The following is a 138,274-nucleotide window of genomic DNA, read 5'->3' on the forward strand; positions in this document are numbered from 1 at the left end:
CGGGAAGCGCGTTCTCTCTATGCTTCACTTGAAAATAACTGGGAAGACGCCACTTGGGATGACATCCCTGTCCAACTGCAGCCTTAGGAAGGACAAGCTTTAATTGTGGCTTTGTTTGGTGGAGTTTGCTGTGTGTAACCCTTTGCTGTTTGATGGAGCATCTTCATAAATGTTTTCAGCCTTGCTGCAGCTTCATCAAGCGTTATGTGTGTGGGGATGGATGTTTAAAACACACTCATGCCTGGTGTGTGTTTACTAAGCAGTCACATGAAGCGTGGGATCACACAATGATTTGGTTTGGAAGGGACCAGGAGTTTCCAGCCAGCTGTCATGGACAGGGACACCTTCCAGTAGGTGCTCCAAGCCCCATCCAACCTGTCTTTGAACACTTCCAGGGGTGGGGCAGCCACAGCTCCTCTGGGCAGTACATAAATATGCCTTTGATCCAAACAACTCGCCATTTTTAATTGTTTTGTCACTCCCCAGTGAGGGACATTGTACAAACTGTTTGCAGACCTGTACCCAGGGGGATCACTACTACTCTGCCATGGTAGCCAGCGCACTCAGGACAGCTTTTTATTTCCTTCACCACTAAAGGAAATCCTGATCCTACAGCTGCAGCCAGAAAAAGAGAAAAGACCATGCCCCAATTCTTTTTTAATATCTGCTGAGCTGTCTTGGCATCAAAACCCCAGGAGGCAAGGGAGTGGGAGCAGCTATGTCCAGGTTTCTTACAGGGGGCAATTAGCTACATCTCTGTGCTGTTGCTCTTTAGCACACACATCAGCTTAATCCCTGGAAGTGTCCAAGGCCAGGCTGGACAGGGCTTGGAGCAATCTGGGATAGTGGAAAGTGTTCCTGATCATGGTGGGGGGTTTGTATCTATATGATTTTAAGGTCCCTTCCAACCCAAAGCATTTTATGATTCTCTGATTCTGTGAGTTTGAATGTGTAGAGTGCTGGGGAGATGGGGTTGGGATGAGAAACAGGGTGGAGATGTGCAGCATGGATCCTAGGGGCTTTCAGTTTGTTTCACTCTGAACTGGCTCTTGAAGCCCTTCCCCAGCCATAAAGGCAAGGACAGCTCTTTGTGGTGGTGATGAGATAAAAGCATGATGGGACTCGATTCTGCATGATGCTGGCTACAGGCAGATGAAACTAAAATTACAGGGGCTGAACCCTCCTTGCAAAGTCCCCAGTCCTTGAGCAAAAATCTTGTGCCATTCCAGTTTGTGAAACATTCACCTAGCGTGAATTGTGCAAAAATCTCTTAGGACATCAACTGTAAATTGCTGGTTTGGCTCCACTTGGCAACTTCCTTAAGTTTCCATGCAGGGAGATGCCTTGGAGGAGACTGTTGGCCCAGCTTCCTGCCCTGCACAAGGCTGTGGTTTCAGTGGTGGCACAGTCATTTGCAGAAACATCTGCTTTGAACAGGCCAGGGAGTGAGGGAGCTGGGCCTGTTCAGTCTGGAGAATACTGAGAGGGGATCTCAACAATCCATAAAAATATCTCTAAGGGGTGTCAGAGGATGGTGACTGACTCCTCTTCAGTGATGCCCAGCCACAGGATGAGGACCAACGGCCATAAAATGAAACATAAGAAATTCCATCTCTACTTGAGGAAGAATTTCTTTATGTTGAGGGTGTCAGAGCATTGAAACAGCTGCCCAGGGAGGGCATGGAGTTTCTTCTTTGGAGACATTCCAAACCCACCTGGATGTGTTCCTGTGTCACATTATCCAGCTGACCCTGCCTTGGCAGGGGGTTGGACTGGATGGTCTCAGAGGTGCCTTCCAACCCTAAATATTCTGTGATTCTTTGGTTCTGTGAGGGTGGGCAAGTGCTTTGCAATAAATGGGCAGCTCAGAGCTTCCAGTCAGTCCTTTGCACTTGGGTTGGTTTCTTCCCTTAAAAACTCAGCCATTACTGCTCTTCCCTTCACAGAATGGTTTGGATTAGAAGGGACCTTAGAGATCATTTCATTCCACCCCCTGCCATGGGACACCTTCCACTATCCCAGGGTGCTCCAAGCCCCATCCAACCTGGCCTGGGACACTTCCAGGGACCCAGGTGCAACCACAGCTTCTCTGGGCATGAAGGATTCCTTGTCAGCACAAGGATGCTCCTGACTGTGCAGAGACACGAGCTCTCTGAGCAACTTGCACCTTCTAGGTTTTCTTTTGTGGTCCAGGGCAGGACAGGCTGAATCTCTTGGAAGAGAAGTGATCAGAGGCACAGTGGATTTGGCCTCTTGCACATGTTTCTATAATTGGCTCAAGCAATGTCACAGGTCTAACTCTGATCTCCTGTTTTGCAACTGCAGCAAATATAAATTTTGCAGATTCACTCCAAATTTATAGCAGACAGAAATGGCAAGTATAAAATCAGACTTCAGATTACCAATTTGTCCTGCTCAGTGTGACTTTAGTTCCCATAATAAAAAAAAATAAAATATGCTTTTTCCCAGGTCTGAAAGCTCTGGATCAGATGGGAACCCAAAGGTTTCAGAGCAGAGATGCTGTGAAGTGTCACACTGGAGAAGACTTTTGTGCTCCGAGTGGAAATGGTGACTGATCTCAGCCATGACAGAGAATTCCCTAGCAGGCATGTGTGGAGTGCTTGTCAGGAGCCCCAGAGGGGTAAATATTTTGGTGAACTACACATTCCTGGCAGGTCTAGATTAATTTCACAATTCTTGTTTAAAATTCTTAATGGAAATAAGACATGGGAAATGAATGGGAAATTAATTACTTTTGGAAATGATTGACAATACCACACAGGGCAGCCATGCAACCTCCCGATATCTTGCTTTTATTGAAAGGAGAATGACAAATCCTTGGTTGCTGCTGCAACAATTCCTTGAATCCAACGATGTCAAAAGCAATCACTCCTGGAGATTCTCCACAATTAGCCACACTAGAGCCTACAAAGGAAAGGATATTCAGAATTATGATTATGAGGAAAATCCTGCTGTTTGGGATTCCAGTGACAATTTGGGAAGTCATCTTTGCCCCAGACAAATCCTGAACTTACCACCTACAGCAACTGTACCCAGAACGACACGACCCCAGGTAATCGTTGCCACGAGGGCATTTCCCCCTGTGGCAGAAGGTCCCACGATACCCACACTCCATGTAAGGTCTCCTGGGCCTTGCCAAGCTTCTACCTTAAAAAAGAACAAATAAACCAATAAATAAACAAAAGATGGGAGACATTTTATTTCCGGCAGGGATTTGCATTTTGCTTAATCCCTGTGAGCTGACAAGGACGTGACAGTTCAGTCCTCAGAGGAGGAGGTCTGTGGGCACAATGACCAAGCAAACACTCTTAATTCCTTCTTTCATGCCAAAATAGGATACCCACAATTCAAACTGCCATTGGGAACGGCCACCAGCCTGTGCTATTCCCAGAACAGGTTTTATCCATGAAGGTGCTAATTGTCAGGGATCAAAACAACCCCAGGGAGCAGACCAGCAATTAGGCAGGAGGTTGCCTGGCCCTGTTTGGTCGATTAATAAAGATGCAGCCTGGCAGCTGAAGTGTTCTGGGTGCACCTGAGTGCACATGAACCAATTAATTCCAGTTTCCAGCTCATCCATGGAACATTGCAAAGTATTCAGAGAGAGGGGAGCTTGTTCCAGCAAACAGGAAATGGTTATTAAATATGGACAGTGCATCCTGCACATCTCTGGTGGGCTGGATTCCCAGCATGTCAGCAGAGTGATATATACACACCCAGAAAATCCCAGGGAGTAATAAAGGAGTGGTTTAAAGGGTGAATAAAACATTCCTGGTCTCAGACTAGCAGTCTGTGAGGCATTGTGAGCAGTCTGAGCTCTCAGGAGCACTTTTCTTCCCAGATACAGATAAATTTCTGGCTTTAATACACCCAGAAGGTCCTACTGAAAACATGCCAGACATCCCCTGTGTGTTAGATAAGGACATAAAACAGACCCAAAGAACTCTTTGCCCAGTGTCCTGCCTCTGGGAACTGGCACAGGCAGAGGCCCAGGTAAGAAGGACACCAGACAACCACATAAAATCATAGGATCACAGATTCCTTTGGGTTGGAAAAGACCTTCAAGATCGTCAAGTCCAACTGTTAACCCAGCATTGCCAAGCCCTCCACTAATCCATGTCCTCAGGGCCACATCCAGATGGCTTTTAAATCCCTCCAGGAATATATATATGACACTTTTCCCACATTTCTGGTCTGCTGCAGTTCATCACAGACTTTTCCCATCCTAACTTCCCTAGAGGACACTTTCCATCCTGTTCCCACAGAGATCAAAACTCCACCAGCCTCTGTTTGTGCACAGAGCACCTTGCAAATTTAGCTGTGCCATTTTCAGGGCTGATATTAAAATAAAATCCCTTCTTCTGGACAATAGAGTTGGTCTGGGGTCCCAGACTCCTTTGGACCCCCCAACAGGTATCATGATTTTGTGCCTCTCCACCTTATGTCCCAGCTCCTAAAGCAAAGGATATTTGAAGAACGTGGGGCCAGATTACTTTTTCTTTTTTTTCTGTGTGGTTTAAGAATACTTGATCATGATTTAATTTGTTTGTTGGGTGACTCAGAGGCTAAGTAATTTAAGTACAAGCCTGCAGGGTTTAATGGGGAAAACGCTGGTGCTGAATGGTAATTTTGAGGTTGCCCCTTTCAAAGTGATGCTTGGAGTATTTGCCTGCTAATTTAATTTCTTATCTGCAATCTCCAATGAGTTTTGATGATTTATGTGAGGATTCTTTGCAGGAGGCAGCTTGGTCACATCCAAAGGGGACAGGAGAGCTTTGCAAGACATCAACATCTTCTCTTTAGTCCCTCACCTTACCTGCAGCTCCGTGAAATGCCACCAAGAGGAAAACAAGGAGAAAAGGAAGGATTTTCATGGCAGAGGGTGGGCTGGGATCCTGGGTCACTGCAGAGAAAGGAGACCAGGACATTGGTTAGAGCCTTGTCCCTCCATAGTCCCAGATGTGACACAGAGAAATGTTCTTCAAGACCTGGAAGTTACCTAAAAGAGGTTATTACACATTTTTGTCATCATCGTGTCTATTGTTTTAAGATTTTCCTGGAGCACACATAGAATCATGGCATAGGAAGAAACTTCCATGCAAAAAATTCAATTTTAAATCCCTTTTAATTAATGCTTTAAGTGACCAGCAATTTATCCTGGATTTCTTGATAACCTGCAGTGCATTGCAATAAATTTGATTTGCCTTATGGAAGGTAAAGCTGTTAATTCAGAAAATAAGACAATTTTTGCTACATTTATACAAAACAACCCCATGGGTTTTCTCAAGCTTTTCTACTTAAAAAAAAAGAGCTGAAAAAGCAATTTTCTTCCCAGTTAACCCAAAAGCCAGCTTCTCCTTATTCTTTCTTGGACACTGTTGTTATTCTTCCCCTCAAGAATTACATTTTTTTGAGGATAAATTTTTGAGTATTTGCATTTCCTGCTGCCAACAAAAACTCCTCTCCCTTATCAACATTTGACACCTCTAGAACTGGCTCATGACAGACTGGAGCCACAGATCAGTTAAGGCTATAAAACAAAATAAATAAACATGATAAGCTAAACATTAAAGACATGAAGTCTCCACCCATTTAAGAAGGACAAAACCTTTTGAGAGAGGCTGAATAATGAGAATATTTTGGCTGTTACCAGGTAGGAGGAGCTCTAGGCTGGAACAGTCCCAGGATCAGTGTCAGCCACCCGGATGAAGATGAAGGAGCAAAGCTGGGTGGGTTTGTGCTGTTTCTGGAGGGATGTTTGACCTCCACAGCTTTCTGGTGGCCAATGAGGCTTTGGGGAGCTCTGGGGACACCCAATGAATCCTCTTTGCTGTTGTCCCAGGAGGAACCAAGGTCTGGCTTTCAAAGCATTGCGGCATCGCCTCGGGAAATGTGTTGAGATGAGAAAAACCACCCTGGGCTCCTCCCTTTGAGCAACCCTTTGGCCACAGCAGCTCACTCAAGGAATGTTTCCATCTGTTTTCAGAGGTTTTATATTTCCTTTACAAGCATGAACAATATATCATCATAGAAGTAAAATAATCATCAGCTGGAATGTTAAAATAAAACCCACCAAACCTATGTTGAATGGGAAGTTAGTTCTTTGGAATTTAGGAAGAGGGTTAATGGGCTGTCATTAATTCTACATCATTACTGCTGTTGGAAGGGAAAATCTGGACAATTAAGAAAATGGAAAAGATCTGCACTAGGGAATGGCAGGGAAAAATAAGAGAGGAAAAGAGAAATCTAAGAGTTAAGAATCCAAATGAGGTTTGGGTTTTTTTCAAATTTTTTCACCAAAACATTTTCATTACTAGGTTACCTGCATGGCACGTAAGATATTTTATGCCATAACTATTTATGGACATCATTACAGCCCATGCCCAGCAATTTTAGTTTTATTATTATCTTTATTCTCTTGCCATAGACAGAAGAGGTCTCTGAGCACAGCACTCCTAAGCATCCTCCTTTCTCACCATGGATTCCTCCAGTGCCTCCCTGCTTTTTTATACATTTATAGACATTTCTATAAATTCAGGTGCCTGTTGCAAAGGGATCTTCACTTCTCTTTTATCCCTCTTTCCTGCTTGAATCCGGCCAGCCCCATTCCGTGGGAGTTGCCGCTCTCCTCCGGCAGCTGCTGGAGCACGGCTGAGCTCATCCCTGCCGGAGCCTCCCTGGGCTCGCCCTTCGTGCCCTGCAGGGATTTTTCTTAGATCTCTTTGTTTTCTTTCCCAATCAAAGCAACTATTTCACCGAGGCTTCCAGCACAGCCTTTTCAGCAGCTTTCAGGCTGCCCGCAGGCTTCTTGTTTCTCTGGGTTGCTCTTTTAGGTGCTTTTCTTTCCTCATTTTTGCTTTTTTTTTTTTGAGGTCAAATACTCGCATGTCGAACGTACTTGGTCCCACAATGTGGTTACACATAATTGTGCTGCGGTCACTTTTACAGAGCAGCTCCCACAAACAGCTTCGGAATTGGGTGCTTTGCACCTAATCCAGGAAGGCAAATGTTCTTGTGGATGCCAGGACCAGCTGTTCTAAGAATCACCTCTGTACAGCAATAAAAATGTACATTTTACAGAGGAAAAACCGAATGTCTGCATCTCCTGGTGTCATCCTCAATCACCTGTCAGATCTGCTCTGCTGCGTCACCTCAGGCAAGGGAAGGACCTGCAGAAGATGTGCCCTGGTCCCCAAATCCTTTAGGGCAGGGCTGTTGCCGAAACCCTTCCCTGAGGTGTTGTGGGGTGTTTGCAGACAGATGTGCAGCCAAACATCTGGGCTGAAGAATGGCTCAGCAGGTGAGGAGCAGCTGGGTCCGTGCGATGCCACCTGTGGGCAGCTCACCTGGAGCACTGAGCCCATACCTTGGGGTCCCCAACACAAGAAAGACTTGGAGCTGCTGGAGAGAGTCCAGAGGAGGCCATGGAGCTGCTCCAGGGGCTGGAGCCATGGCCAGGGACAGCTTCCACCAGATCAAATTCCTTCAAGCCCTGTCCAGCCAGGCCTTGGACACTTCCAGGGATCCAGGGGCAGCCACAGCTTCTCTGGGAAACCTGTGCCAGGGCCTCCCCACCCTCACAGGGAAGAATTCCTTCCCAATATCCCATCTGTCCCTGCCCTCTGGCAGTAGGAAGCCATTCCCTGTGTCCTGTCCCTCCATCCCTCGTCCCAAATCCTTCTCCAGCTCTCCCTTTTAAGCCCTGAGGTTGCCCCAGATCCTTCTCTTCTCCAGGATGTAGCTTTCTTGGAGACATGAGGAGTTTTTTTAGCAAAAGAGGCTCCTGGGTGCTGAAATCCAGCAGAGAAAAGTGCAGCCAAACCGGTGGCTGGGAGGCAGCCAGAGCAACTGGGAGCTGGCAGAGAAACTGGGGAGGGTGGCTAGCTCTGGGAATATCTTCTGGAAGGCCTTCTGGCTTCCTCCTTCTCTGCCTAGCAAAGCTCCGGGGTGGTGATGGCACAGGATTTATTCCTGGCTTGGAACACAGGAGGAGAGACTGAGGAGAGACAGCTGAGACTCCTCAGGGTGGGAATGATGGTGGTGGAGGGCAGGGGGGATGAGATGATGAGGTTCACATGTCTTCTGTGGGTGACAAGAAGGTTCACGCTGTGCCTGCATGGACCCTGGCAGCGTCCTCACTGATGAATTTGCAAAAATTGTTCTTCCCCATCCCACTGTCAGGTCCGGAAGAGGCTTTGGTGCCCATTAGAGGCTGAGTTGTGCTTTGTAGGCTAAAAATTGGGTTTTCTAGGAATGGGCCACGTGGTATTTGCTGCTGTGGAGGACAGAGACAGCCAAGGCTGAGCTTCACTTGGCTTCAGAGCCCTAATTACACCCCTGACTTTATTAAAACACTTTGCTGGAGCTGGGCCCAGCAGCCCAACATCATTAATTAATGAAACACAAATATGGGCAGGGCAGTGGGACAGGAGGAGAAGTGGGTTGTCCTTTACACCCAAAGGGCCCCCAAACCCAATCAGATGGATTGGAGGCTGCAAAGATGACAAGTTCCTGTAAAAAGCAGTGCTGGAGACCCACAGAGTACCTGGGGATGCTCCCACGAGTAGGGAAACCAGGCAAGGACATTTCTGAGCAGTTTGGTGGCTACTGTTACACAGCAGAGCCTGGGCTTTATTGCCAGAGTTGCAAAAAAAATCTCAATAAAATTTAAAAAAAAAAGCAATAAATGTATTAAACTCCTGGAACACAGGTACATCCAACAGCCCAGCTGGTGTACAAAGTTTTGGAAGCTTCCTGAAGAATATTGCAAAAGCCACCAAAACCAACTCAATAAAATTAAAAAAAAACCCAGCAATAAATGTATGAAAGTCCTGGAACACAGGTACATCCAACACCCCAGCTGGTGTACAAATTTATTTATTTTGGGATCTTCCTGAAGAATATTGCAAAAGCCACCAAAACCAGAGGTGATATTTTGCCTTAATTAAACTCCCCTTCATGGGTTTTCCTGTAGCAACTTGCTGGGAATTTATTTTCTAAAAAGATCAGCGCTGGAGGCTGCAGGGCTGGAAATTGGGATAAAAAAAGCAAATGCACACAAGAGGGCTCCTGCAACCTCCGATGCCTGGGATCCCATTTCACAGCGGTTTCATCTCTGTGGTAGGGCGGGAAAGCAGCGGGATGAATTTATGGCTGTGCGCACACCATGTCCCAGCTGCCACCTAGTGCTCATCCCCGCGACACGGGGACATCGCGGGCACCGCGCGGGGACATCGGGGTGGCCGTGCCCCGGTGCGCGACAATTTGGGGCGCATCAGGGTGGGCTTGTGCCGGTGAACAACAGCACAGGGAGCAATGGGATGGGCTTGAGCCGGTGCTGAAGAACCCAGGGGACACCGCGGTGGGCTTGTGCCGCCGCACAAGAGCCAGGGGGACATCGGAGGGGGGGAATTGTGCCGGTGCACAGCAATTCGGGGGGGACGGGATGGGTTTGTGGCAGCGCACAGCAGCTCCAGGGGTCTCGGGATGGTGAAGCCAAGGTCGGTCTCTGTGTCCCCGAGCCCCCGGGGGTGGCGCAAGCACCGTGATGTCACACTGCCCGGGGAGGGGACACGGGGGGAGGTGCCCGGTGAGGCCGGGGAGGGGCGCGCGGAGCGGGACCGGCCCTGGCGGCTCCTTCTTCCTCCTCCTCCTCCTCCTCCTCCTTCTTCTCCTCCCTTTCCTCCCACCTCCTCCTCCCCGTCCTGCTCCCAGGATGCGCGGGGCCGTCCCCAGGCTCAGCCTGACGCTGCTGGCGGCGGAGAGCGGCGCCCGTGAGTGAGCGCGCAGGATGCGCGCAGGATGCGCGGGGGCGTGCGGGGCTGCGCTCCGGCGGAGGGGAGGGGGAAGGCCCGTGGGAAGGCCCGAATGGCCCCCTTTGAGGCCATCCCGGGGGTCCCGAATCACCTCCGTGTACCGGGGAGGGGGGGTCATCCCTGCGCCCCGCGCTTGGGGAGATGCGCGGTTCTGCTCCCGGCATCCCCGCGGGCCCGGCCGTCCTCTTGGATTTTTTTTTTTTCTCCCGCTTATTTATCTATTTGTTTATTTTGGAGCCCAAGCTTTTTATCAGAGCCTTCCTGGGGGCCGGGCCCCTCGGTGGCGGTGGCTGTGCCTCAGCTGACAAAGCCACCCGGAGCCGGCAGCTGGAGATAAGCCCAGGAGAAGGGCTGCGAGCACCCTGGACGGGCTGGGAGATGGGGTTCTGGCGGGAATGGCTCTAAACTGACAGAGAGCAGGGTTACATTGGATATTAGGAGGAAATTCTTCCCTGTGAGGGTAGGGAGAAGCTGGCACAGAGAAGCTGTGGCTGCCCGGCATCCCTGGAAGTGTCCAAGGCCAGGTTGGACAGGGCTTGGAGCAACCTGGGATAGTGGGAGGTGTCCCTGACCATGGCAGGGGGGTGGAATGAAAGGAGCTTTAAGGTTCCTTCCCCCCCAAACCATTCTGGGATTCTCTGGTTAAGAGTGGCACCGCTCAGTTGCTGGGGGGGTGTGGCTGTGTCATCCCTCAGCAGCGCCTCTCTGCCCTTCTCCAGGGCTCTGTGCCATCATCCACTACCTTGTCCGTGGGCAGCTGGGCTGGTTCGGGCTGAGCATTGCCTGCCTGGTGCCCGGCTACGCCGCCCAGCTCCTCAGCATCCTCTGGTTCCGGGCAGACGGACACGCACCCGGCTGCTGCCTCCTGGCGCTCCACCTCCTGCAGCTGGGCCTCTGGAAGCGGTGAGAGACACTCCCTGCCACCCACCCACCCCCCACAACCCGGGTGCAGCCCCAAATTTCTTCCAGCCAGGGTGGGCATCCCGTCATGGTGGCTCTTGCAGGTACTGGGATGTTCTGCGGGCGGCGGCGAAGACGGGCGGCGGTGCCGGGGAGCTGCTGGCTCAGCTCGGGGATGTTTGTGTGCTGCGGCTGCTGGAGGCCCTGCTGCAGACCCTGCCTCACCTTCTGCTCCAGGCCTATGTCGTGGTGGCCGTGGAGCCAGCAGGCTTCATCCCTGGTGAGTTCCCAGGAGGATGGTTCAGGGGTGGGGCGTTTGGGTGAGGGATGTGTGTGGCTTCCGGATGCAAAGGGACTGGGAAGCCTTGACGAGAAGCAGCAGGGACAAACGTGGCTGAAAGATCTGCTGTGGCTGAATGCAAAGGTGGCTGCTTTGCCCCAGAAGTGTACTTTCATGTGTGCAAAGAGGGAGGTTGCAGTGTGGAGTCACAGCATGTGCAAGGTCACACTCGCTTATTGTCCTTCTCTGGTCCGATGACAGTGACTGGGCTGGAGCTGCCCTGAGGCTTCAGAGATCTGTCCATGGAGACAGCACTCAGAGGGTATCCACAGGGAGATGCCAAGCACCAGATTTAGCAGTATTTAGTTGAAATGCTCGTTTCATCCCTGGTAACATTCAAGTCAGGTTGGGCAGTGTCACTGTTGAGTCAGGAACGAAGTGAAGTGCCACATAAAGTGTAACTCTCTTCAGCAGGCTGATCCCAAGTTTATTGGAAACCCATTCCTTTTTATACACTGTTCTGATACAGGTGGGCCTGATTGGTCATTTAATCAACACCCCATCACCACTGGCTAATTAAGAAGACACCCTTTGGTAAACATCTTATAAGAAAACAACTGTTCAAAACACCAGCTGCAAGATTAATTCTTTCTCTCAGCCTTGTCAAAATTATTCCCAGAAAAATTCCTGGGAAAGTTTATCTGGCTTTCTCTGTCTGACCAAACTGTTGCAACCACAGGACAGGGCTCTGAGAAACCTGGTCTGGTGGAAGGGGTCCCTGCTCATTGCAAGGGACTGGCCTAGATGGCCTTAAGGCCCCTTTTGTGATTCAGTTTATAGGATCAAGGGGTTTCTGGTTTGTATGGGGGTGCTGTGCTACCAACACCTCCTTAACACAGAGAATTTGCCCTGCTGTGCATTTGGGCCTCCATCAGCGCCCTGACTGCCCCTGTCCCCACACAGGTGTCAGCGCGGGGCTGTCCCTGCTGTCCCTGGCCTGGGCTTTGGTCTCCTACAGCCACTTCACCTTCCTGATGAAGCCGGGACACCTGAGCCCACCAGCTGCTGTCATCCTGTGCCTGCTGCTCTGGAGGACAGGGATGCTGGGGACCCGGGTCCTGGCCCTGGTGCTCTTTGCCAGGCTCTATTCCTTCTGGGTTTTCGCTGTGGCAGGTAAGACCTGAGATCCTGTTTTCCACATCCCACCCCCATGTCAGCCCTGTGATGCTCCTGCTGCTGGGACTTTTTGCAGCCTCCCCCAGGAATGGCTTTGCAAATCCAGTCCCTTCTCCCTGCAGGGGTCCACTGGCTGCTCATGTCCTTCTGGCTGGGGGCCCAGCAGACAGATATTGTGGCCCAGCCGTGCCGCTGGAGGCTCTTCAACTGCCTGCTGGGAGCTGTGTACATCTTCTGCTACATCAATGTCCGGCCCGGCCCCTCCAGGACCAGGGTGGCTGTGTTTTATGCAGTGAGTACCTGGAATTGTTTTGTATTCCGCTTGGATGAAGCTGCTGGGAACGAGAAACAGCTTCAAACTCTCCATTTTCATCTCTCCCATCACCACTTGCTCAAAATCCAGCATTTTACTGTGTCCTGACAAAGCCACGTGCTCACCAAGGTGGATGTGCCTTCTGCGCTGGCTTTGATTCCTCAGAGGCAGCCTTACAATGTCAGTGGCAAAAAGTAGGTGAAGACCTTGCAGAAAGTTCAGTTTGACAGCTTCTGTGTTTTAAGTGATAAATTAGGTGCAAAATGTAACAGCAGAAGTGCTCAAGGCAGGGTTGGATGGGGCTGGGAGCAACCTGGGGTAGTGGAAGGTGTCCCTGCCCATGGCAGGGGGTGCAATAAGATAAACTTTAAGGTTCCTTCCAAACCAAACCATTCTGTGATTCTAAGAATTGATGAAAATCTAATCTAGGAAATCTCTGTTTTCTGTTATGAGAGATGGCTTTATCTAAAGCCATCAGAAGGATATAAGTGATGAGTCTCTTCCCTCTGCCTTGCAGATAATGCTGATGGAGAACACGCTCCTGCTGCTCTTGGGCACCCGGTTCCTGCAGGCAGAGCTGAGGAACAGCCTGACTGTGACTGGGGCTGTCATGTCAGGGTCTTTAATAGGTAAGAAATCCATTTTACAGCCTGTATTGCACATTTTGAGAAATGAGCATCCAGTATCCTGTGCCAAGTCCCTTTCCAGCTCTCCTGGAGCCCCTTTAGGCAGTGGAAGGGGCTCTGAGGTCTCCCTGGAGCCTTCTCTTCTCCAGATGAACACTCCTAGGCTCTCCCAGCCTGGCTTCAGAGCAGAGGTGATCCAGCCCTGGGAACATCTTTGTGCCAAGCAGGGTCATATTTTCCCAGAGGGATGGGGGCAGAGGGAAGTTGTGCAACTCCTCAGACCCTCAGATCAACTGGGTTAAAGAAATGGGATGGAAAAGGAGCAATTCCTGTGGTCTTGCATAAGTTTAGGGTATAAGTAGGAAGCTGTCTTAAAAACTTGCTGGTTTAAAGGCCAGAGGATGGGGATGCTGTGACATGGAAGGTTTCTTTCATTACACATCTCCCTGCTGGGCAACTTTCAGTCTGCAAATTAATCCAGATTAAATTTGGGGTTGAGTGTGCACTTCCTTTGCCAAAATCTGCTCAAGTGGGATTCTTGCATCCCCATAAATGCTGGAAAGATGTGCTGCTCATACACCTGATTCTCAGCAGCATCTTTGCACAGGTCTTGTTGATCTGGAGGTGCCTCAAGGTCTGGCCTCCTCTCCACAGCTGACCACAATGCTGCTGGGACTCCTCAGTGACACTTTTCTGCTCCTTTCCAGGTGCCACAGCTCTGGTGATTTACTACAGCCTGCTCCATCCCAAGTCCACAGAGATCTGGCAGGGATTCCTGGAGACAATGTGCAGTGCTGCAGCAGCTGGGGATGAGGAGGCGTCTGGAGAGAGCTCCCAAGCTGGGCAGAGTTCAGGGACTTTGGGAGATGAGGAGTCCTTGCCAGTGGAAGGGGCCAAGACAGAGCCCAAAAATGAGACCAGCTCATCGCTGCTGCAGTCCAAAGGGTGTTTGGAGGACAGCTGGACAGACCATCACCACTGGCTGCTGGTGAAGCTGGCCTTGAAGACGGGAGATGTGTCTGTGATCAACGCAGCTTTCGGGGATGGTGGCGTGGGAGAGGCTTTTCCTGGAGGATGGATGATGGGGAAACCCCCTGGTGCTGAGCCTGGGGCAAACTCTTCCCTCCCCATGAGGGACATCCATCCCTCTGGACTGGCAGTGGGGAATGGAGGGGGCATCAAAGCCAGCACTGGTGCTCTGGGAATGGCACAGGAGGATGGAGCAGGGCAGGAGCCTGATTTTCCCCCATCCACATCCCATCCCAGTGGCTTCTCCCCGGATTCAACCGAGAGCTCCTCTGTGTATTTCAGTGCAAGTGCAGGAGGCTTCGCCTCGCCTGGGACAGGGACAGCCACAGCCACAAGCATGGCCCTGGTGCAAAGGGACAGCAAAGCTCAGCCTCCCCCAGGCTGCCTGGGAGAAGGAGGAGGAGGAAGAGGAGGGGATTTATCCCTTGGGACAGCCAGCATCAGCCCAATCCTGGGCGCTTGTGCCCACAAGCATCTGCAGAGAAGCTCTTCCTTTGGCAACACAGGCAGCTGTGGGGTGGCAGGTCTCCCCAAAGAGGGCTCAGAGCCCACAGGGACAGAGGGTGCCCTTGTGGGGTGCCATCACCTTTGGGACACCCACCCTTGTGGCCCACAGGGGACTGTGGTGAGGAGCAAGCTGAGGTCACCATGCTTCACCTCCACCCCTAAGGCCGGCCCTAAATGCTCCCAGCGAGGACTGGGGGAGCTGGGAGAGGGGACAGACCTGTCTGGGTTACCAGAGTGACCCTGTAAATGGCTGCACTGTCACCTTGGGCCAGCCTTGGGGTGACTGTCTCATCAACAGGGCATGGCAGGAGGTGGTGGGACAAAGACTGTCCCCACGGTGCCCCTGCCATGGGGCAGATGTGCTCCTCCATCACTGGGACTTCACCTTCCCTCCCAGTACATCTTCCAGTGGCAGTCTTGAAGAACTTCAAAAGCCTTAAAAAGCCCTAAAAGACCAGGGCTGGTTATTTATTGAGCTTATTTATGTCACAGACCTGCCAGGCAGCCAGAGCCTTCTGCCTTTGGTGTATTTGTGACAGTGACTTGAGGTGTGTCCCTAAGCCAGTGCCTGCACAAGCTGCTGGCCTGTCGCAGTTGCTGTCTCCAGGGGCTGCAGTGCTGGCCAAAGCAGTTTTCTCAGGACAAATAAGTGCCTAAATGAGAAAAATGATGGGTTTTGCTCTCAGATGTCCTTCCTTCTGGGCAGAGTAAGGCCTCAAGTAAGGCTCAGCATTGCTTGATTGTTTTTCTCCATCAGGTTTATCTTGAGGCCTTTACCAAATCCATTTTTGGGGTCACACAGGATTGCAGATTCTCTTCCTGCTGCAGACCAGAACCTCAGAATCAGAACCTGGAATTACAAGCCATGTCCTGCTGCTTGCCCACTGTCTTGCCTCCTCAAGTGGTCTTTTCTCTCCAGCCTCCTCCTTGTCTCCTTCCAGCAGATCACAGGACCCCAGAATTATTTGGGTTGGAAGGGACCTTAAAGCTCACCCAGTTGCAACCCCTGCCACGTGCAGGGACACCTTCCACTAGACCAGGTTATAATCCACATCTGCCTGGATGCTTCCACCTAAATTTAGGCCAAATCTCAAACCTGTTCTACTGCCACCATAAAACCCGCAGTGCAGGCAGGGTTTATTTGTGTCAGAAACTAAACCCATCAATACCATGGTCTCAGAAATAGCCAGTGCTTCCCACCAGTCTGGCTGGGCATGGATTTGTGCCCAGGGCACAAGTTTGTGCCCAGGACATGGCTTAACATGTTAACTGAGGTGTAATCAGCTGGATTCACCACCGAGCTCCTGAGTGCCAGCTGGAGCACATCTGGCTCTGCTCTCCAGCTGTTGTCCTGCTGTGGGCAGGACTCTGCTGCTGCCACAGGGCAAGAAAGGCAGCAGGGAGGGCACAGGCATGTGAAGAATTATTTAAAAAAAGCTTCCACGTTGCATTCACTGCTCAGGGCTCAGCCAGCCAGATGTTCCCCTGGGGCAAGGAAAACCCAGTTGGTGCTGAGGATGAAGTGAAGCCACATTCCAAGGGAATGAAGGCTCCCTGCCTCCATCTGGACCCCAGCCCCCTGTGCTGTGCCTGTGCTCTGCAGGCAGGAGCAGTTCCAGTGGCTTTTTCAGAGCCCTTGTCACTGTGTGGATCACAGAGAAGGCAGCAGTGCTGCCAGGCCATTGCAGGAATTTTTATCTAGCTTGGTTTTCTACTTTTGATAATATATAATTACGCTTGAAAACACCCCAAACCAGCGTTTGCTGTGTCTGTGTCTCATGTTGGGGGTGAAAATAAATGTGGAGGTGTCTCTCTTCCCACTCTTGGCTCTTGCAGCCCCAGGATGAGTTGTCTGTCGGGATTTCCAGTGGGAGGGTGGAGAAGGGACCTGGGCAACAGGATCTAGGGGAATGGCATGAAAATGTGTCAGGGAAGGTTAAGGTTGGGTGTTAGAAAAAGATTCAGAAAATGTTTAATTCATTAAACTCTCCCACAGGCCAGTCAGAAAGGAAACAGACAATTTTGAGAAAGTAAAGAATACTTTTGTGCACAGGAGTCAGGAATAAATGTGGACTTTGATTTCTCAGAGCACATCCACAGTGCAGAAGTGCACTGTGAGCTGATACCTCTGACCTCGGATGAAATGGTTGTGGAAATCCTGGATAGATCAAGGAATAGCAAAAGGAAGAGGGGAATCTAGGGACCGAGGGTGTAGGGATGAGGGTGTTTGTGTGAGGGGTCTGTTCCCACAGCTTTGCTCCCTGATGATGAGAGTTGGTCACTGATGAGCCATGCCCCACCTTCTCATTGGGAGCAATATGAAATCAGGATTAATTTCAGTCTGCAAATTAATCCAGATTAAATTTGGGGTTGAGTGTGCACTTCCTTTGCCAAAATCTGCTCAAGTGGGATTCTTGCATCCCCATAAATGCTGGAAAGATGTGCTGCTCATACACCTGATTCTCAGCAGCATCTTTGCAAAGGTCTTTGCAAAAGATAATATAGATTGTCTGTCTTTAAAGGCTTCCAGCCTGAGAGCCCTATTGCACCCAGGGGCCAAGTCCTGCATGCTGGTACAATCCCAGCACTGAGCCACAGGTCTCTGTAGAAAGAACCTGTAGTTAATCAGAGAGTCCCAGAATGGGCTGGGTTGGAAGGGACCTTAAAGATCATCTCATTCTAATCCCCTGCCATGGGCAGGGACACCTTCCACCATTCCAAGTTGCTCCAAGCCCTGTCCAACCTGGCCTGGGACACTTCAGGGATGGGACAACCACAGCTTCTCTGGCCAGCCTGTGCCAGAGCCTCCCCACCCTCACAGGGAAGGATCTCTTCCCTATATCCCATCTAAGCCTGGTCTGTAGTGAATTCTAAAGCTCTATTTGAAGTAGGAGGACTCCAGCAGCAAATCACAGCTTCAGACACCCTTCCCCACCCTTCCCATCTCCTGTGGCCCAATGACCTGGTGCACTCCAGATCTTTCCCAATGCTGCCAGACCAGGAAAATCACACTGGGGAGGAGTTTCTCCCCAAAACGTCTTGTCCCTTTGCCACCAGAGGGAGATACTGCTCAAACTCCAGATACATCTCCAGTGCCTGTGTTATGGAATCATTAAGGTTGGAAAAGCTCTGAGCTCATCCAGTCCAACCATTCCCCAGCGCTGGCAAGGCCACCACTAACCCATGTCCCCAAGTGCCACATCCACACCTCTGAGGGACCTTTGAGTCCCTCCAGGGATGATGACTGGAGAGGAGAGGGAGGTGCAGGACTGATGCTGCTGTGGCATTGCACTGGGAGCCAGTGGGAATGAAATGGGGAGATCTGGGATACTGGAGGTGGAGTGCACAGCAGGTGCCTGGAGGAATGAGACCATGGCTGTGGGCATCTCTTTTTACTTCCCAGGCATCACTGGGCCATGGGGAATGTTTGAAAATCACTGTCAGGGTCTTGCCCTCTTCAGGAGAAGAGTCATTGACCTGTAAATATCCCATGGTGCCTTCATGTCCAAAGGTGTGTGTGTGAGGGGAGATGCCCCAGATCACACTGGATGCACAAGGGAACCCTGGGGGTTTGGTAGAAGTGGCTCCAGATGTCACCACCATGGTGCTGAGTCCTGATTTTGGTAGTGTGTCCTTAGAGCTGTGCCCAGGTGGGTGACCTGGTCACTCCACACTCTGCTCCATCCTCAGATCAACCCTTGGGGTGCACAAATCCCATAAATCCCAGGTGACTGCTCTGTGTGGAGCAACATGGAGGCCTGGGCCAGTCCAAACCCAGGATGGAAAATTGCAGCTGGCAGAGCAGCAATGGACCAACTGCTCCTGGCAACCTGCTGATGTTATCTTCCAAATATGCCAAATTCTTGAGGAGACCCGGGCAGATCCTCTGCTCCTTCTGCAGCATCTCCCATGAAGCTGTTTTTGGATGAGGAATGATCCTGAGCTAGACCAGGATCTGCCCAGCTTTTGGGGGTGATCATCACCAACGTTTGGGCTTCAGCCACCCACAGAAGAGCTGGAGCAAGGGGATATCTCCATCCCCTGGAGATTGTCCAGTGCTTTTGCCTGCTCTGGAATAGAAAAATTCTCCTCATTTGCCTCCTGTGAACCTTTTCCATTTTGTTTCTTAAGGAAACCCTCTCCATCAGTTTAGAGAGGTGGAGGGTCATGCCTCAGCCCAGGAGAGCTCAATGCCACACGTGAGAGGAGCTCTCAAGGGCCACATGGGAGCAGGAACCAAGTGTGAATTTTGACAATGCAGGGAGTGACCCAAGGGCTCCCCAGGAGAACTGGCTGTGCCACTCTGGTGATCTGGAAAAAGGAGCAAACAGGCAGGAACAGAGGCTACGTCCCTAAGAAATTAAACAATACCCAGGCGAGTGCCTGGGTTTGGGAACGTGGCTGTCCTGACCGCTGGCACTGTCCCCTTGGCTTGTCACTCTGATCCCTCTTTCAAGGTGAAATAAAATAAAGCAGGATGGAGCTGTACCAACAGGGTTTGAGTGTGGGGCAGCAGCCTTGTCCCAGCCCTGCTGGGATCTCACCTTCCAGCAGCCCAGTTTCTGAGCATTGTCCACGGGTGCCTGGTTTTGTGAAAAACATTCCCTCCAGCTCCAAAATGATGTAACAGCACCCCACTCCTCACCCCCCTCATCAAGAAAGATTTCCCCAGAAAAACCATCTTTTCACTTCCAACAACACAGTACTTGGACCTGACAGAAAATAGAATTATTTGCCCTGGGGCTGTTGTTATTTGTCTGGGTTTTTTTTTTCCAAGCTGAAACTTTGGTTATTTTTTCCCCCTTTAATTAAATTTGGTTTGCTGCAAATCCCTTTCTGGTGCCTTCAGTGTTCCTGTAAAAGGCAGGGCCCAGGCTGCAGCTCTGTGCCCATGGCTCCAAGGCTAAACAATACCACAGAGGGGGGGAGCAGAGGGTAAGCCCAGCTAATCAGGACTTGCCTAATAGGACCGAGTGCTTAATGAGAACCCAGGGACTCTGCTTCCCCAGCTGGATTTGGCTGGAGGAAAATGCTTTGTGCTCTCAACACCAGGTTTGAGATGGCTCAGTTCTCTCAGATGTGCTGGAGCAGTGTTTTCTTCCTCCTGTGAATCTATCCTCACTGGACACAAGACAGATCTGTGAGGGATCCGTGGGGATCCAGGGATGCTGGAGGAGCTGCACAAGACCCTGGAAGCAAAAGGACCCATGTTTTGCTTGAAGGGAGATCTTTCAAACCAAAACACTGTTTATACCTTGATTTTCCTAAGCAAAGCCACCAAAGGGCCATGTCTGCTCCTCTCATGTCCTTGGAGCATCCTGAGGAGCTTTGGGGGCATTTTAGGGATTGACTTCAATAAATAACAGCAAATGTTCCACTGTTTTGCCCTGGAGACCTGCTCAGATTGTCTCTGTCCCCTACTACACCCCCAGATCAAGCTGGGGTGTGGTTTTGGGAAGGCGGGGAGGAATAGGGAAGAAATCTCAGGCCTTTCCCTGATTAATGAGGGAGATCTGGGGTTCAGCACAGGGACTTTGGGATCCAGGCCAAGGCGTCAGGGGGTTGCAGGGTGTGCACAGGGGGGTGGGTGCTGGGACACAGGTGGGTGCTGGGTGCATGGGAGCGCAGATGTGCGTGGCGGGTGGGTGCAGAGGTGGGAGGTTGCCTGCACACAGTCAGTGGGTGCAGATGCAGGTGGGCATCCCCACACACACAACAGGTGGGTTCAAGCATGGGTGGCTGTCCAGATGTGCACAGCACCAGGGCGCAGATGCGAGGTGGGTGCCAAAACCAGCGTGTGCCTCCACCCGCTGTGGAGTGCTAGGGTGTGCTTGGGGCAAGCGGGAGCCGTGACCAGAGCTGGGTTCTCTGTCTGGTGCAGGGCTGGGTCCTGGGTCCCGGTTCGGTGCCAGATCCAGGGCTGTGCCGAGCTGGAGCAGGGCTGGATCCAGCTCCGGGGCTTAGTCCAGCTCCGTGTCCGGGTCAATAGTCGGTGTCAGGTCTCGGCTCTCGGTCTGGGGCCATATCCGAGCTTTCCATCGCCTGCTGGGTCCAGGTCCCGGGGCGGGGCCGGTGCCGGGTCCGTGTCCAGGGCTGGGCTGAGGTCCGGTGCAGAACTGGGGCTGGGTCCAGGGCCGGGTCCGTGCCCAGGTCCGGTCCAGCTCGGGGGCGGGCTCGGGTGCTGGATATCAGTTTGGATGCGGGTCCGTGGCCGGGTCCCGGTGAGGGCTGAGGAGGTGCCGGTGTTGTTCCCGGTGCGGGCAGGGCTGGTGCCGGTCCCGGGCCGGGCCGGGGCAGTGCCGGGTCCGGTCCCGGTGAGGGCTGAGGCGGTGCCGGTGCTGTTCCCGGTTCTGGTCGGTGCCGATGCCGGCCCCAGTCCCAGTGCGGGTCGGAGCGGTGCCGGTGCTGTTCCCAGTGCGGGCCGGGGCGGTGTTGGTGCTGTTCCCGGAGCGGTGCCAGTCCCGGTCCCGGTGCGGGCCGGGGCGGTGCCGGTCCCGTTCCCGGTGTGGGCCGGGGCGGTGCCAGTCCCGGTCCCGGCCGGGGCGGTGTTGGTGCTGTTCCCGGAGCGGTGCCAGTCCCGTTCCCGGTGCGGGCCAGGGCGGTGTTGGTGCTGTTCCCGGAGCGGTGCCAGTCCCGGTCCCGGTGCGGGCCGGGGCGGTGCCGGTTCCGTTCCCGGTGTGGGCCGGGGCGGTGCCAGTCCCGGTCCCGGTGCGGACCGGGGCGGTGCCAGTCCCGTTCCCGGTGCGGGCCGGGGCGGTGCCGGTTCCGTTCCCGGTGCGGGCCGGGGCGGTGCCGGTGCCGGTCCCGGTGCGGGCCGGGGCGGGGTCGCTGCCGGGGCCGAGCGGAGCCGGGCGGGCGCGGGGAGGGCTCAGGCGGCGGCGCCTGCGCGGGGCCATCGCGGCGCTCCGCGAAGTTCCGCGGGGCCCGGGGAAGTTTGGGCTCGGCTCGGCCCCGGCCATGGCCTTCCGCCGGCGGGCCAAGAGCCACCCGCTCTTCAGCCAGGAGTTCCTCATCCACAACCACGCCGACATCGGCTTCTGCCTGGTGCTCAGCGTCCTCATCGCCCTCATGTTCGAGGTGAGACGCCCCCGCCATCGCCCCCCGCCGGGACCGGCTGTCCGTGTGTCCCCACCCCGAGGACGAGGTGACCCCCCTTGCTGTGCATGGGGTGTCCCCACCTGGGGCTGTCCCGGCTCGGGAGGGTCCCCACCCGGCCCAGGTGCCCCCATCCCGTACGGGGAGGGGGCTGTGGGGTGCGGGACCCCTCGGTCTGGGGTCAGAGTGCCGCCCCATTCATTCCCCATCGCTCACCCAGCACCGGAGAGGTTCCCCACATTCCCACGGGGACCCAGCCCGCTGCTGGCTTTAGGGGTGGCACATCCTTCTGCCCCCGCTCCAGCTCTGCCGGGGGTCCCTGCCTGAGGAGGGGGAGCTCGGGGGGTGTCAAAACCCCTGCCCCAAACCCACCGCAGCTGCCGGGATGTCCCGAGCACTGAGGGGCGCATCAAGCGACAAGCCAAGCCTTGTGTGATATTCCCATCTCTTGGAAATGGAAGATGTTTTTTTTTTTGTTTTGCCACTTTTTCGCCTTTTTTCTTTAACAGTAGCCCTTTCCCAGGTGTTTTCTCCGCGCCGTGGGACGAGCACCGGGGGCTCCCGGGCCTGGGGCAGAAGCCGGCGGCTCCCCGGCCTTTCCCGACCGCGGCCATCCCGCTGGGCTGCGGGCCACGGGAAGGCATCCACGGCATTCCTTGCCCTGCCCGGGTGGCCGCAGACCCCCGCCAGGCCGCTGTCCCACCACCGCCATGCCGGGAACGCCGCTCTGTCCCTCCCGCTGCTCCGGCTCCTTCCCTGTCCGCCGGCTTTCCCCGTGCCCTGAGCTTCCCTTGGCTCCGGGCATCCCGGGCCGTGGTCAGCGGCACCGCCGGCCGGGACCCCCCCGCCTCCCCCGCTGAACCCTCCCCTTCGGCACTGCCACGTTTCAAAGCAAATCCGGATGGGAAAGGGGTGGCCGGGGGGCCTGGCGAGGGAGGAAAGGCTCCTTCTGTAGCAAATCGCAGGAGGAGGAAATCCATTTCCTTAATTCCTCCCCGCTGGTACCCCTTGCTTCTCTATCCCCCTCTTTTTTTTTTTTTACTGCGAACTCATTGAATGAACGAGTCTCTTACAGCACTCAAACCCTTTTCAACGTCCTTGTGCATGTATGTATGTTTATTTAAGGGTTTCAAAACCGACTCGGGAGGGCCAGCTGTATTCCAAAGCCGCATGCAAATGCTGCAAAGTTGGGCTGCAAGTTTTGTACTCGTACTTTAAAAAGAAAATGCCACTGAAGTTGCGTCTCTGGCTCAGGGTTTCTCCCTGCAGATGGGTTTGTTGAATACTGGGAGACCCATTCTGGTGAAGTACCTGGGCTTGCTGCTGTGGTGCTTTTGGTTGATATGGTGCTGTGAAGGCAATTCTGAAAAATGATGAACCTGCCCCCGTGGAGGCGGCAGCAGGGAGGGGTTTGTGGTGTATCTGAGGTTTTTTAATGTATTTTAATTAAATTTCCCTCGGATGCTGAAGGCAGCAGTTTGCTACTCTCCAGCAGACCTCAGGGAGACAGTGCTTGTTATGCCAGGGTGGCTTCCAGTGCTCCCTGTGGCTGGCAGCATCATCCCTTGGCATGGGGTTTGGGACAGCTCTTGGTCCTTGTGGGTATTTCAGTGTACTTTTATTTTATCATTACATTTATTCCTTCTGCTTTCTTTTCCCCTGGAGGGGAAATCAGCCTCTGCCCTTGCCCAGCCCTCCAAACCATCCATCCCTGTTTGTGCCACCTCTGTGGTGAGTTTTGGTGGCAGCTCTGATCCCTTGCCATGGCGAGGAGGAGTTGTCACTGTCCCTTCCCCTCCTTCTCCTCTCATCCCTGCTTCCCACCCTGCAGCCAGGCTTCCACCTTCCCCAATGCCAGTGGCCACAGCCAAGCTCAGGCCCAGCGGAAAAGGCTGAATCCTGCTCACAATAGGCTGTTTCCTGCAGGGAAGGTTTTTTTGGGAAGACACAAATAAGATTTTTAACCTTTTCCCAGGCATCCCTCAGGAGCTGACTGCTTCCTTGCTCCAGCACCCTCCTCAGGGTGATGCTGGGGGGCTGCCACGGGTCTCCCACTGCTCAAGCACAGCATAAGCTACACCTTGAGCTTCTTTTTGGCTGCACAACCTTTCCCCATCCACATGGATTCACCAAGCTGGTAATTCCTCTGTGGCAGGGAGCAGGTACCAGTCATGATGGGATTTGGAGGCATGAGGCTGTTCCAGGTGATTTGATTATACCAGTGTTGTGTGTTTTTGAGGATCATGGTGTTGCTCAGGGAGGGAAGCCCAGGCTTGGAGGGAGTTTCCCCAGAAAGACCTGTCCTGAGCTGGGCACTACAAAGGGTTTTTATTTCCCAGCCAGCCCTAAGCCTTCAGGGTATGAAAACACACTTGGTTGTGCAGCTGCCTGGTGCCAGAGAGGGATTTTGCCACGTGTGTGTGGCTGTTGGAGCCCAGAAAGAAAAACGTCCCCTTTTGATTTCTGGTGAAAAACTATTTTTAGTGAGTCTGTATAGAAACACGAAACAGGTGCTTCCCATCCTCATGCAGAAATTACTTTGCATATCTTTTTCCACTCTGCTTTGCAGAAATATTAAGCAAAGGCCAGGCTGGGTTTAAGCTGTGTCCCACCAGGGGTGGCTGCTGTGAGTGGTGTCTGGTCAGGTTTGGGGAAAACTTTACTGATTTTGGAGAAGTTTCTATATTAGATGAGGGCTGCTGTTGTAATTTCTAATGTAGGGAAACCGAGGCTCGGCCTTATGCCTGGGTGATGAAATAAAGCTATAAACCAGTGTTTTAGCAGTGGTTCCATGCCCTTGCTGGGCTTTCCCCCTGTGCAGATCGTGGGATGTGAGTCACGGGCTCCCAAACTCAGAGTTGTGACACTCGGGAGAAGGCGGCTGACGAATGAGCTGCTATTTCCAGGCTTCCTGCTAAATATACTTTCCCCTTCCCGGTCCCCTCCGTAGTACTCTAAAAATTAAGGCCTTTCCATTGTTAATGAGGGAAAACAAAATGCATTCCTGCCTTCCCTGGTCTTTGCCAGATATGGGAACCGAGGCATGTGGGGGATGTAGGGGTTGAGTGCTGGGGAAGAGTGGAAAAAAGGTAAAAAAGCACAGTTTTTAGATTTACTTTTAAAAAGGGAATAAACAGGAGGGAGGGTGAGGCAGTGGAAATAGTGTCATGCTGGGGGATGAGTTTGTCTGTGGGGGCAGAGGGGCTGCACCGCCCTTGGGAAGGGCTTTTTGTCAAAGCCAGATGTTTACTTTGAAAGGCTTTGGTCCAAAGTTTGGGCTTTAGTTTACATATAGGGCCTGTGTCAATCCATACCGTGCATCAGCAAGTTTGTGTTTCAATAAACTCTGTCTAGAGAGGGAAAAAAGAAACCCAAAGTTGTGAGAAAAGCCCTTGGACAGCATTTTGTCTGTAATTAGTTTGAGTTGTTTTTCAAGCCGTGGAAATATTTTCCCGGCTCAGACTGCAGAAAACTCCCCCAGCCTCCCCCGCCCGAGGTTTGGAGCTGCTCCTTTCCTCCAGAGTGGCTTTAACTCAAGCAGGACTATGGGGATGGTGGCATGCCTGGGGGTTCCTGGCTGTGGTGAAGATAAATCCCACTGAGATGAGGCTTTGGAGAAGGGAAATGTGTTTCATAGAATCCTGGAATTGGTTGATTTGGAAGGGACCTTAAAACTCATTCCAGCCCTCTGCCATGGGCAGGTTCAACTTCCAGTAGACCAGATTGCTCAGAGCCCTGTCCAACCTGGCCTTGAATACTTCCAGGGATGGGGAGCCCACAACCAATCTGGGCAAGCTGTTCCAGGAGTTCGTAGAGTTTGCTGGGGAAGGATGCTCAAAAATCATCTCTCATTCCTGAAAATATTAGTGTTTGGGAGTCGCAGTGGGCAATTTCTGGGAGAGGTGCTAAACTGCCTGGATGTGTGTGCTTAGACACCTTTTTAAAAACCACTTGCACATCTGAACAAGTGGAGTTGGGATTTTGACGTGGAGCATTTCATGGCAGGGGTAAAAACAGCATCTTCTGCATTGCTGGGTGGGACTCTGAGCACCCTGGTCTATGAAAGGTGTCCCTTCCCATGGCAGGGATTTAGAACATGATCTTTAAGGTCCCTATCAACCCAAGCCATTCTGGGATCTAAAAAAAAGACAGGAAGAGCTTTGCTGCTCCATATTAGGCAGCAATCTCCAGGATAGGGAGGTGTGGATTTTTCCAATCACCACATTATCAGGGAGTAAATGCCTGGTGATAGACAGTAAATGTGTGGTAGTGCTGGGATTGCTTGGCTTTACCTATTGCTTTGCCACCCAGGATAGCAAGGTGGATGTGCTGATTTGATTTCTGGCCATGAGGAACAGCCTCATCCCTGTCCTGGCTGATCCAGGCATCTCAGGAAACTCTGGTCATGGTGGACACACTGAGTTTTCTCTCTTCAGCATCCATCTGCACTTTGGTCCTTGAGTTAGTGGCTTTTACCAGCAGAAGGCCACTCGCTGCTGAGGATGTTGTTCCTTCTTCATGGCTATAGAGAGCTCCCAGGACAGCTGCTTCCCAAATTTACCTGGTTCAGGTACACAGAACCATAAAATCATTAACGTAGGGAAAGCCCTCTAAGGTCATTGAGTCCAACCATTCCCCCAGCACTGCCAATGCCACCACTAACCCATGTCCCCAAGTGCCACATCCCTCCTGTACGGCAGGATGAGGCTGGCATGAGAAACATCTCCCTCTGCATAGAGGTGCCCTTAATGCAGGTCAGGGAGTGGATGAGAAATAAATATACAGCATTTGCTACATGGTCCCTGCTCTGTGTGTCCCATGGAGACAAATCCCTCTCCCACCCTCTAAAAAGTTGTGCCAGGAAGGGTTAGGTTGGATATGAGGAAACTTTCTTTGCTGAAAAGGCAGTCAGTGATTGGAACAGGCTGGAAGTTGTGGAATCATCATCCCTGGAATTGTTCAAAAATGGTGCAAATATGGCACCTATGGCCATGGTTCATCGTGGGCTTGGTAGTGCTGGGGGAACAGTTGGATTACATGATCTTAGAGGACTTTTCCAACTGAAATTATTCTATGATTCCATGAATTGTGCCCCTGCCAGTAGCAGTTTAGTGGCAGCTCTGGCTCTGCTCTCTGCCCTGCAGGGCAGAAGTGTGCCCAGCACTTCCTTTCCCATATCAGCATCTTGTTTCAAGGCAAACAGACAGCAAGTCTTGTGCCTCTGAATAATCCTCACATTGCTCTTCCCACTCCAAACTTCTGCTTTCCCTGGCTGCCTGTGAAATGCTCAAGGCAGGCTCTGAAGAGTTTTGCCATCCCTGGTGCTCATCCCTGTTTTCCAAGCCAAGGAAACCTGTTTTTTGCCTTGCAACTACCTGCATCTAGGAGGTTGCATTCATCTTTGGTTGTTAAAATATTTCACTGAGACTTGAAGCAACCTGCCACCCCTCTGTAAGGAAAGATGAGGGGTGCTGGGGTGGCTCCAAAGCTGCTGGTGGTTCTCTAGCCCACAGGAAGCAAAGGCAGGTTTGGAGATGGGACAAAGCATTGCTTGATGGAGGAACCTTCCTACCAGTAGGCACTCTGGGAAAGATCAGGAGAATCCTTGGAAACTGTGCTGGGGCTGAGCTCTGTCCGGGCATTGCTTCCCATCCTGGAGATACTCTGGGGCCATTTTCCTGGACTCACAGCTCTGGCCTGTGTCCTCTGCAACAGGTTAGGAGGCTTCACCTGGAGATGATGTCTTGTTCCCAGCTGTTTATAGCAATGGATGTCAGCCAGGTACTCGGGGAGCTGTAAATCCATCAGTGCCTTTAGCACGTCCATGACACAGCCGCCCATCCCTGCAGCACCACAGCCACCACTGGCTCCATGCCTTTGTTTCATGCCCTCTGCCAGCCTGTGGCAAGGTTTGGATGTAAACTCCAGGTCCTGGATGTGCTGCACAGCTCTGGGATGAAGCAACTTGGCTTTCCCAGCCAGCAAGGTCTGTGGGAGCCAGAAGTGTCTCCCTCAGCCAGCTTGGGGCCAGGCGATGCACTTTTTCCATTCCCACCCCAAACTCTGCCCATGGTCTCCATCTCCTGCATCTACTCCTCCACAAACAGAGCACAACATGTGGGATTTTTTTTTTCCAGTGGAAAAAAACAATAAAATCCCCTAACATCACAAAAACATGCCATGGAGTTTGCTGTCCCTGAGCCGGGGCTGCCTGCACCAGTTGCTCAATGCTGGTGGGGGCAGGCTGGGAACACTTGGCAAAGTCCCCCTGTCTCCCCCACAAACTGTGGAGCAATTTCCAGCTGGGATTTTAATATCCTGCAGCTCTGAAGCAGTGGCAGCCATGTCTGTGTGAAATGCAGCTCATCTCTGTCGGTGTTTGACTGGCACAGGTTTTTATTGGGAATGGTTGTGTTTGAGGGTGGGTGCTTGTGAAGCGTTGGAGGGTTGGCTGGGAGCCACTGGAAAGGGAAAATCTGGTGACCTGCTGCCAGTGTGGGGTTGGATGGGGTGAAGGCATGTTTGCTGTTGGATGTCTGTGCACTGGATTTTGCTGTGGCCCCAGCTTGAGGGTGCCTTGGTCTCAGAGGTGCAGTTTTGGGGTGTGCTGTGGGGTGGATGCTCTGCCCCATCCCCACAAAGCCTCCTGCTTTGCTGCTGGGGAGGAGCATTCCTTTGAATTAAAAGCAATTTAGTCAATGGCCATCTCTCTGCTGATCAGTGACAGGATCAGAGGGAATGGCTGGGGCTGTGTCAGGAAAGGTTTAAGTTGAATATTAGGAAAAGGTTCTTTTCCCCAGAGGGTGGCTGGGTACTGAACATGCTCCCCAGAGAATGGTCATAGCCCCAAGCCTGACAGAGTTCAGGAAGGGTTTTGACAACGATCAGGCACAGGACAGGATTCTTGGGGTGTCCTGTGCAGGGACAGGAGTGGGATTTCAGTGGTTTTTTTTTGGTCCCTTCCATCTCAGGATATTCCATGATTTGATTTTATCACTGAATAAATGAAAAGTGAGCAGCGCGGCCCTGGGTTTTGGATGTCCTGATACCTCATCCCAGGCTTTATTTTCTCTTTTTGTCCATGCATCTGGGGTCTTGTGGGTGACCAGGGCAAGGTTCAGTGTTTCTGCAAGTGAAGCTGGTGCTGGCACATCTCCCTGGGTGATTTGCCTTTCCCATCATGATGGGAAAAAAACTGGTCCAGAGGAATGGATGTAACAACTGATTTGCTTCTTGTCCCTTCTGTGTCTTTGACAGGTCACAGCCAAGACTGCCTTCCTGTTCATCTTACCTCAGTATAATGTTAGTGTGCCTACAGCAGGTGAGAGATGCCTCTGCTCCACAAATCCTGAGGGAAGGTTGAGTCTGGTCTGCCCCACATCCTCACTTCCAGCTGCTTTGGGCTCACCCTCTACTGATCAGCTGCTCAGGGTCTTGTCTGGCAGTAAATGCAGTCTGGCAGAGATGTTAAAAATAAGATATTTTGGGGAGAGGCAAAGTTTGAGTGGCTCAGAGCACTCTGGTCATGTTTGCCAGCCCTCATGCTGCCAGGGTTGGGAAGAAGTGCTTTCCAGGGAGTTTGGAGTCTTCCTCCCTCTTCCTGCCATGGCCAGGCCACTCTGTGCTCCCTGCAGGGTGAGGATGCTGCTCCAAGCCTGGTCAGGCAGGATCCACCTGGTGATTGCCTGCCTGGAGCAGCTTCTTATCCCCCTGAGGAGCAGGAGGGATTTACCTCTTTGCCAAGCAGCAGGGGCTGTGCATGTCATCCCTGTCCTGGTGAGTTTTGGGGATGGCACCTGGAGGGGAGGGTGGAGAGGCACGTGGTACACAACATCCCTGCTCCAGGCAGGTTCTGATTCACAGGGAGTAAATCCCAGGAGGCTCTGAGCTGGTGCAGCTCAGAACCAAATGGACCAGAGAAGGTGTCCCAGCTCCCAGTCAGGAGGCTCAGCCCCTATTATTCCTATTTTGGCTGCTGGTTGCTGCCTTCCTGGCTCAGAGCCCCTCTGGATCTGGCAGGGATCTGGGCACTGGCCTGGAGACAGCAGGAGGTGCTTTGGGTAAAGGCCTGGGCTTGGGATGAGCCAAATGCCCGGGGCACAAAGCCTGGCCTGGTGGCAGAAAACTGCAGTTAATTGGGAGTGTTTGAGTAATCATCCAAAGAAAGAGCAGGGCTGGGATTAGGGGAGCTACAGTGAGGCAGACATGCGGAAGAGAAAAGCTCTGCCCTTAAAGGCTTTGGTTATGGCTGAAGGAATCATCCAGATTAAATTGTGGTCCCTTCTCCCCTGTGGCATAGTCCAGACAACTTCTGCTGCTGGTTTTTAAGGGATTTGTTCTTTCCTGATACAAGAAGTCCTAGGGGGCACAGAAACATCTCCCTAGGACCAAGTATTGGGGTATCAATACAGGGCATGAGCTAGTGGGGAGAGAGATCTTAGTGCAGCAGCTTCTTGGGAGGAATCTAAATTTTTCCAAGGCTTTCCCACATCCTCCATAGCTCCTGCTAGAGTTTCTGAGGTGCCCTGTAGAGAGGAGGCAGAGCACATGTACATGATATTATTTTCTTTGGCCTTGCAATTCTGTCTTTTACCTTGCTCTGGGATACAGGCATCATTTTAACCTCTGGGTCTGCACAGCACTGGGGGCTCCTAAGGACAGGGTGTTTTCTTATCCTTGTGCCAGTTGTGTTCAAAAATCCTGTTCAAATCTTAGAAATCTGGAATGAGGCTTTGTTTAGGGTAGGCAGGGCTGGTGACAGAGCAGTCTCTTCCCAGCACTGGTATCAGGAAAGGACAGACTGGATCAGAGTGAGGGAGAGCAGCAGCCAGGAGTGGGCTGAGCTTCATGTGATGATACTTCTTTCAGCCTTCCCAACTCTGCTTCTTCCCATAAGCTTCAGGGTTGAAAATAGTCACCTAAATGCAGATGTCTGAAGTATTTTGGGTGCTGCTGGGTCTCCTGTTGCTCCAGAAGAGCACAGCCTTCTGTGGGTCCTATTTCTAATCCACCAGCCCTGTGCTGCTGCCTCGGATCTCTGAACAGCAGAAGGCATCTGCATTTAGGCAGCTGAATCCCACTCCAGCAGTTTTCAGGGAGGAGTGGGAGATCATAAGGAAGTGTTAAATCATAACTGAGGGGGTGGAAATCCTATCCCAAGCTCTGATGTTCCTAGTGGGGCATCCCAGATCCCGTCACTTGCTTCACCCTCCCATATCTTCATCCTTCCAGGTGACAAATTCCCATCTCCACAGCTGACTATGCCAGTAGCAGGGGGAAGCTTTTAGTGTCCTCTTCCTTGAGGTGTGTATCTGTAAGAGGGGAAACCACCCAGCTCTGCCCTGAAGAGAGCCCTTTTTCCCTGCCACTGGCATAGTCATGGCCTCTCTCTGGTGTCCCCATCCGAGCTGCTCCCCACTAAGCCCTCACCTGGAAATCCTTTGGGCCACAGAGGTCTGACCCACACTTTGGTGTCTTTGCAGATGGGGAGCTGGTCCAGTATCACTATGGGCTGAAGGATCTGGTCACCATCCTCTTCTACATCTTCATCGCCATCATCCTGCACGCGGTGGTGCAGGAATACGCCCTGGACGTGAGCGCCATTCCCTGTCTTGTGTCCTCAAAATGCCTCACATCCCACGGGGGCTCTGCACTTAAATGCTGTTCTGGGGGTGGTCTGGGGGCTGAGGTGGTGATGAGTAAGCCTTCATCTCTTGAGGCTGCTTGGGATGATGAGGAGCGGAGAGAGAGCTGACGGTGGCTGATGTTTTCTTGTTGTTTGTCTCTCCCTCTGCTCCTTCCCAGAAAATCAACAGGCGTCTGCATCTCTCCAAGGTCAAACACAGCAAGTTCAATGAGTCAGGGCAGCTGGTTGCCTTCCACCTCACCTCTGTCATCTGGTGCTTGTACGTCGTGGTGACGGTAAGGCACGGGGCTGGCTGGCACTTGGGTTTCCAGGGGGAATTGTGGGATCTGGAGCACAAAATCCCACTGGCAGCAGTGTCCCCAGCCAGCTTCTGGGCCAAAACAGGCACATTTCAGTCCGTTTGGTTTTCAGCTGTGGTGGATCTTTGCAGCCACTGCCTGAGGGCAGTTTTGGGAGATCCTTCTCATGTATTGTACAAGGCACAGGTAAATAGGCTGTGAAATATTTTTGGAGCTGGGCCCCAGAAATCCTGCCTGGCCCCATCATCTCCATCCTCTGCTCCAGGACCTGATGCCTTACTCAGCTTATTTTTCTCCTTATGTACATTTAGTGCCTTGAGGTTTCTGGGTGCCTTTTTTGGGGTCATGGGGCTAATGGGCAGAATTTTGGGATGCCTCTTTATTGTTCCTTCCTTGGCAAGCTGATGGTGAGGGAATCTTTGAAAATGGGGAAACCTTGCTGTTCCTTTGGGTGTCAACCCAAAGAATTCAGAGGGAAAACTTTTGGTAAGTCATTTTGGTAAGGAAGGGGGAGGGAAGAACAGGTGTTGTGGGAAAAATCTGACTGTTTTGGCAGTGTGAAGTGATGGTGCTTTGCTACCTGCAGCCACTGGGGTCCAGCTGTGGTCTGCAGTGGCTCTGGGGATGGATCCTTGGGGACAGATTCCCTCCCCACTGCTCAGAGGGTTTTGCCAGCCCTTCTTAGAGAACTGCTTTTCCCTTCAAGGCCAGCATTTCTAGACATCTTCTGGCACTGCCTTTGCTCCCTAGAGCTCTGAGGAAGGAAACTTTGTAAAAACAGTTGATGCTGCTGGTTTTGGTCTCCCCTGGCCCAGTGCCAGATCCATCCCTCAGCAGCTGTGGGGCTGGAGCCTCCTGTACAGCCCACATTGCTGTGATGTGCCCCCCAGACACCCAACACGTGCAGAGCAGGTCACCCTTGTGCTTCCCTGGCCTTCTCTAGCTGGAAAAAAGGGTCTTGGGACAGACAGGGAGTGGATTATGATGACTGGGCAGGACAAATTTCTCATGCCAGCATCTTCTTTGCAAAGCCCAGGGCAGCATCTGTGTGGCAGGAGTGAGAAGGGAGTCCCATCCTGTAAGGCAAGAGGTGGAAACTGAAACTATCCAATTCATATCCAGTTATTTCTGTTGGTGTTTTCTGTTCCTCTTCCTCTTCAGAAGCACTTCTTGTTGCTGAAGTGCTGCTGGGGTTGGAAATGCCAGTGGGCAAGAAGCCTCTGGACTATGCACACGGCTGCCTGAGCCATGCTACAGGAATCTCACCCCTACACCTCCAGAACATTCCAAACCCCAAAATATCCTCTCCTGAACTTGGGACCCTCTGTGCAACTGAGCAAGCAGCCTTCAGCCCCCCAACAAGGGGCCTGGTGAAATTTTAGAGGGGTGCTAGAGACCCACAGATGCAGAGCTCAGCCTTGGCCCTCACAGGGAATGTGGTTTTTCCTGCAGGCTGTGACGAGGCTCAGGTGTCATCCCCAGTTCCTCATTTCACTGTACCATCAGCCCACCCTCTCATAACCTGTTTTGTTTTGCTGAAGCCTTGCCTCTCTTCTCTTTTTCAGGAAGGATACATTTCAAACCCCCGGAGTCTGTGGGAAAACTACCCTCATGTTTATCTGCCGTAAGCACTTGAGAGGGCATTTTGTTCTGGGGCTGGCCACTTCCTTCCTCTCCATGGTTTTGCCTGCTGGGAGTGGGGTGCTGACAGCACAGCACCCTCTGCATGCACCCTGCAGTGAGATCATGAGGAGTGGGGATATCTCATTTGTGAGCCTGAGAAGGGGTGTTCCAGAGGGTTTCATCAGGAAGGCCCTGTGGGCTTGGTTATTCATCCTGCCTGTTTCCTGCATCACCTTAAGAAGGTCTCTTTGCTGTTCATTTTTCACAGCAGAAATGTAGTGGGGGATGACCCTTCCTTCTTGGTTTTTTACAAAAGTGACGTTTGCTGAGAGCACAGAGACCACAGCACAAGCATCTAGATAAACTCCATGTGCAGTTCTCTTGGCTCAACAAATAATTTCAGCCCTGAAATGATTTCTCCTAAGTCTCTTGGCTCCAAAACAGTGGAGGGATTGCCCAGTGCTGCCCTGGCACTCGGGCTCTTGGGGTCCTGCCTTGGCCTGGGCTGGCTCATGTGGCTCCTCCCTGCATTTCAGGTACCAGGTGAAGTTTTTCTACCTGTGCCAGCTGGCGTACTGGCTGCACGCCCTGCCCGAGCTCTACTTCCAAAAAGTCCGCAAGGTGAGAGCCAGGTGGAGGTTTTGGGAGAGGGAAGGCGGGTGGAGAGGGCTGAGAGGTTGATTTGGCTTTTCTGTCCCTGCCAGGAGGAGATCCCCCGGCAGCTGCGCTGCATCGCGCTCTACCTGCTGCACATCGCCGGCGCCTACCTGCTCAAGTGAGTCACCTGCCTCAGCAGCCCTCCCACACCAGGGATGGGGCTGGGGAGCTGCTTCTGCCCTGGGGTCACCTGGGAATCCTCACTGGGGTGAAGGGCTTAGAAGGAATAAATGGAATTGTTTCAGTGGAGAGTGACTTTTTACCTAGGCAGGTATACAGGACAAGGGGAATGGTTTTAGACTAGAAGAGATTTGGATATTGGGAAGAAATTCTTGCCTATAAGGATGGTGAGGCACTTGGCACAGGTTATCCAGAAGGTTTACCACGCCTGGAAATGTTCAAGGGCAGGTTGAATGGGCATTGGAGCAACCTGGGACAGTGAAAGATGTCCAGGACAGGGGGTTGGAGTGAGATGATCTTTAAGGTCCCTTCCCACCTAAACCATTCTCTGCTAAAAAGCAGAGCAGCCTTGCCAGCCATAAGGTTTTACGTTGGATGTATCCCAGCTCTGCCAGTGTTTTGGACCGTGTTGATGGTTTGTAGACAGGGATTTCCCCTACTACAGTCCCACCCCCACTGCTGCACAGAGGTCTGGCCTTGGGCTGGCACTGCAGCTCATGGACGAATCCTCACTGGGGTGAAGGGCTTAGAAGGAATAAAAAGTCACTCTCCACTGAAACAATTCCATTTACCTAGGCAGGTATACAGGACAAGGGGAATGGTTTTAAACTAAAAGAGGAGAGATTTGGATATTGGGAAGAAATTACTGCCTGTGATGGTGGTGAGGCACTTGGCACAGGTTGTCCAGAGGGTTTCCCATCCCTGGAGGTGTTCAAGGCCAGGTTGAATGGTCATTGGAGCAATCTGGGACAGTGGAAGATGTCCAGGACAGGGGGTTGGAGTGAGATGATCTTTAAGGTCCCTTCCCACCTAAACCATTCTCTGCTAAAAAGCAGAGCAGCCTTGCCAGCCATAAGGTTTTACGTTGGATGTATCCCAGCTCTGCCAGTGTTTTGGACCGTGTTGATGGTTTGTAGACAGGGATTTCCCCTACTACAGTCCCACCCTCGTTCTCTGCTAAAAAGCAGAGCAGCCATGCCAGCCATAGCCATAGTGTTGGATATATCCCAGCTCTGCCAGTGTTTTGGACCGTGTTGATGGTTTGTAGACAGGGATTTCCCCTACTACAGTCCCACCCCCACTGCTGCACAGAGGTCTGGCCTTGGGCTGGCACTGCAGCTCATGGACAGCAGGGCTGAGGCTGCAGCTGGGTTTGAAGGATGAAGGTAGAAGGATGAAGGCTGACCAGCCCAGTGACGTTTTTTTTCCTCTTCCCTGCCAGTTTAACCCGCTTGGGGCTGATCCTCTTGCTGTTGCAGTACTTGGCCGAGTTCTTCTTCCACATGGCACGGCTGGTTTACTTCACGGACGAGAACAACGAGAAGCTGTAAGCAGGGGAGCTGCCTGTGGCTCCTCTCTTCTGGAGCCCAGGAGAGCCTGGATCTCGCTCTCCCCTCCTGGGTCAGCACTGGGGCTGCTCCTGCCCACACCTCTGCTTGTCCTCCTGCAGGTTTAACGTCTGGGCCGTGGTGTTCGTGGTCACCAGGCTCTTCACCCTCACCTTGTACATCCTGGTCATCGGCTTCGGGCTGCCGCGCGTGGAGAGCCAGGCCATGGACCCTGAGAGAGGGAACTTCTTCAGCTTCCTCTTCAACAACATTCTCTTCAGGTAGGAATGTCCTCTGTGTCTTCCTTGGCTGTGTTTTCCCAGCATGGGTTTTTCTGAGTTTGGAAATCATGGAGTCCCAGAATGGTGTGGGTAGGAAGGGACCTTAAAGATCATCTTGTTCCAACCCCTGCTGTGGCCATGGATACCATCACTGGACCAGGTTGCTCCAAGCTCCATCCAAATGGGATCCAGACAGTGATGATCTGATCCTGATTCCATTTAGGGAAGGTCTTAGTGAGCTGAAGGGGGTGTGAAAGTAGCAAGGAGGGGTTTAAAGGCTACACAGAGCCAAAATGGAGGGGAAAAGTCAGGAAATTAAGTGTTAATCAAGTGAAGTTACAAGCTTTCTTGGAGAAATGCTTGCACCTGTAAGTGTACCTCTTGTACCTGTAAGTGCATTTACATGGATGTGGTCACGGAAAAGACATTTTCCCTTCTGCTTGGCCATGTTTTGCTGCCTGTTGTTGTGGGAAGCAGAGGGTGGAATGGGTTTCTCATACCTTGCAGTCTGTCAAGTCTGGGAACCTTTCTCACCCTTGCAGCAGCTGTGGGTTCAGTTCAGAATTTGCTAGGCATGGTCATTCTCAATCTTTTTGAAACCAAGGACTGCTGGCACACCTGAGGATTTGAGGGTCTTTCTTACCTCCCTTCCACCTTTTAGATCATCCAGGAACCTCGTGTCTTGACTGTGCCACTTTGTGTTTTGGGCAGTGCTGGTTGAGATGATCCTGCTCATCCATTCCTGCCCTAAAGATGAACGAATCAATGAATCAAATCCTAAGAGGGAGGAGGGAAAGGAAGGTGGCTGCTCTGGGCTCAGGGGTGGCAGAAAGGAGAGATGGTGGCAGAAAGGAGAGATGGTGGCTGGAGGGACGGCGTCTGCCACACGGGGGGACCTTGGCCACCAGCCGCGGTGTGGGGGGAAGGCCGGGCTGGGGGTGGCCTCGCTGCTGTGTTCTCAGCCTGCCTCTTCTCCGCCCCTGGCAGAATGAGTGTGCTGCTGTTGGTGTGCCTCTTCCAGGCCTCGGTGATGTGGCGCTTCATCCACTTCCAGCTGCGGCGCTGGAGGGAGTACTGGAACGAGCAGAGCAGTCGGAAGCGAGCTGCCGCCGCCGCCGCCGGCACCAAGCAGCAAACCAAGCTGCTCAAGAGGGACTCGGGTGAGTGCTGGAAGGGTGGCACTGTGGAGGTGTCAGTCCTGGGTTCAGCATCGCCCTGCTGCCTGTGCAGGGTGTCCCCACCAGTGTCCTGATGCCATGGGGGTTTCCTCATGTCTGTGGGCCAGTCCGGAGAGAATAAAGGGTTTGGGTTGTGCAAGGGACAAAGTTTATTTCTCCATAGAATCACAGAATGGTTTAGGTTGGAAAAGAGCTCTGAGATCATGGAGTCCAACCTTTGACCAATCACCATGGTGTCAACCAGACTAGAGTGCTGAGTGCCACGTCAGGTCATTCCTTGGACACCTCCATGAGTGGTGACTCCAAACCTCTCTGAGCAGCCCATTCCAATATTTAATCACCTTTTCTGTGAGGAAATTCCTTCTAATGTCCAACCTGAGCCTTCCTTGTGGCAACCCGAAGCTATTTCATCTTGTCCTGTCCCTTGTTCCCTGGGAGTGAAGCCCCACCTGGCTGCACCCTCCTCTCGGGGACGTGTGGCAAGTGAGAAGGTCCCTCCTGAGCCTCCTTTTCTCCAGGTTAAACACCCCCAGCTCCCTCAGATTACGTTCTAGACCCTTCACCAGCTCCGTGTCTTTGTTGCCATCCCCAGGTTACCATGAAAACGGAGTGGTGAAAGCAGAGAACGGAACCTCACCTCGCACCAAGAAGCTCAAGTCTCCGTAGAAGCCAAGGGTTGTCTCCTGGGGAGGAGGGCGAGATACCAGGACTGAGCAGCCCCTCCTCCTGCTCCTCTCGAGCAGCATCTTGAAAGGCTCGGAATCATCTTCCCAAGGTGTCTCTCGCTCTCCTCCCTTCCTTTCTTGCTCTCGTGAACCGTTTGCAATAAAACCAAAAAGTCCCCATTCCCCTTCTCCCATCCCCCTCATAGGAACCTTCTCCAGCCCTCCTGGTTTTGCTTTCCTCTGATCGTAAACCAGCGTGCAATTTTTTTTTTTCCTTTTCTATTTTAGTGTTCAGTTATTTTGGTTAAATGGTTACAAATGTATCATAGATGGTTCCAAACAATCCTTTTTTCTCCTACAGCATGTTCCTCCCCTCTCTTCATGGTGCTTCCCTGAGCCCCTGGGACAGGGCCACGACAGCTTGAAGGCACCAAATGTGTGTTATGGGATCAGATTCCTGGGGGAATGTGCTGGGGCTGTGAGATCTGAGGCTCAGGGGTGCTCTCAGGTGAGATGGGGCACAACTGGCCAGCACTCGGCAGGATGGTGATGCTGCAAAGAGAGACCAGGGTCTGATGGAGGAAGCTCAACCCTGTCTTGTCTCCTGGTGGACCTCTGGTTAACTGGGGTTTTCAGAACCCTGCTTTTGAGAATTTTCAAGAGCTGGGCAGCAGAGAAGGGAGAGAACTTCCCTCTTCATATAGAAGGTCCATCTCCCAGCCTCTGCTTGCCCCAGCTGGGTTTCTCTTGGCTGCCCTCTGGTTGTTCTGGCCCTCCTAGCCCCAAGAGCTGGGCCCAGGGCTCTGCAGCTCTCAGTGTTTTGTTAAGGTGCAGGAGCATCCTCAGTTCCACATGAATCCTGCCCTGCTCTGAGTGTTGGCCTGGCTCTTGTCAGCCCAGCCCTTTGCCAGCTTGTCTGTGCCTCATGGACCTGGTGTTCTTGTTGCTCATGACCACATCCAGGTGACAAACGGGTTGCTGCAAGGAATTTTGCATCAGTGGGACTGTGCCCCTCGTGCTGTCACCGCAGCCTTCCTCATCCCTACCGTACCAGTCCAGCCGTGCCATCGGCAGCCACCAGCTTCACTCTTTGTTTCCAAAGGATACAGCGCTTGTATCCACCCAAGGTGCTATCAAATCCAGGGTTTCTTCCAAAAATCCTAGCCCCTTCATCCCTTTCTGAGCTGTGAATGAGATGACAGGGAAGGAAGGTGAAGGAGGCTGGGGCTGCAAGGAGCAGCTTGCATTTTAGGAAAAGCCTGGCTTGTGACACGTAGCTGTTAGCAGATGGAGTCGTCTCAAATCTACCTCAGAGGCCATCTGTTGCTGCAGACCACTTTCCCCTCTTGCTCCTGCCCGCTAACACCTCCACGTGCTGGCAAGAGGTTTTGTGGAAAGCCAGATCCCACCAGCTTCATCCCTCGCTGAGTCTGCTGGGGGTTTCATGGGTCAGTGCCATCTCACTGGGCTTCTTTTTGGGGTGCCACGCCAGGCTAGGTTTGGCAGGTGAGCAGTGGTGGCACCTGTGTCCCCACACTGTCCTCTGGGGCAGTTCCTGAGCTGGGCTTTGCTGTTGGTGCCCCTCTTGTGCAGTGAAGTCGGCCGTAGCTTTAGTTCTGCTTTGCCACGGCAGGAACAGGGGACTCGTGGTGTGTCCCCTTGGCTGGGTGAGGAGAGGGACACAGAGCTGGGCTGCTGTCCATGTGCAGTCCAGGACTGATCCTTGGTGTGCCCCTGGCTCAGCCCTTGGGGGCAGCTGAACTCTGGTTCTCTCCGAGTGCAATTCCAGCTTGAGGCTGGTGCTGTTGTCCTTTGCGCCAGTCGTGTTTTGAGGAATGGGTGACAGTTGATTTTCTGCCCCTCTTTGAGCTGAGTTGGGTTTTTTCCCCATTTATTTTGAGTGTCTTTTGTCCTTTCCTCCCTCTCTCCTTGTTGAGGAGGCACTGGAGGGAGAAAACATGCAGGGACATGAGGACAATTGGTCAAATTCCACTTGTTCCTCAATCCCCACAACATTGGAGAGATACAGGCAGGAGAGGGCTTTCCCTGTTTTCAGGGGATCTGGGGAAGGAGGCTGGAGCAGAACCCCTGGTGGTACTTTGCCATTGCTCCTCGTAGCCTGTGCTGGGAGGAGAAGACACTTTTTGGCTCAGAGGCAGCGACAGGACCCGCGGTGCAGTGTGATCGGGGGGAAAAGAGCTTTATGTTGGGGAGGTCATGGAAAAGGTTTAGTGTGAGAGGTTTTTCCTTTCTCCTGCCTCTTCCCATCCCCTGTCATCCACTGCCAGTGCCCTCCAGGAGTGACTGCTGGCTGGCACCTCCCCAGGCCTTTCTGCATCACTGGTGCCTTGCAGCAGTTGAGCTGCTGACTCTGTTAGCAGGTGACACATAGAGCCCCCCCAAAAACACAGCTGCTGAATGATTCCTCCTCCTGCCTGCTTGGCTTCAGGCAGCTTTTCCACTTGCACAATCCTATCTCTATACAGTAGCTGGTGATGCTTTGTATCCCAAGTGCCTTATGTTGTAGCCTCTCTGTGCACTATAGCAGTAGCTGAACACCCTCCTTTGTTACCACATATGTACAACATGTGCTACATTTATGTGTTTTCTGTTTCCTTTTTGATAGAGCTACCAGGAAAAGGGACATTTGTTTTTGAAGCATTTCCATGTGTTCTTTTTATGACTTTGGTTTTTTAGACCTATAGATGATGCGGATTTTTTTTTTTTTAGCCCTCCTCTGTATTTAGTCCTCAGAAATCCCCATCCTTCTGTTAGACCCAAACCTGGCAGGTTGTTTTTTTTTGAGCTGAGCCTTTGTTGTGAGGCGATATCCACTGTCATCCTGGAGGTTTGCAATCCCATCCCCACCAGAGGGGCTGCCTTGGGCTGCTCCTATCTCTGTGTTGTAATGCAAGCACAATCCCTGGGCTGCAAGCCTGCAGTAACTGCTGCTGTTGTTCCTGTGTCCTTGTCATTTCTCAGCAGATCCAGCCTTCCTTTCAGCTCAAAGAGCTTTTTCTTGGAGCGTTTTCATTGCAAGCCCTTAGTGGTCAGTCTGTCCTTGGCCTCTCTGCCTATGAAATGCCACGAGCTCACTTCCCTTTACTGGATGCTCTTCTCATGCCCCATCTGTGTCATCTGCAGAAAACATCATGGAATTGTTGGGTGAGGTTAGAAAATGCCTCAAAACTCATCAAAGTCCAACCTTTAATCCAACACCAAGATCCAACCCTGAACAGGAGCTCTTGTCCACCACAGTGCAGAAGGTGATGGAGATTATCCAAAACTTCCAGTGGGACATGATTCATTGCACTCATTTCCTATGGGCTTGAGGCTGCTTTAGTAGTCTGTGTCCATTATCCAACCTAAGGAGATCAGGAATTGAGTAGCCTGTGGTTTTTGGGGTGAAGTGTAGTGTTTTCCTGTCCTAGCATAGAAGAGCTGTGAAATACCAGCACTAGTTCTCTTTTCTTGTCTTAGGTAGTTGGAAAATGGGCTTGGGAAGAGAACGGGGTGGAGGAAAAACAGATGTAGCATTTCACATACAGTTTTTGAGTGACTCTTACATTATGGGGCATTACAGTTGCATTTTATGTTGTTATTGTTGTTGTTATTTAGGATTCTTTCTCCTTACTCATCATGTTTGGGTTAGTAGTAGCCAAGTTCCAGTTCCCCTGTAGGTCTCCTTACCTTCAACTCAGTGTTTTAAAAGGTATTTTTGGTAGGCTTCCTGGTTGGAGGGAAGTGTGGTCGCTCTGGGATGTCTCCTCCTTGCCTCCAAGTGACTCTGGGAGCTTGGAACCATCCTGCCTCTGCTGCAGTGCCTGGGGCTCTACAGCAGCCTCAGGCTCTTGCTTTTGGTAGATGGACCCCAGGTTGTGTCAGCGATGGGTGGAGATGATGGGGTTTGCTTTACAGCCTTCCAGGAAACTTCATGGCGGATGAAAGGTTGGTTTAGTAGGTTTTATACTCAGTGAGGTCTGTTCCTCCTCCTTGGAGCTGTGTGTGGGGTTTTTCTGGGAAGAATGGCTGTTGGAAAAGCCAGGCAGAGGTGTGTAGTTTTTCCTCGAAAATGTTGAACTCAACTGATCAAACTTCAGCAAAGGAACTCGAGGAAAAATTCTGTTCTTCCATATTTATGCTTTAGTGCAAATTTCCCGATTTTGGACGGGGTGGGGGGGGAATTAACAGTCTCTGGTATTTTTATCCCATTTGTTTCATTCTTCCTGTCACTTCAGTTTTTGTACGGATTTTGTTTGTTGTTGTTTGTTGTTCAATGACTTTTGTGATAAACTCAGCAGAAGTATTTTTCTGAAATAAATAAATAAAAGGCATAGATTCTTCCAGTGCTGTTTCAACTGATCCTTTATTATTGTTAAGCTGTACATGTGGCAGGGACACCTTCCACTATCCCAGGTTGCTTCAAGCCCTGTCCAGCCTGGCCTGGGACACTTCCAGGGATCCAGGAGCAGCCACAGCTTCTCTGGGCAACCTGTGCCAGGGCCTCACCACCCTCACAGGGAACAATTTTTCCCCCAATATTCAATCTAAATATCTCTTTCAGTCAAAAGCCATTCCCCCCTATCCTGTCACCTCAAGCCCTTGCAGCTGGGATTCATCTTCCCACATTTCCCATGTCCACAGCATGGGCAGCTGCTCCAGAGTTCATTATTCGTGGCTGCTTTCATCAGAGGGAGTGGAGGATAATATTTGTAGGAGATGATTTATCTGATGTGGTTTAGGCACATATTTTTGGTGAGCTATATTGTATATTTTGTGCAGCTGGCCCCAGGCACACGACATCACTTGGCTGAGGGTTAGGTTACGGTTTCGTAGCCTGTGCAGAAAATAGTTTCTGACTTTCTACAACTCAAGTAATTTCATCTGTAAGTTTTTGGTCTCTTGAAATCCAAGGTGGACCAGAGATTCCTGGAGTAATCCTTGATCTGGGTGAGCAGCAGCACAAAACAGGCCAGAGGAAAGAGCAGTGACCTTTCCAAACAAGGGGAGACAGGAGGGAGCTGTCACGTGGAGACTCTCATCTGTCTGAGGGGAAGTGGGAATCCATGGCACAAAAGCTGACTTAAAGCAGCATTTTGTTCCAAAGGGCTTTGTTCTCTGTGTGTGTGACAGCTGCCTTTTCTGTGTGCTCCATGGCAACACCTGGCAGGTGTCACTGGGGGTGAGAAGGCTCCTGCCTCGTTACCTTCACGGGGAGATGAGTAACGGAGCACGAGTGTCATAACTCCATTGCCATGCCAACTGCCCGTGTTCCCTTTTCCTTGGAGACCTGTCTGGTGAGATGGCAGGTGGATAAGGTGGGTTTAGGTAGGAGCTCAGTCCTAAAATCATTCTCCCAACTTCATGTTCCAAAATGCAGAGCTGCTGTCAGCAGATTTGTGTCCAGGCCCCTGTTCTCTCCAGATAACTAAACTCACCACCATCACCCTATTTTGAGTAGACTCAGAATCACAATTTGTGGGTTTCCCCCTCACCCTTATTTTAATCCTTAGCTATTCCAGCCATTCTGTTGAAAACAGACTTTTTGACACGTTTATAGGAACTGCAGTTTTATTGCAATTTTAGTAACAAACTGGCAGTCTTCACTACTTGAAGGTGAAAGGCCCATCTGAGAGAAACCTGGAGTGGTTTTCACTCCAGGCTCCAGAGAGCTTTAGCTCTCTAAAGTACTGCACTAAAAGGTTGAGAAAACAACACAAGAACCTGACTTTGGTTCTCAGAATTTTTTTTTTCTCTCCTATAGGTTTCATTTCAATATCCACCAGTTGTGGGGTTGAGTTTAGGAGCAGCTAAAAAGGGAGAGGTTAGGAAGGAAAGAAAAGTTAACATGAGAGTGGAATCAGCTGGGTCTGTAAAAGGGGGAGGGAGAGAGTGAAGCAAGGGTGAAAACCAGAACATCCTTTTTGAAGTACAATATATTCAAGTCAGCTGAGAATTCAACTGCTGACCTTCTCCTTCAGCTTCTGGGAAGAGATCACTAGGGAAGGCCCGAAGGAAGTCACGGTAGTTTACCTTGTCTTCATCACAGGAACAGTAGTCAATCAGCTGTGGGGACAAAACACACAGCAAACACCATAAAGAGTTGGAAAAAGCTGCAAAACTTGGGTTGTTTTTAGGGGAAACTGCCCAGAGTTCTCCTTGTGGGACAGAGCAGGAGATGTTATTCCCCCATGTGGATTTCCCCATCCTGGCAGTCCTGAATCACAGATAAACTTGGATTATAGAACCATTGAGGATTGAAAAGTCCTACAAGATCATTGAGCCCAACGTTTAGATCATCAAGTCCAACCATTTAAAGATTGAACTTGATGATCTAAAGGTTGGACTTGATGATCTAAAGGTTGGACTTGATAATCTAAAGGTTCAAGTCTGACCTTGGATGCCTATAGATGACACTAATCTATGCAAGGAGAAGAGTTAAAGTGTTTTTTTTTAATCCTGATTTCCTTCTGGGCCTCACCAGAGTGGCAAGAGAGCCACAAAAATACAGAGCATGGCCACAGACAGGATGCAAGGAGAAGAGTTAAAGTGGTTTTTTTAATCCTGATTTCCTTCTGGACCTCACCAGAGTGGCAAGAGAGCCACAAAAATACAGAGCATGGCCACAGACAGAGATGTGCCACAGGAAATCCTGCAGAAATCCCTGCCAAAAGTGGGGTGGAGGCAGTGTATGTGAACAGTCCCTGTTCCCTGGTGTCACTTTGGTGTGTGCACATGGCATACAGGGGAGACACAGATAATTGAGCTTGGTGACAGCCCCACTAATGAGCCAGTTCTGGTGTCCGTGCCTGACCCTGCATTGTGTTACAGAGCCACAGCCTTTGTGTGCTTCAGGGGAAGAAAGAAGGCTTTTGTTTCTTTAATTGCATAACTAATCTCCTTCTGACACCCAGCGAGATGGAAAAGGTCTAATATCACAATTCCTTGAAAGGATTCCTCTTCCCCTTGTCGCCTGGAGACACATTCTCTGGGGTTTGCTTCTGTGACTGACAGCTGTGCTCCTCTCCAGGCAGTGAACTCTCTGCCATATGTTTAATTTATAGCCCTGCCACACTTCCCAGGGCTCTGGGAACACTGGCATCAAGATTTCAGGAGAGGAGATGGATGTTTTTAATGCACAGGTCCTAGACTGGGGCTCAAATGTGGGAGTTTAGCTTCAGTTGTCACAGGTTCTCCAAATAATTTTGAGAATGTTCTCTCCCACTCTCAGAGTGGAGCAGGGATTGTCACCCCACTGTAAATTCCTCAGGGCAGGGTGAGCTCTGATGAACTCTGGTACAGCAAAGCCCTGGGTGCTTGTCAGGCCTTTATTCGTCCTACATTCAGAGACACAAATCCCCTGCCATGCACCTTTCTAACCATGGCTGTGATGCTCACAGTGGACTGCTTTAGAAAACTTTTTATTTTAGCAGGGTAAATAACTCCCTTTGGTTTCTAGATTTCTCTAAAGTCTGAGCCCCCTTATTAGCCACTAATCTACTGCCTAACCCATGATGCTGAGGAAACATCTTTGCCAGTCATATTCCTCCTCCATCCTCACTGCAGGGATTTTTCCCTCAGTTTCCCTCACATCTATGGCTTTGCAGACTGTGCAAAGACTGCCATCTCCATGTGCTGTTTGTTTCTCATAGTGCCCAGCAAGGGTTAACCAAGGCATTATGATTCTAAAATAACAACAACAACAACAACAACAACAACAACAACAACAATCATTGTTACACATGTATTTCTATATTAATAATAGTAATAATATTAATATTGAATCATATTAATAATAGATTACTTGTATTAATATATTCAATTATATATGATTAATTATATTAATAAGTTATTATTTATTATTCAGTATAGTTATTATTGTGGTTGTTGTTGTTGCTGTTGTTTTTGTTGCTGTTATTTTGGAAAATACTTAGTTCTTAGCGCTTCAGTTCAGTAGCTGTTGAATCCAGAATGTCTCTAAGCTTTCCTAAGGCACATTCCTTGAACACCTCAGTGTCATCTCTACTCAATCCCAGCTGTGCTTAAGCCATCACAAACTCTCCAAGCTCTGCAGGAGCCTGTCCCTGATCTCTGTCATGATTCCTGACCTCTATCACAATACACGACCTCTTCCACTCACCCAAGACCTGAACCAGCAGGAATTTTCACACATTACAGTGCAGTCAGATGGGGGGGCAACCTGGATAACATTTTTTCCCCTTTTCCTTAGAGGACAGCAATTATTATCTCCTCTTAAGACACAGGCTCAGTCCAACAGCTCAGGAGTTTTTCTAAACTCTCTTGCCCTTTTTTTGAATGTGTTCCCCTTTGAAGGCTAGAGCAGCTGGTTAGGGCTGGTTTTTAGAAGAGGTCTTTTGGAAGAGCCATGGGAGGGGAATTCCACATGCACAGCACCCCTTCCCTCTGACCTTTTTAAGAAGAATGGTGCTGGATGGCACGTTGAACCTGTCACAAATGGTTAAAAATCTTGTTTTATCCAGGAAGCCAGAGCCCTCCTTGTCACAGTGGTGAAATGTCTCATGAAACTGCCTGGTGTTGAAGGGCTCTCGGAGTTTCAGTTCTTTCTGAACCTCCACAATTAAATCATCCAGGTCCTTCTTGGGGAAGCCACTGCAGAAGAAAACAATAATAGGATTTCATGCAAAAACTCATTTTGGCAGCCTTGCTGTGACACTTGAGGAAAAAAAGAGCATTTCCCTGTGTGCTCCACAGTGTCATAAACTGTGGGAAACTTGAATTTCAACCAGAGGCATGATATAACTGCCTCAAAACCATGTTCTGAGATAACAGGGCTGTTACTAGGTCACACAAACTTGGTCCAGACAGCTAAAAGGAGGATGTGGTCTGGCTCTGATGGGCTGATAAGCAAAGGAATTAATGCCTAAAAAAGGCTCCCCCCCCACCTGCTGAGCCTGCAACCATCAAGCAGCTCGAGCTGACAGCATCTGTTACAGTGAACTGATGCCTTTTGGGAAAAGATGTGTCCCCCACCTGAAAATTATGTCCCCCCAAAACTGAAAGTGTTTAAGTGTTGCTTGGAGCAACCTCAGATGGTGGAAGGTGTCCCTGCCCATGACAGAGGTTGGACTGAGCTGATCTTTAAGGTCCTTCCAACCCAAGCTATTTTGTGATTCTGTGACTTTGGCTGGAAGTCCAAACACTTCTTGAACTCAGGCTTGTGCTGTGACCACTTCTCTGCCTCTGCTGCTGAGCCAGAGCTGTCCCAGGAGGTTTTGAGGCTAGCAGCAGCCTCAACATTTTACTGTACACACCTCACACCCTCTGTGTGTGCCCCAACACAGCCTCTTGGAGCATCAGAACCACCAGCAGAGCAGGAGGCTGGAGCCCAGGGAGGCTGCTGAAAATGCCCTTAGCTGTCATCCTTATTTAGCCCCACCAGCCCATTCTTTGTAGCCTACCTGCTGGCAGTCTCCACCACCACCTTCCGTGGGAGGAAATGATCCCTTATGGATTGCACTGTGGCTGCAGGGAAACTCTCTGCATTTCTCTCCAAATAATTAAGCACATATTCATCAGCATCAGTGATAATAAACCTGTGGCCAAACACTAGGGGAGAAACATTAAAGAAGAAGTGTTACCTGTGGTTTAGCATGGGTTAAAGTAATTTTGTCATCCAGGAAGGAGCAGAATTCCTCTCCTGTGGCTGGGCTCAGGTTTGAGCCAGCTCTACTGCTTGTTTCACTTCTCGAAGTAAGAATAATTTAATGGATTTAAAGATTCAAACTTTGACAGTAACAAAGTTATACCAATGTACACCAGCTGCTAATCTGGAAACTCAAATGTGAGGAGACCCAGAAGCAGCAGATCTTTCAACTGAAGGAAGAGATATGCAATAAATGACATATCAGAGCAGAGCATTATAAATCCAGGCTGGATTTTACCTTCGATTGTAGAGCCAATGGTGAAGTCAGAGGGCTCATAGTATATGGGATTCTCTGGAGTAGACCCTGGCTTGGTAACTCTGGTCCTTTTTAAGTATTTGCCTCCAGCGATGCCAGAGTTTCTGACTGGGGGTTCATAGATGCTGATTGTATCATCAGCGAGGAAATAAGAGAGGATGAAACGACGATTTTTGTCCTCAGGCACTGGTGATTCCTAGAGGAAAGGTAGCAGGTTTGGAACATTTGAACCAGGTTTTCCTTGCCCGGGGTGCTTAGGAGTACCTAGTAACCCACTCATAAGCACCCAGAGCTTTTTTTACAGCTGACTAGACAAAGCACTTGATGTGCTGACACAGCATAACAAAGCACTAGACAGCACTTAGGATCTGAATTTCAAAGGTTACTTGCTTTACTCAAGCTCAAGCCACTGAAGCAGAATCTGGGTTGAAGTTACCAAATATATTCAGTGTTTCCACAGCCTGAGTAATCCAAGAGAAATCCTTTCTCTATCCTATATGGAATGATTCATCCCAGAGAGGCTCTAAAATTCAGTTTTAAATTACATTTTTTCATTATGCTGAGTGCCTGAGAGAGGCTGGTGCTGTTTCAGCCCTTAGTCACAGGAAGTCACTCCCCTGACACACCAATGCATTTACTTGCTTAGCTTAAAGCTAAGTGGATCTTAACTCCTCAGCTGTGACCTTTAGGGAACTCCTGCACAATAGAGAAAAGAAACCAGCCCTTATCCACCCGGAGTGTTTGGAGAGGGCAGGCACAAGGCAGCACAGGAAATGCCATCGCTGCTGCTGGATGTGCCAGAGGCTCCTTGCATAAACCAGCTGCAAAGCTGGCACTAAGTCCAGGGCCTGGGTGCTGTAGTGGGTGGAAAACACCATTCTCATGGATTTTCCAGCTTCCACACCAGCACTGGCTACTCTGCTAGGACAGCTCCTTGCTGGCTGCTGCATCCAGGACTAGCCTGGAGAAGGGCAGGGGCTGGAGCCAGCAGCAGAGACATCGAGCATGGCTGGTGGCAGTGGTGGCAGGCAGGCAGGGGCACAGTGCCCAGTGCAGGCTGCTGCAGCCAGCACCATCTGTCACATAGCAGTGGCAGAGGGAGTTTTCCCATAAATGGCTGTGGGTTTGTAGCAGCTCTGGTTTGTACTTTCTGGCTTTATTTTTATTATTTTTCTAATTTTTTGAGCTGCCAATTGTCACAGCAAGCACAAAACAACCCCATGGCATCAACCCAGGGACACTTGTGATGGCACAGGGAGGTCTCTTTTCCCACTGGCACAAAGGAGAGTTTGCCAACAGCCTTGTCTGGCCAGGCTGCTCCTTCCATCCTCCTGGCACTATTCCACCAAGGAAAACACTTACCAGGGCCACCTGGTACCGCAGGACCTTGAGATTGTTCTCCAGCATCTTAATGATATCTTTCCGTGGAGGCTTTGGAAACAGGCTGAGGCAGTTCTGGAGAGAGTCTTCAGGGATGCCAAAACCATTATAGGGAGGAATTACCTGCATCCAGAGGAGATATCAACCATAAACAGCTGCAGCTAAGAACAAGACAAAGTTTACAAGACTTAGCAAAGCCCACCAGATTTGGAAGGAAATATTCTGCCACCAGGTAGCAAGAGCTGTGACATCCTACCCAGTAGAGATGGTTGATACCAGCCTGGCCATGTGTTGTATTTAATAAAAATGTAAGAGGATTAAGCAAATCTGAAACTCAGAAAGCCAGGTAATTTCTCTGATTTCAGAGGTTATGGCTATACTAAAGAATCATAGAGTGGTTTGGGTTGAAAAGGACCTTAAAATCATCTAGTTCCAACTAAATCTTCCCGTGCACAGGAACTCAGCCATCAAATGGTAACACTGGTAGCCTGATCCCCATCATGCCTGTGGTCTAAGCCACAATTCCAAATAATTTTTGGTCTCATTTTGGGAGGTAACAAGGGCTGTGACCATCCTCAGTAGGCAGTATGGACTTGGCAACACGGTTTTGAAGAGTGACGGAGAGTTCAGTAGTGTGAGTGCAGCCAGGCTTTCATTTTTATATCGATTATGACCATTCTTGCCTTGTCTTTTTCAAGTTGATTTTTTTCTTTAAGCTGAACTTGTTTTCTACAGGTTCTTACTAAGCTGAACCTCTACATTACTATAAGAGCTTACACCAACTGCTTCCTTTCCTCCCTTCTCTTGAGAAATTGTTTGCAGTACCTGTGGAGCTTTTTCAAGTGGTTTCTTATTTACATCCACTGGCTGGAAGTCTGTGATGCCATATTTTTCACGATAGAAGTCCTGGGTGAACTTGTCACAATCATAGATCAAGAAGGTGCGTCCAAGGAGGGTGACAGTTTTGCCAATAGCAAAATCTTTGGGTGAGTACCACTCTTGTACCTCATGGTCAGTGATCTCTAGCACACAGCTCGGGAAGTTCTCTAAGGACAAGGGAGCAGAAGGAAAAATTAATTAATCAGGTAGATGTTAATATTTGAAACATAGTGAAAATTATATAAAAGCAAGGTGTATAAATAGCTACAGGGAGAGGCTGGCACTGCTGTCCTGCCATTGTTTACCAAAAAATAAAGAATTTAGTGACCATTTGAAGAACTTTTTTTTTGACCATGAAATAATGACACCTTAGCACAGATGGTGTGCCAATCTAAACTTACTGTTCTTGTCCACAAAGATTTTGGGCAAGCGCTGGCGCCTCATCAGTACTGGGAATGGATCTCTCCCATCATTTCTCTTGTGCACTTCCCGAACCTCCACCGTGTCATCTGCCAAGAAGTAATGGATGATGCAGGGATGGTGATCACCAAAGGCACAGTTGGTGTCATCCCATATGGCATAGAAGCGAAGCACCTGGAGTGGAGGGGAAAAAAAATCAAACAGACAAACACGGATCAGAATTATCTTTTGGTGCCGCAGAAATCAAACTCATCACACTGAGATGCTCAAGAGTTCCCCAAGGTTCAGCTCCTGAAGAGAGAGGAGAGACACAGGGAGAATTTAATCAGAGCAAGGGGCATTTGTGTTTGTCTGAAATTGTCTGCTCTGGCACCTGGCATCAATATTTTGGGGGAGCAAAGGAGTGAATGCAGCAAGACCATTCCTAATAGAACTGCATCTGGCTGCTAAATTCCAGAGGCAGGTGGCTTATCTCATTCCAACAGAAAGCAAGAGAGTAATGGATGATATTGCGCACAGGCTCTGCAATCCAAAGAGTAGCTGTTTACAAGGCACAAAGCCCAGAAAAAAGCATAAAAGGTTTTGTTTCTCACTAAAGCCAAGAAAGGAGCAAATCTGGAGTCTGTTCAGCAGACTGAGACAAATTAGAATAAGTGAGGCTGCAGACCCTCACAAGACCTGGGTTTCAATAGCACATATTCACTGTAATCACAGAATCTTTTAGGTTGGAAGATCATTGAGTCCAACCTCTGACTGGCCCCCACCCTGTCACCCTTCCCAGAGCACTGAGTGCCATTTCCATTCATTCTTTGGACACCTCCAGGGATGTGGACTCCACCACCTCCCTGGGCAGCCTGTTTCAATGTCTAATCACCCTTTCTGTGAAGAAATTCTTCCTATCTCAACCCAAACCTCCCCTTGCACAACTTGAGGCCATTTCCAGTCCTCTCTCTGGTTGCCTGGGAGAAGATACTGAACCCCCCTCAGCTGTCCCCTCCTGTCAGGGAGTTGTACAGAGCCAGAAGATCCACCCGAGCCTCCTTTTCTCCAGTCTGAGCCCCTTTCCCAGCTCCCTCAGCCCCTCCTAGTGCTCCAGCCCCTCCCCTGGACACACTCCAGACCCTCAATGTCTTTCCTAAAGTGAAGAGCCCAGACCAGGACCAGGACTGGAGGTGCCTCACCAGTGTGATGTGGGTAATTATACAATAATTTGGGTAATCCCCAGCTCTCTCACCTTTGTGTCATAGGCCAGGAACTGCCTGAAGGGGTCGGGACCTGTGGGCACGATGCGTTTTTGCACAGGCATCCGACGCTGTTCCGTGTAAGGATCCGAAACCAGCTCCTCTGGAGGGTTCACTACAATTCCTTGGCTCTCCAGGAACACCTAGGAAGGTCATCTGAGGTGTTAGTGCTGCCAGGAGTTCTGAAGGTAAGAGGTGACTAGAGATTACAGGCGGGCTGGGGTGAGTGAGGTCAGAATTCTGCAAGTTCACTCCTCACAGAGAATGAGGCAAACAGCAAAATACAGCAGATGACAAATACCTTTGTTTAAGCTGCTTCTTATCTTTGCTTACCCTTTAATTAATCAGAGCAGTTCTGTCCTGAACATCCTAACTCAGATTTCACTTGAGCACAGTTTTCCTTGGCCTTAGGGCTTTAAATGGAAGATAACTGTCAGTTGGGCTCTTTTATGTAAATGGAAAAGATTAAATTTCTGTATAAACACAGATGTAGTCAGCCTGAGTTTGCAATAATTTAGGGCTGTGTCAGATAGTTAGAAGAAGCTAGTGTCACCCACACTAGGCACATGAAGACCCTTCAGGCACGAGGATATGTGTCAGTGGCAGCTTCATTCCACCTGTCAGGAGTACCTTTCCCACAGAAAGAGTGCAATCTGCTTGTTTATAAAGGGATTTTTTGCTTACCTTGGACCATGAACAAAATCCAGGGTGTTACTCGTGGGCTTGCATCAGTCACCCAAAACAATCTCTGAAGTCAAGGGACTTGTTCCCTTTTTGGCTTTGGGAAGTGGTCCATGAAAACATTCAGCCCAGGAAGCACCTATGCAAACATCTCCCACAGGAATATGAGATCCCCCTGGAGACTCACAAGGCAAGTTCACACTTTCAGACTCACTATTTCCTGGTCTGAAAGATGTCAGTAAATGATAAATACACTATCGGCCTTGAGTTGTAGACCCATGTAGCTCATTCCATGTTTTCCATCAATATTAACATGAGGACCAGCTCTTTATTTGATGTGGACTGACTTGAACTGTCACCCGGTTCCAGCAGAGCTGGCCCCACAGCCACATTTATACTAATATATTACATATGCCTAGGAACATTCCTGGGCACCGAGGCCAGCTGACAAGGAAAAGCCTGGACCTAAACTCTTCCAGCCTCCAGGACAGGTTGACTGCATGTAACTCACCTACCTGGAATGGCCCCTGGAGCAGTCTAAGTCCTGGACTGGAGTAATAGTAGCTGACCAGGGCTGAGATTTTACTGGGGACAATCTAACAGGATACCAGTGTACTGGTAATTCTTATTTCTTGTTATTGGATCATTATTATCTCATTTACTGGAGGAGAAATAGCCAGAAATAGAAAAGCAGGCAATGAGTAAGCTTTCTTAGAAAGGTCAGTTCATACCATGATTCTCAACCCATGGATCATGGCTTGGCTGTGGATGTGTGCAGAGTTACTGCTTGTATTCCTTTCCACTAACAGTGTGGAATATTAACTGTTCCACAGTGGAATATTAAATCAGAAAAGAGTCAGGATCTCTAATTTCCCTCTCGTGTATGCACAATGTTTCATCTGGACTCCAAGCAGTTAAACTGCCCAGACAGGAACTTAGAATTTGTATTGTAAAGAGAAGTCCTGAAGACAAAGGATGGACTCCCAGCAGTCCTGGGGCAAAAATCCTGAGCACCTCACTTGCCCTCAGCAGACGTCATACCCTGAAGTCCCCTTTGGCCTGAAAAAAGAAATCTACACAAAAAGCACAATGAAAACTGCGAGCACCCATATCACAAAATCTACGGCTGCAAACTGCTGGACTCTAACAGGTAATTAAACCCCTGCATTTGCCAGGCACTGGGGGTGTTTCTGCCAGTGCTCCCCCTGGCACACACCTTGGTGAAGGCGTCGCAGTTGACCAGGCGGTAGGTGCGGCCGTAGATGGTGAGGTCGATGCCCAGGTTCAGGTCCTTCCAGTGGTAATAATCCCCGTGCTCATTCTTGGGCACCCGGTGGCGTCTCATGAGCTTGCCTTGCAGCAGACCCGAGTTCTTCACCTTGGGCTCGATGATGCACATGCTGTCATCCTCCAGGTAGTAGTAGATGCCCACCTGGCGGATCCGGTAGTGCTCCTCTGGAGAGATGGCAACTTCCTCCATGAAGTAGGCATCGAACTTCAGAACCTGCCCCAGGCACAGTACAGCAAAGGGAGAGGGGAAAACAATTCGAACGCCGTGATTAGTCTATCAAGGCAAATAATTTATTTGTAATTTGCTTTGGTGGTGTAAAATTACTGGATTAGTTTTTAAAAATCTTCAAAGATAACTGTGGCCTAATCTGTGAGTGACACCAGAGGCATCAGGAGTGCTTTTATTAAGATGTATTTTTTGCAAATTCAGTGTGCCTGAAGCAAGTATAAAAATACAGCCTTTTCCCTACTTCTTGATCACCTGCTGTTTCACCTACTGCCAGGTGCTTGGCTGCTGACAGTAATCTACTTTACTGATACACAGCTGTTTATTTGTCAGCTTTACAGCCCTGATTTAGGGAAGTTATTTGCAGATTTTAGTGAAGAGTTCAACACATCTGAGAATTTTAAAATCTGAGAGGGGCCAGATTTTAAGGCCAGACTGGAGGGGCTCTAAGCAATCTGGGATAGCGGAAGGTATCCCTACCCACGGCAGGGAAGCTGGAACAAGATGATCTTTAAGGTCCCTTTCCATGATCTGAAGTCACATCTATTCAGCACTGACAGCAAAAACTGATTTATGCTGGAGAAACAAGGAAACTAATCAGCCAGGCCTCTGTTTGGCAGAATTAAGAGGAATATTCCCTCCAAGATCATTCAATGCCCCTAAGAAGGTGCAGGTGGCCTTGCATACCCAGCCTACATCAACCCAGAGGCCTGGATAATTAAGAGATGATAAAGCCAGCAAGTTCCTATCAGTCAACAAAGTGCCCCACAAGGGATTGTGACATCCCCAGCAGCACTGGGGCCCCTGCTGCTCCTGTGGCTTGAAGGAAGGGGCAGAGGAGGATCTGACAGATTAAACAGCAACATTTACATTGCTCTGAAGGAGCAGCCTCAGCAATTAACAGAGCACATCTGTGTCACAGGCGGGCTGAGGGCTGGCTGGCTGCAGACTGCTCTGGCAGGGCTGGCAGCGTGTGGAGCCTGCACGTGCAGAGCTCCCCAGCCCTGCAGCTCCCACTGCAGCAGCTGCTCCATCCATGGGTAAGGGTTGCAGCTTGGGCCATTGGCACACTGAAAACCAAGTGTCAGCTCAGGACTGCTCCGAGCAGGCACAGAGCCAGCACCCAGCCTGATATAATGACCAAGATGTAACATGGGAAGCACTAATGGAGCAGGCTGTGGTGACCAACACAAGCACAGATAGATAGCGATAGATAGACCACGGTCAAACAGGCTACCAGGGTTCCCACTGCAGACTGACTTTTCCAGTTAAAGCTCAGTTACAACCACAATATAGTTTTGGAAGCACAGAAATCCAGGCTGTGGCTTACAGAGCAATACTTTTAAGCTGGAGCTTTCCAGAGCTAATCAAACCTCTTTTCCAACATCTGCTGGAAATGCTCAAGTGGAACTTGCAGGGAATGTCTTACATCGTTTATGTATTATAATCCTCCTCCCGAGCAAAGAAAGCCTCTTTCAGTCTGGGATTCAGCTGTCTCTGACTAAGGGCTCTGGCATTTGAAAACTGCTGCATGCAGTCCCGTGAACCCTGGAGCTGACTGTTTATGTCTCCGAATTTGGCCAGTGATATTCCTGGAATCAGCTTCTTTATACCTTTTTGTCATAAGCCACGAATGCTGGAGTGAAGCGGGAAGGTGCAGGCCTCTTGACTTGCCCATAGGTCAGTGTGGCTCCCTTGGTGCATAAATCATCTAATTCATCTTGAGAGAGCTGATTTGCAAAGAGTGTGTCCCCACCAACCCCCTCTCTTGGCAGCCGGAAAAAGGCATATCCATTTTTGAAGTCCAGTGTCTGGGACCGATGAAAAGATGTTTTCTGTTGGAAGGAAATCCAGCTATCAAAATACTGCATGAATTTAGCAGATGTAGCTACTGGAAGCACAAAAAAAAACCCAGTAAGAGAGTGCAATATCAAGAATGTCTCACCCCACACACATCCCCAGCATTTTATTATAAACTACTGCAGCAGTTATTTAAAATCAGATTTTGTACTTAGGGAAAAAAAAACAGTGGAAAAAACAGTGAGTGGTGGATGTACAAAGCACGAGAGTGAACTCAGATCCTTGCACTGCCACACGCTCTGGAAGAACTTAAATCACTGAATTTCCTGACTGCCACCATAGTCAGTGCCTACAACAGTGTGTCAGCACTTTATCTGCCCTGGTATTTATCTCACCAGCTCTTTGTTCCCTACCCTATTTGTCAGCAGTACAGAGCACCAAGGGGCCTCAGTTACTGCCTTATGGTGCTTCCTTCACTGTCGTGCACCCTCTGTGTATTCCACTGTTATTTATTTTCTTAACCCTCCACTGAGCATGATACAGGATTGCCTTTGCTGGGTTAAATCAAGGCATGTCATACCCATAGAACTACAATTATGAAATGTACAATAGCACATTAGTTGTTTTATCACCTCTCTACATAGTCATGGACTCATAGAACAGCCTGGGTTGGAAGGGACATTAAAGATTATCCAGTTCCACCTCCTGCCATGGGCAGGACGCCTTCCACTATCCCAGGTTGCTCCAAGCCCCATCCAACCTGGACTTGGACACTTGCAGGGATGAAGTAGATACAGCTTCTCCGACCTGTGCCAGGCCTCACCACCCTCTTTGTAAAAAAACTTCTTCCTTGCACCTAATCTCAATTAAACTTCTTTGAGTTTAAAACCATCATTCCTTGTCCTACTGCTACAGGCCCTGCTATAAAGTTCGTCCCATCTTTCATAAAGTCCTTCTAGGCCCTGGAAGGGGCTCTGAGCTCTCCCTGGCTCCTTCTCTTCTCCAGGTCAGCACCCCCAGCTCTCCCAGCCTGGCTCCAGAGCAGAGGGACTCCAGCCCTCAGAGAATCTCCTTGGCCTCCTCTGGATTTGCTCCACAGCTCCATGTCCTGTTTATGCTGAGGACCCCAGCTCTGGAGGCAGCTCTGCAGGTGGGGTCTCACCTGAGAGGGGCAGAATTTCCCCCTCCCCTGCTGCCCACAGGGGGATCAGCCCAGCACATTGTGGGGGTTTCTGCCTCCCAGCCTCTCATCCATCAGCAGCCCCAAGTCCTTCTCCCAGGGCTGCATTCAACCAGAGCTGTGCACAGGAGCTGATCTCTGTCAGCCACTCTTGCTCTTCACCACTGAGGAGCAGGGTCAGGCTTGAGTGACACCAAACTGCTCCTCTTGCTGCAAAATCCACCACACGTGGTGCCTCACCTGCACTCCAGAGCCTGCCTGGTCCCTCTGGGCCTTCACACTTAAAGCTCCAGAGAAAGCAGGGGAAATTATGACTCTCTGATAATAAAACCTCTTGACTTTTGCCAAGTAAAACACAGTTGTAAGCATTTCTAGTGCTGAGAGAACAAGCTCCAGCTCCTTTTCCAGCCCCAGGCTTGCAGTCAGGCCAACCTCAGGCATGCAAACTGCACTCCCTCCCTCGCCCCTCATGGTTAAGCCTCTAATCTTATTTATACCTTCAAGGCCCCATTGCATTCCACATAATTCCCTGTTTTCTCTTTAAACTGCTACTACAGATCTTGCAATGGAGAGAACAGTGAGGAAAACAGGTGAAAACAAGATTTATCTGAAGACATTTTACCAGAACATATTATAAACTGCCACAGAACTGCCACTTCCTTCTGTTAAATAAATACCAAGGGAAAGCTGTGGGAAAAAAATATTCAAGGAAAACCAGGAAGTTTGTCTTTAATTTGAGCAATATCAGTGTTTGTTAGAAGTGTGCAGGCTTTTCAGAGCCCACATTTGCCTAAAGAAAGCACCTCATTGGTTCATAAGGCTCCTGAGTGGATAAGCTCTCCCAAAGTGAGCCTGTATGCCAGATAACATCATCCAGGATCAGGTGACTAATGAAAATTTAAAAGGGAAAACCCAGAATGTAAACTCCTAATCTCAGTTGCTGCCAGTGTTTATCTGAAGAAATTCCACTGAATTAAGTCCTTCTTTTTGCCAAGTCTCTAACACTTCACACAAACACCATTCCCTCTCCCAGTGTCTGTTTCCCTGTCCTGTGAACACTAAGCAATAACAACACTTCACTTGAACACAGAGGTTTTCTTCAGAACTTCTCAGCATTCACTTGGAAACCAAGTATTGTGATGTCAGTTTTATGGACTGTAAAACTGCAGATTTACAAGATATTATAAATTATTTCAAGGAAATATTATCTGATAATAATTCTGAGATTACCTTTATTGCTGGATGGTTATTTGTTATGAGTAATTTACTCTGTTTACTACTGGAGAACTCAGCTGTCACTGATTTTAGGCCAGGTTGGATGGGCTTGGAGCAATCTGGTTTGTGGAGGGTGTCCCTTGCCCATGGCAGAGGGTTGGAGCAAGATGATCTTTAAGGTCTCTTCCAACCCAAACCATTCCATGATTCCGTGACAATGAATTTTCATATACAAAGGTGAATGCAGCCAGGAATGTTTTCTGATAAAGATGCTCTCCAGGAAGGCTGTAAATTCCTGGTGAGCCCAAACCAGGCATGAAACAACTATTTTTTTTTTGCTTTTTGTGTGATTTTTTTAGTATATCAGAGAAATAAATGGAAACATCAGTTCTCTGTGGCACCACTTCCTCAAGAGGACGTTGGGAGGCTTTGGGGTTATCAGGTCCTCAGGGCCTGGATCATTGGATGGGGAAAAGGAGAGGTTGTTCCTCATTTAGGTATCAGGTGCAGAGGATGAGAATGAGGATGAGATTCCTTTTTCCAGGGAACCTGGGAACAGCTCAGAGTGTCTCATTTCCTGGGGATGATCCTGGAAGCTGTGGTGACACCAGTTCTGTGGTGGGATACCAGTTCTCTCATCAGGTTATCAGCTTCCAGACCTGCACCATCAAGGATTCAGTTCTACAGGCAACACCAGAAGAGCAGTTTTGGAAGTATCAGAGCTTTGGAGGAAGGGGTATCAGGAAGGTGTTGATTGCCAGTGGGACTGGTGACTTCAAGGTGTATCTACGTAATAGACAAATTATGTCCAGAAAAAAATTTATATTGGGATGATCTGGGGGATTAATTCATGTGGAGGAATGCTCAAGGTTTGATCAATATTGGTTCTCCTGGGTATATCCAGCTGAGGAGGTATCAGGTGAATTTAAGGAACTTGGTTCAGTATCAGTTCAGAGGACTTTGCTTTGGGAAAGCTCAGATGGTTCAGAGAAACAGCAATTTTCCTGGGGGAATCAGGTTTCAGGACTGTAAAGCGAGTTTGGGGATTTCCCCTGGGGTACCTTATGAACTGTGGGGAAATTCTGGGATGGATTCAAGGGAACTGAATATCCACAGGGGTGAGTTTGCAGACAGTAGTTCTGCAGTTATGGAAAAACCTTTTGTAATTTCCAATGAGGCTCACAATGAGGGGGAGGAGGGGTGTGTGTGTCTCTCTCCAAAGCCATCAGGACAAATTCAGGGTTATAAGATGGGTACAAGATGCAATGGATTCCTTGGGGAGAAGATTAAAAGTAACAAGTCCCCTTGAAGATTAGTTCAGGGATACTTGGTCCCTTGGGAACAGATTGCAATGTTCAATAACAGTGGAAGAATTATGGGAGTACCTGGTCTGCTGTGGGATCACGAGATACCAGGTGGGCACAGAGGGTTCAGATCCCCCAGAAGTGATCCAGCAGGTATTTGGTGGCTTTGGGAAACACCAAGTCCCTGGGGGAGAGTTAAGTGGATATTAAATCTTCTGGGGAGCATCAAATGAGTTTACAGAGCACCAGGTTCTTTGGGGGTACTTCGAGGGTCCTGTCCAGGTTCTGGTGAGTTTGAGGTTCCCAGGACATGGTTCAGAGGACACCAAGTTGTCTGGGGGATATTTGGTGAATAGAGGCCCCTGGTCTGGGGGGGGAATTACAGGGTGACCTGAGGGAACAGCAGGTTCCCTTGGTTCTTGGTTCTTGTTCCCTGAAGAAACTGTCTCCCCCTAAACTCTGCTCTTGTGAAACCCCACCTGCAGTGCTGCATCCAGGCTGGGAGCACAAAACACAATGATTGCAGGGACCTGTTGGAGCCAGTCCAAAGAAAACCATGGAGATGCTCTGGGGGCTGGAGCCCCTCTGCTCTGGAACCAGGCTGGGAGAGCTGGGAGTGTTCACATGGAGAAGAGAAGGCTTCAGGGACACCTTAGAACCCTTTCTGGTGCCTAAACAACTCCTGGAGAGCTGGAGAGGAACTTGGGACAAGGGATGGAGGGACAGGAGAAGGGGCAGTGGCTTCCCACTGCCAGAGGGCAGGGTTAGATGGGATATTGGGAAGGAATTCTTGGCTGAGAGGGTGGTGAGTCCCTGGCACAGGGTGCCCAGAGAAGCTGTGGCTGCCTCTGGATCCCTGGAAATGTCCAAGGCCAGGTTGGACAGGGCTGGGAGCAACCTGGGATAGTGGGAGGTGTGCCTGCCTATGTCAAGGGGGGAAATGGGATGGTCTTTAAGGTCTTCTAACCTAAACCATTCCACGATTCTATGAATATTGCTGAGTTTAGGGGTCCCAAGACTCCCGTGGATTAAGAGCAAAGTCTGAGGGAGTATCAAATTCCCACAGAGTGTCTTCAGGGGATACCAGGTACCTCCTGAAGCCGGTGTGGGGAGGCGCAGATGCCCGTTCTGGGGTCACCTCTCAGGGGACACCCGCCAGGCCACCCCACCTTGATCCGGGGGGGGCCTCCCGTGGAAAGGGGGCACAGCGAGGGTACAGTGGGCGGGCGCGCTCACCGTGGGGTCCTTGATGGAGCAGCCGGGGAGGAAGGGCAGCCCCTGCCCGGCCCCGATCGGGGGCCCTGTCCCTGTCCCCGGCCCCGAGCTCATGGCGGCGGCGGCGGCGCTGCGGGCCCGGCCAGGCCGACGCGTCTCCACGGCAACCGCCCGCCTGCTCGGTGCGCATGCGCGGGGCCCTTCGCGCCTCGCCGTGTCTTTCTCTGCGCCTGCGCACCGAGCGCCGCGGGAGGGCTCTGAGGGGCCGAACCGCCCCCCCCACCCCTGTGAGGGGAGCCCGCCCCGCAGCGTGGAAAATAAAGTTGTGGGAAGTGTTAATCCTGTTTTATTAGGGATTTTCTCCTCACAGCCCGTCATACTCCGGCCGTATACCAGTTACAGACCTTCATATCCCCCTCACGGCCCCCTCATATCTCCCTCGTGGCCCCTCATAACCCCCTCACATTAAAGCATCTTGGCCTCCCAAACGGGTTGTGGCATCTGGACTGCTTCTTTTTGGGGAGTTTTCCCTGCTCTGTGCAGTGCCCGGGGTGAGGAGCAGCTCTGAAGGGTCTAATCCATACCAAGAGTGATTTAAATATTTTAACAGGAGTGATTGTGCTGGTTTATGATGTATATATACATGTATAAAAATGTATATAGTTCTGAAATAGTGTATTTTTTATACGTAGCACTGAAATAATTCTTTCAAACATGTTTCTTATCTCTGGAGGAAAGGGCAAAAAGAAGCATCAGGGATACCCTCAAGGAAAAGGTGGCTGTGCAATAGTCACTTCCAAATACAAGAGAGAAAACAGCTAAATCCATCACCATGGAAAACAGAAGTTATTTGTTGCCTACAGAAGTTGTGGATTCCTCAAAAGACATGGATTCCTCATCCCTGGAAGCGTTCAGGGCCAGGTTGGACAGGATTTGGGAGAAACCTGGTCTAGCGGAAGGCGTCCCTGACCATGGCAAGGAGGTTGGAAGGAGATGATCTGGAATGTCCCTTCCAACCCAAACCTTCTAGGATTCCATGAAAAAGAAGTTTTTTGTGCATCTTTGCTTCATTCTCTTTATCACCACCACACCAGGCAAGCCAGGCTGTGATTCAAGGGCAGGCGGCAGATCCGAGGGTTTTGTAAGCAGGAGTTAAGCGGGGAGAATTGCAGCCAGACCGTCTGTCTGAGCACGGTGTGGGAGGGAGAAAAAAGCCAGACGGTGGGAGATAAAGAACGAGGCTGATGAGCTTAGAAAGGAAAATAATGAACTGAAGGCCAAGCAGGGCTAGAAGAGCTGAATCTGGAAGACAGGAAAGCTGCTGGTGTGGTGGCTGACTTGAACCCAGAGGCAAGACCCTGATCAAGCCCTCGCTCTGATTTTTCAAGCTGCAATATCCAGGCAGCATTTGAAAGGGAACAGGGCCTGTCTCAGAGAAGGAAACTCACCTCCGTGTGCCAAGGATCATCCCCAAGGACAGTAACTGCAAATCTGGGACAGGGCTTTGTGGCAGAGTGCCTGGTGCCCAGCTTGTAAAGATGACAGGCTAGGCATGTTCATCCTGGAGAAAAGAAGGCTCTGGAAGTCCTTGGGAGTCCTTTCCAGTGCCTAAAGGGGCTCTGAGAGAGCCAAAAAGGGGTTATTTACAAGGGTATGCAGTGACAGGACAAGGGGCTGGGGTTTTAAACTGCCAGAGGGCAGGGTTAGATGGGATACTGGGAAGGAATTCATCCTGTGAGGGTGGGGAGGCCTTGGCACAGGTTCCCCAGAGAAGCTGTGGCTGCACCATCCCTGGAAGTGTCCAAGGCCAGGCTGAACAACCTGGTTTAATGGAAGGTGTCCCTGCTCATGGCAGGGGTTGAGAACGAGATGGTCTTTAATGCCCCTTCCAATCCAAACCATTCTGGGATTCTACAGAAAGAGGAAGAAAAGCCATAGCACAAGGTGTTTAGTAATTGTGACTGTAAAGCAGCAGAAAGGAGAAATAAAGAATTAAAGTGAAGATTTAGATTAAGCTTCATCCTTGGCAACTGTACAGACAAGTCTGACTTGCCAAGGTTAAGATGAGCCTTTTTAGCTTCCTACATCTCTGCTATCCACTCATGAAAGGCAAAAGGAATTCTTTATCGGGCTCTGCTTTCGTGGCAGTGGAGGACACAGATGGAGACATCTCGCCCCCTGGTGGGTGAAGACACAACCTGCAGAAGCCTTGGTCTGCGTGGTATATTAAGAAATAATAATTAAAATTACTGGTTATTGGAAGGAAAAATAAAAGATATTCTAGAGGTTTTAAGTTCTGAAATTCAGAAAAAATTGATGAATTATGTATGTGATCACACACAACCCTCCCAGATAAGGCTGATGAGTTGAGGATCTGGAGCAATATGACAGAAAGGGATCAGAAAATCAACAAAACACCATGATGGAGAAATCTCTAAAACTGGGATCCCTAAATCTGGGAAGTAAATGTGCTGGGGTGTCTCTGGAGCATGTGTAGAGAACACCAGCAGTGTGGGGACTGGGCATGATGAGGCAGAGATCTGGGCGCATCTGCAGGGCCGTGATTTTGTTGGGATCAGGAAGGTGTGATGGGATGGCTCCCATGACCCGAGTGCTGCAACGGAGGAATACAGACAAACCAAAAAGGTCAGGAAAGGGAGCTGCCCTTTAGTGAGAGAGCAGCTGGAGTGCCTGGAATTCTGTGTGGATGATGAGCCACCAGAGATCTTAGAGGGGAAGGGTTCAAGGGATAACCAGTTTGGGTGATGTTGTACTGGGCCAGTTGCCTCTCTGCAAGCCCTGCTCCTCATGGGGGACTTCAGCCACCCTGATACCTGCTGGAAGGACAAGTAAAGGGGGATGGAGCATCTCTCCCAAGAGGAAATGCCAAGAGAATTGGGATTGTTCATCCTGGAAAAGAGAAGGCTTTGGGGTAACCTAATTGCAGTCTTCCAGTACCTGAAGGGAGCCTACAGGAAAGATGGAGAGGGACTATTTACAAAAACATGTAGTGACAGGACAAAGGGGAATGGCTTCAAAGTGAAGCCAGATTTAGATTGGGTATTAGGAAGAAATTATTTAGTGTGGGGTTGGTGAGGCCTTGACACTGGTTGTCCAGAGAAGCTCTGGATGCCCTATCCGTGGAAACATTCAAGGTCAAATTGGATGGAGCCCTGAGAAATGTGGTCTAGTGGAAGGTGTGCCTGGCCAGGGCAGGGGATTGGAATGAGATATCTTTAAGGTCTCTTCCAACCCAAATCCTTCTATGATTCTGTGATTTGCAGCCCAGGAGGTTTCTGGAATGCAGTGCTGGTAACTCCCTCCTCCAAGTGATGGAGGAGCCAACAAGGAGAGGCTCTTTGCTGGACATCAAACTCACCAGCCATGGTTTGCTGGAAATGTGGGGGTCAAAAGCAGAGCAGGCTGGTGGACTTCAGGATCCTGAAGGAAGGGAGGAGGGTAAACATCAAACACTAGCCTTCAGGCTTTGGCCTCTTCAAAAGCCTCTATCCGCTTAGTAGAGTCCCCTGGGATAAGCAGGCCTAGGAGGACTCCTCTCCAAGCTCAAGAACGGAGCAGGAAGCTGGGAAAAAATGCCAGCAAGCCTGCATGGATAAACAAGGAGCTCCTGGAAAAATTCAAACAGAGAAGCAGCAGAGAGAAGGTGAAAGCAAGGACATGGATAGAAAGGAATACAGAGATTATCTGAGCTTGTAGGAATGAGGAAAGGCAAAGTCCAACTGGAATTGTTCAGGAATGTCAAAGAAAATCAAAAGGGTTTCTACAGGGTGACAAAAGGGAGAGTAGGGGAAATGTTGTCGGCCCATTGCTCAGTAAGATGTGGGAACTGGCTACAGAGAACATGGAAAAGCCTTCTTCTCAGTCTTTACCAGTGAGATCAGCCTTCAGGAACCCCTGGTCCCTGAGAGCAGGGGAAGGGCTGGAGTAAGGAATATGTACCTTGGTGGAAGAGGATCAGGTCAGGCAATATTTAAAGGATTTTATGGGAGTGTAAAAATCAGGTAAATCCCTGAAGGGAAGTGGACAGGACAAGGCTGTGTGCTGGGTCCCAGGGCCAGGACCAGAGGGCACAGGCACACACTAGAACACGGGAGGTTCCTCTGAACATCAGGAAACACTTTTTTACTGTGAGGGTGGCTGAGCACTGGCGCAGGTTACCCAGAGAGGTGATGGAGTCTCCATCTTTGGATATATTCAAAATCCATCTGGACATGGACCTGGGCTACCAGCTCTGAGTGGCCCTGCTTGAGCTGAGGGTTAGACCAAGTGGCCCTCAGAGATCTTTTCCAAACTCAACCCCTCTGTGATTATGGATGATGAAATAAAATTTATCATCAGTGTAGGGCAGCTGTTCTGCACTTCCCTTGTGGAAAGGGAATGAAATCCAAAAGGTATTGTGAAACCTTGGAAGTGCTTTGAGTGCACAGATAAAACCACACCTTATTGTTCATTATTGTAATTATTATCTCTCTAATATATCCTCTCAGTAATTATTATCCCTATTTCTTTCTAATGACTCATAACCTTCTGTAGTTGTGCAGCTGTGCATTTGGGAATTTCACACCACACCAATTGTTTTGCTTTCACAGATTTTTTTTTCCACTAAAGTTTTTAAATAAAGATCAGTACAGTACAAAGCTTAAAATATTGTCAATGTTTTCAACAATACAAAGTCAGCAGGTGGGAGTTGGGAAGGGGATGGTTAATAAGGAACACTCATATCCTTCCCTGTTTCCCAAAGGAAAAAAAATACAAACTCTTTTGTACTTTTGTTTAGTAATGAACAGTGCTTAAAAATAATCTTGTCAGTAAAAGATGTAAATTGCAAGGCACATGAGGAACCCGTCCTTGCCTTGTTACACAAATTAGGCATAAATACAAATTGAAGGCACCTGTCTCCATCCTCCCCTCCTGCTCTGTACACTGAGCAAATCCTGTCAGTGGGAATTGGCTGGTAAGAGAGACCATGGACCATGGAGCAGACAGCAAAGAGGCTGCCCTTGATCCTCAGGTTCCTTCAGGATTAATCCCCAAAAGAAACAGTACAAGGCACACCCAAAAGAGACAGTACAAGGCACATTGGGATGAATTCTCAGGAGCTGTCCTGGCTTCCAAGATCTCAAGGAGCACTACCTCAGGACCAGAGATTCCTGACGGAGAGGACTGTGACCTCAGGGATCCTTGAGGGATCTCAGGTGTGCTCAACCTTTGGTGGTCAGCTCTTCACCAAGCCTGGCCACTGGTTTGTTCTTCCCAGGCATGCTTCCTTAGAACACCAGGATGGAGGAGACCTGCTCCAAGCACTGAGCCCAAGGAGAAGGTCCTGGGGACAAGCTGAGCATTTACCACAGCGGCACTTTGGCTTTCTCCAGATCCAGCCCTGGTGTCCTCTGGATCACTGGCAAAGCTTCCACAGCCACTTCCCAGCTGAAACTGCAGCATGTGGAGTCTGCCCAGGAAGGCAGCCAGGTGCATAAGGCACAAGGATGAAGGGAAGAAGGAAGCTGGTTGGAGGAAGAGGAGGATGGAGACAGAGAGGAAGGAAGCTCCAGTGTTGGTGAGCCCCTTGTGACACAAGGGTGCATCCTCACAGCAGCACAGATCTGTGTTGTAGATCCCAGCTCACTCCACCCATCATCGTAACCGGAGGTCAGCTCCAGGTGGGAGTGCAGGGCCACGCGGAGATGGGCACAGCTTCACCTGAGGGGAGATGTGGGAGTGTGCAAAAACACCTCCATTGCTACACCACTGCTCCACTGTCCACTTCTGCTCAGCCAGGGAGGAGAAGATATGATCAAAAGTACCTTGGGAGAGCCATGAGGGCTCCTCTCCCTGTCCCTGAAAGAGATGGAATTACCGTACTCACCCTGCTTCAACAAGGGCAGGGCATGTCATTTGTTTTCAAACCCTCAGAGAAGGGGACACCTGGGTGATCCCTTCCATTGGTACCAGTATAACTCCAGGTAGCAGCAGAGCAGGTTTGCTATTACCAGCCATGCCCAATCCTTCTTCATTTTATGTCAGAAACGAGCTCTGGACCAGCCCGATTTACCTCTGTTTCTGCACATGAACCTACTGATACCATCCAGCCAGTTCCACACCCAGTGCCGTGCTCTGCCTTACCCACCACAAAACCAAGGCAAATTAGGCTGTGAGAAAAAGCTGCTTGCGCTGGAAGCATTTTCTCAAACTCAGAGGAGACCCACAAACAAAGCCAGAAGCCATGGAGGGAGCAGTCCATCAGTGCAGCTGAGTGAGTTGAGCAGCCAGCTGCCATGCAAGGAGGAACTGCTGCTGGCCTCCACTCCAGTCCTTCCCTACCAGCAGCTGCATTGTTCAAGTGAGTTGGCTCAGATTTAAAACCAGCCGAAAATTATTGACATTTTTTCAGACTGGAAGCATTTTCTCAAATGGGAGGAGACCCACAAACAAAGCCAGAAGCCATGGAGGGAGCAGTCCATCAGTGCAGCTGAGTGAGCTGAGCAGCCAGCTGCCATGCAAGGAGGAACTGCTGCTGGCCTCCACTCCAGTCCTTCCCTACCAGCAGCTGCATTGTTCAAGTGAGTTGGCTCAGATTTAAAACCAGCCGAAAATTATTGACATTTTTTCAGTAGGATTGGTTTCCCAAAGGTCCCTCTCCCGGCACTGGCTCACTCCGTAGTGAGATGAACTTCTGTGCATGGGAAGAGGTTTAACGAGGTGCCTGTGGGACCACCCCTGCTTGGCATCTCCCCTGAGGCAGATTTTCTGCTAGGTCAGCATGGCTGTACCATCTGTACCATCAAAAACACCCTATGAAATCAAGTAATTAATTTCTAAGCTGAGGCCAGGACTGATGAGAAAGGGTGGAGTTGATGACCTCCTGAAGGCTTTCCTATGACTTCTTCTCCTATACTCCAAACTTACTTCCTTCTCCCTTTGTATTTAATTTTCTATAGGGTCATGAGTCCCAAATTTACCTACTAAACACAGGACCAGCAAAGTGCCAATCTACAGATCTGTTTTCCACCACCTATTAACAAATCTGCTGTCCAGCCCACCTTGCTCCTCCAGAAAGACAGCACTGTTTCCTTCAAGTTAATCTTAACCCAGCTAGGAGGCTCTGCACATATAAAATCCCAAGGCAAAGCCTTTCTGGATAACAAATCCCATGCACATGCATGGAACATGAACACACACACCTCAAGAGCTGAAACAGAGATAAGTGCAGAAATCAGTGCTTGTCCTCACCAACCATACCCCCAACCCTACACTCTGCCTGCTCAGAACCAGCAATCACAATTCATTTGCCTGCCCTTGGGCTCAATGAGACAAATCCATGGCTGGGATAGGTCCCGTGGATTCCTTGGTTTTAGCAAGGATTTAATCCTCCTTGGTGGCTCCATGTTCAATATTCCCCCAAGGCAAGCACAGAATAGGTTCTTCTAGTGGGGGACACAGCAATCCAGCCGTTGTTACCTTGGATAGGAGTGACCCATGGACATTAAGTGACCCTGACCGCTCTCTTTGCCATTCCACACAGGAATCACCAAGTCCCAAGGACAAACCCATCCCGAGGTTGTGCAGGACCCTAATGTCATCACCCTGCTCCTGCCTTTTGCTGCTCCATCTTCATTTAATACTGATAAAAACATGGCAGAGTCACAGCCCCACTGGTCATAGAACAGCAAGCCTGCAGCTCCAAGGTCAGCTTTCCCACAATGCTCACCAAGGACACAAAGCACCATTAAGAGGGGAATAAAGACTCCTTCACCTTCACACCCTTTTGGCCGTGACCACAGTAGTGTTGTTGGAGGAGCAGAGCCTTTCCTGTACCAAACAGATCCCATCCAAGTTACTCCACATTTCATGGACATTGCTAGAGGTTGGTCAGACTCCCTAGACAGATGACACAGACCTAGTTTGTCCCAGAGGATGCCAGGTCAGGCCAGGATCTCCAAAGATGTTTTCACAAAGCCACCTAAGCAACCTGGCATTGACACCCTTGAAAAGGGGAGCACAGAGAAAACCTGGCTGGAACAGGAAAAGGATTCTAGCAGCCATGGTGCCACATGTGCCCTCACACCTGAACCCTAGAAACACAGACTTCCCAAAACCTTCCTACTGCCTTTGACAGGAACAGTTCTCACACAGATACGGCCAAACCCAGAGAGGTCATCACATCCAGCTGTGGTCCTCAAGGTGTTGTGAGCCCTGGCACACCCTTCTACAGTCCCACAGCCTCCAGGCTGCCCTCCCTGACCTTCAGCAAGGTCTCACCCACAGCTCTACCAGCTTGAACAAGGAACCTCTGCCTATTTCAGCATCCTTGGTTCAGTGACTTGTTCTGGCTTAAAACACTCCATGTCCCCCCCTGGATGGCAAAAGGCAATCCCTGCTGTGAAAATGCATCCAGCATGAAGTGTCCAGCCCTCCATCTGAATCCAGGGTCCTGGTTAGTCACGGCGTGTTAGGCAGGTAAGACAGTCATGTCTCTAGTATGTTACGCCCTTTTTCTTGATTTTCTCTGGTCATGTCATGCCTGTCACGTCCGTGACTCTCAGGAGTCCTTTTTAGCCAGGATGGCCTTGATCCTGCATCGCAGGATGTAAGCTGTGATGGCACTACAGGCCACCAAGCCAAAAAATGAGATGCAGGAGAGATAAACAGTAAAAGGCCCATGTCTCTTCAGGAAAATCTCCTGCCTGTTCTTGTAATCCAAAAGAATGGCCTCCAGCTGTGAAAGGGTGCAGATGGCCAGGAAGGTGTGGAAGATCTGGTGGGCATGGCCAACAATATCACAGGAGCCAGGGAAGTATTTCTCAGGGACAGGGCAGGAAAAGAAATAAGCACTGATAAGGAAAAACAGTATCTGGTACGTGTGGTACCAAGCAGCATCCTCCTCACAGCCCCCCAGGTGACACACAACCACCCGGTGAGCCACGGGACTGATATCCAGGATGAAAGCCAGCCCTGCTGGGATCACCTGGCACATCTTCCTCATGATGGGGTAAGGCCGTCGGTACCGGTATTTGGCGTAGCAGCAGCCGGCACAGGACAACCAGCCGCAGAAAGCTGCTGCTGGCAGGAAGAAAAGCCAGAACTTGTCGTACCAGGCTTGGTCAGAGCTGTAGTAGAAATGAGCCAGGGCACTGCCATACTGGTAGATGCTGACTCCAACATAGTCCACGAAGTAGAAGGTGTAGTGGTACAGCTCCGACTTGGACTGCAGCAGGTGGGCCAAGAGGCTGCAGGTCAGGTAGGTGACAGAGGAGAGGACAAAGATGAGCAACGGCAAGGACCACGCGTCCACAGGCAACTGCTCGGCCTCCACAAACGTCTTGAACCTCAGCAGCACGGCCAGCGCCGCCAGGAGATGAGTCCACACGTTGACCACCTCGTTGTGCTTCTGGAAGAGGCTGAGGAAGTAGTAGCGCCAGTCCTGGCCGGTGGGGCGGTACCCGCTGTGGATGTAGGGCTCGCGGAAGAGCTGCGGCACCTCGCACTCCTTCACCGTGCAGGGCATCTTGGGGAGGCCGTCCTCCAGCAGCCGGGGCAGCCGGCTGAGGTGCTGCCCGCTGAGGGACAGCGTGCTGAGCCGCTCCAGGATGGCTGTCATCCTTCAGCCCCGTGCCAGGGAACGTCGTCTTCCTGCCCTGTGGGGATGGGAGAAAGAGGAAATGTTAATGGTGGTGCACCGGGGAGAAGAGCATGCTGGCATTCCCAGTGGGATTAACCATGGCACCATGGAGATGCTGGCTCTTAGAGCACCTTCCAGTGCCTAAAGGGGCTCCAGAACTGGAGAAGGACTTGGGACAAGGGCCTGGAAGGACAGGACAAAGGGCAGTGGCTTCCCACTGCCAGAGGGCAGGGATACATGGGATATTGGGACAGAATTCTTCCCTGTGAAGCCCTGGCACAGGTTTCCCAGAGAAGCTGTGGCTGCCCCTGGATCCCTGGAAGTGTCCAAGGCCAGGCTGGCCGGGGCTTGGAGCAGCCTGAGATAGTGGACGGTGTCCCTGCCCATGGCAGGGTGTTGGGTCAAGATGGTCTTTCAGGTCCCTTCTAACCAAATCCACTCCATGATTCCATCAATATTGTCACGTTTAGGGCTACCAGATCTCCTGGGGAGTTAAAGAAGGGTCTGAGGGAGTACCAGATTCCCAGGGATATCTGATCCCTGACCTAAATTCAGAGGGGGATGGCAGAGCCCTGTCCCTGCAGGTCTGCCTGCATCAGATTGGCACAGCAATGTCACAAGCCTGCCCTTCCTCCCCACTTCCTCAGGCACTCAACTTGGAGCATGTTCAGGAGCCACAAGCTGCCAACAAGAGGCTGCAGGAAGCAGTTACTTGGCAAGAAAGCATCTGATGATTTATGAAGGTGATTTTTCACCCCTTACCCCAGAACAAAATGCTCAAGGACAAAACTAGGATGTAAATGACTCATCTAAGGGATAAACAGCCTGTCCGCACATGAGTTAAGAGGGTTCCAACCAAATCATTGAGGCTGCAAAGAAACTCAACCTTCCCTGTCACACAACTTGCCCGTGGATTGCTGTAGTGAGTATGGCAGAGGGAGAAGTGGAGAAATCCACAGTCCCAAACCTGCATCCCTCATCCCTCCACAAGTAAGAAGCATCAGGACTGAGAGGGACTGAAGAAATGAGAGGCTTCACATCCAAGCTGGCTGCAGTTTGGGTACAGCATCAGAGCTTTGGGAGCACCCATAGAGCCAATGCTGAGGGACTGCCAGAGACGTCCCTGGATGCTCACAGCAGCCAAACCCCGTGCTGGGCACTCCTCTGCCTGCTCTGCTCTTTGGTAACCTCCAGACTTGCTAAGCTCTGGCTGGCAAGAATCAGATTCAGGGCACAGCAGGATCCTAATGTGTGGAGAACAACTCTTGGCATTAAATTAATTCCCAATATCCCCTGTTTCCCAATAACCTAGATACTGCTCTTCCCTGCTGGTGTTTGTGTCATACAAAATAGAGGAGAATTCATCACAACTGCCCGTGTTAAACTGAAACTGGTGCTGATGGGGCCCCACCAGACTGTGCAGGGCTGTGGTTACTCCTGTGAAACCAACACACACAGGTTTGCAGGAGCAGAATCTGTCTCCTAAGCTTATATGCACACAACTGGAGGTAAGGGGATGGAGGTAGCAAAAAAAAATAAATAAAAAGGAAACACAAATAAGTGTTTTGTCTGGGTGTGGAAAACAGCCAATTTTTCTCCTGTTGCAATTTTTCTCCTACTAGCTGTGTCCAGAGGTGAGACACCAGTAGTTTGTGTGGGTACCTGGTCTACTGAAGGTGTCCCTGCCCGTGGCAGGGGGCTGGAAGTAGAGGAGCTTTAGGATCCCTTCCAACCCAAACCAGTCTGTGATTCCATGATGGGAGACCCCTGCTAGGCTGTGACACAGAGAACAGGACAGTGTTAAACACCATGAGAGAGTTTCTGAAAGCAAGGAGGTGGGACCTGGCAGTCTCAGGGTGAGACAGCACAAAGAGCAAAGTCAGAGCAGATTCTCAACCAGGCAGCAAGTCTCACTTCCTGTAGAAACCCAAAGCATCTGATAAGAAACAAAATATTTTTATGTTGCTTCTGTATTCTAGCAGAGGGGAGCTATCATAATTAGGTGTCATTTTCCAGAAAATTCTTTCTGCCCTACACTGTCTTGGCTTTCTCTCTTAGCATCTCTCAAGGCTGGAGGTTTTTTTTCTTTCTTTACCACAGGGGATTTTGTCCGCTGTGTTTGATGGAGCTGCCTTAGCCACAGAAGGCAAAATGGTCCCTGTTTTAGTTTCACAGATATGTAATGCTGAAAAGAGCACACTTGCTGGGCAGTTAATGTTGTGCACACTCATAAAGACTTTGTTTCTCTCCTAAGGGTCTGCAGGGTCCTAATCCATAATGGGACATGCAGTTCATTCAGCAGGCTGTGTATCCCTGTGGAGTTACATGCCAAAATCTAGGGAGGCGAGGCAAATTTTGGCTTTGGGGCAGTCCTATGAGAGCAAGGTGTAAACAGGAAGCAACACTCACTCTGCCTTGTTCCAAAGCACAGCCAGTCTATTCTGGCATCTTGTGCTAGTGGAACTCATTCATAAATCAAGGAATTGTGGAGTGCTTCAGATGGAAGGGATCTTGAAGAACACCTCATTCCAACCTCCTGCCACAGGCAGGGACACCTTTCACTATCCCAGGTTGCTCCAAGCCCCATTCAACCTTGGACACTTCCAGGGATGGAGCAACAACCGCTTCTCTGGGTAACCTATGCCATGGCCTCACCAACATCACAGGAAAGAATTTTTTCCTGCCCATGGCAGAGGAGTTGGAACAAAATGATCTTTCCAACCCAGACCATTCTGGGATTCTATGATTCAATGATCATGACGGTGAGGCAGAAGAAAGGACAATGCTGAAGTTCACTACATCTTGGGAGAGCAGAGAGTAATGAGAGAGTGAACAGGTTCTGTTCCAGCACAAGAGGAACTGAAAACCTCCGAGAGGGCACAGCTGCAAGCATAGGTCAAAAGGGCACAGACCTGCAGAGAGCAGAGCTGGTGCTCATCTCCTGTGGAAAAATGCATGTAAAGAGCATGGGAAGGTGGCAATTGAGCCTGGGAATAGGAATGTATGGGAATGCAGTCCATGGCCTGCCTGCTTTGCATGCTGACAAGGGTGTGAGAGAGACAGGCAGCTTCTGTCCCAGGCACAGCCTGGCTCTGGCTTGCACCACTCGTACTCATGCCAGGATTTTGCCAAGGTCTCTCATCCCCAGAGCTCAGTGCATGCAGCAAGCATCACCTCAGAGAACCTGGGCACTGCACAACTCCCTGACAGCACAGATTATTCCAGGCAGGCTTTCAGAGCTGGAAAATGCCAGTTTTAAACAGGCTGTGAGAGACAGAGATTTTCAAAATAATAGTCCGAAATCACACGAAACACATCTGATACTGGGCTGAAAAACGCTAAATCAGGAACCTGGTACCCTGCTTATTTCAAACCCTGTGATATGAGTGAGTGAGCACAAGTTGGCAGCTTCCAGCGATCATGTGATGGGACAAAGTGACGAGCAATTAACGTTAGAAAAGAGAGAGAAAGAGGAAAAAAAAACCAAAAAAACAACAAAAAACACCAACCCAGAAACCCAAGGTCAGCACTGGCTGTTTCACTTTCACAGAGCCCCTATTCTTTTCCCTTCACGGGGGTGTAGGAGCAGCTGAAAGCCACATTCATCGGCGGGGTGTCTCGTTGAGATTCCGTCCTCACTCCCATCTCCGGGGGATTCAGTTATTTTGGCTGCTCCCAATTAACAGCAACCAAGTATCGTTTGTTCAGGGAGGGAGCTGCAAGGCGAGAAGGAGGGCGTGGATGATGGCCAGGCTGGATCATGACATCCACAATAAAAACTCCCCGCACAGGAGGAGAACGATCCTGTTCCAATTTTTCTCTCCCTTTTGAAGAGGGTAATTGGAAACCCGAGCTTTTTCCCAGCTCTTTTGCTTTTTGGTCACAGTCTGATGGAAGGGTTTGAATGAGAAAATTTCCTACAGAGTACGGTCGATTTTTCCCACCAGTCTGGCCCCCAAGTTCACTGTCTGGGATTGAGGCTGGACCAATGTGATAGATTTGCTTGCAGGCTGGTATTCAGGCATCAGAGGTTTACACAGGCTTCCAAAAAGGCAGTAATTCCTGGTAAACAAAGCAGGGAGGACTGGGGGTACTCAGCTTGGGGGAAGTCTTTAATAAATGCATGGCATTTAAAACAAGAAACAAAAAAAAAGAAGTAGTGGTTGTGGACAGCATGAAAATAACAGCAGTGGCCAACAGATTGGTTTGGAGAGCTGCAGGTGATTAATGCCTGATTTCCTCTCTTCTGGCAGTTAAGCAAAAATCCCAGGGGGAACTCCAGGTCATTTTGAAGCTTTTGGGGTTTTATTGTGACCCATTCCTACATGGGGTTAACTTTGGTGTCACAGCTCCCAGTGCACCAGGATGGCAGGGAGCAGTTCAGCTCTGGGAGAGGCTGCACCAGGGCTGCACCTGGCTCAGATGCACTGGATAAGACCCATTCTAAACCCTGTTTTCTAAAGGCTGGTCCTCCCTGAACACAAACAGCTCCTCCTGTAACTAAACCATTCTGAAGAGCTGGAGAAAACTTTGAAAGACTATCCTGGGAGCAGAGTGCCAGCTCCTCCATCCTATTCTTGCCCCTTGTTTTGGAAAGGCCCCTCCAGAGCTGAGAAAATGAGACCATGGACTGGCTCAAGAAGCAGTTCCAGTGCAGTCTTGGTATTACCTGCTTCCTTCTCCTGCCAAAGATTTAGGTGCCAACATTGCTCCAGAGTGCAGCAGAAACACCCAGAGCTCAGATCCCTTCTGTGGGGAGTTACTGGGATTTACATGGGATTTACAACCAGCACAGGTCCCTCAGAGGGATGTGGATGGACCTCTGGAAGTGTCCAAGGCCAGGCTGAATGGAGCTTGGAGCAAGCTGGGATAGTGGAAGATGTCCTTGCCCATGGCAGGGGGGTTGCCCTGGGTAAGACTTAATGTCCCTCCCAACCCAAACCACTCTGTGATTCCATGATTTGACGGTTTGTGCCATGTGCCAGGGCAGGCAGCAGGGTGTGAAGGATTTATCTACACTCCAGCATCAAAGAAGTGGAAATCCCCACAACCAGAGAGGGGCCAGGTGCCTGGGGCTTCTGTAAACTGGGCTTACACTTCCCCATCTAGGAAATCCGGGGATATCAGTCCTCATCTGCCTGATGGAAATGAGATATCGTGCTCCTAATGCACTGGGCAGTGCTGGGACTACTTAACAGTGCCTTGCACAGAAGATTTTATTTCCATCAAGGCCCTGTTAGATCTACATCAGCCCAATTCCTGTTATTCTTCCAACAGGAACCTGCACAGGTTGGGATGCTCTGGAAGGTAAAAAGGATTTCCTGAAAGGCACGACTTAAAACAACCTGATCTCTTCAGAAAAAAGGTCAAAATAACCTCGTGGTAAATTTCAAATAAAAGAACATGGCTCAAATTCTCCCCTTCCCTATACACACACACACAGCATGCAGCCCAAGCAGGGTTTGTCCAAGCTTGTATCCCTCAGGAAACGAACATCCCGTGATGCCGGGAGACGAGCCACGAAAGCCAGTGGGAGGTGGCAGGATCCCCCACGGAAGCCACGGCAGTGTCAGCTCCCCTGCAATTCCTGGCCTGGCAGCGAGCTGGGCCAGCAGCCAGCTCAGCCGTGCTGGGCAGCAAGTGCCTCTTGACATGGGCTCAGCGTTGCCTGAGCTTTGGGATGGGGCCAGGGGATGAGAGCAGTGGAGCCAGCACAGGGAACGCTGTGCTTGGAGGGCACAGAGCGAAAACAAAGCTGCTGGCAAATGCATCCTAACAAGGGGGGGCACCCCTGAAGCCCTGTGGTGTTTGGGGGAGCAAAGCAGGGGAATGGAACCCCAATGTTAGGAAACCAAAGGTTGGATGAGGCTGGTGGCTTTGCGTGAGAATCCAAGCATCATGTGCCAAGGTGGGGGTTGATTTTCACAACATCAGGTTCTCAGAGATCAGCGGGGCTGGCTTGGCCATTCCCGTGCTGCTGCACCCCTCAAATGGGGGGTGCACACACAAACTGTCAGCCAGGAACAACTCCTGGACTGTGCTATCTCCCAAACCATGTTAGGGAACGGCACAGTTCTGGTTTGCTGTGATAGCACAGCTGCAGTTTCCTCATGCCTAACCTGGGTTAGAGCTTGGTGATGCTGCTGATAACACAGCCAATAGTTCCTGAAAAAAAAAAGAAAAAGAAAAGAAAACCACCTCCAGAATTCACTAATTCTGCTCACAGATCCTGACTGAGAATTCCCTCCTCTGGCAAATCCACTCCCTCTGTATCAAAATTTGCTCAAGGGCAAGGTAATATTTTGCAGCTTTTTTTTCCTGACCTCGCTAATCCTTTGCTGTTTGTGCTTTCCTGATCCCCTCACCACTTTCTTTTCCCACACAAAACCAACACAGCACCCGATGCTTTGGGGCTGGATTTCAGGTGGCTGTGAAATCCCAGGATGAGTACACCAGGAATCAAACCAGACTGGGAAATAGTCCCAAACTATAACCATCAGGTTGTTGAAGTGTCAGCACATCCCTGGGCATGGTTTTGGTCCTGCCACCCCCACCAGTCCCTGCCTGCTGTATTCAGCCATGCAAGGATCACTGATGGACTGGGACTGACTCTTTCCAGAAACTGGAACTGTGCCAGAAAAGTGCCTGGAGGTTTTCCCCCTGCACCGACTGAAAAAGAAGCCTGGATTTGTCACAGCAGCATCCCACTTTCACCTCCCAAACTTCCTTTAGCACTAATCTTCCTTCAGTGCAGATCTAGAACTGGGAACTCCTGCTAGCACAGGGAAACCTCTACAAGCCAGCCAATCCCTCCCTGCTCAGATCCATCTGCTGACGGGACAACCCTGGAATCATCTGCCTGTGGGCAGAGCAACCAAACCAAACTGGCCATGTGCTGTTTGTCTTGAACATCATCCCCAAAAAACCTCTGGGCTGAGGCTGCTCAGTTTTGCTGTCATCCACAAAAGCCTCTTGCACAAAAGCAATTTTTTTTAAGGCTGCGGATTTGAGAGCTTTGGTCACTAGAAAAAAATGTATATAAATCATGCAGAGCCCTGCGGCTGCTGCGGGCAGAGAGGAGGCACTGCCAGGGAGAGACTGCAGCCCTGTGCCAACCCCGTGGAGCTGTGGGCTCTCCTCTCCCCTGCAATACAAGTCTTTGTCCCCATCCTGGACCTCGTCCCATTTAACCCCATGGCTTCTCCCAGCCAGGTTCTGGGTTTGCAGTGACAGAAGTGATGTAGCCTCCTTTCTGGAGGCTACAAAGCTCCAAGGAAGAGCCAGACGGCAGATTCCCTCCACAAAAGGCATGCAGGCTGTGCTGCATTCACTTGCTTAGAATCCTACTCAATCCCAAGGATTTGGTGGGGCTTGGAGGGTGGGCAGGAGATGGGAGCAAGCTTCCCCTTACTACCTGGAAGTGTCCAAGGCCAGGTTGGATGGGCCTTGGAGCAACCTGGTCTAGTAGAAGGTGTCCCTGTCCATGGCAGGGAGTTGGAACTGAACTATCTTTAATGTCCCTTCCAACCCAAACCATTCCATGATGCTTTGAAGGATGAAGCTTACAAGGTATGGCATCTGTACAGCTGCAGCCTCCAGCAGCTTCCCTGGGTATTTATTCTTCTGAAATTTACTAATGATTAATTGTTTATACAATTAAAGGGCCACTGGTCTGACCCCACGAGCAAGGGTTACCCTGTAAACTGGCAGATAAAAAATTAACTGGTGCCTGACTCAAGATGTGCAAGTAGCTGCAAGCTCATGCACGTGACCTGGTGGTGGCACCTCCCTTGTCCCCAGCCTCTCTGGCACGGCCATCCCTCCCTGCCATCCCTCCCTGCATCCACAGGGACACAGCCCTCGGCTCGGCCACCGGCTGCGGCTGCAGCTTCAGCGTAAACAAATAAATGCAATTAATGTCCAGGAAATAGAAAATCCTGTGGGGTGCAGGGCTGTTAACCCACACCTTCCCCAGCTGCGGGGGAGGGAATGTGCAATTGTGTGGTTTGGCCTGACGAGCCCTGAGTGGGGTTTTAGGAACTGTTTGCAGCACATATCACCACAGCACCCCAAGGCAGGCACAGTCTGCTGCTAGAATTCAGAATTCATGGCTGCCTGTCCTCTCCCTGCCCTGGCAGAGGGCAAAACAAGACTTCAGACCCGCTGGATTAATCTTTTTTCATGACCTTTCCGTAACTTTGCTCTTTTTCAACGACTGTTGCCAGGGAAGCATTACAGTCCTCATCCTAATCTGCAGCAAGCCATCCTAGAATCCCAAAATGTTTTTGGGTTGGAAAGGACCTTAAAGCTCATCTTGTTCCAACCTCCCTGCCATGGGCAGGGCACCTTCCACAAGATCAGGTTGCTCCAAGCCTCATCCCACCCAAAAATCCTCCAAACAGCGATATTTAAATCATTTCCCAGCTCTGAAGCCACAATCCCACAACAAGTGCACCTCTCCATCCCAATAAAAACCTGCATGCCCCTATGTGTCACCTTGGCACAGCTACTGGGATGCTCCATACCCAACCCTGCTCATGCCAGGAAGGAATTGGTTTGGCACCAAACAAACAACTGTTAAATGTTTACCTGAACTTATATATCTATATATTTGTGTTCAAGACAAGCAGAACGCTTTAAGACTGTCCACAATATTTCCCTCCCCGCCCCTGGGGGAAAAAAAAAAAAATAAAAGAAAAAAGTGAGATGATTGTGATGTTTTTAGCCAGGAAAACAATCTAGATGAGATATAGGGGGGACATGACCCCGAAGTGTCCCGGGGAAGACCAGCAGGGAACAAACCTTCGGTGACCCTTTGGAGACGCGCCCCAGCTCGTGTCTGCGCAAGGAGCAGGCGGCAGCTCCAAGGCAAACACCGGGAGCTGATGCTTCTCCCAGCTCACGGCTGAACTATGCATCGCCTTCCCGGGGCCTCCAGAGCTCCCCGGGTGTCTAAGTCATTAAAGGAAAATCCGCCCACAGCCATTTCAAACAAACACGGAGGAAAACCACTGCCCACCTCTCTCCTTCAGGAAGCCCTTGAGATACCGGTAACGGGGGAATTTAAGGCAAAATCCGTGTCTCCTGCTCATCCCTCCCATCCTTAAACTCTTCCCCAGCACCCACCTGACCACTGCAGGATGGGTGAACCACAACTGTGCGTGGCACAGGGGGGAAGGTCCCGCATACCCCCGCACCCCAGGGGGGTCTGCAAGCACCACACCGGGCACCCCCCGCTCCCATCCCGGCATCCCGCTCCCCCCGCAGGGAACGATGCTCCCGGCGCGGCGGGGACGCAGCAGCGCACCGGGAACTCGCCGGGGACCCCCGGGTGTCCCGGGGGGAGAGGAGGGGACCGCAGGGAGGGGACCGCCCGCAGTGTCAGCTCTCAGTGCCCGCACTCAGTGCCTGCTCTCCGTCTGCCGCACTCCATGCCCACACTCACCTACCGCACTCGCCCCCTGCAGTCAGTGTCGGCTCTCCCGTCCCGCACTCACCGCGCTCAGTGCCCGCTCTCGGTGTCCCCTCGGTGTCCCCTCGGTGCCCGCTGTCCCCTCCCCTGTCCCGCTGCCGCCGCCGAGTCCCGGCGCCGCCGCCTCCGGGAGCCCCCGCGGCCGCCCCGCGCATGCGCGCCCCGCCCCGCCCCGGGGAGGCCCCGCGGGCCGAGCCCGGCCCAGCCCGGCCCGTACTGTACCAAGCCCGGCTCAAAGCCCGGCTCAAACCCACGGCACCACCCTGATCCCGTCACCCTAGGAGCAGGTGCGGAGGAGAGGCCGGTGACACATCCGTGAGAAGGGTGTAAAGTCACAGAATCGTTCAGGTTGGGTGAGATCTCCGAGGTCATCGAGTCCCACCTGTGGCACTGAGTGCCACCTCCTGTTGTTCCTTGGACACCTCCAGGGAGGGGGACTCCAGCAGCTCCTGGGCAGCCCCTGCCAATGTCTGACCACCCTTCCCGTGAAGAAGTTCTGCCTCATGTCCAGCCTGAACGTCCTTTGGCCACGGCTTGAGGTTCTGTCCCTGATCCTGTCCCTGTTCCCTGGGAGCAGAGCTGGAACCTCCCCTGGCTGTCCCCTCCTGTCAGGAGTTGTGCAGAGCCACAAGGTCCCCCCGAGCCTCCTTTTCTCCACACTGAGCCCCCCAGCTCCCTCAGCTGCTCCTCACAGGATTTCCAAGTCGCTGCAAGGTGGATGGGGATGGGAAGGGACCTTTGGAGGTCACCTGGTTCAGCCCCAGAGATCACTGTCAAAGATGAAAATTCTATACTTAAAGTAAAAATCAGAGGACAGGGGCTAAGGGCACCCACTGAAGCACAGGAGATTCCTCTGAACACCAGGAAACACTTTTTTACTGTGAGGCCAAGAATTGCACAGGTTGCTCAGCAAAAGGTACCTCCATCCTTTGAGATATTTAAAATCCATCTGGACATGGACCTGGGCAACCTGCTCTGTGTGGTCCTAAATGAGCAAGGGGGCTGGACCAGATGACTTCCATGGAGTGGGGAGGAACCCCCTGATTTCAGTGCTGTGGACATGCAAGTGTGGAGGAGCAAATGATTATCTACAAGATTTCCAGGCTAAAGTCAGTATGGCCTCGAGCCAGCTGCCAGCACCAAAATCTTTGGGCTCCAAAAACCAGGCATTTGCACCCAAACAGCCTTTCAGGAGCAGCCTCTGGGCTCCTGAGCTGTGTCTGGGAAATGTGTGGGGGAGGCTGATGGATCCTGCATGGAGCTGTGCCAAAGCCAAGTGGTGGGTTCAGCTGTAGGGTCACTGTGACCCCAGGAGCAGGTTAATTTATGAGTTACAGAGTTTGCCTTCTCCAGGCTCTGCCTCAGCTGGTTTATGCAGATTCTGCTGCTCCAGCCTGTCAGATCCGCTGTTTTTGATGAGTTTATGAGGAAAACAGAAGGACTGCTTGTTCTGCAGGGAGAGGACCCACAGAGAGGCAGCCCAGGAATGCGACTTTGTGGCTCTGATAAGATCTCTGCAGCCTGGGTGAAGGTTCAGCACATGCCAGGACAAATCTCACAGCATGTGGGAGAGCCAGTGCCCCCATTGTGAGGAGGGAAAATACCCAGGGTGAAGAAGGTAGGAAGGAACCTCAGTTTTACCCTGCCCTTGCACTCAGGGATGTGAAAGAGATACAACTGGCAGCTACCAACCCCCCCAGTGACATCTTGAGCTGGTTTTCTGTCCCTCTAAGACATCTCCTGAAGGACCCATAATACTGCACCATCCTCCTGCTCCATTCCTGAAGCTGGGAGGGGATTCTGCCCCTCTGCTTCTTTCTGGTCAGACCCCACCTTCAAAGCTGCTCCAGCCCTGGGGCCAACAGCAAAAAGACATGGAGCTGCTGGAGAGAGTCCAGAGGAATCCACAGAGATGCTCCAAGGGCTGGAGCCCCTCTGCTCTGCAGCCAGGCTGGGAGAGCTGGGGGTGTTCACCTGGAGAAGGATCCAGGGAGACCTGACAGCCCTTTCCAGAGCCTAAAGGGGCTCCAGGAGAGCTGGAGAGGGACTGGGGACAGGGGATGGAGGGACAGGACGAGGGACAATGGGCAATAGAGGGCATAGGAGGCAGGACATAAAATACAACCCAGGCAGATGGGGATGGTAGTGGGTGACATCCCTGCTGCAACATGGACACTGCAATGCTGCCAGGCCACCTGCACCTATTTTACCCCAGTGAAAGGTTTTTTACCTCATGTAACTTCAAGGCATGTCCAGGGCAGCCATGGGAATTGCAGAGGGCAGCTCTGTGTGGGATAACTGCTCTCCTGGGAGGTGCTGACAGCCTGTTCTGCACCCCAAGCCTGGTGGATGCTGCCCAGTGAGATCTCTTTGATGACTGGCTCTCAGGTGAGTGGTACCAAGCCATGCTGTGTAGTTCATCTCTAACTTACCCTGTTACTCCCTGCCACTGACATTTTAAACCCTGGAATGAATCACCCAGCTCCCTCCAAGTCAAAACCAGGTGTGGTTGTGTTTGCTCGCCAGATTAGTCCCACAGTTAAAACTGGGTTGTACCAAGCTGAGCTCTCCCTACCCTCTACACTCATCTGATAGTATTCAAACACACTTTGTGCCCTCAAACATGTCCTGAATGCCTTAATTCCCCACCCAAATGTGAATCATAGAATGGTTTGGGTTGGAAGGGACCTGCAAAAGCTTGTTCTGTTATTTTAGGTGCTCAGAGTTATTACTCAAAAAAAGGATCTTCTTTTGTGGATCAGGGTCTCCCTCCATCAAAAGTATCCACACACACCATGTCCACACTGTGCTGCTGAGGAGCAACCTAGCAGCTTTGCACCAAAGACAACTGAGGTATTCCAAGCACCAAAGTTACCTTTCCCCTGTATTTGCCTGTAATAAAGAATAATGACTTGTTGTTATTGCAGCAGAGTAAAAGAGAAATTTTTTTTGCCCTGTCTGTGCCCATACGGAACTCCTTCCCACTGGGCAAGGATTTATGCTCATCATACATTTGTTTTAAATAAAAATTCTGCAGATGCAAAATTAGAACACTAAGAAGACATTAGACCACTAAGGCTTTCTTTAACTAATAATTCAAGAAAAAAAAATAATAAAAGCCCCGGGTTACCAAGTTCAGCCTCTGCAATCAGAAAGAAGCACTTGATACAGTTAATTTTGGCACCATCAGCTGTTCCCCACGTGCTGCACAAGGATTGTGTAGCAATTTGGGGTCGGGACTTTCCTGCCTCCTCGTGGTTTGCCCGCAGCAGTGACAGCCCATTGTGACAGTCCGATGTGAGTTACTAATGTGCCTTACACGGCGTGCTGCAACCTCCCAGCTTCCCAGCAGGGCGGGGAATGGATCCAGAGCAGCCCTGGGGAGAAGAATTTGGGGGTGCTGGTGGGTGAGAGCTGGGCATGACCCATCCCTGAAACCCCCCAAGTCCTGGGGCAGCGGGGGAGGGGGGATTCTGCCCCTCTCAGGTGAGACCCCACCTGCAGAGCTGCTCCAGCCCTGGGACCAACAGCAGGAGGATGTGGGGCTGCTGGAGAGAGACCAGAGGAGGCCACGGAAATGCTCCAAGGGCTGGAGCCCCTCTGCTCTGGAGCCAGGCTGGCAGAGCTGGGAGTGTTCACCTGGAGAGGAGAAGGATCCAGGGAGAGCTCAGAGCCCCTTCCAGAGCCTAAAGGGACTCCAGGAGAGCTGAAAAAATTACTTGGGACAAGGGATGGAGGGACAGGACAAGGGGGAATGAATGAAAAAAGGGAAGGGTTAGATTAGATACTTGGAATAAATTCTTTATAATAAGGGTGATGTACTCTGGAAGTGTCCAGGGCCAGTGGACGGGACTTGGAGCAGCCTGGGATAGTGGAAGGTGTCCCTGCCCATGGCAGAGGGTGGAACTGGATGTTCTTTTAGGTACCTTCCAGCCCAAACAGTTCTGTGATTCCGTGATTCTAAAGCTGGACATCACTTGCTGAAATAACCAGTGGGTCCTGCCCCAGGGCTGAAAGCAGCTCCCAGAGATCCTGAGGAAGAGGCAGAGATGTTTTGCATACAAATGGATGATTCCCAGCCTTGAGGGTGGAGAAAATGAGAGAATAGGAAAAAAAAAAATGGGGAACCAGCTGTCACTGTCTTTAGTAACAGCCAGAAGTCATGAGAGCAGATGAGGAGACCAAAATAGCAACACCAAACCTCAGCTCTGTGTCTGGACCCTTCAGATTTCCCTGCAAATGTGGTTGGGTTGTCCAGTTCCAAAGCTTTGTTGTTGATTCAGCCACTCCTCTGGTTTCATTTGGAATTCAGTTTTCCTTATGCCCGCAGGCACGGCCTGTGTTCGTTTGTTTTGGTTTTCTATTAATTGCTGTATTTCCCTCCTGCACAGCAGGAAAACAGGATGAATCCCCACAGGATCTGGAGTAGCTGTGCATCTCAGGAGCAGGACCACAACGAGATTTTACGTTCCCATCACTGTGCTAGGGCCATGCTAGAGGCATCTGGGAGGAAAAACAAATCCATATGCTCTGGGCTCCTACTCTGGGAAGAAAGAAGGTGGTTACAGCCCATCCAAACACACTGAAGGTCAGAGCTTTAACTCCTTACCCACTTTCCTGTGCTCTCCTGGTGAGATACCAGCAGCTGCCCGTGCCTTTCAGTAAAGAAATTCCATTTATACACCCAGATAGTAGTTTTCCATGTTTTTCTTCTCCACAATGAGGAAAAACCCCAAGAGCTAGAACCATTTAAATATTTACCAGGGTGCGTGGGAATAGCAAATACTTCAAGAATATGATGTCAGAAATGCCTGAGCTGGGTGAAGGTGCAACGGGGTGAAATTCTCCAGCCTATGTTAGGGAAAAGGTCAGGAGAGAGGATTAAGAAGGACTCCTTCAGCATTAAATTATTTGTGATGAGAGTCAGGACAGCACTGTGCTTGTGAGAGTGAATTCACCCCCTGGTTAGGGTTCAGCTCCTGCAACTGCTGCTTCAGGAGAGCCCAGTAAATATAAATCCCCTTAATCTCCTGGAAAACGTGGAATTTACCCTGATAAAAACATCTCATAGGTGGTCTCACTTCTCCACATAATTTCAGTTCTAAAAAGTGACTTTTTTCCATTCCAAACCTTGCATTCCATGTTATTATCCTTCTATTTTATTACAAATAGATTTTAAACCTCCACTCCACTGTGTTGCTTGATGATCAGGTGACACTCCATTGAATTTGGAATACTCTCCCCCCATTTCTGGAGCTGTGAATGAGCCACAAGCTTCTCCCCTGCCCTTCATGGGTGAGGCAAAGCTACTCAGCAGCCAGGAAAGCGAAGAGATGGCAACTTGATAATTGCACTGTGGCTTGAAAATTGACATTTAGTTGAACTACGAGGAAAAAAAAAAACAAACCCACAACAAGAAAAACGACAGCAACAACAACAAAACTCCACAATGTCCCAGAATCTTAGAAGGACCACAGGGTACCCTTAAACCACAGAAACCAAGTACAGGTGGGTGCTGACACACAGAGGTGTGAGGAAGGGATGAGAAAATCCACATTGAGCACTGTTAGAGTGCTCCGTGTGCAATTCACCCATGGATGTTCCTGCAGCCACCCTTGATCCCTCTGTTTCCCTGCAAGCCCTCCAGACCCGGCCCTCTGTGTGCTAAGTGCTTAATTCCTGTTTTTTTTTCCAGTGGATAGGAAGTGCTAAATGTCCCTGTGAACTTGTGCTGCCTTTTCACCCCAGAATGCGGCAGGGACATGAACGCAGGGAGACCTTGGGCACAATCCTGGGGAGTCCCAAAAGCCAGGGAAGGCTTCTTGCTTCTTCCCACCTTCTCCACCTCTGTCCATCCCTCTGTCCTGCTCGGCCTGCCCTGCTGCGATGAATTATTCAGGCAGCAGTTGCTATAGGGCGCTGTCATGAATAACAACAGCGCTATTTTTATCCTTTCACTCCTGTTACCTTTCAGGTGGGGCCCTGGCGGCTCCTGGCAGGAGGAAAACCGCAGCCATCCACAACCTCTCCGTGTCTGGGATTCGTTTTGACCACCCAAATGTGGGCGAGGTCTTGTGCAAACCGCATAGATGGGCCTGAATCCCACCCTGGTGTCCGCTCTGTGTTGTACTCATATTTCATTTTTTCCGCCCATATTTTACCTGCAGCGGAGCACACGGAGTGTCCATTGCTGGATTTAATATTCTTCCTGCTGCAGAGGGAGAAAAAACATCTCAGAAATGAAATTTGCAGCAGGTTCTGGCAATTAATATGGGATAAATCATATTTCCTTTAGGGACTTAGACAGATTCCTTCAGCCAGTTTAGATCCTCAGTGGATGATGTGCCCCTTTAAAAAAAAACAAAAAAACACAACAAAACCAAAACCAAACACAAATATCAATATTATAAATAGTAACCATTAAATATTAAATAATATAAATATAAATACAAATATAAATAAAATAAAATAAAGTATAAATATAAATATAAATATAAATATAAATATAAATATAAATGCAAATAATAGAAATATATTAGAAATATAAATATAATAGAAATAGAAATGAAATAGAAATGGAAATAGAAATAGAAATAGAAATAGAAATAGAAATAGAAATAGAAATAGAAATAGAAATAGAAATAGAAATAGAAATAGAAATAGAAATAGAAATAGAAATAGAAATAGAAATAGAAATAGAAATAGAAATAGAAATAGAAATAGAAATAGAAATAGAAATAGAAATAGAAATAGAAATGGAAGTGCCAGGGACACACCAAAGGTTTTCTCTGTGCTTTCTTTGTGCTTTCTCCACTCATGAAAACAAGAAATGTCCAACAAATCAGAAGGAAGGGGTGGATTTGAGGAGCAGCTGGAGGGAAATGGGTCCTGCTGAGTGTGCAGAAGCAGGGAAGCTATTCCAGCTGCAGGGAACATCTCTGGAGCTAGCAGGGCAACCTGGAAGATTAAAGGGGAAAAAAAAATTGAAAGGAAAAAGAAAATAAATGCAAACAAAAAAGGAAAAGGAAAAGAAGAAAAGAGAAAAAGTAAGAAAACAGCAATAAAGCACAAGATCCTTTGTTTATGCCAACCTGCCAAACTGAATACTGCATCCAATTATTCCAGAACACGGCTAAAAGGCCTAAAAAGGAAACTCTGAACTTTCACTTTGACACAGAGCAATGTGAAAAAAAACCTCTCAGGAGCAGGACAAATATCCATGAGCTGGGCTGCACATATCCCAAACCACAGAGCTGCCAGGCATTTCCAGTGAGGGATCTGATCCAGGCACACAAACAGAAAATGGGAAACGGGGCAAAGGCTCTTTCCCGCTCCTCTTCCCAAACACCAATCGCAGCTGCTCCCTCTGGAGAGATCAGGCAGTGGGAATTCTGTGCCTCAGAGTCTGCACAGCCCAGCAAACCCCGGCGTGAATATTTATTCCCAGGATTACCCTGGAAAAACTGCTGTGAGCTACAACATCCAGGGGACACGGCCAACTTTGTATGCACGGTATGCTCTGCTGATCAAAATAGTTTTGTCATGGTTTTTATTCTTTTTCTATTATGGTTTTTATTCTTTTTCTATTTTTAAACAGAGTTTAGATAAAGATTTTTAAGGGATACTGTGATTTTTTTTTTTTAAGGGGGAGCAGCGGGTTTCCCTGTAGGCAGCGGCACCTTTTGATTCCTGTTAACAACAGGAATTCCTTCCTCCTCTTAGGAGGCTTGGAAAAAAGAGAGAAGGGGAGGTTTTACACGAGCAGACAGTGATAGGACAAGGGGGACTGGTTTTTAACTTGCCAGAGGGTGGGGTTAGGTGGAATATTGGAGAAAAATTCCTTCCCTGTGAGGGTGGGGAAGCCCTGGCACAGGCTGCCCAGGGAAGCTGTGGCTGCCCCACCCCTGGAAGTGTCCCAGGCCAGGCTGGATGGGGCTTGGAGCAACCTGGGATAGTGGGAGGTGTCCCTGCCCATGGCAGGGTTGGAATGGGATGGTCTTTAAGGTCCCTTCCAACCCAAACCGTTCTGGGATTCTAAGACACGTCCAAAACTGCCTTTTCCATCCCAAATAGCACAGGACCTGTTGATTTTGTGCCGTCACCCCCAAACTGCTGGAATCACACCGAGCCCACGTTAAAGTAAAAACCAACGACCACCCAGCCTGTCGGGGTGAAAACACCCGGAAACGGGGCTCCCCAAAATACAACATATAAACAACCCTAAATTAGTTTTTAATTAGTTTTTAATTAGTTTTTTGTTAGATTTTAATTAGATTTTGTTGGGTTCTTCTTGGTTTGGGATTCTATCTGGGTGTTTTTGTCGTTTCCGTGTTTGATTTTTAAAATATTCTTTTTTTTTTTTTCCCTAAAGCGGCATTTTCAGCCCCTCGGTGACTTCCAGGAGCCGGAACCCGGATCAAACCCGACCCCCGGCACCCCACCATGGCCCCGCCCCCTGCACCGCCCCCGCGCTTTGATTGGCTGAACGTCATGTCAATCGTGATTTCGCCGCTCCATTGGCTAGCTCTGAGAGTCACTGACCAATCAGCAGCGCCAAGGGACGGGCCGGGGGCGGGTTTCCCGCGTGGTGGCGGGAAAGGAGCCGCGTTTGGCGCGAAACGGGAGCGCGGCGGGGGCGGATCGCGGGCCCGGATCGTGGGGCCGGATCGCGGGGTCTGATCTGATCGCGGGGTCTGATCTGATCGCGGGGTCAGCCGGCTCCCCTCGGCTCTCGCCGCCTTCCCCGGCAGCAGCAGCAGCGGCAGCAGCGGCGGAGGATCCGTCCCTGGGCGGCCGGCAGAATGGCGGCGCCGGCGGGCGGGCTGGAGGACGCGGAGCTGCGGGAGGCGCAGCGCGATTACCTCGATTTCCTGGACGATGAGGTGAGACGAGCTGGGAGGCGCGGGTGCTGCGTGCCCCCCGGGGTTGGGGGACACCTGATCTGTGTCCTCGGGGACTGGGGAGTATCTCATCCCTGTGCGCCCCCGCCCCATGGCTACTCCCGAAGTTCGGGAACATTTGGTCCCTGTGCCCGTCCGTGCCCCCAAATCCATGCCCCTGGAAGTTGGGAACCACCTGATCTTACCCGCCATATACCCCAGGGGGTTGGGAGCCCCTGGTCCCTGTGTCCCCCCATTCCTACCAGGGTTTAGGGGGCACCTGATCCATGTGTTGCCCCTTCCTGCTTTGCCGGTGGGATAGAGGGCATCCAGCTCTGCAGGAATGGGCCCCTGGGGTTTTTTCATACAGGCAGACATGCAAAGTGAGTTGCTTTTTGGGTGTCTTTCCCCCCACTCCCACTTGCAGGAAGACCAAGGGATTTACCAGAGCAAGGTGCGGGACATGATCAGTGAGAACCAGTATCGGCTCATCGTCAACATCAACGACCTGCGGCGCAAGAACGAGAAGAGAGCCAGCAGGTGGGCGTGGGACACCTGGGGCACTGTGCTTGAGAGGGGTTTCAAAGGTCCAGCTCTGGTTCTGCAGGTCATTTGTCACAAGAAAGCACCAAACCTTGTCCTCTGGTGAAAGCCAGGGTCTCCCCACCCTCACAAGGAACAATTCCTTCCTAATATGCCATCTAACCCTTCCCTCTGGAAGCATGAAGCTATTCCTCCTTGTCCTCTCCTTCCATGCCCTTGTCCCAAGTCCCTGTCCAGCTGTCTTGGAGCCCCTCTAGGCACTGAAAGGAGCTCTAAGGTCTTTTCCAGGCTGACCAACCCCACTTCTCTCAGCCTTTTTGAGGCTGCTCAGGGATATTTTGGACTAGCCTTGCCAGTCTGGCCAGGGTCACGTGAGGCTTTCTAGATATGCTTGGAATTGTTCTCCTCCTGGCTCTTGGTGCCAGTGCACCTCACACAGAGCTGTAATGGACTTTAGGTTTTTTCACCTCCTGCTCCTGGTAAACTTGTGGAGCACGCAGGAGTGTGGGAGAAGTGTTGATGAGGAAGGGGTTGACTCACCTGCTCTGTGACCTCCCTGTGCTGCAGGCTCCTGAGCAATGCCTTCGAGGAGCTGATCGCCTTCCAGCGTGCCCTGAAGGATTTCGTCGCCTCTGTCGATGCCACCTATGCCAAGCAGTACGAGGACTTCTACATCGGGCTGGAGGGCAGCTTTGGCTCCAAGCACGTGTCCCCACGGACCCTGACAGCCTGTTTCCTCAGCTGCATTGTCTGCGTGGAGGGCATCGTGACAAAGTGTGAGGCTGGGGGACACCCAGGGGCTGCGGGTGTGGAGGGGCCAGGGGTTTGCTGTGGAGGAGCTGGAGCCCTCCAGGAGTGTGGAGAGGGACTTGGGACAAGGGGCAATGGTTTTACACTGGCAGAGGGTAGGATTAGATGGGATACTGGGGAGGAGTTCTTGGCTATGAGGGTGGGGAGGCCCTGGCACAGGTTGCCCAGAGAAGCTGTAGCTGCCCCTGGATCCCTGGAAGCATCCAAGGCCAAAATGGAGGGGGCTTGAAGCTACCTGGGAGAGTGGAAGGGGTCCCTGGCCATGGCAGGGAGTGAAACTGGATGATCTTTAATGTTCCTTCCAAACCAAACCATCCTGTGATTCTGTATGCTGCCAACCTGGGCCAGGGAGCTTGGCTGAAGGTCTTGAGTGTCGGGATGGTCTTTAAAATCAGCCACTCCTGCCCATGTTGGACAGTGAGTCGTGACCCAAGTAATTTTAACGTTGGAGACCCTTTTGGGTGCTGTCTGCTGACAGAGGGGTGGGACATCCCAGCCCTAACTCCTCTCTTTTCCAACCCCAGGCTCTCTGGTGCGTCCCAAAGTTGTCCGGAGTGTTCATTATTGCCCAGCTACCAAGAAAACAATTGAGCGCCGATACACAGACATGACCTCCCTGGATGCTTACCCTTCCAGCTCCATCTACCCTACAAAGGTGAGGCGAAGCAGCAGCAGGTTCCTCTAGGGAGAATGTGCCAGCTTCAGTATGGAGCTGCTGAGCCCCAGCCTCCAGTCCTGCTAAACAACCCTTTCCATCAGCCCTGTGCAGGGTGGGTGATGCAGCCTGTGTCTTCCCTGCTCTCCTGAAAAACGGTGCTCACCTTTTAATTCGGGTTCCTGCTTTAGGATGAAGAGAACAACCCGCTGGAGACAGAGTTTGGCCTCTCTGTCTACAAGGACCACCAGACTGTCACCATCCAGGAGATGCCTGAGAAGGCCCCAGCAGGGCAGCTGCCACGCTCAGTGGATGTGGTTCTGGACGATGACCTGGTGGACAAGGTGAAGCCTGGGGACCGTGTCCAGGTGGTGGGGACGTACCGCTGCCTGCCGGGGAAGAAAGGGGGCTACACTTCAGGCACCTTCAGGTGGGTCTTCCTGGGGCTTCAGCCCTCTCACCCTGTTTGGCTGAGTCTCTGGCAGGTGGTCATCAGAGAGCTGGGTCAAACAGTGGCTTAAATCACTTGGAAGTGGTTTGCACCTTGATACTATTTACCAGGTATGCTGAGTTGGAAAGGACCTACAAAGATCACTGAGTCCAATTCCTGGCCCTGCACAGGACCCCCCATCAGTGCCACCCTGTGCAGCCCTGAGAATGTTGTCCAAACTCTCCTGCAGCTCTGGCAGCCTTGGGGCTGTGACCATTCTTTTGGGAGCCTGTTCAGTTTAAAAGATACTCCACTGGTGGTACAGCACAGTCAGATCAAGAATGCTACAGCTGTCAAAGCTTCCCACCCCCTTCCAGGGCTTGCTAGAGAAAGTGGTGGCTCTGTGGAAGCTTCTGCTTTGTCAACCTCTGTGGGGTTTGCAGAGCTGACCACAGCCGTGTCCCTTCTCCAGGACCATCCTCATTGCCTGCCACGTGAAGCAGATGAGCAAAGACCTCCGGCCTCTCTACTCTGCTTCAGATGTGGCCAAGATCAAGAGATTCAGCAAGAGCCGCTCCAAGGTATCTAAATCTTGTGTCCAGGCATGAAGTTTCAGCTTGGCATGTGGCTAAGCAGGTTCTTGTTGGGTTACAAGTTGCTCTTCAAGCCTTTTAGCAGGTTGTGGGATTTTCTTACTAATTTTCTTTGAATTTTCTGCTTGGACTGTGATCAGGTCCTGTTGTTTTTATTGCTGCTGCTGTACTGCTTGCTGAGCATCCTTCCTGCTGGCAGCTCTGCTGTGTCTTGACCCTACCAGCAGGTTTCCAGGGAATTTGCCCTGCAGGAGAAACACCTCTTTTCTCACACCAGACTGAGGCAATGGGGTTCTGCCCCTGCCTCTCATGCTCAGAGCTTTCCTTTGTAGCACAGAGAGTAGCAAGCCTTGCTCTCGCTGCTTCCAGTGCTTGTTTGGGTGACAATGACAAGATGGTCTTGGACTTCATATAAATCCCACTGTGAAAGAAAACTCTGACCAACAGTCTTCTCCTTTCCAAATAATTTTCATCCATGTGGCTCTATGATAGGAATAAGCTGAAAATTGGGCTGAAATGCTATTTTGAAGTATTGCTTGTTCTTGCTTGCTCCAGCCCATGTGATGAGCTATGCTCTGTGTCTTCTCCCTAGGATATCTTTGACCAGCTGGCCAGATCCCTGGCTCCCAGCATCCATGGGCATGAGTACATCAAGAAGGCCATCCTCTGCATGCTGCTGGGAGGGGTGGAGAGGATCCTGGACAACGGGAGCCGCATCCGAGGAGACATCAACATCTTGCTGATAGGTCTGGGAGGGCTGGGCAGAGGCACCCTTGGTTGGGGGTGAGGGAAGGTTCTGGATTTAGTTTTGTGGAGTAGCTGAAGTTAGAAAGGACATCTGGAGGTTCCTGCTCCAGGGATGTGTGCAGAGCTGAGCTGGTGTCTCTGGTAGGCCAGGTTGTTTTGGGACTTGTCCAGTTGGTTTTGAACACATCCAGGGATGGAGATGTGTCCAGATGTGGAGTCATCAGCACAAGAGAGGTGTGGACCTGTTAGAAGGAGTGCAGAGGAAACCTTAGACAGGAGTGCAAGAAATGGACCTCCCCTGCTCTGGAACCAGGCTGGGACAGCTGGGGTTGTGTGGCCTGGAGAAATCTGCAGGGACACCTTGGAGCCCCTTGCAGTGCCTAAAGGAGCGCCAGGAGACCTGGAGAGGGACTTGGTACAAGGATCTGGAAAGACAGGACAAGGGGCAATGGCTTCCCACTGCCAGAGGACAGGGTTAGATGGGATATTGGGAAGAAATTTTCCTCTGTGAGGGTGATGAGGCCCTGGCACAGGCTGCCCAGAGAAGCTGTGGCTGCTCCTGGATCCCTGGAAGTGTCCAAGGCCAAGCTGGACTGGGCTTGGAGCAACCTGGGATAGTGGGAGGTGTCCATGCTCATGGCAGGGGCTTGGAACAAGGTGACCTTTAATGTCCTTTCCAACCCAAACCATTTCCATGGTTCTAGGGGATTCCATGACCTCTGTGAGCCATTATCCCAGTGTTTGCCCATGGTCAAGGAGACTTTTATTGTTTCTGATGTCTCATTGGAGTTTCCTGTATTCTGAATTGTCCCCATTGCCTCTTGTCCCATCCCCATCACCTCAAGTCTCTTCTCTCCATCTTTCCTGTTTCCTCCCATGGGTTTATTGATGATAGTGGGAAGATCATCTGCTTACCTTATTTTATGAAGTCTGAACAAAACCCTTCTCTCCCCTTCCCCTCCACCTGCCCCCACTCTGAACACCCCCAAACCAGACACAGGGTGATGGTGCAGTTATACCCAGGGCATGAGTTCCTAAACATCCTATTCTCCATCCCAGGAGACCCTTCTGTGGCCAAATCCCAGCTGCTGAGGTATGTGCTGAGCACAGCACCCCGGGCCATCCCCACCACTGGCAGGGGCTCCTCCGGTGTTGGCCTCACCGCTGCCGTCACCACAGACCAGGAGACAGGTGAGGAGCACTGGGGTGATGGCTGTTAACTGCTGGCAGGGACTCTGTGGTATCCAAGGTTGCTCATCTTGATGATCTGGGAGGTCTTTTCCAACCTTAATGATTTTATGATGTTGGATCTGCAGTGACACTTGCAGGACCTACTCCACCAGAAGCTTTATGATTATTTAGATCATGGGATTCCATGTTTTGGGATATTTTCTCCACCTCTCTTAGATGGTGGTTTTCTTTACTCTTCTTCCACTTGGTGCCACATCTAAAGGCTAGCAGCAGCCTTCCTCATGGGAAGACATTCCTAACCCTGATCCTTTCCCTTAGCATTCTGTCTGCTGTAGAATTGTGTCAGAGAGCAACCCAGAAGAATTCTGCTGCATCTTGAGGTTCACCCTCATCTCAGGGGTGATGGGTACGGCAGGGCAGGAGATGTGTAGGACCAGTGGATGATGGCTGACCCTGCTTTCCCCCGTGCCATCCCAGGGGAGCGGCGCCTGGAAGCGGGAGCCATGGTGTTGGCTGACAGGGGCGTGGTGTGCATCGACGAGTTCGACAAGATGTCCGACATCGACCGCACGGCCATCCACGAGGTGATGGAGCAGGGACGGGTCACCATCGCCAAGGCTGGCATCCAGGCCCGCCTCAACTCCCGCTGCAGCGTCCTGGCTGCTGCCAACCCCGTCTACGGCCGGGTGAGTGCTGCTGTTACCCTGCCCTGGAGGAGGGAGGAGGCAGCTGGTGAATTCCAAAAGATCCTCCAAAGCAGTGACTTGGGTGCGTGGCACAGCAAAGACCATGTTGGTTTGGTGTCTGTTGTGGAGCTTTGCTGGAGGAGAGAGGAGCTCCTGGGGTTTCTCAGCATGTTTTGGGTGTTTGGGCAGCCCACTGGACCCTCATGCTGGTGATGAGCCTCAGTCTTGGTGTCTGATCAGGGATCACAAAAAATACTTGTTTTTCTTAGAAATAAGAGCCTTGCAGGAGGGGAAAAGTGGCTGTACTGTTGCAGCAGGCTGGGTTTGGTGTGGTATCCATCCATCCATCCATCCATCCATCCATCCATCCATCCATCCATCCATCCATCCATCCTTTTAGGCCTGGCCCAAGGAGGTTCTTCCAACCTCCCTGGCAGCCACACGGGCCAGTGATGCTCTCCTGTAACCCCTCACACTGTCCTTCCCCAGTATGACCAGTACAAGACGCCCATGGAGAACATCGGCATGCAGGACTCCCTGCTCTCCCGTTTTGACCTGCTCTTCATCGTGCTGGACCAGATGGACCCTGAGCAGGACAAGGAGATCTCAGACCACGTCCTGCGGATGCACCGCTACCGCAACCCCAACGAGCAGGATGGGGATGGTGAGTCCCAGCCCTCCTCAGCCAAGGTGGCAGCTCTTGGGGACTATTAGAACTTGCTTCAGAGGGTAAAATCCTATTCTCTGTACATTCCCCTTTCCAGCCATGCCCCTGGGCAGTGCTGTGGAGATGCTGGCTACGGATGACCCTGACTTCATGCAGGAGGAGGAGCAGGAGCTGCAGGTCTATGAGAAACACGATGACCTCCTGCACGGGCCCAACCGCCGCAAGTGAGTCCTTCATCCCCTGGAGCTCCCTGAGGGTGTCCAGCACTGTGGGTTCATGGGTTTGGCCTGAGTATCCAGACAGTGCCAGTGGTGCTCCAGCTGATCCATGGGTAGGGTGCTAAGGGAGCCTTGCTTGGTCTCTTGTGCCAGGCAGGTGGGGAACATCTGGAGCTAAATTCCCTACACACCTGGATGCCCCTGGAGGGGTAGAAATGGATGGGAAGCCCATCCCCACTGTGCCTAATGTGGATGTACGTGCATTCCCGCAGGGAGAAGGTTGTCAGCATGGAGTTCATGAGGAAGTACATCCATGTAGCAAAGATGATCAAGCCCGTGCTGACCGAGGAGGCGGCGAGCTACATCGCTGAGGAGTATTCGCGCCTGCGCAGCCAGAGCCAGATGAACTCGGACGTGGCCAGGGTGAGCAGCTCCTTCTTGGGCCAGGAGGAAGGAAACTGAGGCACAGGCCTCTCTTCTTACGGGTGCTTTCCACCTTGACCTTGTGAGGCTCACACAGACACCTCTCTCTCTGTCCCCCCAGACCTCTCCCATCACAGCCCGGACCCTGGAGACCCTGATCCGCCTCTCCACAGCCCACGCCAAGGCCAGGATGAACAAGACTGTGGATATGCAGGATGCTGAGGCAGCTCTGGAGCTGGTGCAGTTCGCCTACTTCAAAAAGGTGGGGGGAAAGTGTCCCTCTGTTCCCAGGGGATCCTGAGATTGCCATTGGAAAGGCTGGATGTGGTGCAAGCTGAGCACCCTGGGCTGCTGGTGTGAACTTCCCTGGGCACAGTGTGGGATCAGGCCACCACTTCAGGATTTTGGGTGGTCCCCAAAAGCAGCTTGAGTGAAAATGAGGTCTGAGTCCATCCTGCCTTTGCCACACAGGTGCTGGAGAAGGAGAAAAAGCGCAGGAAGCCAGTGGATGATGACTCAGAGACTGAGAAAGAGGAAGATCAGGAGTTGCAGGACAAGGAGGAGCGCAGGACAAGGAGGTAGGGGCCACAGCACGGGAATGGGAGGGACATGGTGCAAAGGGCACTAGCCTCTTCTGAGGTTGCCATGTTTTTGCTCAGCCAGGTGGTTTGTCCCACCCCATTTGTAGTAGAGGGACATCATAATTTAATGGATAAACAACTGGCTGGATAGCACTGGCATAGGGTGCCCAGAGAAGCTGTGGCTGCCCCTGAATCCCTGGAAGTGTCCAAGGCCAGGCTGTCCAGGACTTGGAGTAACATGGGATTGAAGAAAGTGTCCCTGCCCATAACAGAGGGTGGAACAGGATGATCCTTAATGTCCTTTCCAACCCAAACCCTTGGGTGACCCCTGCTTCCCCTCCCAGAAGGAAGAAGGCGCGCACGGAAGGCGAGGAGGGCTCCTACGACCCGTACGACTTCAGTGATGCTGAGGAGGAGATGCCACAGGGTGAGTCCCTGCGTTTGGTGACACCTGGCTCCTTGAGGGTGCTGCTGGGTCTGCACAGCCTGGGGAGCAGCAATGCTGCTGTTACCTGTGGTCCCTGGCATGGTAGAGTACCATTCGTAGCCACAGATCCACGTGGGACAGGGTTAGATGGGATATTAGGAAGAAAATCTTGGCTGTGAGGGTGGTGAGGCCCTGGCACAGGTTCCTGAATCCATGGAAGTGTCCAAGGCCAGGTTGCATGGGCCTTGGAGCAACCTTGGATAGTGGAAAGTGTCCCTGTCCCTAACAGGGGTTGGAACTGGATGATCTTTTAAGTCCCTTCCTACCCAAACCATTCTGTGACTCTATTGCTGATTAAATTTTTTCCATCCACCTCCAAACCACAGCATAAATAACAGTACTGGGAGGCAGTTTGGCATCACCCCCCCTCCTGAGCCCAACACTTTTGCTCTCTGGGTAGTTGGTCACCAGGCTCAGGGTGAAGGTAACTCTTCCTTCTGCTCCAGTTCAGGCACACCCTCCGAAAACGCCCGAAGCCTCAGGAGCTGCTGAAGGGAAGAAGTTGGAGTTGGCTGAGCCAAGGTGAGTGTGTCCACCTCCCCCAGTGGCTCCAGGCTGTTGTCCCTTGCTGGAGATGCATCTCTGATGCTCCCAGCTCCAGCTTTTGCCTTTCCTGAGCGCTGCTGCTGGAATGGGGAAGAGCTGAGGCATCCTGGGCTGGGAACAAGTGCTAGGATTTTTGTGTATTCTCCAAGGCTGATTCCTTCTCCTCTGACCAGGTTGAAAGCATTCAAGGCTGCTCTCCTGGAGGTGTTCAAAGCCTCCCACGCCCAGTCTGTGGGCCTGAAGACTGTGATGGAATCCATCAACCGCGACAACCCCGAGCCCTTCTCGGCGGCCGAGGTGAAGGTGGCCCTGGCCCACATGCAGGATGACAACCAGATCATGGTGTCTGATGACATTATCTTCTTAATCTGAGCCTCTGCGTGGAGGAGCCCAAGTTTTTCGTGGACTCTCAGCCTGGAGATTCTTCGTGTTTGAATGCTGCAGGTGGCTGAGCTGGATTTTGGGGAGCTGAAGTCTGTGTGCTTCCTTGCTGTGCATTTCTGGCACTAAAGAAAAGAGGCAGGAGCTCTGGAAGTTTTGCTGTCTTCAGAGTGGAGATTTGGAAAGAGGTTTCTGCAAGGAGACGAAAGGAAAAACTTAGGAGCAAATTATCAGTGTTTTTAATGTATTGTTTTTAGCTTTGGTGTTAAGACTTCCAGCTTTTAAATAAAAAATCTGGATTTTGGAATCCAGCATTCAGTAGTGGTGATGAGAATCAATATGAGAGCTCCACTGTTAGTGAAGCTTTTATTTCCCCCTTTTTTTTTTCTATTTTTCCCCTATTGTATAGCTTAGATCTGCTTGTCTCACAGGAAAAGGTGCCTAAAGCCTGTCCTGTTGGTTCTGCCCTTCCTACCTATCTTGTGGAGGATGATTCCTGGCAATGGAGGGCCAGGTGTAGTCTGATCTGTTCCAGTGCCCATGGGTCAGCTTGAATTTACAGATTTCACACCCCTGATGGGGGTTTTGCCCCCAGGGAAGGAACCTGGAAGGTCTCAGAGCTGCCCAGGGAATGTGTCCCTGGCATAGGTAGATCAGATGGATTCCATCTCCTGCCTTTAGCCTGGGCTTGTGTCCTGGGGATGGCAAACTTTCAAGAAAAGCTGAACACACAATCAAACCAGTTCTGGCTGCTTGTGGTCCAGAGCTGCTGAAGGTTTGGGTTTTCTTTAATTTCTTTTCTCTTTGTGAGTTTGAGCTTCGGAGAAACCCCTGAATAGGTTTGCTGTTGTCACTGCCTATCTCCAGACACATGCACAGCTCCCTTCTTTCTGGGTGCCATAGATCTTTATATGGGTTATAAAAATGCCCATACTGTTCACCCCATGACTGGCTGTTCAGGAAGATGCAGAATTCCCACTTGTGGGGATACAGCTGCACATACACAACTGGGATTTGTGCTGCTGTGGAAGGACTTCAGCTGCATGGTGAGCTCTAAATGCCAGATTTTGGAGCTCCTCTCATGCAACACAGCCATGACAGCAGGGTTGGAGGGGATTTTGCATGTTTGCAGCCTAAGGATCTCTGGGTGGGTGTATTGTGCTGGTACAGAGCAACCTTGGACCTTCAAGCAGGTCTGGCTCAAAACTGCAAAAACTGGTAAAAGTTAAACACGAATCCTCTGCTTTGGAGATGGGATGGGAGAGCTGGAATTGTTCAGCCTGGAGAAGGATCTGGAGAGACTTAAGAGCCCCTTCCAGTGCCTAAAGGGCCTCCAAGAGAGCTGGAGAGGGACTTGGGACAGAACAAGAGGAATGGCTTCTCACTGCCAGAGGGCAGGGATAGATTGGATACTGGGGAGAATTTTTTTCCTGTGAGGGTGGGGTGACCCCTGAATCCCTAGAAGTGTCCAAGGCCAGGTTGGATGGGCCTTGGAGCAACCTGGAATAGTAGAAGGTGTCCCTGCCCATTCCATAATTCCATGATTTTGTGTTTTCCTTGCCCTTACAGCTGGGGAACCGCTAATACTGAATTTCCCGTGAGAGGACACCAGGAGGAGCTGCAGGGTAGAGAAATGTGGTTAATTCCCTATCCTGTAAGCTGTGGGTGACTACCCTCCCCCGTGTGCTGGTGGCCACCTCGGTACATCCTTTGCAATTGGGAGAGGAGTCTTTGTTGACAAGGGAAAAACTGCCAGAGGTGGCTGGAGAGGCAGGAGCAATCTGCTGGAAGTACAAGCCGTGTCCTGTGCTGCAGCTGAAATTTTTATTTGACCCTGTCATTGGAGATTTTGGAGGCTGTGATTTCAGCCTTTAGCTGCTGCAGGCTGTGGAAAGTGTCCCTGCCCATGGCAGGGGGTGAGACTGGATGGGTCTGTAAGGTTCTTTCCAACCCATATTATTCTGTGATTCAATCATCCATGGAACCATGTGTAGCTATGATATTTTATGAAAAATCCTTCTGCTAGGATTTTTCCCTCCTGAGAGCTGAGTGCCTCAGGAAAGAAATGTAAACAATAACTCTCTGCTGCTGTGGAATACAACAAGTGCATCTTCCATTGGTCCATGTGGATTGTTTTCTATTAGTGACCAATCACAGCCACCTGTGAGGTGTGAGCAGTCACAGGATTTTTTTAGGCATTCTATTCTATTCTTGTTCTTTGTAGCCTTCTGATCATTCCTTTCTCTCTGTTCTTTTAGTATAGTTTTAATGTAGCATTTTAATATAATATATATCATAAGATAATATCATAAGATAATAAAACAGCCTTCTGAGAAAATGGAGTCAAGCCTCATGTCTCCACACATGGAGTGTTCTCCTCAACAAACCTGAACCTCAGTGTGTAACATATCCTGCAGTGCAAACAGTGCTGTTTCCTTACAGAAACTCAAGAGTAGAGAAGTTCTTGTAAGTGGAATTAAAATACTCTTTTATCTCCAAGTCCCCATCCCTGCTCCAAGCCCTTGATGTGTGAGAGGGAAAAGCTTTTTGAGATAACTTTATATTCCTATCTATAAGGGAAAAAACACCTTCCCTGTGAGGGTGGGGAGGCCCTGGCACAGCTTGCCCAGAGAAGCTGTGGCTGCCCCTGGATCCCTGGAAGTGTCCAAGGCTGGGGTTTGGAGCAGCCTGGGATAGTGGGACTGTGTGATCTTTAACTTCCCTTACCACCAGAGCCATTCTGTGATTCTAGGAATAAAAATATTTTCCCTCCCTTACAATGACTCATGTATGGTAGTCTCTTTTTGATTAGAATTTTTTTTTAGTTAACTTCAGCTCAAGTTCAATTGTAGGAAATTCTGGGTCAAAGAGGGAATCCCTGCTGAAGTTACAAGCTGCTGGAGGCACAAGAAGTGAGTGGAAAGTGGTGGTGGGGGTTCATAATCCGGCGTTTGGTGTGACAACGTCATTGCTTCGTCACATGTAACCATTTCCACTCACCCCTGTTCCTGCACAATCCAACCCATTTTTATGGCAGTGCCTTTTCCTTTCATGGTGAACGTTCAGGGGGAAAAAAAGGAGGTCAGCTTCTGGGCTAAAAAGAGTGGATTTCTGGTAATTCTACCCTGTCTTGCTCCTCCACGCTCTGTGTCACATCTCAGTAGGTGCGCTGGTGAATATTTGGGACAGTCAGAATAGGAACGTGTGTCACAGCACTGGTGTGGCCTCAGGTGGCCTGGGTAACCTGAAATGTGACAAATGTACAGGAGGAGAGTGGCTGGGCTCTGAGCTGTCGGTTGAACCAGACCACAAAGTCATGACAACATCCTGCAGTGATGTAAAACATCACTCAGTGGAGATTTCTGCTGCTGTGATTCAAGAGAGGGTGACAAAGCGGGGACCATCAGTCCCTTTTTGGAAATTTCTGTGAATTTGCAAGAGGTTTCTGATTTTATTTTTTTTTGTAGGACTGAAAATGTAATGAATCTGTTGATTCCATGGATGACTGAAGATGAATTTGTTGAAAGTTTAGTCCTTTACTTCTGGCTTGGCTACATAGCTTTGGGAAAGGTTTCTCTCTGGGCTTTTCTCCACAAACAAGCTTCATCAAGTTGTTATGTGGGTTTTTTTTTTTTTGGTTTTTTTTTTTTTTTTTGGTTTCTCTCTGGGCTTTTCTCCACAAATAAGCTTCATCAAGTTGTTATGTGTTTGTTTTTGTTTTTGGTTTTTTTTTTTCTGCCATAAAAATAGCTTTTACTCCCAAAGAGACCTGCTGGTGCTCCAGGGAAACACCACATGCACCAACTTTCTGGTTGGTAGCTGCTCCTTTCTGGATCACAGGCTACAGAATCCTGTTTCCACTTCCATTTCCATGCCTGCCTCTCCTGTTAATTATTAAGTGAGGATTGTGTGATTGAGAGGGATTAAATCTTCCATGAACACAAAGGAACAGGACCAGGTGGAGGAATTCAAATGAAGCTCCTGACCCAGCTCTTTCAGGGCTGTTCAAGGGTGATGGTGAACCCAAGTCCCACCATATCCCACATGAGTCCCACCACACAAGTCAGGAGAGGCTTTCCTCACACCACCTTGCTGGCTACAGGGCCATGGGACTTATTAGAATGTTTTGGGATTGTGCAAGACTTATGGGATGTACAGGATCAGGAGCAAAGTGTGCAAAGGAAAGGATGAAGGTGGATCAGTAAGAAACTCTGTGTGTGTGAGTGCTAAAGATATCAAAGTGGACTAGCTCCAGATTATTCCATAAATCTGGGCCCCTCATGCTCCAGCATTCACCACCATGTATGTCCAAGGAGCCCATCCACCAGAAATGCTGCTCATAGGTGCACCCAGTTTACAGGGCCAGAGGAGGGACAAGAGACCAATATTCCAACAGCACAGCTCAGGTAGGGATTGGGGGTCAAAGCTGAGCCAGAATGGAGCTCCTGGTGAGGGTGGTCAGGGCCCTAACAGGGCACCTATGAGTTTTCAGAATTCTCCACAATGTGTCACCACAGCAGGGAAGGCATCCCAGCTCCTGGGATATCTCCAGAAGGAATTCCCCATGGCACTTATTCTTCCCCTGCCCAGTCCCTGCAGGACACAGGGATCCCTAAGATGAAGTGGGCGTGGATTTGCAGTGAAGGGAGGTTAAATGGTTCCATGTTCTGCCCTCATTTTGAAGTCCCTGTTGGGTACCTGACTTTGCAGCTTGCTGATCTCTGCTGTTGGGCCTGTTTGAGGCACATGGAAGTGCATCCACATGAGTTTGTGGTGAAAGAACTCCATTATTAGAAAGAGGGCGGTGGAAAGGAGTGAAAAAAAAAAACCAACCAAAAAACACCTGCCTAAACAGTTTGGTGGTTTTATTTTTTTTTTTCCCTTTATCTCTTGATCTGCCTCAATAAATGCTATTGGCTGATTTGGGATGCTGGTAATAGTATTTGCCCTTCCCTTTTTTGGAGGCAGATGCAAGGAAGTGGGCTAAAAATTGCACTATCAGCACCTATCCTCGAGTCAGGTAAGCCAGCTGTGCTGCAATGGAAAGGATGGTAGTGCCTCAGCTTTGCTATAAAATGGAGAGCAGAACTGGCTTTGAGACAAGCAGGGTTGAAAGGGTCTCAGAGAAGAAGAATTCTCTTGTCCTGTCACCCTAACATCCACCCAAAGCAGCAGGGAGGTTACCATGGCTTCCAGCAGCTCTGCTGGGGTAAGTACTTATATCTAAAATAAAGGATAAGATGCATTTGCTGCAAGAGAGAAAGCAGGGTGCAGATCCCCTGGTTTGTGCAGAAAACCCTTTTAGTCTTGCTGGGAGCTGATTGGGATGCTGGGTGTGTCTGATGCACCTGCTCGGTGATTGAATGACAAGGGTGTGGTGGACTATCCATTAATTATTTATCTCTCACTCATCAGCACTGCTGATGTGGGCTTGGCAGAGTCCTTTTTGCAGACAACATGCTATCAAAACTGCTGAAATTTCACTGTGGACACCTGTGCATTTGAATTTCATCCTGGGTAGCATTTGCAGCACTGTCAGCACCTGTGATTTCCTTAAAAGCCCTGCATTTATTTTGTCTTCTTTTTAGGAACTGGACTTAATGATCCTTGTGATTCCCTTTCCATTTAGGATGTTCCATGATTCTATTGTTTACTGAAACTCTGCCTACTGGAAATGGCCCAAGAATCCAAGATTTTCTTGGGAAAAGGACTATGGGTGGTCAGTTTTTAACTGTCCTGAGAAAGCAATGGCTGGGCAAGGTTTTAGGCTTAGGCACAGGGGCCAGCTGAGTCCTTACCCCAGTTTTTAGATGGAAAGATGGTGCTGTCTGACCACAGAGTAGGATCTTCATAGCTTGTTGAACAGATGCTCTTCCTGGTGCAGAATCAACTATGAACCAGAATTTAAATCAGAGTTTAGCATCAGTTATGATGAGATTTCTCAACATCATTTTGCTATTTGCTCATCTTGGCCCATTTCACACAAATATAAGGATGAAGATGGTCCAGTCTAACCAAGACTTGGCTCTTTGTGCTGTCTCTTTCCTGACTGGGCAGAACTAATGACACCTTTCTCTCTCCCAGTTCAGATCACTGGTTTTGGTGCTGGTTTTAGCCCTCACTGTGAGGAGCTCACCCCACAGAAAGGCTGGTGCCTCTGCAAGGCTGAGGGAAGGCTGCCTGAACCAAAAGGATCCCAAATTCCCCACAACAGTGAACGTTGACATTCGGATCAGCAACTCAGATCATGCCTTTGGGATGGTCCAAGATGTCAGGAACCGGTCCCTTGCTCCTTGGGATTACAGGTAGCTGTTCAGTTGTTCTCTAAAGTGTGAGGGATGTGCCACACCACGGATGGTTTTTTGGGGTGACTGTGGTTCATTCTCAGCCTGTGCCCAGTGTCCCATCAATATGGTTCTGATGTTGGTTGAGATTTCTTTAAAAGAAACTGTTTGCAGTGCAAGGGGCTATCACTGGAATGGTTTCTAATCATCTTGTCAGTCTTTATCAACCACAGAATCATTGAGGCTGGAAAATCCCTCTGAAGTCTTTGAGTCCAACCATTCCCCCAGCACTGCCAAGGCCACCACTGACCCGTGTCCCCAAGAGCCACATCCACATGGCTTTTAAAGCCCTCCAAGGGATAGTGATTCCACCCCCTCCCTGGGCAGCTGTGCCAGGCCTTAACAACCTTTTCAGGGAAGAAATTTTTCTTAATAACCAATCTAAACCTCCCCTGGAGCAACTTGAGGCTGTTTTCTCTTGTCCCTTCTTCCCTGGGAGCAGAGCCTGGCCCTGGCTGTCCCCTCCTGTCAGGGAGTTGTGCAGAGCCACAAGGTCCCCCCTGAGCCTCCTTTTCTCCAGGGTGAGCCCCTTTCCCAGCTCCTTCAGCTGCTTTTGGTGCTCCAGACCCTTCCGCAGCTCCTCTGAGCAGCTTTCTAACCCCTCTGCCCCAAGCTGATAGTGCTGCATGGGGTTGAAATAATAATGCAATTAATTATTCCTCTAGGAAAAGAATAATGTGACTACATTGGCATTTCACATTTTGCTAACAGAAAGAAACAAACAAATTAATTAAAATTTGTTAAAATTAATTAAAATTCAAATTCATTGAAATTAAAACCAAACAAAAATGAATAGGCCAGTTGTGAGTTCTGTATTATTTAACCCAGCTCCACTCCATTCACCAGCTCCTAAGGAATGGTACAGCAGTATTACCCTCCAGTGCTGATTCCATTTCTAGGAAATCATTATGAAACCGCTGAGGATAAGGAAATCCGTTGTGTCTCACAGTGAGAAAGCACAGGTTAAATAGCCTGACGGAGACATAAACAAGAAGATCCTACCAAACCACGACGTCCAGGTGCTTAAACCAGTTTTGTGCCCCCGTTCCCAGGCTGGACGAGGATCCCAACCGCTTCCCGCGGGTGATCGCCGACGCCCGGTGCCGCCTGTCGGGCTGCGTGAGCCCCCTGGGGCAGGAGGACCACGGCCTCAACTCGGTGCCCATCAAGCAGGAGGTCCTGGTGCTGCGGCGGGAGCAGCGCGGCTGCGCGCCCTCCTACCGCCTGGAGAAGAGAGTCATCACAGTGGGCTGCACCTGCGTCACCCCCGTCGTCCAGCACCAGTCCTAGCAGCAGCCATCAGGGCAGGGAAAGAGGAAGGGGTTCCCCGTAAAAATCCCTCTGGTGGAACCCCGCAGCTGCCCGCCTCGCGCTCCAGGAGTTCGACGCATCATCCCCCTTCCAAATCTTGGAAGCGATCTCCCGAAAGTCATGGTTCTTGGTATTGTTCATTTATGGATTTCAGGATGGGTAGCTGGTGGTGGAGGGGATGAAGAGTTTTGTTAGTGGCCTCAAGCAGTGAGAGGGGAAAGCATTTTAAAAATTTACTTTTCATTTGGTTTATATCAGTTTGGTGAACTAAATTAATTATAGTTTCCAATGTTGTCCTTGGCAGTAAATTCCCCTAACTGAATACATACCCACCAGCACTGCCACAAAAAATTCTTCATCCTGCACCTTTTCCCTCCCTTCTTCATCCCTATCCCATTTCCCTTCTCTGGCCATCCCTGATCACTGAGATATTACTGGTGGCAGTCAGACATTGTTGCCACCAGGTCTGGTTGTCACCACAGTTTGGGTTTATGTCACTGCTGCAATTAATTTATTGCAAAACATTTTGGGAGGTAATTGATTCCACTTGTCGAGTGCTAAAACGGCAAAGAACCAACAGATATCTATATTTCTATTTATGTCTTCTATTTATGGCTGTATTTATGGCTCTGTGTGTGCTCAAGGTACAAAAATATTTGATAAATTTAATCTGTATTTATTCAATAACTTATCTGCTGAATAAAAATAATATTTTATATTAAAAAGTGGTTTTTCATGTTAGTTCAGAATGACAACAGACACAGAGAATGGGTTTGTGCTGCAGTAGCACTGAGAGATTTTGGCACAGATCAGATGTTTTCCTGTGCAGTGAGATGAGTAGGAGGGAGCAGAAGAGAACTTGCAGCCTAAGTAGATGAAAAGTCACAAAGAAGAGGCTGAAAGCAGTGAAGAGAGGTTCTGCAGGCACTGGTGGCAATGGAATGAGGTTTTTTAGACCTATGGGATGGTCTCTAGGGATTGTGGGAAATTGCAATTGCCTTTTTCCTCCCTGAGCTGCACAAGAAACAGAGCCTGGAACAGCTCAATGCTCAGGAGTTGGGCTGGGTGATCCTTGTGTCCCTCAGGGTATTCCATGATTCTATAACTATCTACTATTTTATCAAATTACTGCAATATTGGGGTTTTTTTTTTGACATTTCTCCTCTTTCATCCAGAGCTGAGCCAGGCTCTCAAACCTCTGCTTTGGTTTCTGCTGCAGGAAGTTTTAATTCTGCATTTCCTTTCACATTTGAATCAGGACAAACCCACGCAAGCATTCTAGTATTTCATTTTGACTGCACAGAAACCACTTTAAATCAGATCCACCTGCTGCAGGTAGACCCTGGGTTTCCTCCCCAAGGTGGGCAGGTGAGTTGCTGGGTCCAAATGAATCAAGACCAGGTTGGGCAGGGCTTTGGGCCTTTCTGGGATAGCAGAAGGTGGCAGGGGATGGAATGGGATGGTCTTTGAGTTCCCTTCCATCCCAAAACATTCCACAATTCTGTGATTCTACGATTCTATGAAGTCTCCTCTTGTTGGGATGGATGAAAGTTTGACAAGAAAGTTTAACAGATATGTGTGCTTGGCAGAAAGATTTTTTTTTGAATGTAGAATCTGAAGAAGGAATAGAAATGAAAGCAAGTTTTGATGTAGAAGAAAAGAATTGCTGAGCCAGTCTTACCGGATAACTAAGAAGGCAAAGGGATGTTAGTTAGAAGGGGGTTTTATGGCTTAGAGCAAAGGATAAACCCACCACAAGATTTTTTTTTACCAAGCAAAAAGGCTCCACGGGCAAAAAAGACTGCCGAGGTTGCAAGAAAAAATATCTCAGAATTTTCCACTGAAAGAAAACTGAAAAGCAATTCTAGCTTAAACTGTAACATGCTAACTTTTTGTGATTGGAGAACAGCAACGTGAATATGGTAATTACAATAGTTATGATAGGCTATAGGTAGAAGTGGAGGTATAGATTGGTTCTACTGTATTAAGATGCTCAGCAAAGAAAAGCATATAATGCATTGTAACCAAAATTAAAAGGTCTTCAGGCTTGCCTGCAGCTGGAGCTGGCAGCTGTAGGCACAGGCTCTGTCACCCATGACCCTGGACTGCTGTAACATCTTGGATACAATAAAGTGCATTTTTAAGAGCTGCCTGAATTCCTGCACCTCTCATGCAGGCTCTCACGTCCTCTGGTGCTCTTTGTTGAGTGTTCTGTGCCCCGTGGGTCACTGGGAGCCACTCCAACCATCCGTGGGTGCCCTTCTCATTCAGTTAGGAGCATCTGCCCCCGTTTGTGGCAGCAGCTGTTTCGTTATGACCACTGAGCTCTTCTTGTGGGGCAGAGCCTGCCCAGGGAGGCACCTCCTGCTCTCCTCGCTCAGTAACCGCTGACCAGGAAATCGCAACCCGCTTCTTACTCCTGACCTACTTCTCTCCACAAACCTGCCCTCTGGGCCTGCCCTCACTTGTTTTTCAGGGAGAAAACCACCCTACATCTCTCCTCTCAGTCATCATTGCTTTGACATTGGGTTCGTGGCATCATCCTGGGCTAATGCTCCTGAACACCCCCCAGCTTGCCCTAAGAGCGGTCCTAACTGGATGGATATTGAAGTAGCTAATTAGGAAAATACACAGATGGCTAATTAAGCAAGCCTCACCCATGGGTCATGAGGTTTTGCAGGCAGAGCTTTCAACTGCAAACCACACACCACTCAGGGAGGCATTGCTTGTACATGGGGTTTGTTTCCTCCTAATGGCATCATTCTTAGAGTGCAGCAGCTTGTAAATACAAGCCTGGTTACTTTTTGGGTGCTGTTTTTTGCTGCCAGCAGTCTATTAATTTGGGGGGTTGGAACTAGATGATCTTTAAGGTCCCTTCCAACATAAACCACCCTGTGTTCTATGAATCAACAAACACAGCAAACAAATTTATGCTTCTTATAAACAGCACAGTCATATCAGCACCGAGAGCAAGTGCAATTCACAGCCTTTGCTGAAGGCTTTGCTTGGTTTGTTCCCTTTGCAGCAGTGGCCCTGGGTGCCCAGCTGGGCATCTCTGGCTGTGCAAAGGGGTTTGGAGCATCCTCCAGGGGCTGGGCTGTTTTACCAGGAGGAGAAGACACAGCTGGAGGTGTAGCAGCAGTGCCAGTGTCTTCTTGTAACCTGCTGGGCTAAGCAGCCTCCAGTCACAGGTTGGTGTCTGAGCCTTGTGGCCTTTCCTATTCCTTTTCTCTTCTGATTTCCTCTCCCTAACCTCCTACCTTTGTTTTTTCCTTACTGCTGCCCTTGGCTGTGTGTTCTGGCAGCTGATCCTGGTGTGGCAGCTCCTGTGGGATGTTGGGTAGAGCACAGTGCAGTGACCCAGGACAGGTAGATGCCTCCTCCCAGACCTGTGCTGTGACCTGTGGATGTGTTAACCAGGAAATATCTCAGACCTCTTTGCACCCCTGACCACAGGCAGGTGCTCCTGGGAGTGTTCAAAGGGACTGCAGGTCACGACAACCTATTCCACAAAAGTCACTGCTTTGGAAAGCGTTACAAAATTAAATATGTAAAGAATGCAAAGGTTGCAAGCTAAAAGGTTGAAAAAACCAAGAATTATCTGTTTGGTAAGGCAGAAGTTTAATGGCTGGAAAGCTGACATGGTTTTTTGGGACTTTGATATTACAGGCAAAATTTTAAGGCAATGAAAAATTTTCTGATTAGTCCAGAAATTGTCTGGAAGAGAAATTTTCTGGTCAGTCCTGTGGGGGTCTGTGGGTCGGTGCCAACATGATGGGTACAGACAATAGGATGAGTTTCTGTATCAGCTACAGGTTCTGGAGATGGCCCAAGAGACCAGACCAGAAACCTGCTCCCATGCCACCATCACCTCCAAAACAGGAGATTTTCCTTGATCTGAGGGTGGTGAGGCAGTGGCAGAGAGAAGTTGTGGCTGTTCCATCCCTGGAAGTGTCCAGGCCACTCTGGATGGGGCTTGGAGCAACCTGGGATAGTGGAAGGTGTCCCAGCCCATGGCAGGAGGATGGAAAGAGATAATCTTTAATGTCCAACCCAAACCATTCTAAAATGCCACAACTTCCTTTTGTCTCCATCTCCTTCTCCCTTTTCCTTCTTTGATATTATTTTTAACCTTGTGCTTAAGAAGAATGAGTGGGCTGATTCTGCATTTTCTACAGCACTGTTGCAAGGCAGTGACAAAAAAAATCCCAAACCTGCTTAAAATGTCTGTGATTGTCTGGTACCAATCCAGCAGATTGATACCAGCAGAGCCAGAGGCATTGGTGGGGATGGGATGGGCTGGTGCTGGCTGTCAGGAGCTGAGAAGATGCCAGCCAGGCTCAGCACCAGACACAAACTACACTTTCTGCCTTTGCTGCTCACAAAGAGGAGTTCCAGCAGCTGGACTTCAGTGGTCCTCCTGGGTCCCTTCCAACTCAGGATATTTGAGCATTAAAAACATTTTTCATATTTTCTAATTATTCCCCATACTTCCAGGGCTAGATAGGGGCAGCAGGTTCAGGTCCCCAGCTCTTCAGAGAAATCCCTTCTTGCTTTTGGTGTAATTGTTTATTTATTCTTCCTTCAGAAAACTGGCTCAGCTTTCCTACCTTTTTGTATAACTTCAATAAAAGATTAAAAATATGTTTGATGCTCTTTGGGGCTCACAGACTGAAAAAATGCTGTTTTCTGGGCACAGCTTTCCATGAGTGAGTAAAATCAGTACAAACCATCATGTTTCTGTTTATCTGCATTCTTAGTAAGCACAGTATATGTGTATCATGACCAAGGTTTCCAGTTCTGGTAAACGAATAGAGATGATTTATCTCCTCTCTAACTTGACCCTATAATTTTTCGGGGTGGCTTTTTATTTCAGACGTCTGAAACTTGTGTTCTTGGCCCTCATTACAGCTGAATCTGCAGCACCTTTTAGAAGCATCTGCTTTCCATCTAGATTGCTTTGATAAGTGGCAATGATGAGCTCATGATTATCTGCAAAAATCCAATTTCAAACTTTTCTTTCTGGTGGGTTTTACTAACAGGTTGCCAAGACACTGCTGCTCAGGTTTTGCAAACTGACAACGAAACTGAGATGGGGAGCAGTGCAGGACTGGAAACTTTTATGTTGGAGAGGGTTTTGCAGCAATTCCGCTCCCTCCCTCCAATGACAATATCATTTAAGAGCATCAAATTAGCAGAAATTTGCACTGAAATTCTTGAAAACAAGGAGGAACAATCTTTACCTGTTGAAACTCAAACTGATAGGAGCTGTGCATGGGTCAAAGAGGAGCTCCACTCTCTTTGGTGTCTCATTGTGATCATTATTGACTGGAGAAGAATAAGAACAATGATGAGGTCACCCTTGTCAGGATGCATTGGTTTGAGATTATTCTGCACCTTTCCAACTAAACACAACAAGGAAGGAAATCAGGAAAGAAAATCTCTTGGTTCATGGTGCCAGGAGTTAGGAGAGGACTTGAAATAGGAAAGAAAACAGTCTTTGGCCCTGTAAATCCAGATTATTAATTAACCTATTAAATGTTTCTGCAGGAGCATGTAGAACACCCAAGCAGCCTGTAGGTGTGAGCACAGAGTTGTCCAAATAAATAAAAGTAGTTCTGTCCTAAGGCTCAAATTTAGATGGATTGGTAAATGGTTCAACAAAAATCATGCTGGATTTTTGCAAGGGAGTGTGTCTTCACTAAGGCCAGGTTGGATGGGGCTTGGAGCACCCTGGAGTAGTGGAAGGTGTCCCTGCCCATGGCAGGGGGTTGGAACTAAATGACCTTTAAGGTCCTTCCAACCCAAACCATTCCATGATGATGACATGGGTCTGTGAAGTCTGTCAGCAGAATGCTGTTGGCTTTTCCATGCTCCAGCTGTGTCATCTCTTTCTGACCTGATTCTGTTTTTCCACCTCAGCATAGCTCTCTCAGCATTTTCCAGTCCCCACTACACATGTGCCAACTCCAGTAGTGGCACATGACTTTCAGGGAAGAAAGGGTTGGACTTTCTGTGATTTTAACTGTTGGAATTTCCTTCACTGATCTGCTAATTGCAGATCGTTTGACAAAACTCCTTCTAGGAGTGGTAGGACATGAAAAGATTATCTAAATGACAAGGAAGTCAGTTCTGTTTCAATCTTCCTGGACTGATATTTATATAAATCTTTGCAAACCTTTAAGGATGAGTGTTCCTCGATGTTTTTTGGTTTAGGGTTTTTTTGGCTAATTTTTTTAAAGTCCATTCTTGTTTGTGGGACAGTCAGCTGGGTTAAACTTCAGGACCTGCAGGAGACCTTAAGGAAGAATAACTGGAGATAAGGTCAGAAACTAAGTTAGGATCACACACACTCCTAGATTCCTCTGTTTAGGCAAAGTTATATTAATGTTTGAAGGTAACTGAAGGTGTGGACAGGAGTTCATTGCTGTGATTGCAGGTACTGTGGTCAGCCTGAGTTAATCAATGTTTCCTTGGCCCTGTGTTTATCTGCCAGGTCAGGGAATGGTGTGGCTGTGCTGTGGGTTTAGGTTACAGAGGCTGACCCACCTGGAGTAGGTTAGGGAGGATTTGGGCTCACTGGAACAGATGGAGGGAGTAATTCCCAGTAGTGAAAGTTGGGATTATCACACCTGGATCTGGAGAAGATGCTTTCACCTGAGAGTGTTATATTAGTCTCCTTTGAGCCAATTCTAATAAGCTCTTGGAGGCTTATAACACACCCAAGATAGCTCAGCTATCATTGGAGGCATAAAAATAAAGCAGGATGGCTTCTGCTGCAGTGTTGGAAATGAAAAGGTTTAATAAAAGGCAAAATAACAAACAGAAAAAACCAAGCCAGGTGCAAGAGATCTTGTTCCTGGTAAAACATCTCACAAAAGCGATTAGCTTCTTTGTTCTCTTATTTTTCTACTAAATTGTCCAGGCAGGACTTTTTGGTTTCTGTCCAATTAGCTAATCTTAAGTCTGAGGTGAAGTCTCCTGGGTCCTATGAGGTGGCTTTTCACATAATCAATGAAAGAAACTTCTGGGCTTCTTTCCTTTTTAGGGGGACGAAAGATAGTTTTGTCACTCTGTCAACAGAGGACACATTCTTACATGAGAGGACCCTCCCTCTCATTAGAGATTCTCAGCCTTGAGCTCTGTGCCTCTACAAGTTCTGTACTTGCTGTTGCATTTGCCAGCGCCCCAGCAGGGCCACACCTCCCTGAGACAGCAGCAAACAAAACATCCGCATCTTCACCAGCCAGCCTTGCCCTCTGAACCACGGAACACGTTCACTGGGGCGCCTTTAACCCCAGTGTGCTTTAAATAAACCCACTGTGTCTGCTGTGCCAGCCAGCCACCCACGCAAGCTGCACCCAACCGCGGCTGAAGTGCTGCGTCAGGATGCTCCACATTCGAAGAGCTGAAAACGTGTTGGAGGGACATGAACGCGGAGAAGAATCACGACTGCAATCAGCCAGATGTGGTTAATTGCTTCAGTCACCCACCTGACTCTCCTGAGCTTCCCCCGGTGTTCCCAGGTGGTGTCTCTGCTCCATGGAAAATGGGCTGAAATGGGTTGGGCTGAGATTCACAGGAGATTTTGGAGTGGAGTTAAAGCTCAGCAGTGGAAATGCACTCACTGTTTTAGGGGAGGGACTTTCTTTGCCCCCAAAGAAGTATTCAAAGTGTCGTGTTGAACCCATCTTTACGAATCCTTTTCCAATTGGATAATTAGGTGGATAACTTGGTAATTACCCAGCAGAAAATTCTTTTTTTTCTTGTCTGTTTTTAATGTGAATCTCTTTGATGCCACTTTATAAATAATATTCCTCCAGGTATCTTAGCTTCTCTATTGGTAAAATGGTGTTCTTCCTATTTTTTTTTCCACATGGGCTTTACATTCTATTGCAGCAGAGGTAGATGTTGTCAAGCAAATTTGAAGATTTAACATCATGTAAATCTCTTTTATGGTCATGATAGAGTGATTTCTTGCCTTGTCAGGATCACTTCTTTAGAAAGAAAGGAGAATACCAAAGAGATTTTCACTGATATTTTTATTACACAAAGATAAATAAACATTACCTTAAAACTTAAAAAATACATATATTAGGATAATACATTATTATCATGTTTTCCACCAGCATAAATAGATTTACATAAATAGACATTTCAAAGTGTAAACTAAGGATGGGTAGAATTCCCATTGCTTTTCAGCCTGGCACATGAAGGTGTCTGGATTCTGAACTTGTGGAGTTCAAGATTTTGGGGAGAAACATTATTTTTTACCCAAGACACATAATTTTCAATATATTCTGATGTATTCTTGACAAATTTTATGGCTTGATTCAGCTTTTTGGAAGCCCCTTCCAGGCAAGGAAATTCTTTATGGTTCCTCACTCTTGCATCGCCAGCTCCCTTCAGGCCTGGTGCTGGACCAAGGGGGTGACACAAGTGCATCCCACGGTGATTTTTTTCTTCTCCAGCCTGTAGGATTGCTGGCAGCCCCTCTGCTCCCTGCGCAGGACCAGGATCTCCTGCATGATGGGCACGGAGTTGAGGCTGTGGTCCAGGTGTCCCTCCGGAGTCACGCACCGCCTGTGGCGGCACTCGGCGTCCGCGATCAGCCGCGGGAAGCGGTCGTGGTCCTCGTCGATCCTGGTGGTTGGCAGGAAAGAGAATGAATCCAAAGGCAGGATAGTCTGGATGACTCTGGGCTCCCTGCTCGGGAACCTGTGCATCCAGGGGTGTATTGCTTATGGGGGGACAGCAGATTCTCCAAGACCGCAGGTTTTTCCGAAATGAAATGTAAGTAACTAAATGCTGGATAGTTTTAAATGTACGGCTGCATGCAACTGCCTTTGCAAAGGACTTGCTTTGAGCTGGAACTGACTTTGAAAGACTTATCAGAAATTATTTGAGCTTTCCAACGTGTTACTCCAACTAACAGGGCCCAAATTCTTCAGTTCCTACCCAAAACGTGAAACGTTGGTGTTAAACCACCATTGAATTTGGTGCGTTATTAACCCTCTGAGGTGTTTTTTAATGATGTTTTACATAAAGAAAGCTTTAGAAGATAAAGCTTGCCTCAGTATATAAGTTAATTATTAAATTATAAAAATAGTTTGCTTTGCCTTCTGTATATTGCCTATGCCATATGGGGGTTTTTTTGTGCTGCTTTCTGTACTGGTTCTCTTTCAAACAGGATTATACAGATGTGGATGCCCTCATATTTCCAAAATCTCTCAACTGTAAAGCACTGAAAATAGAGATGAAAGCATTTTTCTTGGCCAGGGCATCCAGGGTTTTTCCAGGCCATAGGGACAGGGATCATACCTGTAATCCCACGGAGCCAGTGAGCGGCTACTGACATCTGGACTGGTTTTGGTGTCCTGGTTTGTGCTGCTGATGCTGAGGTTGACTCTGACAGTTTGGGGGAATTTTGAGTCTTTTTGGGTCAGGCATCCAGCAGATGCTTGCTTGAAGAGATTCTCTGGCTTGAGCCCAGGCTTGATCACCTTCCCCTGGGCAGGACTGCTGGCTGACAGCACGGCCAGCAGCACGAGGAGCAGGGGTCTGAGCTGGAAAGAATTGATACATTTAGGACACAAGACAGGTGTGACATCCATCCACAGTCAGCCTAACTGGTGGTTAAATCCCCTGCTGCAGGTTGGAGTAATTATGGAGAAATGTGCCATATGTCACACCCACTTTTGTTCTCGTTAACTGATTCTCACAGTGCTGACAGTTATATGTACACTCAGTTGTAAACTGGTTGTAATGTTAAATCACAGAAAATAATGTAATACAGAAGATAGCAGAAATGGTATAATAAAAAGAAAGACACTCTAATTGAAAACTCATTGAGTTTTCAATGTATTTCTTGCCTCAGAAAATGCTGTGGGAACTCCATGTCACTGATGTACAGTCTCATTGCTGCCCCATGAACATTCTCACATTTTAGTTTTTTAATTATTAACGATCTAAACAATCATTTTAAAGGTGGGTGCAAATCCCTATTACATCTATTATGATTTAAATATGTCTCTGTCAAACTGGGGGAAAATAAACTCAAAATTCAAGTTCTTACCAGAGAAGCGCAAAAAGTTGGAGACATCTTCCTTCCTTCTCTTATTGCTTCTGATGCTTGTCCTGGGCTCTGCTGAGCTGAAGGTGTCTGGACACATCTGCTGCTGGACCTTTTATAAGGGTTTTTGGGGTGTGCTAAATAATTTGGAGTAGGTGTTTTTTCCCCCACCTGTGGTTTCTGACCATAACCTAAATTAAGAAGTGTATGTTCCATTAACACAGGTGGAATACACGATATATCTTAGCTCTGTAGATGATGTCATTCCTTCAGCCATGTCACTCAAATGGTGACAAACCCACAAATGTTGCAAATTTGTGGGTGCAAAGTATGTGATTTTAAATTGGGATGCCGCAGGTATCAAACCCAAATGTCTCTGGCACAGGTTTGGATCTGTTCACTCCTTGGTTGGTCTGATGTCTTTTCACCCCAGACTGGGCAGGTATTGGACAGCTGGCCACTACCAAATTGCTCTCATATTCTTCCCATGGGCTGCAATTTTTCTTGATGTCTGAGGAGCAAGGTCCCTGCTCAAGCTCAATTCTCCTCTGAACTGGGCTATTCATGGTTATAGCTCAGGTGTGATATCTCAGTGTTGATCAGAATGCTTGGTGATATCTCAGTGTTGATCAGAATGCTTGAGCTCCCAAAAGTCAGTCACTCTCCACACAGGAAAAAAAAAAATGAGTGAACTTTGTTTCGAGCTTGCCACCTTTGCATTTTGCTTTCATTTTCCTTCTCTCGTGCTATGAGGCAGTGTTTGTTCCTTAGGAAAGGAGTTTGGGAAGTGTGATGGATATAGTTAAATTTCCAGTTCCTAAGCTAGGGAGAAGAGAGAGGGGTTCCAGAAAAACTTTGTGAAGGCTGAGAGATGCAAACTGACATAAGACACAGGTAAACCAAGGGAGCTGTGGCTGCCCCTGGATCCCTGGAATTGTCCAAGGCCAGGCAGGACAGGCCTAGGAGACCTGGGATAGAGGAAGGTGTCCCCGCCCATGGCAGAAAGTGGAACTGGATTATATTTAAGGTCCCTTCCAACCCAAACCATTCTGTGATTCTAGGATTCTATAACATCAAGTTTATTCTCTGATATTTCTTTTTTTTTAGGAAACACTCCCATAATTTTGCTCTGTCTGTGGGTTTTGAGTAGCTCAGGTGTGCCTTATGAAGTGACTCTCAGTATACCAACCTTGAGCTGTTGATCAGAACATTTCCCAGGTCTAATTCTAGTGTGACTCCTATCATTTTGCTCTGACTGTGGGTTTTGAGTAGCTCAGGTGTTGCCCCATGAAGTGACTCTCAGTATAACAGCCTTGAGCTGCTGATCAGAACATTTCCCAGGTCTAATTCTAGTGTGTTTTTTTAAATAAAAATTATATGGAGAAGGTACAGATTTTTTTAAAATATTTGTTTAATATTTATATCTAAGTCCAAATTTTGCTCGCCTTGTGCCATCCAAAGGAGGATGCAAATGAGGGTAGAATTTAGTTTGCGGGTTCTGGGATACCCGTGACCTACATCCGCTTGTTTAAAACATGTTGACGTTTCAGAAATTAAATGTATATTTCAGTTTCCCTCTTCAAGTTAGAGGTGTGCAGGTTAAAGGAAATGGTCCCCTCAGAAGGGGTTTTCTCTAGTGCAATTTACTGAAATATCCTTTCAAAGTGGGTCAAAGAAGCAAAATACGTTTTTGAAAGCTTACAAGGCAGCGGAAGGTCAGGTTCAAGCAGCCTGACCCTAAATTTTCTATCTTAAACGCGTCAGTGGTTTGGATTACCTAAGTAAAGGTAAATAGTTTAGCATTGAACATGGCTGATGGACCACAACACTACAATGGCAAAAAAAATAAAATTCCATGGTTTATATCAAGGCACGAACACGTGTGTTGGCAGCTGTCATAGGCAAGATGTGAAGATCTGAGGAGAAAATGTGCCTCTTGAAATTTCTGATTCCAAGATTTTGCCAAGAACCAAATAATTATTTTGTAATTCTTAATGCTCTGAAGTGAAAAAAAAAAAAAGAAAAAATGTTTTTCCCATGACATTGGAAGTTACCCCAAAGGATTTGTTGTATTCTGACATATAGTTTTCTGTTAGCTAGAGATCTAGAAACTGGGACACTAAAAAAGGCTTACTGAAACAGCAACAACAACAACAAAAATTAAAGGTTATCAAAAGCCTTTTGAATATAAACCTATCCCTTCTCTTGGCTCTGGTGAAAGGTTTCTTAAGAGTAAGTTGCTATTTAAATACTTCATCTGGCTGAGATTCCTCACGCATCCAAATCTGGGTGTGCTGGCATTTGATGACACTTTCTCCCCTCAAAGAGGATCTCAGAATCACAGGATGGCTCTGCAGACCCAGCAGCACCCTCAGGAGCCAGGTGTCACCCTGTGGCATCTCTTCCTCAGCATCAGTGAAGTGTACAGGATTCACTAAATTAAAAATTAATTAATAAATTAATTAAACTAATTCATTAACCCAGTAGGAGCCCTCCTCGCTTTCTGTGTGCACCTTCTTCCTGCTGGGAGGGGTCACCCAAGGGTTTGGGTTGGAAGGCACCTTAAGGATCATCCTGTTACAATCCTGTTACATCAGTACCCATCCCATCTGTGGTGAACTCCCTACAAATACATTTCTAGAGACAATTTTTGCTTTTAAAGCCATGGGACTTTTCCACTCTGCATTCAGATTTGATGCTGAAATAGAGGTACTGATTTTCATTCAGACAAACTCTGTCATCTCAGTGCTTAAAGAGACCCTTACCAGTCCCAAACTTTGGTTGGCTGATTCTTTTCATCTTTGTCTTGGAACACAAGCCCTATGAGGAACGACTGAGGGAGCTAGGGTCATTTAGCCTGGAGAAAAGGAGACTCGGGGGTGACTTCATCACTCTCTACAACTCCCTGAAAGGTGGCTGTTGTCAGGTGGGGTTGGGCTCTTTCTCCAGGCACCACTGACAGAACCATAGGACAGAGTCTCAAGCTACACCAAGTGAAATATAGGTTGGAGAAAAGGAAAAAAAAACTTTTTACTGAAACAATGAGAAAATTCTGAAATGGGCTGCCGAGGGAAGTGGGGGAGTCACCATCCCTGGATGTGTTTAAACAAAGAGTGGATGTGGCATTTGGGGCATGGGTCGGGCTCAATGATCTTCAAAGTCTCTTCCAACCTGGTCACTCTGTGAATTCAGGATCCCAGATTGCTCCTCTGACCCTTCTCCCAGCAGTCCCTGGCTGTTTCGCTCCTTATTCATAAAATCTCAGAATACCCTGAGTTGGAAGACACCCACTTTGACACCAGCATCATCCAGTCCAGCTGTTTGTGCCAGCCTCACAAACCCTGCTATTTTCCAAGGAAATACAGGGCACCCCAGCAAACAGCACTGAGAGCAGCAGCATCTAAAACCCCGGGTAGCTGAGCTGTCAAGGTGAGTCCTTTGGGAACAGAGAAGGACACAGGTATAAATCTGACCTTGGGATGCTTTTGGATAGCAAGAACAGTTGGGAAAGCTCATGGGTAAATTGATCTCTTTTGGTGTTTATTCCTTGCCATGGGCAGAGACACCTCCCCTTATCCCTGTCCAGCCTGGCCTTGGACACTTCCAGGGATCCAGGGGCAGCCACAGCAACCATCCAAGTGCTGGAGCTCTGGAGTCCTGATTGAACTTGCTGTAAATTAAAAGAGAATTTACACCTTTTTTTTTTTTTTTTAATTGCCATCAGTTAAGTTTATGACACTTTTGTAAAATAAGATTTTTTTTATTTACAAGTAGGAACACATTTACTTATTTTTTCTTCCTGGAGAAGAATGTATTTTCTTCCTTTTGAGTAGCTATTATAAATCCCTATAAATACAGCAGCACTCTCCCTTCGTGCAAGCAATAAAATGCAATACATACATGCAAGTATTATACATACATGCCATACATACAAGTATTGCATGACTCACTCTGCATTGTGGAGGTAATTTCTAGAGTTAGACTAAGCCTGAGTTCAGTGGTGGTCTGTGAGAAACTCAGAATTTGAGAAAGATTCTGGGAGGGGACACAACCAGGACAGCTGCTGCAAGTCATCCAGAGGTTTATCTGAGGTCAGCTCAGATAAAAGCTAAGAAAAGGAGGAAGTGGGTGCATTTGTTATTTACAATATTTGCCTTCCAGAGGAACTGCTCCGTGTGCTGAGGCCCTGCTTCCCAGGAAGTGGCCAGACATCACTCACTGATGAGAAGTAGAGAATAAAATTAACTTTTTTCTCTTTGCTTGTGCACAAACTTTTACTTTTGTTGTTGTAAACTGCCTTATCTCAACCCAGGAGTTGTTTCCCATCTTTTTTTTTTTTCTCCTGTCCAGCTGGGAAGGGGGAGTGATAGAGTGGATCAAGATCCTTCCACCACAAGCCTGGAGAAGAGAAGGCTCTGGAGAGACCTCAGAGCCCTTTCCAGAGCCTAAAGGGGCTCCAGGAGAGCTGGAGAGGGACTGGGGACAAGGCTTGGAGGGACAGGACACAGGGAATGGCTTCCCACTGCCAGAGGGCAGGGATAGATGGAATCTTGGGAAGGAATTGCTCCCTGTGAGGGTGGTGAGGCCCTGGCACAGGGTGCCCAGAGAAGCTGTGGCTGCCCCTGGATCCCTGGAAGTGTCCAAGGCCAGCAAGGAGATGGGGCTTGGAACCACCTGGGATAGTGGAAAGTGTCCCTGCCCTTTGTAGGGGGGTGGAACTGGATGGTCTCTAAAGGTCCCTTCCAACCCAAACCATTCCATGATTCACTGAAGTCACTGCACCAATCTCCCACCCCTTGATTCTTACACAGGAGACACAGCAGAAGAGCTAAAGTCATGGTTTTCCTCTATTAAACCACCTGTATTTTTCCTTCCCAGCCACTGCACTGCAGTAGAAATTATCATCTCTTACTTCATGCCTGAATTTTCCAAGCACATCTAATGGAGATCACAGTCTCATATCAGCTGTGGGTGCTGTCAGTGGCTGAAATGTCCTCTGCATAACTAATATCTAATGGATTCTCAGTTGGTGGGAAGTCAACTTTAAGGAAATGAGCTGCAAAGTGACATTTTAGGAAAGGGACATTGGTAGAGCATTGAGAGGTCAGTGCTGTTTGCCCAAAATTCAGCCCTTACTTTGTGCTCCGCCTCTCACCACTTTCAAAACAAATTAAATTCAGAAAACTTGTTTTCTCACCAGTATATCCCTGTATCCCCCAGCGCTCAAACTCAGAGCTGCCAGGCAGGTCTGATAGGGCAGCCTGCAGAAATAAACTCATTTCTACTGTAGCCATTTTCCTGCTCCCAGGAAAAAATCTGAAAATCTTGGTCATTCATTGTGGAATAAAAAAAATCGTAGAATCACAGATAGTTTGAGTGGGAAAAATCCTTTAAATGTCATCTAGTCCAACAACCTGCAATGAGCAGCATCTTCCACAACATCAGCTTGTTCACAGCCCCAACCTGATCTTGAATGTTTCCAGAACCATTTCTCCATTTCTTTTTAAGAAGGGAAGTTCCTATTTTTCTGGTGGTTTTTTTTTTTTTTGTTTTTTTTTTTTTTTTTTTTTTTCTTTTTTTTTGGGTTTTTTTTTCCTTTTTTTTTTTTTTTTTTCTTTTTTTTTGGGTTTTTTTTTCCTTTTTTTTTTTTTTTTTTCTTTTTTTTTGGGTTTTTTTTTCCTTTTTTTTTTTTTTTTTTCTTTTTTTTTGGGTTTTTTTTTCCTTTTTTTTTTTTTTTTTCTTTCTTGCAGAGAACTCACTCCTGGCCACAAAATTTTGTATGCAAGAATGTGTCAGAATCCAATTTTTTTTTCCAGAATAAATGAGTCAGAGCAGTTTTGGTTAGAGTTGTAAAAGCACCAGTAGTATCCTAATTTTCATGCCCGTGAGTCAGAGCAGTTTTGGTGGTTAGAGTTGTAAAAGCACCAGTAGTATCCTAATTTTCATGGCCTTTCACCTCGCTGTAGTTCAGTTTGGGGTTTTTTTGGTTTTTGGTTTTTTTTTTAATAAGTAATGGAAATTCACGACTTTTCCAATCATATGCAAATTCTGACCACAGTGCAATGAAGTTTCCAGAACTATCCCAGGGAGGGATTTCAGAGAACAAGCACTGCTGAAGGTTTCCTCCCCAGAGATGTGGCCTTGTGAAGGTGGGGTGGGCACCACGGGTGGGTGACAAAAACCCCATGTCCCATTTTAACCTGAAAAATGCCTCTTAACCAGACCTGATCCTTCTGTGCTGATGCCATGGACACAAGGGCAGAGTGAATAGGTGTGTGCCAGGCAGAATGAACCATCCCTGATTCTCTTTCTTCTGGCTGAACTGGCTGTGCTGAGCCCAGCTGAGCTAGAAAAGGAATTGTGGTCTTTTTTTATCAACCAATGTACAATTCTGAATGATCGTGGCCTTTGAGGGCTTAAGGGGGCTTTTAGAAAAGGGACAGCAACTTTTAACATGGGCAGATAGTGATGGGACAAGGGTAAATGATTTTAAACTGCCTGAGGGCAGGTTTAGATGGGATATGAGGAAGGAATTCATCCCTGTGAGGGTGGTGAGGTCCTGGCACAGGGTGGCCAGAGAAGCTGTGGCTGCCCCTGGATCCCTGGAAGTGTCCAAGGCCAGACTGGATGGGGCTTGGAGCAGCCTGGGATAGTGGAAGGTGTCCCTGCCCATGGCAGGGGGGGGAACTGGATAATCTTTAAAGGTCTTCTCCAACTCAAACCAGTTTGTGACTCTGAGTAGTGGGAACAAGACAAATGGGGTCAGAGCAATGAGTTTTTGGAGGATAGAAAAGTTGTGGCTGATGTGGGTAATCTTTAAAGGTCTTCTCCAACCCAAACCAGTCTGTGACTAGTGGGAACAAGACAAATGGGGTCAGAGCAATGAGTTTTTGGAGGATAGAAAAGTTGTGGCTGATGAGAGGTTGATATTCTGATTGCTCTCCACATTACCTGTGAAAGCCACTCTGTTCTGAGCAGTGGGAAGATTGTATAAATATAAAAGGCTGACACGTGCAACTACAAGCAAACTGTTTTCCCTTTAATCAGTTAAGGAATTGCTAAAATCTCTTCCATTATAGTAGCTGAATTTCCTCTCTCTTTTTCCCATTTTCCTATATTTTTTTTTTACTGTGCAGATTGAAATGCTAAAATGAAATGTGCCTACACTTCCACCACAGAGAAATCCTCTTGCCGCTGCCTAAACTTACAGCTTCCAAAGCCTGTAAAACCTTCATGCCATCCCTTCAGAGACTCCCCTCTGCTGGCTGCCCAGGTGGTGCCCTTGGCACAGCAGCAGAGAGGGAGATGCCAGATATCACAGGGCTTCTGTGGTGCGCAGCATCTGATGGCTGATAAGCAGCTTTTGTGAGAAACACGGAAGGCAAAGTACCCAAATGTCTCATCATCCCAGCCTGAAGTTGGTTTGCAAAGGATTCAAGCAGGGCTTTACCATATAAAGTTGCATCAGGCAGAGTTAAATGAGGTGATGGGGTGAAAGCTAATCAGAGTGTTAATCAGGGTTATTGCTTGTCTGTCCTATTTTCATTCTTTGTAGCAAAGGGAAGATGGCAGAGGCTTTCTGCATGCTTGCAGGAGACCTTTGCTCCTTCAGGGGAGAATAAATGAGTTTTTAAACTGGATTAAATGGTCTCACACCCTGAGAGAACCTGGATATAGCTGGTGGAAGAGCAGATAAATGGTAGTGGGTCAAGAGGAGCGTCTTGGTCCTCTCAGGAAATAATTATGAAGAGAGAGGGGAGAACAGTGTTGCTCTTAGGGTTCTCAGTAATCACCAGAAATCCTCCTTGGTAATGATGCCCATAGTATTTTGTGTGGTCAGTGTCTGTTTTTGAAAGACTGGAATAATGAAGTGGATTATATCGAGTTTACAGAAGTCTTCCATTTTGAATAGTTTCAATGTAAATATACAGGCATATGTATATTTATTTCATGTGGGGAGAACTGGCTTCTGGGATGAATGTTGTTGTTCCTGAAAACTGACAGTTGTGGCAATTAATGCCCAGTAAAATTGCACTTTATTTCACACCTGTAAGTACTCTGCAGAATGTTCTGAAGGTGGATTTGATTTGCACCCTTGGTTTTATTTACTGTGAGCAGAGGCTTTGCTCAATGCAGAATTGCTGAAGGCTGTTTCCAAAGTGGTTTGGACTTTAGGTCTCAAGTAGATAGAAATTGGATCAATTTTTGAACTTTCTGAAGACAGAGGAACATTGGTCATTTCTAAGAATTATTTCTTTCCTGAATTTAGTAATTTTTGATCCTGGTTATTTCATAATTGTTTCACTAATAAAATTCAAAAAAGAGTGTGTTTTATTTCAATTAATCAGTGTAAAAATCATGTTAACAGTGATGAAGGGAAATGAGAGAAGGTGATAGTCAATCACTGAGTGTGACACATGAAAGTGCTGCTGTCTACACTCCCCTTCATTCCTGCTGTGCCAGGACTAAATCCTAGGGTTGCTCTTGTCTTACAGAGCTTGGCAGAGGAAGGAGTGACATTGTCCCGCTGTGCTCATTCCATGGCAGAGAACGCTGAACCATGGGAATTTCAACACTCTGTGCTATTTCTTGCTTTCCAAAACATTCTTGGTGGGCCAAAATGGTTCATAAATTCACCAGAAAACTTTTTTTTTTTTTCAATATAGCATAATTGAACAAGGAAAGAAACTGGATTTTTGATCGTTATTGATGCAAGATGGTTCATTGCAGGTCATCATCAAACACAATTATGAGCTTTGAGTATTCAAAAGACCTTTCCTTTTAATAGTTGTTGGTGTTTTCTGTGGTTTCTCATTTATAGCAGTGTAAGAGATCTCTGTCTGGAATATCTGGGTTTAATGATTTCTGAAGTGCAGGAGGAACAGAAGATGGGGAGGATATCCTTTACCAAATTACTCTAATGCAAAGGATGCTTACCAAGTTGGAACATCATGTCAAGAAGCAAAATTTTAATTTCTGTTTTGCTTTGCACATTTTGTTTTCCTCATGTTATTGAGTAAATAGACACAGGGACTTTTCCCCCACTCATATTTTTGACAAGATTTCTCTGGGGTACTTGGCAAGACAGTTGGCTGAAATATCTTTTACTTTTTAAGTTGTGGGACTATTTCCACTTATGTCCTGGTTCTCCAGGGTTTTCTTTTTATTTTGGGGCTTGCTCTGCCCACTCTTGGGAGGCTCTGGGGATCCACAGCCCAGTGCTGTGCTCTGCAGGTGTCCTTTGCATTGATGTGGTGCTGAGCAAACCCAGCTTGTGTGGAGAGGACATGCAGTGTCCAGTTATGAGGTGTTAAAAATCCCCTTTTGACTCATTCCCAGGTAAAAATGAGAATAGTTGACATGAAATGCTCAGAAACCCCTAGGGATTTAGGAGTGAAATGGGGGATGTCAATGGTTAAGATCCATGGACTGTCAGGGATGACACAGTCCTTCCCAGGATGAATTAATTGTGTATCTGGAGTGAAAGGGAACCCAGGGCATAGAATAATGGAGTGGTTTGAATTGGAAGGGACCTTAAAGCTCATCTCACTCCAACCCCCTGCCATGGGCAGGGACACCTCCCACTGTCCCAGTTTCCCCAAGCCCTGTCCAACCTGGCCTTGGACACTTCCAGGGATCCAGGGGCAGCCACAGCTTCTCTGGGCACCCTGTGCCAGGGCCTCCCCACCCTTGGAACAGTTTGTCTTTTGACCTGAATTTACTAAATCTTCTAGATTCAGGAGCCCTTTATGTGTCTGGGTTTTCCAAATGACATTGCTGAAAAAAATGAAGTTATGCTCTATTGAATTTGGGAAGATGTGCACTTTCTGTCCTTACAGAGATCCAGAATCCTTTGGAACAGACTGATGCCACTCCTCATTATGCTGCATCCATGCTCCTTCCTCCTCATCCATCCAGCAAAAAATAACAATATGATGGATGATGCACATGAAGAACTTCTGATATACATTTGTTCATTTATTTACTCACAGCTTTGAAATTTTTTTGATGGGGTGAAGACAGGCACCAACCAGTTTAACTGAATGTCTGAAGTTAGATCAGAATTCATTGCCTGGCTCAGAGAACAGGTCAGTAAAGCCATTTTCAAGTTGTTTGGCTGCTTTTGTTCATTAGCTGCAGTGTGGTGTGGGTGGGAAGATTCAGAAGATACCTCTCATGGAGATGTGTGATCTGGTGTGTGTGTTGGGGCTGAGTGGATACAGGATAACTGATGTCAAAAACCTTTGCTATGGTATTTATAGCTTCTTCTTGCATTAAATAAGTAAAAAAGACATTTGGACACAGAGGGTTTTCAAGAATATGTTGCCCATGTTCTTTATGATATTTTTTTATTATTTAATCGCAGATTACTTGGACTGTCAGTCCAAGCAAAAGGCAGAGCGTGGATGCAAGTTTGATAGGGAAAGAGAATAAAGATGGTTGTGGCTCTGCAGATCCACGCTGATTTAGAAATCTGCTGCCTGTTTCAGAGCCAACAGCTTTTTTGAGCCTCTGGTAATCATGGAATGGTTTGGCTTGGAAGGGACCTTAAAGCTCATCTCATTCCAACCCTCCTGCTGTGGACAGGAACACCTTCCACTAGACCAGGTTACTCCAAGCCCCATTCAAACTGGCCTGGAACACTTCCAGGGATGAAGGAAATGCTGGAGTAGCCCTGCTTGCAGTGATGCTTATGAAAACCGAAAGCCCATCCCAAACCTTTCCAGGTGCCCCATCCCCAGGTGCATCTCTGGAGACGTTTGGAGCAGCAGCAGCAGATCCATCCGGCAGGAAGGGCTGGTGGGGCTGAGCTGAGGCAGAGGCGGGTAAACCTTCCTGGCTTGGTGTTTTCCACACTGCTATAGCTGGTTGAAGGGGACCAAACCTCCGAGGAAGACGGGCTTGGTTCCGTTTGACCAGCCAGAGCAGAGCATAGCTCCAGAGCACAGCGCGCGCTCGGCTCTGCTGCTCCCGACCTGCAACGGGAACGGGACATGTGAGACCAGGGACACGGGGATGACCTCTGCTCACAGGGACAGGAGGGTGGTGCAGCACTTATGGCACCACCTGAGGAGACCTCACCACTCTCCACAGAACCATGGAATGGTTTGTGTTGGGAGGGACCTTAAAGGTTGTCTTGTTCCAGCTCCCCTGCATGGGGACACCTTCATACGGCGCTTTCCTTCCTGCTTCTTTCTCTTTTCCTATCCTCCCTCTGTTTCATTTTCTTCTTTGTATTTTTTAAATTATTTTTTAAAATCATGAAAAAAAAGGGAAAGTGGGAGGGAAAAAAGACCCCTCCTTTGTCCATTGAAGGGAAGTCACCTGCCAGTTGTCAGTCAGGCATCACTTTTCAGAGCCACCCTGAGCCCTCCAGCTGTACCTGGAGCCTCAGCAAAGAGACAGCTGCCAGAGACCACGAGCAGCAGGGCATGGGGCAGCTTCCAAACAGGACAAAAGCAACATTTTTCCTGCCCTGTGCATAGGCCCCTTTCCATGTGCATGTGGTTTTCCGGGGACTTAGAGTCGTTGGATCATTGAGGTCGGAAAAGACTTCTCAGATCATCAAGTCCAAGTGATTTTTTCTTTGAAAAATGTTTTGATTAGGAGGGTTTTTTTTCCTCCTCTCCTCTCCTCTCCTCTCCTCTCCTCTCCTCTCCTCTCCTCCTTTTTTGTTTTTTGTTTTTTTAATTCCCTTTTGTCTTCTCACTGCTCAGTGTTTGGAGGAATATTAATTTGGGTAACCTCTGGGCTCTATGCTTGCTTCATACTTTCTCTTTGTTCATTGAGGTATTCATTAACAAAGGAAGCATCAGCAGCTTAAATTCAATATTCTCTATGGAAACATCTACCTTACTGCCAAAGAAACACCTCCTGCAGGTTTCCAGTTACAAAATTCACTTCATACTCTGCCCCATCAGCACTAGAATGTTGCAAACTTGACAAAATTTGGGAAGAATTGGAGTTTTATACCTTCTGTCATGGTCTGGGTGTGGTTACACAATTAGAGGAGGGAGGAAAGAACAGAGTTAAACCAGTGGCCTTGACCCCCCAGACAGGCTGTAAGTTTTCCCAAACCTTAGCCCCGTGTCTAGGTTATTTCTTCTCCCGTGTCCTTGCCAGTGTGTGTGCCTGTAACTCAATCCTGGCCCGTGCTGTGCAGGAAGAGTCACTGCTGATCCCAGGCTCTGGCAGAACAGGCTGGGAACAGCTGCAGAAAGTAAATAAGGGATGGGATTCTACTCCAGGGTTAAACCCCACATTTATTCAGTCAGCCAAGGCTGGGGACAGGCTCAGCTGGCCAGCCAGAAGTTTGGCTTCGTTTGCCAACACGTGAGCACCTGGCACCATCCAAGGAGCCACAGGTTGTCTGGGACAGCCACGTGTGATGTGCAGGTGTGGCACAGCACAGAGCTGAAGAAAGCCACTGGAAGCCATTCTTGTCTCCAGAGGGCACTGGGGAGACAACTTTTTGGCAACTAAATAAAGTCCACAGCGCCACAGACTGCAGCAGGTTTTCATCAGCATAGAGGTGAAGAGACCACCAGGTGCAGAAAGGAAGAGTTGGGATTGAGACATGGACAATGGTTGATCAGCAAAGCCAGGGAGGGAACATGGGTCAGGATTCACACCCCTGCCAGGATTCACACCCCTGACTGCTCATTCCATCAGGAGCCTTTTTGTCTTGCTGAGTTTTCATGATTAGAACCATGGAATGATTTGGGTTAGAAGGGACATTAAGGACTGTTCAATTTCAACTCTCTGCCATGGGCAGGGACACCTTCCACTATCTCAGGCTGCTCCAAGCCCCATCCAACCTGGCCTGGGACACTTCCAGGGATCCAGGGGCAGCCACAGCTTCTCTGGGCACCTTGTGCCAGGGCATCCCCATCCTCACAGCCAAGAATTCCTTCCCAATATCCCATCCATACCTGCCCTCTGGCAGTGGGAAGCCATTCCCCATGTCCTGTCCCTCCATGCCTTGTCCCAAGTCCCTCTCCAGCTCTCCTGGAGCCCCTTTAGGCTCTGGAAGGGCTCTGAGCTCTCCCTGGATCCTTCTGTTCTTCAGATGAACAATTCCAGCTCTCCCAGCCTGGCTCCAGCGCAGAGGGGCTCCAGCCCTGGGAGCATCTCTGTGGCCTCCTCTGGACTCTCTCCAGCAGCTCCACATCCTTCTGATGCTGGACTGGAGGCAGCTCTGCAGGTGGGGTTTCACCTGAGCAGGGCAGAGGGGCAGAATCCCCTCCCTTGGCCTGCTGGCCATTCTTCCTTAGGTGCAGCTCAGAAGGAAAAAAAAAAAAAAAAAAAAAAAAAAAAAAAAAAAAAAAAAAAAAAAAAAGGATAATTTTTATCTGCTAAACTTCTCTTCTGAATTGTCATAACCCAGGAGTTGGTTCTGTGCAAGAAGGACAGGATGAAATAATGGTTTGACAAGTGCTTTCCTGAATTACATCTAGGAGACCACAGGGCCTGGGTCAGATGCAGCAGCCCTGGCTTTGATTCAGACTGAAATTTTGCAAAGCATCCTGGTGGTTGAGGAACATAAATGTCACTGGTTTCAGGGTCTATATTGGTACATTTCATAGGGCTGAGGTGCAGGCACAGGAACTCAGTGGTTTCTGCTGTGTTTTGCACAGTTGCTGGCACAGTTTTGACCTGTGTCAACTGGGACTGACCCTAACAGCTCCTGAGCTCAGCTTTGCTGTTAGAACTGGGCAAGGGCCATTCCTTGGCCAGCCAGGAGTTTGAAGATGATTAAGTTGTGAACATTAATCACTGAAACATACATATGGTTTTTAGGCTTCTAACTAGTTTGGGTTTTTTAAGGGTACTTTGGGGTGGAATTCCTAAAATTTCCCAGGGGAAGTGAAGGTCTGAAAACCTTTCAGACCTAGGCCTTAATGATAAGAACAGTTGTTTCAAAAAATTTTCTAAATTCTTTCTTAAAATAAATTAAGCCTGACTGAAAACTGCCATGAGTTTTGAACATTTGACTTATAGTGGAAGAAAGAAATGTATGAGAAATGGTTTGAACTCTTCAGCTCCACGTAGCAGGATCTTGAGGATATCCTGGAGACATCCAGGATATCTCCAGGCTGTCCTAGAGGGGCTAAAGGCAACTGGTCCACTGTTTGCAAAAAAAAAACAACCAACCAACCAACCAAAAAAATAAACAAAAAAAATACACTGAGCTCATTGCTAGACAAGGTTATTAGAATAAAATATCAAACAATGCTCAGAGGAGGAAGGGATATTTTTGACATGGCAGGACTGTCCTGAGTCATGACAATAAAGATTTGGGGAAGAAAATCCCACTGTTTTTGACAAGGCTGTGTGCCTGCTTAGCTCCGTGGTGTTGTATTAATTAGGATGAGACCTCCTGCAGCCTGTCCTGTTACTGTACTGAGGCAGTGCAATGAATTAACCTTCAACAGTCCACTACTAATTCCTGTGCCTGTAGCATTCATTATAATCCCATTAAAGAAGATCTTGTTATGAATGGCAGGGAGTACAGAGGAGAATTTTGTGACATCTGGATCATACTCAGTTCTGCTCCTCACAAGTCAATCCTCCCCAGTGCTTTTTAATTCTTCCTCTGTGTCACTTAATCCAAAGCATTTCCCACCATTTGAGAATGGACAGCAACATGAAATAGGGTAGATCTAGATTAGACATTGGGAAGAAATTATTTTCTGTGAGGGTGGTGAGGCCCTGGAACAGGCTGCCCAGAGAAGCTGTGGCTGCCCCACCCCTGGAAGTGTCCCAGGCCACGCTGGATGGGACTTGGAGCAACCTGGGAGAGAGGAAGGTGTTGGAAATAGATGAGCTTCAAGGTCCCCAAGCCATTCTATGATTCTATGAATTATTGATGCTCTCTGGGATGTAGTGGTTCTCAGAAAGCCCTTGAAAAGCACTTTCAGTATGGTGTGAATATTATATGGATTAGGTGAAACCCACAGTCTGCTTACTCCATGCTTTTTTTTTCCAGTGAAAGATGTACAGAATATATCCTACTTATCAAATCTGCATGGATTCAGGAATTTGCAACTTTTTTAGATGTTCAGATCCCTCTGTGCCCTCTGTGGGCAGCGTAGAGTGAACATAAGTTGCCTGGCTCTGTTTGACAAAGTCAAATTCAAATGAAATGCAGTTACAGGAAATCTTTGGACTCCTTGCAGCCGCTGGGAGCAGAGGACACGGGCGATGTCTCCCTGAAATCACACACTTCCTTACATTCCATAGCAGCCTAATCCATATGGGGATATAAAGAAGCATGTCATCTCATAAGAGAAGCCTGGCTTGTGCCTTCTGGCCAGCAGGAGAACTCCTCATCCTCCACCCCTGAAGGGGTAATGCTGCTCCTCAGATATTTTTCAGAGACAACAGTCTGCTTCCTCCTCGGAAAAGCAGTGACAGCACAACCTTTGTAGTTTCCCTGGTGCCCTGCAGCATTTTGGGATGTTTTGGAGGGATGTGTTCAGGTGGTTCTGATTTTGCCAGTGCCTGTGTGTCAGCAAACATTCCTGTGTGTGCCTCTGCACAGTGCTGGAGGCTGGAATCTCATGGAAGTGCATGTTGGAGAAGGTCCTGGTCTTTTTTTGACAGCCCTGAAATCCTTAAAAACTAAAGTGTGCTGTAAAAAAAAAAAAAGTCACATGAGAGAGAGGTGATAAACTGTGTTCTTTCCTTTCACTTTATCATTATTAATTGTACTGAGGACCTGGAGGACCTGCCTGAGCAGAGGAGTTGCTCATACACACGCAGAGATGTGGTCCCTGCCCTGGAGAGCTGCCTGGCCAAGCAGGCAGTGCCTTCAGAACCAGACAGCAGCTCACCAGAACCTGCCCTGGCTCATCAGAAACAAGTTTAAGTCCAAGGGTCACACACAGAGTGGTTTGGGTCAGAAGGATCTGGAGGGCTCCAAGCAGGAGTAGCTTAGATCAGGTTGCTCAGCACTATGTCTAGTTGAGCTTGAATCTCCCCAAGGATGGAGTTCTCTCAGGTTTTTTGGGATCTGTTTCCTGGAGTTTGATGGTGAAAAACCTGTTTAGAGATATCCAATTGGAATTTCCCATGTTCCAACTCGTGCAGTGTCCTTGTGCTCCTTTGAGAGGAGCCTGTCATGGCATGGAGGGCAGGACATATGGAGGGATTTCTGAATTTAATGACACAAATGGTCTTCAGAAGTGAAAAGCAAAGTATTCTGGTGTCCCCTCCTATGCTAATCCTTGATTTGGGATTGCTGCACACTCATCCTCAGGGATGCTCAAAGGCAGTTTTGGCCATGTTTGGGAAACAACTGGTTGGAATCAATTTGTTCATGGAGCATATTCACAAACATGATTTATTTCTAATTGGAAACTTCTCTGAGGATGGAAAAGGGGAGGGAAACCCAAATTTCTACTACACAACCATTCCACACAATTATATAGGACAGGAGAATAAGCCTTTCTCTCATGTTTTCTCTTCCTAAAGAGCCAAAAGACCAAGGAATGATCTCAAGTGATGAGGCCTCCTCTGAGGCCCCAGTTCTCCCTGGAGCACGGCTCCCCCTCCCCAGCTTTGCTGTCCCTACCTAGGCATTTTATTATGGTGGTGGAGAAGTTGGGTCAGAGCTCTCTCCATGCCTGCAGGGCTCTCCAACCTCCCCTGTGGCAAAGGTGCATGATGCTACTTCAGGAAATATCAATTTTGCAATGTCCCCCAGTGTCTGACATTGCTGATTTTTCACATCTCATCCTCCCCTGTTGCAGAGGTGTTCCCCTCCATGATGCTACTTCAGGAAATATCAATTTTGCAATGTCCCCCAGTGTCTGACATTGCTGATTTTTCACATCTCACACACAACCACCTGGGTTTCTCTTCCCCTATAATTTCCCCTGTCAGCTGTTCAAACCTGTGGCAGTACCTGATGTAATGATGTCTGCAGAAGGTTTTAGGGTGGAAATCCATCCCATGGCATTGCTCGTGTTAATACTCAGCTGGGGCAATGGATTTACAGAGTGAAGAGTGTAAAAATGGCTCAAATTAATTTCTACTTGAAAAATTCATGATTCTGATATTGTACGTGCTGCTCCAAATAATTTTGTTTGTACAAAAATCCCTATTGACTGCAGTGAAGGGATGAAGGGCTTTTGGGGGAAGCTGTTTGTTTCTCTTACAGCCAGATGAAGACTTTTCTTTGTGATTTCTGGAGAAATTAGTGGCAGGGAATTTCACATAGTTATTATTTCAAGAACCTCAGTACCTGATCAAACAAACGAATGCAAATTCTACAGAAAGATATGAGTCAGTCAGTGACACAGAGAATTATATTGTTAAAAAGTTCCTAGATCCAGGAGTGGTGTCTGAATTTCCATTATTTAGAGATTTGTACACCAAGCACTACAGAGGTGTTGAAAATATTACCTTTTCTTTGTTTTTCCTTATGTAAGTCAGATCAGTGTTATAGGAGCCTTCAACTACATTTTGAGATTAAGAATTCAGTGTAATATTTATATCCCAGTTAGATGAAGGCCTTTGGCTCAGAGGAGGTGAGGAAGATGAGCCCTGCTGACATTAGGGTAAAACTTCAAGAGATTTCAACAGAGCCATGGCACAGGCTGTGGGTTCCCAGACTTTTGAGTGCATAAATCTGTTTACATGAGCCATCAACAAAAAAGAAGTAAGAGATATTTCTTCTTAGCCTTATTAGCCTCAGTTTAAAACCATTAGTGGTGCTTACTGGTAGCATTTTCTTAAATTTCTCATAGGCCTGTGTCAAAGTACCATGGAAATTCTGGGATCAAATAATGGATTTAGAGTGATTAATGAGGAAACAGACTTAGTTACTGGGAAGATCCTTGATCCCACCCATGTAGCTAGGTAAATATTCCTCATTTATGTATGGTATTCTGATCCAATTTGTAGACTGGGATTTTAAAATCTTATGTTGGTATAAATGGGAATTTACTGATGATGTTAAAACCTAATTGGAGCAAGATTTGTATTAAATGCATTGACTGGGATCAGCTGGGACTGTTGCAGTAAAGACTCACTAAGTTGAATTTCCAGACCAAACTATTCCAAGATTTATGAAAACCAAATCAGGCAGAATGAAAACATGTGGATTAGGAAATTATAGCTAAACAGTTGGAAATGAAAGAATTGGCTGGGACAGATACTTGAGTACAAAAGATTGGTGGGAATGGCCACAAAAGCCAGGAAGGAAAAGAAGGAAGTCAATAGGATATAAAGGATATAAATGCATCCATTTACAGCCAACATCTCTCTTTTTGCCCACCCTGGAATATTATATTCCAGCAGAAATGCAAACTAAGAGCCAACAGTCCATACCCTTTGGAGCCACTTGGAGTAACCCAATCATCTGAGGCAGATCCAGAGCCACATCTGTCCCTGCCTGGCACGAGGAAAAGGAGGAGGAAAGAATGGGGCAGCTGTCCTCCAAGGGTCCCTGTGCCTGGGAGGGTTTGTCACCAGGCTGAGAGGGGAGGTGATACTCCCAAAATGGGCTTTCTGAAACCCCTGGCATCCGGGCAGTCGCTGGTCTGGGCTCTCTGTCAAGTCTCTTTTTCCAGCCTGGATTGCAAGATGAATGCTTTCCAGGGAGCAGTTGTTACTGGGAGGAGGGAGGCTGCTCAGCCTTTGGTTTTCCTCTCTGCACCCACATGCACAGAGAGCTACATGGATGTGACAGCAGTGCAAAGAAGGGCAAGGATAAATAGGAGTGATCCCATTGATTTAAATTCCTAATGCTCTGACATCCTCCAAAGAAGATATTCGAGCGCAAACCATTGCATTTTTTAAATTATCCACCTCATTTTCCCCCTGTCTGCACCAAAAGGCACCTCACATGAGGCAAAAACTCATGTAGAGCCTTTTCTTGGCTCTTTTGCAACTTTTCTGTGGGCAAGTCAGTCAGGTTAGCATTTTAGCCTTGTGAGCCAAATTAGTTATCTCAGGGGAGAGTTTTGAAGCAGAGTTTCATCTTAACCCTATCTTAACCACAGCCTCCAGGAAGCTTAAAACTCAAGAAACCAAGTTTGCCTCTGTCTGCAAAATATTGCCTATATCTAACCAGAGACTTTATTTAGGTCCTTGGGTTTTGGAAGAGTTTCAAGAGCCTTTTTTTTTTTTAAACTCTGTTGGGGTTTAATGGGAGTGTCTCAAAGTTTATTGAGTTTGCTGCATAAACTGGGGTGATCAGCTCTCTGCCTCTGTGGGAGTAAGGCCTCAGTGAGCACCTCTGAAACATCACCCAGTCCCAGTGTGCTGACATCTAATTCCTTAAAAAAGGGAGGCATAAAGGAGAAAATAAGTGAGTTGACCAAAACTATTTAGGAAGGCTGTGTCAGAATCACCAGCAGTCCTTGTAAGGTGCCTGTCCACCCTGCTCACCTCCTTGTTAACATTTTTGTTTCACTATAAAAATATATTCATATTGTAGCTCTCTAAGTTATATTTTCTGTTGTATCAGGTGATTTTAAACTGAGATCTTCAGGCTGGTTTAGCTCCATCATATTTTATTTAACCGGACTGATTTTTTGCACCAGAGAAGAGAAACTGCCCCTGAGCTAAGGTCATTAACATCCCCAGAATTGGGTGGGGAAACTGAGGCACAGAGGTGCAATAATTTGCCTGGGACAAACTGGAGTACCTGTAGAAATGCCCATACATCTTCAGCATGGCCTCCCTTGCTCCTTGATTTTCCCTTTCCCCCCATATCTTGAATGCAAATTAATTTAACAATGCAATTTACAGTAACCGTCCTTCAAGAAGCCCAGTAGGATTTTTGCCACTGGCTTGAAAAAGAGGAGAATCATCCTTGTCTTTTACTGCACCTAAGACTGTTTATCTGGGGATTTTTTGGTCTCCTCATATCAAAAACCCTTCCCTAAGCTGAGCTCCTGGGGGATAGAAAGCCTCTTGTACAGCCTTGGGAAACAGCACAGTGTCTTTTCCTCTCTTTGTTTGGGTTTTTTTTTGTTAGTTCCTCTACTTGTGATCCAAGAACAGGGAAATGAGGGAATGAGCTGAGACAAGAGGAGGATAAACCTACACTGGGCTTTGACAGCTTCAGTCATTCATTCCCAGTTAAATTAAGCAGTAATTCCAACAGGCTGGAAAAACTGGGAGCAGCCACCCATGGAGAGAAAGGACCCACAGGCAGGGCCCAGGAGTGTGTCCAGAGGGGGCTGCCTCTGTCTCTTGACTCCAGAAGGAGCCAGGGGTGGCTGTGCTCATCATTTAAACTCCTCACTGAAGGGTCTGAGGGTAACAGGGATAGATTTGGACCTATGGATGTCTGTACTCCTGGTTTTCCTTGGTGAAATGGGGAAACCACCTCGCTGCCCAGTAATGATTCTGGAGCATTAAATAAACCAAAAATAGTGTGGGGATAATGTAATTTAACAGCTGGACATGGTGACAGGGAGGCACTAGTGGGTCACCACTTATTTCAAGGTGAGAATTAAAATCAGGTCACTTCCCCTGGAAGATCTTCATCACCTGAGCACCCTTTGCTGTCAAAGGAGGCTCCTTGGGAGCAATCTGAGATTGCAGAGCTTCCCAGGGATGAAATTGCCCTGCACACCCTACAGCCCTTCCCCAGCAGTCCCTGTACCTCCAGGGTCCATGAAGGGCTGACTTCTGAGAGGAGAGACCTGGCCAAGAGGGCTCCAAGCACCAACCCTGCTGTCCTTGAGAACAAAACCCCTGAAGGTCTGAAGATGCTGCTGAAAATCAAGCATATCCCTGGGAGTGGTCAGTCCACACTAAGAGCCTGAATACACCCACTTTGAAAGGATGTTCTGGTGCCACAGCCAGAGGTGATATCCAGGCAGGGTGGTCAGATCCCTGGGAATTTACTAATGACTCTGGGGCCCTGTTTGAACCATGAGGACACCACCTCACTTCCTTTCCCTTTTCCATTCATGGCATCTTTTGCCTTGCCCATAGCTCCTTAGGATTCTTTCCACAGCCCTGGATGTGAGGCACTGGCTGCTGCATTCCATAAATCTCACACACAGGAGGTATTACATGAGAAAAAAAGGAAATTACAGGCATTACCTTCAGCAAAGGAGCAGTCGGTCCCTTCATCCTCCTCTCCTGGGTCCTTTGTGGCTTTGTGGCACCCCAGGGGTGTTATCTGGGCTGGCATCTCCAGCACGGGGTGGGGTTCATCCTTTTCAAGGTTTCCCCAAGGAAGCAGGAGCTGGGCTGGTCAGAAGTGCTCTCCAGCAAGCAGCCTGTGCATGGGGCTGCCCAAAAGCCTCTTGAAGCAGCTGATCCCACTGACTTCTGTGTGTGTGTGAGTGTGTTTGGGGATTTGGGCATTTCCCCCTCTCCCACACTCCTCTACACCACTGCCTCATTTTTTTCCCTCTTTTTCCCTAGTAATAACCTTATTAAACTCCCCTCCCTTCCCTCAGTTTTCTGCCACCTGAGCTCATTTCCCCCCCACCTCTCCTCAGCATCCTCTCAACTCCCTTGTAAAGGTTTTCCATCAACATTCCTGCGCTCAGGAATGAGGGCAGAGCAGCCTCCAGCCACCCTGGCGCTGTCCCTGCCCGCCCTGCTGTCCCCGGGATGCTGCTGCCATCCCCGCGCGGTCCCTGCCCTGCCCGGCGGTCACCGGCCCTTTTGTATCGCCCATCCCCGGGGCCAGCCCTCCCCACGGCTCCGTCCCTGCAGCTGCCCGTGTCCTTTAGAGCCCTCCGTGTCCCTGCTGTCCCCCTCAATCACCCGCTGACACCGCCTCAGCTGTCCCGCGCCCGCACGGCCGCGTTTCGCAGCTTTATCCCCTTTTTTTTTTTCTTTTTTTTTTCCGATGCTGTAACTCAGTCCTGTCAGGGAGAAAAAAACAACAACAACCAAAAAATCCCACCACAGATTTCCAGAATAAAGCCTGCAGGTACAGCGGTTTTATCTCTTAGTGGCCGGAGGGCTGGAGAAGGAGGAGCAGGAGGGAGCAGGGTTTGGAGCTGGTCCAAAATCCTGGTGGTCAGAGGAGCTGGGCTTTGGCGAGTGCTGGGTTCATTCCCATGAGCCACAAGCCAGGATCCTCCCAACCCTGGTGTTGTTAAAAGTGTGTCTTTTCACCTCTTCTCCGCCACTATTTAAAAAAAAAAAAAAAATAGTGTCCCCTGGGAGCCTGGAAATGAATCCACTGGTGTGGGTAAAAGTTTGCAGAGAATTTTTGGCTGGCAAACAATATTAGTCAAAGAATCATGGAGTCCTAGAATAGTTTGGGTTGAAGTGGAGCTTAAGGATCATCTTGTTCCACCCATGGGCAGGGACACCTTCTGCTAGACCAGATTGATCCAAACCCATCCAACCTGGCCTTGAACACTTGCCCTTTTTTTTTCCCTTGTGTTGAAATTTGAAAACATCTTCAGCTTTCTCAGAGTTAAAGAAGCAAATTGAAGAAGCAAACCTGTCATTCTGCTCCTTACCAGTCTCCTATGACACATAAACAAAAATGCCCTCTGAAATTATCAACCATTTCCCCTCCATCTTCTGTCAAAATCTCAGTGCTGAGTGTAATCTTGCTTCATAGGGGAGAAATACTTTTGAAACATTCTCAGCATTTTTTTGGAAGGGAAATATTTTTTTGTTAAAATCAGGGTGACCATACAACCCTGCAATCACTTCCAGAGGTTTGAATGGTCACCTAAAAAGAATTATTAGGATGGGGACAAAAGGCAGGGAGCAAGATCTGTGATGAAAGACAGGCTGTAATAGGATTATCTGAGAGAGCAATGACCAAAAGTAAATGAAACAGGCCCAGGCAATGCTGCTGGGTGCAGGAACTCCACCATCCTCACTGCAGGAACACCCTCAACATGGTTTTGGCCAATGACCAAAAGCAATTACCAAAAGTAAATGAAACAGGCCCAGGCAATGCTGCTGGGTGCAGGAACTCCACCATCCTCACTGCAGGAACACCCTCAACACGGTTTTGGCTGAGATGATTTCTTTCTCCCATCCTTTTCTAAACACAGTTCAGGAGTTTGCATAGGATAGGACTCATCCCAAGAGGTAGCTGCATGCAACAATCCTGTTTTGGAGGATAAAAGGCTTCAATAATATCAGTGTGGGCCATTTGGCTTCACTGCCAGCTGTGCCAGTCGTATTGAATTTACTATTTCAGATGCAGGAGAAAGTGTGATTTAAAAAAAAAAACAACAAAACAAAACGCTTACTGT

At 49.0% G+C, this 138,274-nt stretch overlaps 8 protein-coding genes across 11 annotated transcripts; 4 read left to right on the forward strand and 4 right to left on the reverse strand.

Moving 5' to 3' along the window:
* Nucleotides 1-3,031: 3,031 nt before the first annotated feature.
* LOC120496013 (gallinacin-4-like) lies at nucleotides 3,032-5,921 on the reverse strand. The gene is made up of 3 exons (XM_039696039.1): nucleotides 5,672-5,921; nucleotides 4,838-4,924; nucleotides 3,032-3,168 (listed from the first exon to the last, which is right to left on the reverse strand). The coding sequence occupies exons 2-3, from the start codon at nucleotides 4,893-4,895 to the stop codon at nucleotides 3,032-3,034; spliced, it is 195 nt and encodes a 64-aa protein (XP_039551973.1). The 5' UTR covers nucleotides 4,896-4,924; nucleotides 5,672-5,921.
* A 3,690-nt stretch (nucleotides 5,922-9,611) lies between these two features.
* On the forward strand, nucleotides 9,612-16,420 carry XKR5 (XK related 5). The gene is made up of 7 exons (XM_039696049.1): nucleotides 9,612-9,794; nucleotides 10,556-10,739; nucleotides 10,841-11,016; nucleotides 11,980-12,189; nucleotides 12,315-12,484; nucleotides 13,023-13,134; nucleotides 13,839-16,420. The coding sequence occupies exons 1-7, from the start codon at nucleotides 9,737-9,739 to the stop codon at nucleotides 14,903-14,905; spliced, it is 1,977 nt and encodes a 658-aa protein (XP_039551983.1). The 5' UTR covers nucleotides 9,612-9,736; the 3' UTR covers nucleotides 14,906-16,420.
* A 5,086-nt stretch (nucleotides 16,421-21,506) lies between these two features.
* Nucleotides 21,507-41,965, forward strand: TRAM2 (translocation associated membrane protein 2). Its single transcript, XM_039696026.1, has 11 exons — nucleotides 21,507-21,744; nucleotides 29,020-29,083; nucleotides 31,245-31,354; nucleotides 31,567-31,683; nucleotides 33,273-33,331; nucleotides 33,867-33,951; nucleotides 34,035-34,105; nucleotides 35,390-35,494; nucleotides 35,618-35,776; nucleotides 36,764-36,936; nucleotides 37,547-41,965. The coding sequence occupies exons 1-11, from the start codon at nucleotides 21,625-21,627 to the stop codon at nucleotides 37,618-37,620; spliced, it is 1,137 nt and encodes a 378-aa protein (XP_039551960.1). The 5' UTR covers nucleotides 21,507-21,624; the 3' UTR covers nucleotides 37,621-41,965.
* Nucleotides 41,966-43,256: 1,291 nt separating this feature from the next.
* EFHC1 (EF-hand domain containing 1) lies at nucleotides 43,257-60,656 on the reverse strand. 2 transcript variants are annotated; one of them, XM_039696004.1, is made up of 11 exons: nucleotides 60,413-60,656; nucleotides 55,291-55,512; nucleotides 53,378-53,665; nucleotides 51,474-51,623; nucleotides 50,221-50,413; nucleotides 49,766-49,986; nucleotides 48,923-49,063; nucleotides 47,543-47,756; nucleotides 47,060-47,207; nucleotides 46,049-46,250; nucleotides 43,257-43,685 (listed from the first exon to the last, which is right to left on the reverse strand). In XM_039696004.1, the coding sequence occupies exons 1-11, from the start codon at nucleotides 60,503-60,505 to the stop codon at nucleotides 43,560-43,562; spliced, it is 1,998 nt and encodes a 665-aa protein (XP_039551938.1). In that variant the 5' UTR covers nucleotides 60,506-60,656; the 3' UTR covers nucleotides 43,257-43,559. The 2 variants fall into 2 exon arrangements, with proteins under 2 accessions (XP_039551938.1, XP_039551939.1); XM_039696005.1 differs by lacking the exon at nucleotides 55,291-55,512.
* A 6,170-nt stretch (nucleotides 60,657-66,826) lies between these two features.
* PAQR8 (progestin and adipoQ receptor family member 8) lies at nucleotides 66,827-79,653 on the reverse strand. Of its 3 annotated transcripts, none has more exons than XM_039696027.1 (2): nucleotides 79,529-79,653; nucleotides 66,827-70,047 (listed from the first exon to the last, which is right to left on the reverse strand). In XM_039696027.1, the coding sequence occupies exon 2, from the start codon at nucleotides 70,008-70,010 to the stop codon at nucleotides 68,952-68,954; it is 1,059 nt and encodes a 352-aa protein (XP_039551961.1). In that variant the 5' UTR covers nucleotides 70,011-70,047; nucleotides 79,529-79,653; the 3' UTR covers nucleotides 66,827-68,951. The 3 variants fall into 3 exon arrangements, with proteins under 3 accessions (XP_039551961.1, XP_039551962.1, XP_039551963.1); XM_039696028.1 differs by having other exon boundaries at nucleotides 79,477-79,603; XM_039696029.1 differs by having other exon boundaries at nucleotides 79,481-79,560.
* An 8,508-nt stretch (nucleotides 79,654-88,161) lies between these two features.
* MCM3 (minichromosome maintenance complex component 3) lies at nucleotides 88,162-97,647 on the forward strand. Its single transcript, XM_039696001.1, has 17 exons — nucleotides 88,162-88,385; nucleotides 88,810-88,922; nucleotides 89,493-89,701; nucleotides 90,260-90,390; nucleotides 90,582-90,820; nucleotides 91,293-91,401; nucleotides 92,006-92,159; nucleotides 93,220-93,351; nucleotides 93,829-94,037; nucleotides 94,527-94,701; nucleotides 94,802-94,928; nucleotides 95,195-95,345; nucleotides 95,467-95,607; nucleotides 95,817-95,923; nucleotides 96,271-96,353; nucleotides 96,860-96,935; nucleotides 97,133-97,647. Exons 1-17 carry the CDS (start codon nucleotides 88,305-88,307, stop codon nucleotides 97,329-97,331), a joined length of 2,436 nt encoding a protein of 811 aa, XP_039551935.1. The 5' UTR covers nucleotides 88,162-88,304; the 3' UTR covers nucleotides 97,332-97,647.
* A 4,878-nt stretch (nucleotides 97,648-102,525) lies between these two features.
* Nucleotides 102,526-104,974, forward strand: LOC120495992 (interleukin-17F-like). The gene is made up of 3 exons (XM_039696007.1): nucleotides 102,526-102,549; nucleotides 103,425-103,645; nucleotides 104,737-104,974. The coding sequence occupies exons 1-3, from the start codon at nucleotides 102,526-102,528 to the stop codon at nucleotides 104,972-104,974; spliced, it is 483 nt and encodes a 160-aa protein (XP_039551941.1).
* Nucleotides 104,975-113,400: 8,426 nt separating this feature from the next.
* Nucleotides 113,401-115,097, reverse strand: IL17A (interleukin 17A). The gene is made up of 3 exons (XM_039696024.1): nucleotides 115,071-115,097; nucleotides 114,317-114,561; nucleotides 113,401-113,638 (listed from the first exon to the last, which is right to left on the reverse strand). The coding sequence occupies exons 1-3, from the start codon at nucleotides 115,095-115,097 to the stop codon at nucleotides 113,401-113,403; spliced, it is 510 nt and encodes a 169-aa protein (XP_039551958.1).
* Nucleotides 115,098-138,274: the final 23,177 nt, after the last annotated feature.

The sequence above is a fragment of the Passer montanus genome, unplaced genomic scaffold (assembly GCF_014805655.1).
Source record: "Passer montanus isolate IOZ18808 unplaced genomic scaffold, ASM1480565v1 scaffold94, whole genome shotgun sequence".
Classification (NCBI taxonomy): Eukaryota; Metazoa; Chordata; class Aves; order Passeriformes; family Passeridae; genus Passer; species Passer montanus.

Coding starts and splice junctions, on each gene's coding strand:
- LOC120496013 (XM_039696039.1), bottom strand. CDS start 4,895: ATGAAAATCCTTCCTTTTCTCCTTGTTTTCCTCTTGGTGGCATTTCAC. Junction 3,169..4,837: donor GGCATTTCACGGAGCTGCAG/GTAAGGTGAGGG, acceptor TTCTTTTTTAAG/GTAGAAGCTTGGCAAGGCCC.
- XKR5 (XM_039696049.1), top strand. CDS start 9,737: ATGCGCGGGGCCGTCCCCAGGCTCAGCCTGACGCTGCTGGCGGCGGAG. Junction 11,017..11,979: donor GCCAGCAGGCTTCATCCCTG/GTGAGTTCCCAG, acceptor GTCCCCACACAG/GTGTCAGCGCGGGGCTGTCC. Junction 12,190..12,314: donor CTGGGTTTTCGCTGTGGCAG/GTAAGACCTGAG, acceptor TTCTCCCTGCAG/GGGTCCACTGGCTGCTCATG.
- TRAM2 (XM_039696026.1), top strand. CDS start 21,625: ATGGCCTTCCGCCGGCGGGCCAAGAGCCACCCGCTCTTCAGCCAGGAG. Junction 33,332..33,866: donor TACCCTCATGTTTATCTGCC/GTAAGCACTTGA, acceptor CCTGCATTTCAG/GTACCAGGTGAAGTTTTTCT. Junction 33,952..34,034: donor ACTTCCAAAAAGTCCGCAAG/GTGAGAGCCAGG, acceptor TGTCCCTGCCAG/GAGGAGATCCCCCGGCAGCT.
- EFHC1 (XM_039696004.1), bottom strand. CDS start 60,505: ATGAGCTCGGGGCCGGGGACAGGGACAGGGCCCCCGATCGGGGCCGGG. Junction 49,987..50,220: donor AATCTTTGTGGACAAGAACA/GTAAGTTTAGAT, acceptor CCTTGTCCTTAG/AGAACTTCCCGAGCTGTGTG. Junction 47,208..47,542: donor CATTGGCTCTACAATCGAAG/GTAAAATCCAGC, acceptor TTTCTCCCCTAG/TGTTTGGCCACAGGTTTATT.
- PAQR8 (XM_039696027.1), bottom strand. CDS start 70,010: ATGACAGCCATCCTGGAGCGGCTCAGCACGCTGTCCCTCAGCGGGCAG.
- MCM3 (XM_039696001.1), top strand. CDS start 88,305: ATGGCGGCGCCGGCGGGCGGGCTGGAGGACGCGGAGCTGCGGGAGGCG. Junction 88,386..88,809: donor TCGATTTCCTGGACGATGAG/GTGAGACGAGCT, acceptor TCCCACTTGCAG/GAAGACCAAGGGATTTACCA. Junction 96,354..96,859: donor TGAGGAGGAGATGCCACAGG/GTGAGTCCCTGC, acceptor CTTCTGCTCCAG/TTCAGGCACACCCTCCGAAA.
- LOC120495992 (XM_039696007.1), top strand. CDS start 102,526: ATGGCTTCCAGCAGCTCTGCTGGG. Junction 102,550..103,424: donor CTTCCAGCAGCTCTGCTGGG/GTAAGTACTTAT, acceptor TCTCTCTCCCAG/TTCAGATCACTGGTTTTGGT. Junction 103,646..104,736: donor CTTGCTCCTTGGGATTACAG/GTAGCTGTTCAG, acceptor CCCCGTTCCCAG/GCTGGACGAGGATCCCAACC.
- IL17A (XM_039696024.1), bottom strand. CDS start 115,097: ATGTCTCCAACTTTTTGCGCTTCTCTG. Junction 114,562..115,070: donor CAACTTTTTGCGCTTCTCTG/GTAAGAACTTGA, acceptor AATTCTTTCCAG/CTCAGACCCCTGCTCCTCGT. Junction 113,639..114,316: donor CTGGCTCCGTGGGATTACAG/GTATGATCCCTG, acceptor GCCAACCACCAG/GATCGACGAGGACCACGACC.